At 36.4% G+C, this 109,579-nt stretch overlaps 1 protein-coding gene and 1 pseudogene across 4 annotated transcripts; both read left to right on the forward strand.

The window, feature by feature from the left end:
• The first annotated feature begins 1,677 nt into the window (after nt 1-1,677).
• LOC148800521 (5S ribosomal RNA) lies at nt 1,678-1,795 on the forward strand (annotated as a pseudogene).
• Nucleotides 1,796-23,943: 22,148 nt separating this feature from the next.
• Nucleotides 23,944-88,651, forward strand: AFH14 (Formin Homology 14). Of its 4 annotated transcripts, XR_737380.3 has the most exons (19): nt 23,944-24,492; nt 24,705-24,934; nt 25,086-25,789; nt 25,856-26,077; nt 26,169-27,679; nt 28,835-28,961; nt 29,961-30,032; nt 33,839-33,937; nt 43,260-43,301; nt 43,387-43,467; nt 43,550-43,600; nt 43,688-43,769; nt 43,855-43,949; nt 45,600-45,671; nt 45,793-45,909; nt 59,466-59,534; nt 59,615-59,681; nt 88,015-88,309; nt 88,515-88,651. XR_737380.3 is itself a non-coding variant. In XM_010276595.3 (18 exons), exons 2-18 carry the CDS (start codon nt 24,862-24,864, stop codon nt 88,188-88,190), a joined length of 3,660 nt encoding a protein of 1,219 aa, XP_010274897.2. In that variant the 5' UTR covers nt 23,944-24,492; nt 24,705-24,861; the 3' UTR covers nt 88,191-88,467. The 4 variants fall into 4 exon arrangements, 2 of the variants coding, with proteins under 2 accessions (XP_010274897.2, XP_088759335.1); XR_016085519.1 differs by lacking the exon at nt 88,515-88,651 and having other exon boundaries at nt 43,685-43,769; nt 88,015-88,467; XM_010276595.3 differs by lacking the exon at nt 88,515-88,651 and having other exon boundaries at nt 88,015-88,467.
• Nucleotides 88,652-109,579: the final 20,928 nt, after the last annotated feature.

Here is a 109,579-nt window from a genome sequence, read left to right on the forward strand (position 1 = left end):
TCATGGTGGAGGGGTGTCCATCGCAACTTTTATTAATAATTCAAAAGGAATAAAGCCCAAGAGGGGTTGTGGAGAGGGACTTAAAAAAACCCAAGCTAAATACAATGAAAAGATTAAATCTTATAAAAAATCATTTGTACAAACAAAACCTAATCTTTTCCAAAAACTCCCAAAAGGAACTCTTATGTTTTCGTGAAAAAAAAGCAACTTAATCTGCACAAAGAATGTGATGTGGGCTATGTTGATCTGCACAACCCACATTTTACATTGTGGTGTTTGTCCACATTGTAGTGTTGTGTCGGCATTGCAGGGAGGGGAGCGCACATGAGCTCGAATCCGTAGCCTAGTAGGTTCTTGTTTTGTGGGTATAGCTTGCTGGTCAACCCGTTTTTCTTTTTTTTTGTTAAGTAAAAAAATGAAAAATTAACAAGCGAAAACTTGACACAATAGACAACAAATTGAAAAAATGTAAGAACAAAAATGAAATTTAAATAAAATGTATACTAAAATTAAAAATAGAATTTCACATTAGGATTAAAATAACATTCACAAATTTCTTTCAAATAAAACGGAAAACAAAAATTTACAATAATATTAAAAATATTGTATAATTACTAAACATTGTCTTCAATCTTTTTAACTTCTGCCTCCTTGATTTTGCATCTTTTAATGATCCATCACTTGAAGTGCCATGTCCTTGGTCTAGTCATCTATCTTTTGTATTTAACCAATCTTTATAAAGCATACACATATCTAGAATTTCATATTGCCCAAATAGTTTGACCAAGGGGGACAGGACTTTCGAGGTGCTTATTGTATTTGGATAAACTTCCCTGATGCTATCCCTACCAATAATGGTGTTCTATTGTTTGAATACTTCAAGTATCAAGATGATAGCAATGCAAGTATAGATACAAACAAATGCCCCTTTTAAGGTTAATAGTAACAAATACAAATTAAGCTAATCAAGCAAGAGATTGTACAATATTAATAAGCTACAACACTTTAAAGAGATTCTCAAATCTCAATGAAAAACATATAAGCCAATATGGCTACTTAGTTTTCTTTACTTTAAAATGATTTAGCTAAGAGAATGCTTCTTTCTCAATGGGTCTTGCTCATAATGATGCTTTCACTATTAGAAAATTTTTATAAATCAAGTTTTCGGTCTTTTAATCCAAAATCACCATTTTATAGAGGTGGAGAGCATTTTATCATTAGAGAGATATTGGGAAGGGTTTGATTTTTCTTGGTTTTAAATCAAATTCCAAACTAGCAGAAGTTATGCCAGAATATGAAATAGCCATTAATCCTTTTACTACTAGTTAATTGATACACTCTAGTTGTTGACTATCACTCTCGTAGGTGGAAATCTTTTTTTTGGTAATTGACCAATCTCATCTATTAGTCAATTGATATGACAACTCTTGATTGTAAAGGGTAGTTGATTCATCGATTCATGAACAATGACAACATATACCTCGGCTATTAAAGGTAATTGACTCATAAATATGTATAGTTGGCTCATGAATAGTGTTATCATAGACACAAACCTTGGTTGTTAAGGGTAGTTGACTACTTAATTTAAACCCTTTTATAATTTCATTTAAATGGTCCAAATTTGTTGCCTTAGGATTCTAAAGTGAGATTAAACATTTTTTAAGTCTAAGAACACTTGGGTGTAATCATATTAGCACTAATGCATTAGATCCCATTAGAACTCTGAAATTAAGCGTGCTTAGGTGAGAGTAGTACTAGGATGGTGACCTCCTAGGAAGTCCTTGTATTGCACCCCAACTTTAATTTCTTACCCAAAAAAGTCAAAGTACACTTAATAATCAAATCTAGTCTAACCATTAGTTTCTAAGGTTCAGGTTAACTGAGTGATCATTTTGAGCTCATAACGTGCATCTCACGCTTGTGATTTAAATCAAGTCCTCAACATAACATGACATAACACAAGAAAGACTTTTTGGACTTGAATGTTTCTCTTCATCTTTTTCAACTTATAGTAACTAATGTCTTTTTGAAGAGATTCACCATGATTGACAACTATCTAACATTTCATTCATGCTTTTGCTTCTAGCATTTGTTAAGAATTTTTATCTCAAAATACAACTATACACTTAGCACATTCATTATCTATAATACAATTTCTTTTTTCATCCAACATGTTATTTGCTTTAAAACAAGACTGTAATGGAACTATGGACATCGGATGGGTTAGTAGATCATGTGTCATGATGACAAGCATAGGATAGTATTATTAATGTGATTTTCACTGGGCTAAAATATCAAAATTATTTAATTCGTCACGTGTAATGAAATTTGTAATATTAGTTTGTAAATGAAATTAAATTCATTGAATAAACTTAATGACGATGAAGCAATTAATAGTTGCTTCCCTTTGCATATTAATGACCAAATTTTATTTAATGTATTACCACCATTAGTACTTTCAAATGGTGTGTTTGTAAAAGTTTTTTATTTTATGTTTGTGATGTATATAAACTATAAGGACCTATTCATTTGTTTTGAAGTTTTGACATCTGAAAGTGCAATAATTACACTAAGAGGTATATTGGTATTGATGATCTTTTCGTTTCTCTAAACTTTGAATGTAAAGAATGTTGTTCTGAATTCTGAAAATTATCAAATATCTATTTTGACCCTATGTATGAGAGTTTTTGTTTATTTTTTTAGAGTATAATTGAAAAACAAAAAGTTGTATGATTGCACTTTAAAAAATAAGAGATAAGAGGAAACAAACACCCAATTTTCTCTTAAAGTTAAAAGATTCCTCTCAAGAGATAAGAGTTAAGAGGAAATAAACAAACCTTAAGTTTAAAATAATAAGAATTAATTTCTTCTTTTATTAATCCTATATTAAATTTCATATTTTCATGATAGGAACGTAAAATATCTATACTAACTTTTTTAATCATAGGATCTAACATTGCAAATAAACAATACAATGTATAAATATTTTTTCAATATTTTAAAATTTGAATATTTCTATATTTTGCAACACAATCACTAGTTATATATAATTTATTAACTAATTTGCATGATGTTAGATAATAAATACATGAAAATAAATTACTTGCACCATAAAAACGTTGTAAAAAGTCTTTTATACAAATTGCAATATTCCAATTACCATCAAGTCATTGGGCATTCTATCATTATAAAACATGGTATAAATTTCCCTATATGAAATACAACTTTTTAACATAGAAAATGTGTAATTTCACCTATATTGAACATTTAATATAAATATTTTATATTTTCCCCATAAATAAGACATATGTATTTAAATTCTTGTTTTCTTGTATAAGAAGATTTAATATACAAAATACAATTTCTAATTTTTGTAATTTGTAGTGAAATAATGTTTAGATTTTCTTAAACAATCTTTAATTTAAAATCAGTTTTAATTGAGATTTTAAAATATTTACAACAACATCATTGTTGTTAGGATTATCAAAACTAATAGTAAAAATTTACTTTTAATACCATAAATATATAAAGTTTTTAAATACTTTCTATTGTCAACTCAATATGTAGCCATTCAAGTCTTATATATATATATATATATATATATATATATATATATATATATATATATATATATATATTGTAAAAACCATGAATCATCAATAAAATGCTTAGTGACAAATATAACTAATATTTTTAAGAGCAAATAAATGAAAGTAAGTGAAATTTTAGAATTAAGATTTTAAAGAGTAGAAATTCAATTTTTTTATATGAAAGAATTTTTTTAGAACATTCATTCTTGTTGTATTTCTAGAAACTTTTTTTAATGTAGGATTTACAGGTTATTGTAAAAATTTTTTAAGCCTACAATCTTCATAAAATAAAAATAGTTGTTCAACATGTACAATATATTCGACTAATTATTATCTCATTCTTTCATGAAGTATTGAAAATTACCAAAATAACCATGTGTGTAATTTGTGTTTGATTTGAATTATCATTTTTCTTCAAGTGTGGTGTCATGTGCCTGCATAAATGGTTAGTGCCACCACTGCAATGGTAACTAAAAATACTTTTGGATTCTTTGCAAATTACCCTTTTCTTCCTTCAATTTCTTTTATCATGAATATTTTCAATGCTTCTATAGTTTTTGTCTTGTAACTGCTAGGTACACTATAGTAGCATCATTGACAATAGCATTTGTACCAACATTGGTGCTATGATACTATGATTAAGCCTCATTAAAGCCATTGAAAAAGGGTGTTTGATAAAAACGTGCCAAACTAGTTGTATTGAAAGTATGAGAGGGTAAGGGTATTTATAGGAGTTGTGAATTATTGAATTAACCAAATACCCTCACAAACTAGTTTTAATAATTTTGTGAGGGGTATTTTGATCTTTTAAAAATAATTTATTTCTTAACCAAGATGCCCCCAAACTAGTTGTTATATAGCTTTTGGGGGGCATTAAGTCATTTTTTGCCCCCCAAGGATAACTCCCAAACTAGCTATTTATATTTGTTGGGGGAGATTTAGGTCAATTAGAACCTCCTTAAAGATGTTATAGTTGTTGGGAATGGGACCCTAATGGCTATATTTTCACGATCCATGCATGCCTAATCTGTGTCGTGCCACATGTAAGCACTTTAGCCATGTTAGTTGTTGGCTTAAACCTTACGCCCAACACAACTTAGCTTTGTGGGGTATGTTGGCCTATAGGTGACCGACCTACATTAAAGCTCTAATGGGAGACTACCACCACCTTCAATGAGAAGCCAATTTCTATGATAAAGAATGTTACTATATTAGCCATTGGCTTGAACCCTAAGCCCAACACAACCTAGGTTTGTGGGGTATGTTGGCCTATAGGTGACTGATCCACATTACTGAAGGGATGAGAGATCCATCATATGGATGGCCAAACCCTGTAGGAAGGTTGGGTGAAATTTCAAAATTTTTTTTCTCTCCCATTTGGGAATTGCATTCTCTATTTTAGAAAACTCCATTTTCAATGATCAATCTTGAACCAAAACTGGATCAGATCTAAAACAAAAAGGAATGAGAGGAATATACCTGATACGAAGTAGCAGTAACTCCCAATGAAGGTGTCCACGCCCAAGGATAAAACCAAAACCCACTTCCACCAAAGATGACACAGTGTGTAGTGAAGCAGGATCAGCAGGACAGATCTTCAATAAGAACCGAATTTTTCAACAAGAATGGAGTAGAGGGATGGTGAGCACGATTTCAGATTGCTTCTTCTATCAAGAGGTAATATCAAGAATAATTCTTGATCACTCCCACAAGTGGAGATCGAACTAGGTAGGGGCGGAAAGAACAGGAAAGAACTCTGCAGATTGTTGTGTTGTCTAACTGAGGAATTCGCCCCCTTTATTTATAGCCTTCTCAGGATCAGCCTCTTAATCCAATTAGGAGAGAGTTCCTTAATCCAAATCTGATATTTGGATCTGGACTCTTGCATGGATAAGACTTATCTTATCCTTCAGCTAATCCTACTCAGATTATAAATCCTATCTTGCCTCGTTTTAATTAACTAACTTAAGCCCAGTTTGAATTGGGCTTTAGGCCCATTAAGCTTATGTGCTTACTTAACCTCTTAATCTGCTGCCCGGTTTGCTCTCTTTGTATGGCATGGGACCCAAACATTGATCTATACATCAGCCACATGAGTTCAGTCCAGCCTTTGTTACAAGGCCTGGCCGAATTCACTATAGGAGACAGTGAACCCCTGAGTCCATCACTATGGACTCTTAATGGGCCCAACATTTACACTAAATGGTCATTGGGTCCAACCACCTTATGAAAACCCAAGGACTATGGGCAGATGCAAGATTAGCCCATCAGGTATTACCCTTAATGGTCTTACACTTAACCTCTCAGCCCATAATGATCAAACACTACCCGACAAGAGAGGACCTCTCCCTCGACTGCAAGGAACAGTGTTGCACTCTCTACTTACATGGTCTTACACTATGATCACCCACTCAGGTGAATTCTCGGACTGTCCCAACATACCCAGGTTTTGACCCTCTCTAAGGATCTCACTGATTGGCATATTAAAGACAGCTCAATCCGACACATAGTGCAGTACCATAATCGAGTCTAGGGGTAGGTTTAACATTCCAGTTTTTCTAATTTATCTCCAAGGTCCAGGGCTATATTGGAATTTTGGTCTGGTTCAGGGTGCCAAGAAAACCCACACTACATGTACCTCAGGTCTCACCCTAGCAGCAGAGATAAGCCACCCCAACCAACTTGGCAGCACATTAGTGTCAGCCTTGGCAGGATAAATCTCCCTAGATCTATCCAACGGGTGTGAATATTCTAAATTAACACGAGTCTCATAAGTGTCCAGTTTAAGGGTATTACAGAGAAACACACCACAATGACATGAATTAATTATGTACTTTATTAATTTACAATAAATGTCAAAAGATACATCAATCTGATTGGAGCTAAGAGCATAATTGTCTAATAGCAACTCTAATGGGAGACCATGACCATCTTCAATAAGAAGCCGATCTATATGACAAGGAAGATCATCATGTGAGGAAAAAACTCTTCTTAGCGCCGAAGTACATGCCTAATTAGCTAATGGTAGTTTGCTTTGCTTGTTTGGATGAATTAACCCAACAAAGTTTATTCTTATGTAATTTTATCTATCTTTACTCTTTAGTGCCTATTTGAGAGGATTTTCATGTACTAGTTCTACCTTTATGAGGTGAGTCCCACCTGGGTAGCACATAAGGCATGTTTTGTGAAAACACCCGAAGGCCCAAAATAGTTGCCTTTTCGCTAGAAATGGCTTTCCACTTAAGCTTTGTGCCCATTTGGGAGGGATAAATATATATTAAAAAATTTAAAATAAAATATAAAAATACATCAAAAACGCAATTTAAATATTAAATGATGTGCATATATATCATAATAATAAATAACAAATGAAAATGAATAAATAGTATTTAATACTATCATGAAGTTATAGATGACCCATAAGTAATAAGTTTCAGAAATAAATAATATTCATATTCAAAAGACCTAAAATTTGATTTACACAAATTATATGGTTAACCACTAATATTAATAATGGAAATTAAATGTGTAACCACTAATTATGCACTTAATATTTAAAATACATGCTTAATCACTATTCATAAAAGAGAAAAAAATGCTTAATTGGTTATTCCTTATAAATCAATCAATTAATTACATTTAGTTTAACCACCTATATTAACATTTAAGTTTATCCATTTAAACTATCCAAAACAAAACTTTAATATCTTTTAAACATTAACAATTAAATTTGAGCATTTATATTGACATTTAAGTTTAATTGGTTGCATGATTCATCCAAAAGAAATAATGATGATCAATTCATCCAACTATCCTAAAATAAAATTATATGCAAGTATAAAAGTATTAATTTTTTAAATAATTATATTAAATTTATTTTTATTTCTAAAATAACAAATTAAAATTTTGTCATGAAACTTTAATGGATATACGGATACAATATATCATCCATTAGTCCACATTATAATTATTTACTTTATAATTTTTGGTTGTTACAGTTTCTTGAGAAAAAACCTTATACATATTTATAAGAGGTTAAGAGAAAAAATCCAATTACAAAACTACCCAAGATAGAATCAATGGCAAAAATAAAATTTGTAACTTTTTTCTTAAAATAATTATTTTTATTTTTAGATATACAAAAAGATTCAATAAAATAAAAAAAAATGACATAAAATTTTAATGGATTTATGGATATGATAGAACATTCATAGATCTATATTATGATTATTTTATATCACCATATCTTGTAAAACATATCAACTTTTTTATTTTTCTCAAATATATATAAAAAATATATATCTAACTATAATCTTTAACAACAAATAATCAAATTGTAACCTATAACAACAAAGAATTGAATTATCTAAATGTAAGAGTGTGGGGATCGACATTATGAGGATCTCTGCCAGAAGGATGGCCAAATGGGTGGTTGGAGGAAGTAGAAAAAGGGAATATGACAGAAGTAGAAGAGAGAGTTTCTTTAGGTGGGAATGTTGTAACTTTTAAGGAACTCACAAGAATGGTGTTTTTCCCTCGTATTTTTAGGAGGACCCCTATTCATAGGGGGAATCACCATGTATCCTTGTAAGGACTATACTCGGGGTACCCCCTTTTTCCCAATGCACATGTACAAATGAATTAACTACAACATACTCCTTGGTGCTTGTTCCTTAAGTGTGGCTTTGTAACTAGTGTTTCTATCTTGAATCACACCAATATCACAGGCGTGGCTACTAAGGTTGTGCTTATAATATAACATTGTTGACTCAGCACACTTGTATCTCATAACATGGCCATTAGGCTCGTCTACAATCTGGCATCGTTGACTCATCAAACTCTTATTGCATAATGTGGCTATTGAAGTTTCATCTAAGATACTAGCGACAAACCCATGCGGTGCACCGGGTGAGATAGAAAATAATAGTAAATGAGATAATTTATTTTTCAAAGAAAATCGAATAAATGATCATTTGTGACTATCATTGACTATGATTGAACCTTAGGCAAGTAGAGTCATCCATAACCATTAATGAATTAGGAATTTAGAGCAAACTAAGTTAGAAAAAAAAATATATGTTTAATTTGAACATGTAAGCAGGTTGGATCACAACACATAAAGATCCATGTTGGGATTGGACCTAACTTGGAGTGATGGGAATCCTTAAGCTTTCAATAGATCACATTTGAAGACTTGTTGAGGAGATCGACCTAGAATTTTTATACGTGTAGACAAAAGACATATTTATGCTTTCTAAAGTACTGTTTAATTCAAAACAAAAACAAAGATCACCTTTGAAGGAGAAAAGTGATTTAATAAAAAAGTGATAGCAAGGAAACATAACTTGTGAGTATGAAAATAAATACAAATAGTAAAATATTGATATAACCATAATAGTTGCATCAGACTATTAATAAACCAAACAAATATAATTTGATTTGGATGTGGTGCCTTAACAAAATACAGATCTAGAACATACATGTATGAGACAATGATTGAGTTGTGTCAACCAAATAAGAAGCAAGAAACAACTATTACAAATCACATTAAATTGACAACCAACAATATGAGTAAAAGCAAAATCTATATCCAAAGCAAAACCCATCAAAGAAAAAATAGGAAAGTTGCTAACATGATATGCAAAAGTTTAACCAATTTTATCATAGAATGATAGAACCAATAGAATAAAATTGATGATTAAGCCTTTAACTTGTATGTTGTAATAGAAAGATTGATCAGCCCTATAAAAACAAAACAATAAAATTTTCCAAAGACATGGCTCTTGATGGGACCCATCTCCCTTTGGTTTATGGTTTCAAAGTGACCATGATAGAACCTTCGCAGGGAACACAATCCATGTCCTAAGAATTACAACTGAGAATTAACAAATAACTATTTCTAGGTATAGCTTTGGTTTGTATAGAAGGGAGTCTTCCTTGACGTTTTACCTTAAAAATGTATTAAATTAAAAAGAAATACATATTGTGGAATAGAAAAAGGCCCCAAAAATTATTTCTTTCCTCATTGAAGTGAAACAAACTATTAGTTCTCCATGGGTTGTTTGATCAATTCCAATAGAATAGGTTATTCTTCATGCAACTTGTAAATCCATCAAGAAAATGCAATTTTAATGCATGTTAGTTCTTTGTGCAATTTGTAAATCCATCAAGCAAATGCAATTTGAATGCATGTTAGTTCAAAAAAAAAATAGAGAATGAGGGTGTTTTGTTCTTAATACCTTTTGGTTGTGTTTGGTTTAATTTGAAATAAGAGATAAACAAAAAGTTGAGGGAACTATGAAGGTATTTTGAGCAAACACGCTAACCCATTTCACTTCTACTGTTATGTGTCAAATTATTGGCATGAACTTAAGTTCAATTTTTCATCCCTAGGTTAGATGATATGCAACTAAACCAAGGAAAATGTTCAAAAGCGGAAAATTATACCTAAGCATCTTGATCCCATGATTGAGAGAGGGAAGAGAAATCTTTGAGAAGATTAACCAATAACCTACAAGTCAAAACAAAGCAAATGTAGAAAGAAGTTAGGGTAGGTTAAAACCCTAGAAAAAGTTGAGCTTGTAAATGGATATTAGAAAAGTAAACCTGATTTTTAGCAACCACACGGAGAAAGATAGAGTGAAGCTTATCCATAGGCAAGGAGCACAATAGATGACATTATGCCCTAATGCAACTACAATTAAAACTTTTTAAGTCTTAAAAATGCACAAAGGTCATCATATAGATTTATGTTAGTCATGTACCAATATCACCTTTCTTATATACATAATCCCCAAATAACTTAAGGTGTAGAATGAAAGTTAAAGGTAAAGAATACTAACAACTATAAAAAAGTATAGTATTCTACTTTTTTCTCTCAATGGATTAAAAAGTTATCAACCAACTCATTTTTCTCTCAAGTTCTTTCTCATTTGTAGCAAGAAAGAAAGAGGCGGCTCACCTCTTCACCTTGCCACACCCCAAGGAATCACTTGCATCATCATAATCTGTTGCAACTACAAACTAAACCAAGGCAATATCAACCAACTCATTTTTCTCTCAAGTTCTTTCTCATTTGTAGCAAGAAAGAAAGAGGCGGCTCACCTCTTCACCTTGCCACACCCCAAGGAATCACTTGCATCATCATAATCTGTTGCAACTACAAATTAAACCAAGGCAAGCTGAAATAGACTTAAGACAGTAATATCTTAAGTCTATTTTTGTCATGTATGATTTACAAATCAATCCACTTTTGCCCCTCTAAAAAAAGAAAAAAAATGAAAGCAAGAGAGAATCTATTGCAACTACAATTTAAACCAAGGCAAGTTGAAATACTTAAGACAGTAATATTAGCATTGAAAATATGACTTTGTCAAGAACTTAAAGAATGAGTGAATATATGGTGACATAGTTTCCAAAAAGGACCTAATAAAGAAGCTGGGTTCTGTAATGAAACTACAGGATTGAGAATTTGGAGTGAGTGAATGCAAGAAGATGCTAGATAGAGGATGGCTTTCGGCAACATGTGGAACTCATAATAGTCTTGGCTATGGTAAAAGTGGCTTGCTAGGTTTTAAAAAGGGGATGGCTAGCTAGAGGATGGCTTTCAGCAAGTTATTTATTGAGGAGACAACCAAATGAATCAAGACTAGATAAACCTAGAAGAGGGAGGACTAAAACTGAATGGCTACTATCTATAAATTACAAAGTAATTTTTCAATGGAGCTAAACCCAGTGATATTTTCTTTTTTTTTCTTTTCTTTTATGGTTTTACCATAAGATACCAAATAGGTAAATAACAGGGAAATTTTGTTCTCAGGTCTTCACATCAAGTAAACACACCGTATATGAGTGAATTGGGTCTAAAAAAAGTAGAAATGCGTTGGGAAAATACTAGATATCTTGTGGAGTTCAAAAAAGGAATCAAGTACATGTTCAAGAAAACTAACAATGGGAAAAATAAGGTCATAGATAATTAACAACATATGGTGTATTGAAACTACAAAAAATAGCCATTTAGTAAGTTTGAAGTAATTTGATTCAGCCATATTTCTATTTAAGAATGAGAAGAATGTAGAGGATTGCACACTCTAAACCAAATCAACCAATGCATGTTTCATTTATCCAATGTTCAGATAAAAATGGGAAAAACTAAAGTGCCAGAATGCGCAAGAAATCCAATAGGTTTCTTGGTTACTTGAGTTGAGCGAATGACCTTATCTCCATGCCTAGAAAATATAAAAGCCTGTAAGTAATGAGAAAATTTTGGTCTAAAGAAAAAACATATAAAATTAAAAATGCATTGGTAGAAGCCAACATATAAACAGTTTACTATTTTTCTTGTCACTTTTATGAAGATTAACTTTTAAATGCAATCATAATGGTATTGGCTATGGTAAGAGTGACTTGTTGGGTTTTAAAAAGGGGATGGCTAGAGGATGGATTTCAACAAGTTATTTACTGAGGAGACAACAACTAAATCAAGATTGGATAATCCTAGAAGAGAGAGGACTAAAAATGAATGATTGTTGTCTACAGATTACAAAAGTAGAAATGGGTAAAAAAAAGTAGAAATGTGATGGGAGAAGCCTGGATATCTTGTGGAGTTTAGAAAAGGAATTGTGTACAAGTTCAAGAAAACTAACAATGGGTAAAATAAAGTCAAAGATAATTAACAATATAAAATGTAATGAAACAACAAAATAGCTAATATAAGAATTCTAAAATTGTAGTGGATTGCACACTCTAAACCAAATCAACTAATGCATGTGTTAGGTTATCCAATGTTTAAATAAAAATGGGAAAAAACAAAGTGCTAGAGTGTGCAAGAAATCCAATAGGTTTCTTGGTTACTTGAGTTGAGTGAATGACCTTATCTCTAGGCCCAAAAAATATAAGAACCTACAAGTAATGAGAAAAATTGGACCTGGAAAAAAAAACTAGAAAATTAAAAATGTGTTGATGGAAGCCAAGAACTGTGTTCAACAAATACAATTGGGTTTGAAAACAAAAACTAGAAATTTAGAAAATCATTCAGCGAATTAGGTCCCCAAAAAAGTAGAAATGTGTTGGGAGAAGCCTAAAACCTGAGTTGAGTGAATAATCTTATCTCCAGGCTTCCAAGAAATTAATGTATACCCAATAACCTACAAACAATAAGAAAGGGAGGTTGGCAGTCTGGGACTAGAAAAAAAAAAGAAAAAAAAATAAAGAAGTATACCTGAGTTGAGAGAGTATAAATAATTAGAGAGGGAGGTTAGCAATTTGGGCCTAGAAAAAAAATAGATAAGTATACCTGAGTTGAATGAATGACCTTATCTCCACAAATGGCTTGAGCGAGTGATCTGATCTCGGTAGATAACTTAGTTCCGTAACGATGAATTTATATATGTATGCAACCATTTAACTCAGAGTTTTTAAAACTTAGTATTCTACCGTTACTAGCAGGGTGGAGACACTAACAAAATTGAAAAATAGGCTTTAGTGATTTTTTAAAAGTTAGTATTCTACCGTTACAAGAATAAGGACTGGCCTCTTGGAGATTTCTTAGATTTAAATCAGAAGTTTTAAAACTCAGTATTCTACTATTAGTAACAGAAAGGAAGCAAAGCCTAACAAAATTGAAAAACAAGCCTCTTAAAGATTCTTAAAACTCATTATTCTACCATTACAAGAAGTAGGACCAGCTTATTAGAGATTTCTTAAAGTTACTCAGTGTTCTATTATTACAGGAAGCAGGACCTTAAAGTAGAACCTGCATCAAAATAAAAAAACGGAAAGCATAACATGCATCAAAATCGGAAATGCAAAGAGGGGAAAGGCAAAAAGAATGGAGATGTCTACGTGTAAGGCTTGTGGTGAGAGGGCCCTCACCTTCCCCTTGTTTCTTTTTATTATATAGATATAGATGGCATTGCTAACTCATTGTACTTTAATCACATGAAGTATGATGTGATATTGTAAATTCTATGTATTTATATTTAGTCCGCTATTTACAAATAAAATGTTTCTATTAGTAAGCGTCTGACTTTGGAAGTGGCTATCATTTTGTATTTGTCCCCTGCTCCCCTTCCCTTACCTTGGCTTTGAAACAAATCCCTATCCCCAACCCTAATCCCTACCAGTACTAGGGATAAAAGTGACCTTCCATCCTTAATCTTCGGTAAATATGGGCTCCCTATTTTGAACCCAAATCCCTGAAATTTTTAAATTAAAAGCTTTTCTTTTTGTAAAATAGATTTACTTAATACAAAGGAAAATTTTTTAAATATAATATATTTTAAATATATTTTGATATATAATATATGTATATATTTAATATATAATATATATTTAATGTATATAATTGAGGTTGGCGGGGTGAGGAATTCACTCCCCATCTCTATCCCCAACTAGGAAATCTCCATCCTTGACCCCATTGGGTTAGGGAAGCCAAGTACTTGACGAGGACGAGGAAAATTGCCATCCCTACTTGCTTATTAATAGAATTATTCTATTAGTAAGCATGCATAAAGTTGGGACTATGATATGGAGTTGTGTGAGTTGTAGTTGTGCAATTTGGAATTGTGTGATAGTGTATAATATTTGTAGTTAGAAGCTCGTGAGTGTAAATATGAAAGTCGGCAAACTTGGAATGTTATTTACGTATCACAGGTAAAATGATAGTAGTGATGCATGATAGTTGTATGGTCATTTTATAATTTAAATGAAACTTAGGGTAGAAGTTACCGCTTATCTCAAAGATTAAGTATTTAGTCATTTTGAATTCCTTAGGGTTCTGAAAATCTTTTTGGTGTGATAGTTCATTACTGTGATTTTAGAAAGAAGAAATAATTGAAAGTTCATTGTTAGCAAGTGTGAATAGTGATATTTAAACATTCATTTGGTCATACAATGCAAGATTATTCAAAGCCAATGTGGAGGAATTAAAGAAGATTAACACAAAGGCCTTTGACCCCCCCTCCCCTCACTTTGGTGATTCCTCATATAAAGGTAAAGAAATATGATATCATCTAGAGAAATAAACTCTTTTTCCTTTAAGATGAGAATGTGCAGAAAGAAATCATATAAAAGTGTTAAGAGATGTACAATGACGCAAATGAGGATTAGGCAACATTTATTCTCAACAAACTCATATTATACAAGTTTCTAAGTAGATTTGATATTTAGGTGTTGTTGTAGGACAAACATTTTTTTCCTATATTTAGTGAATTTACTAACAATTTGAGGATGTGTTGTCACTATTGGGGTTGCAAATGCATAGCAAGAAGTACAATCTCTTTTCTTTGCAAAATTAAGGGTGCCATTGGAGTGCATGGGCTAGCTATTAGAATCTCCTACTCATTGTTTGAAAGAGTTTAAAGATGCTATGTAAGTTGTTGATCATTGAGAAAATATAGCTTTATTGAAGTGGTGTGAATATTGATACGATACTAATCGATTAGTGATGCTAATTGTTAAGAACACCTTATAGCAATTGTTTTGTTTGCTCTATTTCAGTTTCTCTTCTTTAAAACCCTTAACAATATTAATAAAGAAAGAATGTGGAGAGATGATTAAAGAGTTTAAGGATGCTATATAAACTGTTGATCATTGAGGAAAGATAGCTTTATTGAAGTGGTGTGAATATTGATACGATACTAATCGATTAGTGATGCTAATTGTTAAGAACACCTTATAGCAATTGTTTTGTTTGCTCTATTTCAGTTTCTCTTTTTTAAAATCCTTAACAATATTAATAAAGAAAGAATGTGGAGAGATGATTAATCAATTAAGCATGGCCTCATTGAAGGAGAAAGTGGAAAGATGCCTTGGGGGTGTCAAGTTCTTTGTATTATGCCCTTATGCTTAAGATGTAAATGATGTACATAGTATCTATATTATGAGGCATGTAAAGGGTGGTGAATCACAAGTTTATGACCCCATAATATACACATAGAGATGTACATTTTGCATGATTTTTATGCTGGCTTGGGTTCATTTCATTTATGGCCCATGAAGGGCTTATAAGGTTTTATTTTATAGGCTAGGTCGTGTTTATACTCAATTTAGTTACGATGAGATATGTCTCTTGTTCCCTACTAACGAGGAAATGGATGATGTGTTCTACCATCCCAATGATAGACACAACATAGTGCGGTGGGAGTACTTAGACTCCCGATTTGAACAATTTGTTAAACTACAATGTTTCTTGAAAGTTGGTGGGGCTTAACCATATTTGATGTCTCTATTTGGTGATAGAGAAATTGTAAAGAGAAAGAGGAAAGTCAATAGGGGGAAAAGAGGAAAAGCCCCCGCCCCTACCCTTTCTCCCACATAAAGAGATGGGTAATAAATACCAACTTTATTCATGTAAAAGTTTTTGAAGAGAGGGTTTGCGATCTGATGACGATTGTGTCATTGCCTATGGATCACCATATTGATTTGGAAGATGTACGTGATGTGATTGTCTTTATAGAATCATGTCTAAGCTTAGAAGTCCCTTCCAATCATTGCAATTTTAAATTGGAATGAAGTGAAGATATTGATGTTAGCCCCCATCAGTTAGTGCTATAATTCCAATCATTGATGTGACTATAATGATGATATTGGAATTCGAAATGGTAATTGTTCCAATGACAAAGAATGTAAGAAATTCCTTATTAGTCACCATGTGGTGAGTTATTTTTTGCTTTTTACTCTCAAGTTCTTTGCGTTATGTGATATTTACATCTAAACTTGTGTGATCTAGGTATGCAGACTATTATAGCAGTGGCTTAAGCTGTTGAGATCCAATCTCTAAGTGTTGGTCTGGCGATAAGCCAACATAGAGCCATTAAGATTGTGCAAAGTGAGGTATGTGTATTTATGTAGCTATTATTTGTTATTATGTACCATGAAATTGAATTGATTAAAGTGAGGTATGCTTTACACTAATATTTTCATTTCTTTTTTGAAAAAAAGATGATACGATTCTTAAACACAACCACTATTTATTCTAAAGTGAACGACATGCTTTGTCTCCAACATTTATAATTCATCCAATTGAAAAAATGTTTAATATTAGAGAAATGCAAATCTATTGATAATACCTTATTTTCTCATGATCAATGTGGTAGAGATAAGATCCATATTCAATGTAGTATTATGACTATTGTAAATATATAGTTAAAATGAGAGAATGGAACTTATCGTTTTTGTTCTCTCTAAACCCAAAGAAGTTACAAAACACTACTAAGCTTGATGTAAGAAGTGCTAAATAACAAGTTAAAGTGCAAGAAACATGCAAAATGGGATTATTATGCTACCTGGTCACTTTCCTTAAAACGACATTATTTCCTTATAATGTAATTGGGCTTTTGAGAATCAATTTTTAAGATGGAACAACCAACAAGCTTCTGGTAGATGTGCATTTACTTACTAGTCCTCCTTGAATTACTTTAGAATATGTTGAAATTAGGATATTATTGTAGTCAAAATTTGGGCAATAAATTAAAGAAAAAGATGAGGTTAGGAATTGGATGAGCTAAGGAGTATATGAGTTGAATTGCTTTTGAAGATGCCTATAAGAAAATTATAGAGCCTTAAGGTGTGTCCCTAAGGGAGAACTCTCTAATGCTTACGTCAGTAAGTAAGCAAAGGGTCGTTGGACCTTGTAAATGAGGCTAGGTTGGTAATGAAAGAAAAAAAGGACAAGGTAGAGGCAGAAAGAGGGCTATAATATGTATACCATATATGCTTTGCATCTCACTTAGGTACTGTGCTTATTGAGGAGTCTAGTCGAATTGGGAGATGACTTTCCAAACTAGCCTGAGGAACCCATTCATGAAGACACCCTTATATGATCTCAATGCCATGTGGTTGGCTTTGGTTGGAGATCAAATTTGGCCTTAATAGATATAGTTGAGCCCATGTGCACTCCCAAACCCATGCCCTGACTAGGTGTGAATGTGTGTAAGGCACCCTCAACCCCTTATAAGAATGTAAGCACAATGTATATTTGTAATATCTAAAAAGGGTTACCATGTATTTTTCTATCTTTGAGGGACTTTTAGTAAAAAAAGAAAACATAAAGACAAAACCTAGATGTTTAGTCTTAGATGTAGGAGTCTTCTTTATTTTTTTCTTATTCCGAACTTAAGAACTCTTTTTCTTATTTTTTTCCTATCAAACAAAGAAGTCAAGTCTTGGAGACTTAAAGAAGGGCACTATCAAATTGAGTTCTTGGTTACAATCAATCTAAGTAAGTTTTTTTTCTACTTAATGTTAAAGAATAGATATGCATTTTAAGGGTTTAAGAGTGAGGAATCGACTATGAATATCAAGCGAGGTTGATATTCAAGAGCAAAGCAAGTGTTTTAGTAACATGACATGCCAACCTCACAAGATCAAAAGGGATCCATTGACAAAGGATCCAACAAAATGTAACTTTGTAAAGACAGTAATGCACGACCTTGTAGGTTTCAACAAGGCCTAGTAGTAAGATCTTGCGAGATGAAAACCTTGTGAGCATATTCGAAAAGCAGTTTTACTAGATTGAGTGAGGCCAAACATCGTGAGGCCAAATTAAAAATCTCAACATTAGAGTAGTGCTCAGGGTGTTAGATGCATGACCACCACCTCAGGAAAACCTTGATCGATTATACTTGATGGTTGTATGAACACATGTTTCTCCACGAGTGATTCCCAAGATTGTAGTCTGACAACCTTGTGGTCCTTTTAGATACATGCTTACAAGGAAAAAAAAGGAGAGGTTTGCTCTCCACATGTCAGTTAAAGCTAAGAATATTCTTGAAAGTATAGTCTGATGCACATAACATGACCTTCCCATTTCTATAAATAGGGAATTAATGCTTAACTAAAGATCTCTTTTTGTCCTCCTTCCCTTACTAGCTTACTCTTTTCCAATCCTAACCATTCATTGGTTTAGGCTTTCATCATTTTACAACCACCAAGCATTTGAATCCTTATGATGTTCTAAGTTCAAGATCATTAGATTATCCTCATCTAATTGGCTTACACTTTAAATCATTGAATTTTGCTTTTGCTTGCATATTAGGGTTAGATACAAACCAAGAATCAAGGTTTTTTAACGTCTTATTTCAGGCAAGGAAAATGATTTTGATAGAAACCCCATTCCATTAGGATCCTAATGAACCCGACTTAGTATCATTTGGATTTGTAGATCGAGAGTTATGTTAAATTTTAGGTTGTGACATTATGGATGTTAGCTAACTTTAGACCATTGGGAACTAGCCTTTCAGTGGCATTTTTTGATAGATTTCAATTCCACACTATAATTATTTGTGAGCTCTTTGGAAAGGTAGGTAAATCTCCTCATTTGGACTTCTTGATTGAAAGTTATTATCTCATCCTAAACATGTTGAACCTGGGAAATTCAAAAAGGATGGTGAATAGCTAATTTTAGACCACTAAAAAAGGGTTCTCCAATGATAAAAATGGTTAAAGTTTGCATTTAATTGATAGTGTGTTAGGAGATCTTTGTAATGACAAGTTACACTTGCATAACGAATAAACAAGCTGGAAGTTCTAAGCCTAGGAAGTTGGGTACTTAATTTGGTGAATATGGGAATTCTAGATAAGTTGGTTGACAACCAACTTTGGGTGGTCGGAAAATGGTCTCTTTGTGACATTTTTGGGTCAAACTTGATTCTGTATTATAATTTAAGGTAAATTTGTTAAACTACCCTTACTGTTTAAAAATTGTCTAATACTACCCTTATTGTTTCCCGATAATTGACTAAGTCTTACGAGCATCATTAAATATGGACGGAGAGGTTGAAATGTCCATTTTACCCTTTAATTCGAACTTAATACTAGAGCTAAATTTACCTTTTTATCCCTTGTTTTAACGCCAAAAACAGAGACCAAGCACCATCATCATCGTAGGTGATGGCGGCAGTTGCAACTTCTGAGCACCATCCTAGACTGGCCTTCATCGAATCCGTCAAGCTGGTCTTCTCTCTTTGAAAGGAGGGGATCCCATGTTCGTCAATCTCCGTCACGACATCGTTGGTGGCCACCCACTTTGTTAGATCAAAATTAGTAATCCCATTTCGCTAAAGATGATACTGAGCGAGATTTCGACAACAATCCCACTTCAGAACGGCGGCTGCTTGACTCCAATACATCTGTAAATGTTAATAGTAACAGTCACTTAGTCATCGTTAACCATTGGTAGCCATGAAGACCTGCGTCTACAATCGTTGTGCTTTTATATGTGTGTCTCAAAGACAAACGGCCGTTCGAACTATCATAACAAAATGGCATTTAAAAAAAATTCAAAGAAGAAAAAAAATCAAAGAAAACCCTCACCCATTCCAATCCATGTCCTAAATGACACTTCTAACTCCAAAAATCCAACTCTGTAAAGATTCAAAAGTTCCTGTCCTAAACGACACTTCTAACTCCAAAAATCAAATCCGTAAAGATTCAAAAGCTCTTGTTCTCCCTCTACAACACTGCAGCCATTTTATGAACCGCTGTAGTAGTAATCAACATTTCTTCATGAATTCCAATGGATCTCTCTCTCCCTCTTGCCTCAGTCACATAGCAGTTTGTAGTGCAGCAACAACAGGCTCAACTCCCATACCTGATTCAAAGTTGTACAAGCACAACTCCCGTTCTCTCTCTCTCTCTCTCTCTCTCTCTCCCTCTTCCCCTGTTCCTTCGTACCTGCTCTATAGCTTCCAATCTTTGAAAATTGTAGAGCATAGTTGTAGACAACTTCCAATCCTCCACCTCCTTTGGAAAGGACTTATGCCAAAAAAATCCGATGGTCTTTGAAGAAACATAAAGCTTTACTTTATTGACACCGATCGATTAGAGTAGCAGAAGAACATTTTTTGAAGACAGAAGATTGTTCGCGATCTGGCCATAGTTTATGCCCATTGAAGCTACTAGTGCGGGAAACAAAAAAACCTACAAGGAGATAGGGTTTGGGGACAAAAGGGTTGATTACTTTACTTTTCGGCGAATGTGGAGGGTGTCTAAGAGCGGGGAGAAAGCAGAAGAAACCCCTTACTTGAAACCAAAACAATGATTGAACAACCACCTACGGTCGTCAGGGAGTGGTTTGTTGTAGATGTTGTTGGGGAGAGGGACTGTGAAGAAGAAGAGAGAGGGATGAAGGGCAAAATTAGGTTTTAAAGATAATTTATAGGTCACGTGGTGTCATGTGTGTATGGATGTCAAGGGAACATTAATGGATATTAATGACAGTGGTAGAGTTAGTCAATTGTTAGAAATAGTAGGGGTGGTGTAAGATAATAGTTAAATGGTAAGGATACAAATATTTAATTAGCTAAACAGTAGGGGTAGTTTAAAAAATTTATAGGAATATATATTGGAAGGATAAATCCATAAACCATTGGAGAGTGAATTATAAATGTGGGATGTCGGTCTCAAGAGCATGTTAACTAAAAACTAAAAGTTATAGAAACCTAGAAGCCTAAGGTGATAAGCCATTTTAGAGTTTAGATTTAGTGGGTTTGTGCAATAATCTAGAGGGATATGCATTGTGTACATAACATCAATAATTTTGAAATTATGGGTAATTATTAATTAATTAGTTGATTGATTATTTATTATTTATATGTCTTCAAGACACACTTTGACTTGGTATATAATGGGTACTTGGGATTTAGCATATTGGGTAAGAGACCTTGCATATCCCTAATTAATTTTGTAAATTATAATTAAATATAAAAGAGGATGTGCCTTCTTAGTTATGTTTTTTATATGCTTACATAAATTAGGATCAAGTTTAGTGGAAATACATGACTTTACAAAATTATACAATATAAGCGAGATTTTTGGACAACTTGATTTTGAATTACATTGGTTACACTATGAATTGTTTGAAATGACTTGTTTGATATTCCATTGTTCTTGAAATGTTCCAATGACATTTTTGAAATTGTAGTATTTAAATTGGATATATTTTCGACTATTATTGTTAGATATGCTATTGAAACCCATGTATGGATTGTTGTATCTATTTGTACTCTATGGTTAAGTGACTATGCTCTAGATCCCGCCATTAGGGATTAATATGATGGCATCGTAGGCTAGTCTGTTTTGGGCTTTCACCACATGGCATGTGTGATTTTGGACATTGCCACTATGTTTAAAATGGTTGTATTTTTAGTTTTTAAAATAAATATTTGGATTTATGACTACCTTTAATTAAATGTATATTAGTCATATATAAGTCTTACAATAAAGGAATTATTTTCACATAACAATTTTTTTGTATAAAGGAATTAGTATACTCACCCTTTCTTTTCCACATTTTCAAATGAGTAACTTCTTGTAGATTTGCTTGGATGTGGGGAGAGTAGATATTTTGTTTTATTACCACATTAATCTTGGAGTAAGGACTAGATTTCCTTAATTAATTAATTATTATATTGTTTTAAAGGAACCATTCTTTGAAGTTATTATTGGCTGGATAGAAATTATGGTCTCATGTGTTAATATAAGGTTTTTTTAATATATTCGATTTAAGGACTATTCAATGTATTTGAAGAATTTTATTTGAGGTAATAAATATTATTCTATAAATCTCCATTTTGTTTTCAAACATGATAATTTTGCATGTTCTTTAAATGTATGAGGTTGTCATGTCTTGACTTAGATTCAAGGTGTAATAGTATTTTCCCCTAATGGATCCCAACCCATAGGGATAGCAAAGTCATTTTATAAACTGAATTCCACCTCTTTTCCTAAGAAATGTGGAACAATGTACTTTTACATGCTTTAAGAGGCTAAGACAAGAGAATAAGACAAAACTCACAAAAGACTAAAGTAGAAAAGACAGAGTCCTTTCCAAAAAGGAGAAAGAGATAAAGATTCATATATTTTGAATTTTCCATCCAACACTTATAAATACAAGGCATTTTAGGTCTCTTATTGGAAGGGGTGGCAATATTGTTGTGCATACATTGGCCCAAGTGGCTCAATCTCTTCCTCCTTTCCTAAGGGATATTATTTAGCATGACAACTAGTGTATATTGAATATTTGAATGATTGAATGAAATTGATTTCATATGAAAAAATAAATAATAGTTTAATGGTTAACAGCTTTTCAATTTATTTGAAGTTTTGAAGTGTGACCAAGTGAATGGTTTGAACAACAAATGATTAATTTAAGGGTGTTTTTTTTTGTGGTTGTGTTCGTGTTTCATCTTATTCACAAACACAACTAGCATTTCAGAAGGCATTTTCATTTTATTGCCAGTTCTAGAATCACTAAATCATGGTTTTAGAATTAGCAAAACCCTCATTTTTTGAACACTATAAAAAGATGGATTTTTGAACACAATCACACAGTTCAAGAAGAAGGTTGACATAGCTAAATGATTATGTGTATTTCAAACCATATTCCTATATTATATATATTATGCTTATGAAAAAATATATAAGTATATATTGATTAACGTATTATATTAGATTTTTAATATACTATATATTATTATTTACATATGATAAATAAATAATTGTATGATCAAAGTTGAATGGCATTAATTAATTGCTTCTATACATGTGACTTACACAAAAAAGAGTTGACAATGTATTAAGTAAAAAAAAGCCCATGTTATTTAGAATAAACCATAACCCAATGTTTTTAAAATCGACCCGAAATCAAAATCGCTTTAGCCATTGATTTTTGGGTCAATGGTTCGACTGTTTAGTTCAAATGGACAACGTATTATAGTTTAAAAAAATTAAAAGAATAATTAAAATAAAAATGGCCGAAATTGTTGTTCAGGTCAAATGAGTTCACGATTGAACCACCTGGATCAATGGATCGCTAACCAAGTCAATGATTTTTGGCCAAGATATGGGTTAAGGGTGAAATAGAACTGTTGCTTAGATGGTTCCTAGGCCAAACCGTCTGACCATCTGGGTCAATAACGGTTCGAGAGTCATGCCTCGATCATATATAGCAGAATGCCTTTGATGTTTCAAACCAATATTTTCATTTCTAAAAAAAAAAAGATGATATGATTATCACTTATCAAATACAAAAAACCTTTGTTTTGAACGACGAAAGGAACACCCCATAACCGTTTGGGTTGAGTTGTTTTGGTAAAACTAATGGGCTAAACCGTCAAACATGATTACATGAATACCCCCACAACCAACCTTCTTTTTTATATTTTTATTTTTAACATTATATCGGGTCGGGTTCGGGATAAATTGGACCATGCTTTGAGGTGAAGGTGATAATTCTTAAAAAAAATAAATAAATAAAACGGTTCGACCGGCCGGATCAACGACGGGACACCAACAACAGTGTGAAACGGATAGGTTCCTATCCTAAGTCCCAATGCACGGCCGCAAGGGCTGTGAGGACGGTGTCTCTCACAATGACACAATTGGCTTTCAGGCTTTGGCATCACGAATACTTTGTTTGAACCTTTGCTTAAAGCATGCTTCCCCCCTTGGAGAGTGGTGATTTGAATTGAATATTCGTCCATTTAAAATAAAGATCGGATTATACCGATTTCTTCTCTCGATGAAGTGAAAGGAGCAAATTAGGTTATGTTATGATTCATTTAGAGTTCTGCAACAGCAACAACGAACAACCTCTCGAAGGAAGATTCAAGGAAAGCTGAAGTAATTTAATTCTGTTACTCGGCATTCTGCATTTGAAAACTAAACGACATCAGTGTGGGGTGTCTTGCTCTTCTTATTTTTTTTCCACCGTTCATTGCCATCACTGCTGCCATTGCTATTTGCCACCACGGTTGATTCGTTAATTCCCTTAAACCACATTCCTCCCCCTGCCGGACGAAACAGGCCGCTATCTAAAGTTGCAAAGAGTGTGTGAGGTCACTTTGGAGCTGTTGCACTTTGGTTGGGCCCAGTAACTTCTGTAGATTGCAGGAGACACCAGGTGCTTCCCATTTTCATGTCGTTTCTTTACCCTAATTTTATTTGTTCGGTTCAATTATGTTTTCTTTAGTTGTTACTTGTTTTCCCCTTAAATTAAAGAGGATGCGCGGTGATGTTTGCTTCAAATATGTACTGGGCATTGCTAATGTTATTTCCGTTAAAGATTTATATACTTGTTCGTTTAATAATAACGATGTATTTCTACACACGCAGGTTTTTCGATGATTTAATGTGGTTGTCAGAATGGGATAGACAGGAATGAGAATTAGGTTCTTCAATTACTCTACGCCGTAGATTAAATGATTTGTATTGTGATATAGAGCCTCCTCGGGCTTTCATCATTTTCATTTGTCATTTTGTTGTCGAGATAATGTCTCTCTTTAGTCGATTCTTTTATAGAAGACCTCCTGATGGCTTGCTGGAATTTGTGGACAGAGTATATAGTAAGGAGCTTCATCCCTCCTTTTAAAGTATTATCTTCATTATTATATATTGCTTTTTATCTTAATATATGGAGCATAATATCTCAGGTATGGTCAAGTTTACTGATGTTTCTTGCTCACTGGGTTTATGTCTGTTTGCGTGTACGTACAGTTTTTGATTCCTGCTTCTCAACAGAGGCTTTGCCGGATGGAATGTATCAAATTTACTTGCATGAAATTATAACTGAGCTACATGAAGTGTATGCAGAATCTTCATTTCTTGCTTTTAACTTCCGTGAAGGTGAGAAGAGAAGTCAGTTTGCAGAAATTCTGTGTGAGTACGATGTCACTGTCATGGATTATCCACGACAATACGAAGGTTGTCCTCTCCTTCCGTTGTCCTTGATACAGCATTTCTTACGTGTTTGTGAGAGTTGGCTATCTCTAGGGAATCATCAAAATATCATCCTGCTTCACTGTGAAAGAGGGGGTTGGCCACTCTTAGCTTTTCTCCTAGCTAGCTTTTTGATTTTCAGAAAATTCCACAGTGGTGAGCATAAGATTCTTGAAATTGTTCATCGGGAGGCTCCAAAAGGGCTATTACAGCTTTTATCACCTCTAAACCCATTCCCATCTCAGCTACGCTACCTCCATTATGTGGCGAGGAGAAACATATCTCCAGAATGGCCACCAAGTGAGCGGGCTCTTTCTTTAGATTGTCTCATTCTTCGAGCAATTCCAAGTTTCGACTCCGAGAATGGATGCAGGCCAATTATCCGCATTTTTGGTCGAAATCTCCTCAGCAAGGATGGGCTTTCAACCCAAATGCTTTTCTCTATGTCCAAAAAAAATAAATCCCTCCGCCATTACCAACAGGTAGGCAATTTTTCATTTCATTTGAAATATAAGCTGGTGCTTGCATAAAATGGTCTCTTGTTGCAGGTGGACTGTGATGTAATTAAAATTGACATCCAATGTTTGGTTCAAGGAGATGTTGTTTTGGAGTGTCTTCACTTAGACTTGGATCCAGAAAGGGAAGTTATGATGTTCCGAATGATGTTCAATACTGCTTTTATCAGATCCAACATATTGATGCTGAATTGGGAGGACTTGGATATTCTTTGGGACTCCAAGGAGCGATACCCAAAAGGTTTTCAGGCTGAGGTGAATTCTTTGAAGTTTTGTTGGATTATTCAATATTAAAGTAGTTAAATTTTGCCTGCTAGCTGTTCTAATTTTAAGCTTGTAACTTTAGGTTCTCTTTGGTGAAGTTGAGAGTATTTCTCCCCCTAGGGTTCCAACTGTCACTTTAAATGGTGAAGAGAAAGGTGGATTGCCCATTGAAGCGTTTTCTAGGGTTCAAGAACTTTTTAGTGATGTTGAATGGGTTGATAACAGTGATGATGCTGCTTTGTGGTTTCTGAAGCAAATTTCTTCAAATGCTTTGCAAGAGAAAATTGAAGAACTCCTCTTAAGTGATGGGAAGGTCTTGTCAAGAGTTAATAGTGGTGTCAGTTTTGAGACATCATCTACAGAATCTGAAGAAGAAAATGACTCATTGAAGAATGCCAACATGTTGGATTCTATGTATACTCCATTTGCAACAAGCGCTATAGAAGATAATCTTTTAGCTCAAGATATTGAATTAAAAGGTGCTATGCCCCTAGAAGATACTATTTCCCATGTTTCAGCTCCAATGTCTAAAAACGTTGGCGATGCATCATCACATCTTCCTTCAGATCAAAGTACAGAAACTTCATTGCTTCCTTTTCCTCCCCCTCCCCCTCCTCCACCACCACCACCGCCACCACCTCTTGCCTTTTCAACTCCCAATAAAGGAGTTCCACTACCACCTCCTCCATTGCCACCACCTCCTTTTTTTTCAACATCAACCACATGCCCTCCACCACCACCACCACCACTTCCACCTCTACCTTCTCAAGTTGCTTCTGGTAGGGACCAACCACCACCACCACCGCCACCACCGCCACCACCCCCTCTTGTTATCTCTACTAGAAGCCCTCCTCCGCCACCTCCTCTACCTCCGCCCATTACTTCTTCCAAAACCCCTTTACCACCTCCTTTGCCTAATTCCACTAGTTCTGCAGCTCCTCCACCTCCTCCTCCTCCACCGCCACCTATTCATTCTAGAGGCCCACCACCACCACCACCACCACCACCACCACCTATTAGTTCTAGAGGCCCACCACCACCACCACCACCACCACCACCACCTATTAATTCTAGAGGCCAACCACCACCACCACCACCTCCTCCTCCTGCTCCCTCTAGTTCTGGCAATGTTAGACAACCTCCGCCACCACCGCCACCACCACGTCTCTGCCCTTCATCAGGTAATGCCCCCCCACCTCCACCATTGCCTCCTAATGGTTCTATTCATGGGGCTCCCCCTCCTCCTCCCCCACCTCCTTCTGGCCCTTCTCGGCAAGGTCCAATTCCTCCACCACCACCACAAGCCCCAAAGCCTCCTGGTGTTGTTCCTCCTCCACCACCAATTCATGGAAATCCCCCAGGTCCGCCACCACCACCTGGCACAAGGAGTTCTACTGCACCGCCCCCACCACCACCATCTATTGGAAGGGGGAGAACCTCATCAGGACAGGCTGCTTCCAATCAGGGTAGAGGTCGTGGTGGTGCTAGTGCGCCTAAGAAAGCTTCACTAAAGCCATTACATTGGGTGAAGGTGACTCGAGCAGTGCAAGGAAGTTTATGGGCTGATTCTCAGAGACAGGAAAACCAACCAAGGTATTTTCATAAAAAATCATTTACATCTGGAATGAGAAAAGTTTTCATTGAAACATGCTCATTATGAGAATATCTTAGGTTTGGGGCCCTATAACTTTCCAGGTGTCTAGTTGTAAAGGACAAGGACCAGACTATGAATAGCTGCAAATGCAAGACTTGGGGAAAAATTCAGCTTGAATTTGTTTTAATTTTCATTGAGAGAAAAACAGTTGTACTGAACAATTAAAAAAACTGGTTATACTAAGGATGGAGAGGGGGGATTTCTTGGTGCAGTTGTAAAATCTTGGGCTGGTAAGTGTGAGAAGACGGGTTTCTGTCTAAGAGCAGCCACTTTGTGCAAGGAGTGCTGAAGGTTTGTTTTGTATCCAGTGCACCCTTCCCAAGAACTTGGAAGATGTTTGGGAACATTATTGGATAATGATCTTTGGCCCTATTAAAGTTGGAAAAAGCTTTGTAAATAGTACATATAAATAATGGTTAAGAGTTAAAAGGTCACCTGATAGTGGTGATTTTGGCATAGGCAATTCACATGGACATGGTCTTTATCCTTTGGAGATGGATAAGATAAGACCATCTGGTCCTAAACCTGCACATTCACACACTCCTATATCTTTCACTTATATGGTTAATATGAATAGAAAGTTTTCTATTAAAGATTGGTGTTATTAACTTGGATACTTTCTTTGTATAGTTAATTCATCAGTTTATGATGAATTCCTATGAAAATAGAGAGATGTAAGAAGCATGTCTGCTTCTGATTCCATTCTAGATACTTCTTTTATATTGTCCCAGACCATTTTTTCTTGTCCAAATGGGTCATCAGATTCTATGGAATATGTTTTGATCAGATGGTTTTTTGACAGTGGTGTAACTTGGGTCTGGTTGGGTTAAACGTTTGTTAATTTTGAATGGGCCTTAGCTTGATGTAGTTGTAATTCTTCAACATGGGCAACTGGACTTAGGTGATGATGATACTGTGTGCAATGTGTAAGTACTTCATGTTTTTTTTTTCTTCATCAGCTGTGCAAGTCATTCATGCTGTACAGTGGGAAGGCTCCATGTGTAAACAATGTTGCTTTTCCTAATGTTTGTTTATGCTCTGTATCTTCTCTCCTTTTGATATCTTTCAAATGACATTTTTCTGGTTTTTATCAGGGCTCCTGAAATCGATATTTCAGAGCTTGAAACCCTATTTTCAGCAGCTGTTGTTTCTGATGGGAGTGGAACAGGGGGTGGAGTTCGGCGTGGTTCCAACATTAACAAGCCAGAGAAAGTGCAATTGGTAACTGACTTGCTTATTTTCTTTATTTCCAATTTCTATGTAGCCTTACCTTTTTGTTTTAATGAAATTCTCTTTTATGTTTACTACCAAAAAAAAAAAATACTATAATTGGTTTCTTGTAGTCATACTTCTTGGATATGTAACTTTGCCAGTGTGAGCTTGTCTTACACTGCTGGTTCCAAGCCCGGAGAAAGGAGGATTGCATGAAACCAGGTCTTATCAATTCCGATCTGAATCTGTTTCAGATCCTCTAATCAGACCTTAACCCAAACACCAGTGGCATCTGAAAAGAAAAGTTTTCAGACTCAGACGTCTGAAAAGTGTTATCAAACACCATTTGAGAGTATGTCACCTAGAATAAATGCTCTCAATAGGGTCTGGTGTCTGCACTAATATCCTGATTAAAATTGTGTCAGAGTCAATTTTGGTTGTTCTGAACTTCATACATTGTTGTAGTATAATTTTATATGTATTTATATTGGCATGCTACAAAGATTCTCCCAGTCTAGTACCTATTTTTCTCTTTCACAAAATGAAAAAAGAGAAAAAACTATTTGTGCTCATGATATACTTGTGATGTTGAAATGTATTAATTTAACAAATAAATAAGTAGGTTTGTCAAATTACAGCTTAAAGGTATAGCTTTCATATATAATCAGGTCTTATTGGGTCAGGCCTGATAGTCTCAATTACACAGACCTATGAAGTGTGGCCCAGATCTGGTTCTGCATATTTACTTATTGAGTTGGAGCTGGGTTTATTCTGATTCAGCCTGATTCATTGATAGCATTAATTTCATTGGAAGAAACCCATTTTAATTGTTGGGGTTTCCCAACTGTTGTTATAACACTTTGAATAATCTGGTTCTGCACATTTTATTTTATGTTTCAGAATGGACTAAGAAGATATTCTAGAATGCATTTACTGAACCATGATAAAACCTCAAATTTATTTGTGGCTCAACATAATTCTTTTTCTTTTTGTGTTATTTCTTGTCAGATTGAGTTACGGAGAGCAAATAACTGTGAAATAATGCTTACAAAAATAAAAATGCCTCTTCCGGATATGATAGTAAGTTTATCTTTCCTTCATTTCTTTTTTTTTGGATCAATAACAGAAGCATTTCATTAAAAGATAAGAATCAAGTACAAAGTTGGTGGGAGGTTAACTCTCTTAACTCTCCCCCAAAGAAGAAAAAAATTACAATGTAGCCCAAAGCAACTGATTTCTTCCCACCCCTTGTTTGGCAAGTGCATCTGCAGAACAATTAGCACATCTTTTTATCCACTACAATCTCACCTCCATACCCTGAGGCAGCCACTTGAAGTGTCTTCGTTCATTAATGCATGCCCACATGCCATCACCCTCCTTCCCTTATCATCCTATTACCAGTTTGGACTCTCCTTCAATGATCAATTTGTTGACATTTAGTTCCTTAGCCCTTTTTACACCCTGAACCAAAGCCATAATTTCAGCTTGCAATGAATCCCTGACACCAATTGTGCCTGAAAATAGAGCTATGATTGAACCTTCCCCGTCCAATAGCTCCACCAATCCCTGATGGCACAGGGCTACCTTCACTGCTGCCGTCAAAGTTTAACTTGATAAAACCTGCACATCGCGGAGTCCGTAGTGGATGAACAACACTTGTACTTGGAGATGATGCTGCCACTTCTTTCTAGTTGTTCAGCAAAGTCTCTATGTGAATGTCATCAAATATCTCCACTGTTCAATTTTGTAGAACAATGAACTTTTAATGCAATTAGTTGCCTGTGTTTATTTTCTAGGTTTGTTGCATGGATGTGTACATTAGGCATTTAAGAATAGTGGGGTCAAATTAGTTGCTTGCACTTTTTTATTGTTTACCATGAAGCTGAATCATTGGCTTATAATGATGTATGCATGCATGAACTCTTGGGGATGATTCATTTCTTCAGCTTTGTGCATTTAGTGCCGAATGTTGAATTGAACTATATCCAAGCATTCAGTTGTAGTTGTAGTGTTTTAATTTTGCATCACATTGTTCATTGATTGATTTCCTAAGTTTGGAGTACATATTGTAACTTGAAGTCTATTCTGTCACTATTTGTTTACAAGATTATTGGTGAGGTTGTGGGTCCTTTACACATTAATTTGAAGTCTAATGTTTTAAAAGGTGTGAGAGGCATATGCCTGGAGGCGTGCCTCTAGGTGAGGCATTCTCAAAATGTCCTGAGGTGCATGCTGGAGGCATGATTTATGATTCCTCTAAGGTGTATGCATCAGGTGCATGAGGTGTACAACTTGAACGCCTTTTACATGAGGTATATGCCTCATAGGCTTCAAGTACAAGACCTCTAGAGGATTCTGATGTGTAGGAATAGGGTATAGAGGAGGTTTTTGACCAGGACGAGGAGATAGGGTTGGATGAAATGAAACACATACAATTAATTTGGTAACATTCACGAACAGAGAGGTTGAGGTGAGTAAGATGTTGGGATTGTTTTTCGGGGGTGGAGAAGAGGCTGCAAGAAAGGTGTTCAAAGAGTTGGAGAGGGATAAGGAAATGGAGAAGAGGGTCCATAATGGGGTTAGTGTTTTTGCAAGGGAGGAGTCTCAAGGTAGTTTTGGGGTTGCTGAAGGGTGGGTGAGAAAGTTGAAAGAAGGGGAGTTGAGTTTAAGACATTTGAGAAAAATGCAGTTCTAGAGTTGGAAAGGATTAACAAGAGGCCTGAAGAAGTGAAGGGTTGTAAGAAGAGTATTAATTTAGTGAAGTGATTTAAAAGGCATAAAAATCAGCATGCTATTCCTGTTTCGAATGCCTTTTCCAGGTTGGAAGGTAGGGTGTTTGGGATGGAGCCTTCGAAAAAAGTTGAAGAAAGTTAGCGAGTCTCTGACTTTTGCTGTGGAAGAAGCTGGATATTGTAGTTGAGCTTCAGTTGGTGAGTGTTGGTGATCGAAGATTTTGTCAGTGTATGACAGGTTTCTTATTAGTAGGCAGGGATAATTGTTTGCTTTCTTGTGCCACCTGTTGCCCTTCCTTATCTATTATGGTCCTTGTTCAATAGTTCCTTTTTCTGTTGCAAACTCTGGAACAAGAAGCACCCTGTTTATTTTTCTTATTTCCTACTCTTCTTTCTTTACCCACCTCTTTGCCTAATGAACCATTGTTTATGATATTACCACTTTTTAATTTCTTCCTTTCCCCCTTTCTTCCTCAATATTATCATCCAAACAATTGATTAACTTCTTCCCCTTAGTTAATGCCCCCTCTCCTTGCTATACATTCGTAATGTGTCCCAATGTGTTTTTTTTTTCTCTCTCTCCATCAAACTTCCCCCACATACCTTCTGCTTAGAGCCTTCTGAAGCCAGATAACTGTTAAAACAAGGCTGCATACAGCAACCCTGTAACATCTCAACTGTTAAAACAAGCGCATTACTTAAACCATTCATTAACAAATTGTACTTCAAGTCAGATACGATGCTGTGGTCATTTTCCTTCAATTGACCTGTTGAAACTTCGTTGAGTTCTGGAATTTTTGAACTTGCAATCACCATACGATGTGTCTCTCTTTCAATCTTGTTCAGACCTCTGATATCTTGTTTTGTGATCTGTAATCTCTATTAGATGGATAAAAATTGAGTAGTAAAAGAACAAAAGAGGAGAGGATAGAAAACTAGAATAGGAGAGAAAATCAGTTTCTACCTGCATCCTACTTCTAAGTGAAGAGACTGCCCTCTTTTTATGATTTTGGAGTTAAATGACACAACTGCTCTATTGCCTACTACTAGACACTATAAACATAATGCTTCTAACATTCTCAAAAGGCTTATTCTTTAGTCCATGTCAGAAAAGGACCCATACTCCAAAAAACAAAAAACCAAAATACAGGTTGGAAATTGTGTAGAACAACTAACTGTGAATAGGGAACCAGTGAAGAAACTCCTACAGTGGACTGAAGTCTTTTATTGAAAAATAGTCCAAAACTTGTATTTATAATGTACCATAACAACTTCCTCGTCTCACAAGAATACCCAAAATAATAGTTTTGGTTTCCAAATAGGAAATTAACCAAATGGATGTATGTGTATTCCTTCGTTCTTTTGTATACAAGATTTATGTGCATTCCTTTGAATTCAAGGCACTATGAACAACATGCTTTTTATTATTGAAAATATGATAATCCTACCTCCCATAGTATTCCAAGCTTATATTAGAATTCCATTGCTTCCTAGAACCATTCACTTAGACCTTCTAAATCTCATAAAACCTAATTATTCAGAAATTCTAGACTCTTGAAAATGAACATGCCCTTTCATATTTGAACCTTGTATTCTTCATTTAATGGTGTTTTGAAACTAGGTCCTCAAACCTTTCTTTGGTTTCCTCATCCTTCGTCATATTAGTTTCTTTTTAGCATCTTGGTAGTTCTGTATAGGATCATTTTATCCTTGTGGCCTTTTGAATCTCTTCATTGCACCATAAGAGTTTCTAAGAATTTATTGGTACAATTACTTATTGTTTTCTTAAAAATGATGGATATGTTTAGGTTTCTTATTTTGTCTACATTTTGTGGCTTTGAATCTTTTCTTAATGTCATGGATCATCATCATATGCAACTGGGTTTCACATAATATTTTTTGCATATAGGCTATGCATGCATTTTTACATACAAGCAATATATTATTTACCTAGTTTCTCTATTTACTTTATTTACCAAGGTGTAAATCTGGTAGTGGCATTGAGCATTTGATTGCACAAGTTTCTCTATTTACTTTATTTACCAAGGTGTTCACTTGTTTTATTATCATGGGAATTTAAGTTTGTCATAGATATTTTTTTTTTCTTATGGCTTGATGGTTGCATAATTTGCTTTGTTCATGTTTAATCACCAGAATGCAGTTTTGGCTTTGGATTCATCTATTCTAGACATTGATCAGGTTGAGAATCTAATCAAATTTTGTCCTACAAAAGAAGAAATGGAAATGCTGAAGGTATGCTATTTTTGGATTGTTAGTATTTAATGCCTTATTTAGTGTTATTTTAAATTTTTTTCTTGTTGAAATCTGTTTTAGGAATTGCTTAGAAAGGACTTTCTTATCAATGGCTCATTTGTCTTTGTAATTTTATGATTTTGACCTTTTTGCATAACATGAGTATTTTGTAGATTGAGCTATAGAGACAGTGAGATCTAGCCGCAGGGCTATTTTTGTACTTTTACTTTTCTTTGTACTTTCTTTTGTACACTAAGGGCAGATTTGTCCTTTTACCTTTTTATTGCAAATATATCTTTTAGGGTGTCGATTGACACAAGTTGTCACACCCATCAAATCTGTTGTCTCTTTCTTTCTCTCTTTCTAAACTCTCGACTTGACTCTATCATGGTATCAGAGCAGGTCATGACCTGATATTCACATAACACCTCGTTGAACATCTTGGCCACTACTGGTTCAAGAACTCTCTAATAGTATTTGAGAAGTTCTTGAGTGTCTTTTAATCTTCTTCCTAAATTGGCTACAGATCTTTTTCTTGGACTGCTGCACCATCGAATTCACCTTTTTCCTTAGATTTCTTTGTAGAGACATCGAATCAGCCTGAAATTTTAGATCTGATGTCGCCCAAAGCAGATCTATTGAATCTCTTTGGTTTGGTTTGGATCGGTTTTGTTTTTGAGGGTTTTTGATCCACTCTTCAGTTCGACAGAACTATACAATTGCCTTTTTTGGACATCAACTGAAAGGTATTCTCCTTTTCTTTCTCTGGTTCAAATCTTTTTGGTTTTTGGAAGTGTGTATTGTTGCCTTTTGTCTTCCAATGGCATCATAAAGGATGGAAGTTGTTCCTATTAGGTTCAATGGTACGAACTACGCATTATGGAAGTTCAACTTTCAGTTCCATGTCGAAGCAAAGGGTCTTTGAGGATATTTAAATGGATCTGTATCTAAACCTGATGACTCTGACATTAAGGGACTTAATCAGTGACAACGCAAAAATTGCATTGTGGATTCTAGGTTCAGTCGAAACTGATATTGTTATCCCTATGAGAGGGTACATGACAAGTTGACAACCTATTAGATGTATTAATATCTTGAGAAAGTTTATCAACAATCGAACACCTCTAGACAGTATCAGATAGAGGTTGACATCTTCTCATATTATCAGGGAAACAGGAAAGTCTAGGAATATTATGCCGGATTCATCAACCTTTGGACAGAATATGAGTTAGTTCACATGGGAAAGGATCCTTCAGACGTTGCGTGAAGTACATGAAGGAACACGTTGACAGGAGGAAAATTATGCATTTCCTAATGCATCTAAGGCCTGAGTTTGAACTTGTACGATCTAATATCCTTGGAGAGATTTTGGAGCAGAAACCAAATTGACTACACAGACTGCATTGGATGGCAGGAAAGATTCCAACATTGACGCCGTCTTCCTGGAAACTAAACCAAAAGGGAAGAAGGATTTCTCTAAGATATAGTGTTATGAATGTAAGGAGTATGGGCACATTGTCTCCCATTGTAATAATAAGAACACATGCACCTATTGCAAGTAGGTCGGCCACATTATCACTGAATGCCCTACCCGACTTCAGAAAGGTAGTGGATCAAATCAGAAGAAAGGAAACTACAAGGCCTATCAGATTGCTATAGATGGTTTAGATGCCTCCTCTATTACTTCTGTAGTTGGTCAAAGTCAAAACTACACCTCCGACGGCATGTCTGAAGAACGGATTCGACAGCTCATGTCCTCGGTCATCTCTTTAGTCTTCTTTGCTATTGGCCTGTCTGGTAAGTCACCGACCTATTGCCCTTCACCGAACCAGCTCTGGTATATTGACTCAAGAGCCTCTAACCATATGATGGGGGCCACTCTCAATCAGTATCCTAAACCCCATCTTCCCAATAGACATATTATCACTACAAATGGTAAAAAACTGGACATACTTGGCTGTGATGATTTGTATTTATCTACTACTAAATCATCTCCGTTTCATTTATCCAAAACTTTATTTGTATCTAAGCTTACCACCAATTTGATTTATGTTGGCCAACTTGTAGAGGAAGATAACAATGTCAAATTCACTTTTGATGATTGTTTGATACAGGAGCGGCAAATTGGGGAGGTGAAGAGGAAGGGGTGTAGACTATTTGCTTTGGAATTTGAGAATAATAAGACTACTGATTCTACGTCGTATTTGCTTTTTACTACTTCTAGCTCTGGATCTTTTAACTGTAATAATGATTGACATTTATGGCATAAATGCCTTGGCCATCCATTTTCTAAGAAACTTGATCAGTTATTTGCTTCTAGTAGTTTACCTGTTTCTACTGTTTCCTTCAAGAATGTGAATAAAGATTGCATCACTTGTGGTTTATGTAAGAGTCATATTTTACCTTTTCCTTCTCATTCTATGCATGCATCAGTTCCTTTTTATTTAAAACAGTGATGTTTGGTCGTCTCCAGTTGTCTCACGACTGGGATACGTACTTTGTAACCTTTATTGATGACTGCACTCATTTCAGTTGGGCTTATTTTCTTCGAAAGAAATCTGAAGTGTACACTGTATTTAAACACTTCCACACCTATGTTACTAACCAATTTGATGCTTGAATCTATGCGCTATGATTAGATTTAGAGGGAGAGTTTATTGATGGGGATTTCCAAAATTACTTGAAACAACATGGAATTTAACCCCAAAAATCCTATCCAGGCACCCCACAACAAAACGGGGTATCAAAAAGGAAGAATAGGCATATCTTGAGTGTAGTCAGAACTCTTTTATAGGATTCCCATGTACCCTCTTGGTTTTGGGTGGTGGCGGCAAACATTGCTGTGTATCTCATAAATTGTCTTCCATCATCTGTTTTGAATAACTCTTCTCCTTTTCAATCTCTCTTTCACAAACCCCGAGACCTTTCCATGCTCAGGGTTTTTGGTTGTGCTTGTTTTGTCCACCTTCCACCTCATGAATGCACAAAGTTAACCACACAAGCAACTTTGTGTGCCTTTATGGGGTATAGTTCTGATCTTAAAAGGTTCCTTTGCTATGATCCTTCGGTTCGTCGGCTTAGAATTTCTCGTAATGTAGTTTTTCTTGAAAGTGTATCCTTTTTTGAACATATTGTAAAATTCCCAACTCCTATTTCCTTGTTGCACAGTTTTGATTCTACAGGTACCTTAGATATTTCATTTTCACCTCCGCAACAACTTCAAACCTACTTCAAGAAGCAACGACCTTCTTCAGTCTCCATCCCCCCTGCTTTGCCTCTAGTTGCTGATCTAGTCACTCCAGCTGCCTCAATAAGTGTACTTGACCTTCCTCCTGAACCCACTGCTTCCATTTTATGTCGTTCCTCTAGAATTTCTCGCCCACCTAACCGTTATGGTTTTTCACTAGACCATAGCTCCTTTTCCACTGTTGTATCTACCAAAAACATTCCTAGATCTTACCAGTAGGTTGTAGCAGAACCACACTGAAAAGATTCCATGGACTCTGAGATTCAAACCCTTATTGAGAATGACACCTGGGACCTGGTCAAAGCTCCACCTGAGACATCTCTTATAGGAAGTTGATGGATCTACTCTGTGAAACTAAAATCTGATGGAAGCCTAGACAGATACAAAGCTAGGCTGGTTGCACAAGGATACAAACAGGAATATGGGATAGACTATGAGGAGACCTTTGCTCTTGTAGCCAAAATGACCGCTGTACAACTTTTGATGGCTATATTTGCAATCAAATAGTGGACAATACATCAGATGGATGTCAAGAATGCTTTTCTCCATGGGGATTTGAAAGAGACAGTTTATATGATGCTTCCTCCAGGATATTGTACAGACCCGCAGCTTGTTTTTTGTTTGAAGAAGTCACTTTAGGCATGAAACAAGCTCCTAGGCCTGGTTTGAGAAGTTCAGATCTGTCATCACTTATGCTCTCTTTATCCAGAGTCTTGATTATTCTTTATTCATCTTAAGGCGGAAGCAGGGAGTAACGATATTACTCCTTTATGTCGATGATATACTCATTACAGGGGATGACACAGAAGAAATTGCTAGGCTACAACAGTTACTTAGTGAGGCACCCTGTCACACGGATAATTAGATATGTGCGAGGCACCTTGTCACACGGGATAATCTTCTCTTCCTCATCCCCTATTAATCTTATGGCTTATGCAGATGCTGATTGGGTTGGATGCCCTGACACCTGATGGTCCACTATTGGCTGGTGTGTATTCTTAGGCAACTCTCTTATCTCATGGAAGTGCAAGAAACAAGCTACTATGTCCAAATCTTCCATTGAAGCTGAATACAGGGCTATGTCCTCTGTTTGTAGTGAGATCATATGGCTTCGGGCTCTTCTATTTGAAATACTTAATGAGCCATCATCGTCTGTTCCTCTCTATGCAGACAATATCAGTGCAATTAAAATTGCTTCCAACCTCGTCTTCCATGAGCGTACCAAAGACATAGAAGTTGATTGCCACTTCATCCGCAATCTCCTTCTTGAGGGTACTATATCTCTTCCTCATGTCTCCTCTGGGCTCCAACTAGAAGACCTTTTGACTAAAGCAATGACTTGGGTTCGACATCTATTTCTCATGGACAAACTGATGCTTATTCCTAGCCATCGGTTTGAGGGGGAGTGTAGAGACAATGAGATCTAGCCGTAGGGCTATTTTTGTACTTCTACTTTTCTTTGTTGTATACCTATTCTTTGTACTCTCTTTCTTTTGTACACTAAGGGTGTCGACTGACACAAGGTGTCACAACCACCAAATCTGTTCTCTTTCTTTCTCTCTTTCTGAACTCTTGAGTTGACTCTGACATGGGCTTGTATGGCAGCTATTATGGTGGTGGTCTGAGCCAACTTGGTTCTTTTAAGTCACTCCTGTTGATTAGTTTTCGTTGACATGGGCTTTGGCTTGAATTCATCTTTTCTTTTAATTCAATATATTTTATTTTGTGATAAAAGCCAAGAGTGTGCATATAAGCTTCTTGTATATGCAACTTGGTGTGGGTTGAGCCACATGGAAAGCCTAGAAGCTATGTTTGGTGGAAAACACAGAAAGACAGAATATCCTTTAGTGAATCTAGTAAATCAACTTTCCAATGAAACTAGTTAGTAGCTTCTTCAAAGCTTCTCAGTCCACACAACTCAATCAAAACTGAAGCCCTCCCAAATAGGCTCTAATTTTGGGCTGGGTTTGACTGGGCTTCTCCAGAAATTGGTTGGTGAAAATTGGGTTCAACTTGACCCAATTTTGAATTGGTTGGGTTTTGGCAACCCTTCTATATTTTATATGATATTTTATTTTATAGTTTTAATTGCTTTTATGAAGATATTTTATTAGGATGAATGAATGGACAACATTACCAAATAGGGGGTTCTCGAAGGCGGCTCGTAGAATTAGGAATGTAATATGTCATATTAGCTACTATGCAATTGAGAAAAAAGAGATTCCTTCCCCCCAAAGAATTATAATTTCTTTTCCATAATGCCATCTTTTTTGCAAATTTCTCCAGGATCAGGTTCAAAAAATTAATAGATGTTGGGTTCCCACCTAATGGTAAACCTAAGTAGACTAAGGACCAAGGAGATAATTGATGCCCTAATCTATCATCAAAAACTTCTAATTCTCCCTCTTGTAAATTTATCCAAGCAGAAAAGGTTGTCCCCAAGTTTAATCTGAAATCGGAAGATCTCTCAAAGTCAAAAATAATCTCTTTTAAATTCCTCCACTAAAACTCATTTCCTTCATCACATAAAATGCTGATATCATTTGTAAAAAGTAAAGGGTCACAACTACTTTCTATCTCCCCACTCTCCACCCTCTTTTATGATCACTTTGCTTAGTGCATTAGCCACTACAATGAAAAGCAAAGGAGAGAAATGGTCCCCTTGGCTCAAACCCCTCTTAGCTAGAAAGAATCCCTTGAGACTTTGTTAATTAGGATAGAGTAATGACACGAGTTGACACATCCTGTAATCCATTTCCTCCATGTATCTCCAAATCCCATTTTCTCCAAAGTCTCTTGAAGGAACTCCTAGTTCACAAAATCATAAGCTTTTTCCAAGTCTAGTTTGCAAATTATACCTTTTTCCCCTTTTTTCTTTTTTTCCTCTACACATTCATTTGCGATTAGAATTTGGTCTATTTCTCTCCCCCAAACAAAAGCTCCTTGGTTTTGTGAAATCGCACAAGGCAACACCTTGCTCAATCTCTTTCAGAGGACCTTTGCTATGATTTATAAAGGCTTCCCATCAGACTTATTGGTCTAAAATCCTTTGGGTGCAAGGATTCTTTCTTTTTAGGGATTACTACAATAAAAGTGGCATTTACACACAGATTTACTTCACCTCTAGCAAAAATATCATTGAAGATTTCCAACCAAGGTTTTTAAAACTGGCCTGGGTAGGGAACCATTCTAGGGACCGGTTCCCAGGTTGAACGGTCCGACCATCCGTTTTTTGACCGCTCGGGTCGACGATTCAATGGTTTGACTGCTTGGGTCAGCGGGTCGCTAACCAAATAAACGATTTTTGGCAAAAAAGCGGTTTTAGGGTGAAACGGAACGGGTTACCTGACCGGTTCTTGGGTTTTCTGGTCTGACCATCCGGTCTGGTCTAGCTTTGAAAACCATGCTTCCAACAAGTCAAACTTGATTATTTCCCAGAATTTTTGGTAGAAATCCAATGTAAAACCATCTAGGCCTAGTGCTTTTGAATTGTCCATTGAGAAAACTACTTCTTTTATCTCCTCCAAGGTGAATCTACCTTTCGGAAACACCTTTTGAGATACAGGCAATCTAACCCAAATACCCAATCCACCTCAGGCAAAAGATCTCTTTACTCCTTATATCTTCCAAGGATGCCTTTGAAGTAATTCACAAAAGCTCTTAATTTCTTCTTCCCATGTTAAGATTTCTCCTTCAAATTCCACACTATGGATAGGATTTTTCTTTCTTCTTTCATTTGCTAGAGAATGGAAAAATCTTATGTTCCTACCTGCTTCTAGAGGCCACGTACACTGCAGTATTTGTCTTCAAAGTTCTCCCAGATTTCTCTTTTAAATCCCATCTTTCTTTCCTTTCCTCTTCTATTAGCGATCTCAAGGACTCTTTCTCATCGAATTCCTTTATTATACGGTGGATCAAATCCTTCTTGTCCTCCAATCTCCCAATGATCTCCGTATTCTTTCTTTTAGTCTCTTTAGCTTTTTGGCAAATCTCACTCCCTTTTCTGTTTCGTAAATTCCACTTTCCTCCCACCACTCCTTAATTTTTGCCAAAACCCAGGGGTCTTCTAGCCACATATTATCAAATCTAAACAGGGTTGGTCCTCCTGCAAACCTCTCTTGCCCTAAAATTATAGGGCAATGGTCAGAATTCATTCTAGGCAGACCTTTGAACTCCAAATCAGCCCACATCTCTTCCCAGTCCATCGAGAACAGAAATCTGTCCAACTTTGAGCACACTTTACCCTACTTTTATCTATAGCATTTTATTATAAAAAAGTGGATTTAATACAGAAGTATAAGAGGCATAAGCCTATTGTATAAAGCGTAATGGAGGCATACACCCCATATGCCTCTACACTGGAAGTGTACACCTCTATGTTGGAGGCTGATAGGCCCCCAATTAACTTTACGTATGCCAGGAAGGGGAAAGGTCAGCTTTCGGCTAAGGGGGGAAATAATTGAACATGGGGGCAATTATGGCTGGAGGGAATAAGGAGAGTCCTGAGGCATTTATAGCTATGTCAGTTAGGAATAAGAAGAGTGTGGGCATTTATAACTTGGCCAGCTGGGCATTTATTGAGGGAGTCAGTTATGCTGTAAGAAGAGTATAAGAAGGGGCTTTGGGGGATGGGGGGGGGAGGCTTTTTGTTGAGTGAAGAATACTGTGAGTGATTGGGAGAGCCGGCGGTCTCTCGAAGAACCGACCAACTGTTAATGTTCTTCTTTTCTTCTGAATGAATACCAGTTCCTTTGTTGATGTTCTAGTTGTGTGAATTCTGCTGTGAGTCTGAGAATTGTGTGTCCAGTTTCTGGGACATAACAGAGGCATATACCTCAAGTGTCTGTATGCTTCTAGGCTGCACCTCCAGGCATTTTCTTAGCGCCTCGCGTGGAGGTGTACGCCTCCAATGCCTTTTAAAACACTGATTGATTCTACCAAAAATAACTGAAGGCAAGAAACCAGAGCATACTAAAATATTAAGTCATGATTTTATACATCATTGTCATCTTCATCATCTAGGCCTTTTCTCAAAGTCCCAACAATATGGGGTTGGTGCATGAATCATGTTTTGCCATTCCATTATGTTCAGTATCATATCCATCAATAAATATTGGCCTTTACATCATTTCTTACTACTCAATCAATGTCCTTTTTGGTCTGCCCTTGGTTCTTCTAGCCTCTTCAACTCGTAAAAATGACTTTTTATTGGTGCTCTAAATGGTCTTCTGTGCACATTCAAACTGTTTTAGTTCACTTACCCTCATTTTATGACATATGGGAGCTACTCGTAGGTTCCTTTGAGTAAGTTTATTTTGATCCTCTCTTTTCTTGTTTTCCCACTTATCCATCTCAAAAATTACATTTCTGCTACAGTTATTATTTGGATGTATTGTTTCTTGGATACCCAGAATTCTGCCCCCTAATAACGTCGCTGGCCTTATATCTACATCCATGTGATCATTGTATCCTCCATTTTGCCCATCTTGCTCTAAACACAATTGTCAATCTCCCTTTTATGGATTATCCAATCTCATCTGTTTGTATTTCTTCTTTCTTTCTAATGAATTTTCTTTTTTTTTGTTTATCTTCAAAAATAAAATCCAATCCAGGTAACATAGGTGATTACATTGGGAGATCTCTTGGCCTCCAATACTAAGCTACCGTGATTTCCACTAGTATTATTATTTAATTTACATTGCATATATTTTGTTTTAGTTTTACTTGCTTTAAAACCTTATGTTTTTATTGTATTAAAAAAATCTTCTTTTGCATTTTATCCTTCATAGGCTTTTCAATTAGTACTATGTTATCAGCACAACATACACCTTGGACCTCCTGATCCATGACTAGTGCAAATAAATAAGGGCTACAATGATTCATCAAATGATTGAATGGAAGTTCTAATTTCTAAACTTGTCTGTAATACTCTTTAATTACATGCTCTTCATATTTACTAGAAGTTAATTCAAGCATTGATTTTGGTTTTATATGAATGTTTATTATTTTCTAATTAATTATATACTGTAGTTAATATTTCATTCTATTTTTCCTGGACTTGTTAATATTTTCCAGAATTATACCGGGGACAAGGAAATGCTTGGAAAGTGTGAACAGGTTTGTACTGACTGATTGGGTTAAACTTGGGTGCTCCTAAAATCTGTTAGTTGCTAAAGAATGTTCTGGTCAACAAATATTCCAGTTTTTCTTGGAGCTGATGAAAGTTCCTCGAGTAGAATCCAAGTTACGAGTATTTTCATTTAGAATCAACTTTTCTACTCAGGTATATTCTTGAGTGTGCTGCTGTGCTTTTGTTTGGCGACTTTTTTATTCAACTTATTTATTTAGAATCTCGATTTCATCAGGTGAAGGAGTTATGGTCTAACTTAAATATAATTAACAGTGCTGCTAGAGAGGTATGTTTCAAAATTTAGATTTTCAGTTTCTGAAAATCCACTTATTTCTATGAGTTACATCTAATATGTAAAAAAAATTCATAGTAGGTAAAAGAGTCTGTGAAGTTGCGCCAGATAATGCAGACAATTCTCACTCTAGGAAATGCATTAAATCAGGGCACAGCACGAGGTGACAGTTCCACACAAAATTTATATTTGATTGTAATGCCAAAATGGTGAATCTCAGTTACAGATTTCCTTGTTTTATTTTGCAGGATCTGCTATAGGATTCAAATTGGACAGTCTTCTCAAATTGTCAGACACACGTGCAAGGAACAATAAGATGACTTTAATGCATTATTTGTGCAAGGTTGAATCTGGAATAATTTACATGTAAAATACATTGATTGGAATTGTGAAAGTTGTGATTTTAGAGAAATTGTTGGACTATATGCGTCTCAATGGCTATATGCATCTCAATCAACACTCATAAAGTCATTGAGACGCATAATCATTGGATATTTTCTTGTCATATTCCCATGATGATATTAGAAGGAATTGGAGGGAGGTGGCTTTATCCATTTCACGGAAGAGTAAAGCACAAAAAGATTAGGAACCACCTGAAGACTATTACATAATATTAAATTTTGATGGAAGTAGCTCAGGCAACCCAGGACCTCCAGGCGTGGGAGGTGGTTCCAGGTAAGAAAAAGCAAAAGATGGATAAGTGGGAAAAAGCAAAAGATGAAAAAGCAGAGTAATTGTTGAAGGGAACTCTCAAGTGTTGATAGGGTGGCTAAAAGATGAGAAAGCAGCAGTGTGGAGCTATAGAGATGTATTAAAGCAAATTAAATGGTTGGCCAGGAATATGATGATTAGATTTCAATGCGTACCCATGTTGACAAATGGCTTGGCTGATACTTTGGCCAAGCAAGAGATAAATAGGGGACATCTGTTTTGGGCTCAGTTGTAATTTTTGTTTTTTTACTTGAGGGAGGTAACATTACCTCCCTGCGGAGAGCTGTTCATGTACATATATTCCTGTTTATATTAATAAATTTGTGTTGTCTATCATTAAAAAGAGTACCTGAGGACCAGTCAGAATGTAGGGAACAAATTGTCTTCTTCAGTGGAAAGAGATTTAGGGAGTGGATTTTGGTCCTACTAGAATTTGAGGGGATAACAAAGGAAGATTACAGATGTGATTTTTGGGCTGTATTTGATCTAGAAGTTGGGACATGAAAGCCTTCTATATGTATATATTTTTTGTTATCTTATTTATGGTGAATCTTTATCACCTCTTGGATGTAGTCTTTTTGTATTAATAAATTCTTTTATTTAATACCAAAAAAATGAACTATATTTTTGTTCTTCAACAACTTGTCATTTAAATACTTCTTTTTGTATTATGCTACTGGTTGTTCTCTGTAGTATAAAATCAAATACTCACTATTTATTTTAAATTTTCTGGAATCTTCTTTTTTCATTTTAATATATTTTGGATCCTTTGCTTGTTTGCTTCAAGGTTCAAAATAATGAAATATCAATACGATATGCCCTGTATCGGGCACATCTTATCGTATCAGGGTTCTAATGCACCTGTTGAAAGAACTGATACACAGAGGTGTATCGATACTTTGAACCTTGGTTTGCCTTGAGTTTTCTGGTATCTGATCTTTTTATATCCCTTTTAGCTATTATGCTTCTTGTTTTCTTGTTTTTATTTTTACTATACAATCAAATATTTCTAACTTATTTTGATTCTTCCTACATTTGCTATTTTTTCACATGGATCTTAGTTTGTAAGTTTGAATTAATTGTTTATTGCCTGTCATTTTTAGCTCCTTGGTGAGAAAATGCCTGAGTTGTTGGACTTTGATAAGGACCTGGTTCTTGTTTTTATTTTTACTATACAATCAAATATTTCTAACTTATTTTGATTCTTCCTACATTTGCTATTTTTTCACATGGATCTTAGTTTGTAAGTTTGAATTAATTGTTTATTGCCTGTCATTTTTAGCTCCTTGGTGAGAAAATGCCTGAGTTGTTGGACTTTGATAAGGACCTGGTTCATTTGGAAGTAGCATCAAAGGTATGCTAATTTTTCCTATTGTTGAAATTTATCTTCCTGTTTTGCTTATTGTAAGTTAATTAGTTGATCCTAGTATCTGTTGATTGTTTCCAATAGCTAATGTATTAATCAAAATGGTTAGATCCAACTGAAGTCTTTAGCTGAAGAAATGCAAGCAGTAAGCAAAGGTCTTGAGAAGGTTGAACAAGAGCTCACTGCCTCAGAAAACGATGGTGCTATCTCTGTGGGCTTTCAAAAGGTGAGTGGAAGTAAAAAATGTATGCATGATTATTTCCAGTATTGTCCTTTATATTTGGTTGCTATTTACTATTCCTTCTCTCAATGTTTTATGTATTTCCACTGTTTGGTTGCCTGGTATTTTGTTACATTAGAAGAAACCCCTTACTTTTTTATGTAAATGAAAAGAAAATAGTGTTAAATAAAAAAGTGAGTATAATAAGTGAAAGGATGGTGAGATAGCAGCCCAAAACAGAGGGATACAATTTGAGCTTCCTTTTCAACAATCTTTTGTTTCTCTTTAGTTTCTTTCCATATTCCCTGGTGGATATCAAACTTACGTTTTTTCCCTCCTATACGTGTTCCAAAAAAATGCTTTGGAATTATTTTTTGTTTAAAGAAACTCTACATTTTTTTTTTTTTTTGCGGTAGGAGCTCAGATGATTAAATTGTGAAGGTGTGGAGCAAGATATACTCATGGGTACAACAGTGTTTTGGTGGCACCCTGTATAGCTCATTTTACAATTGTGATTCTCTTTTTTGTAATATGCAGTATGTAATCGTTCTCTTCTATAGTGAAGCTTCTTGCTGTGGCTGGGTTCAGTGATTTAAAAGGCACGCCTAGGCGCACAGGCAAGGCACATTTTAGGGTATGCGCCTCGCCTAGGTCCTAGGCACAACACTTTCAAAAGGCACACGCCTGGTGTGCCTAGGTTTGTACCTTTTTAAAATTTTACATCTTTTTGCTTTTTTTGAACCTAGTGGCTGGTTGTTGTAAAATCATTAAAAGGCAATTAAAGTTACAAAATCATTATTTTTTATGTAACAATTAAGAATTTAAGACCCTAACATGGACTTGTTTGGGCTTGCCTCGGGGGGCATGGTACAAAGGCGGGGTGTAGAATCAGGAATGCAATATATTTTACCTCACATTAGCTACTTGAAGTAATGCAAATGAGGAAAAAAGAGATTATAGGTTTTACATGCTTGAAAATACTTTATATGTTTGATTTTATTTTTAAATTTTTAAATTTAAGTTTATATTTTTTATTAATATTATGTTTATTATTTTTTTTTTGCATTTTTTGAATTTTCTGACGTTCTTTTATTTTTTAACTTTTTTTTTTGTATTTTGTGCCTTGCTTCAAAAAGTTGCGTGCGTCGCCTTGCACCTTGCGCCTGTGGTGCAAATTGCCCCTTGCATTTTTTTTGCACCTTGCGCTTTTAAAACACTAGCTAAGTTGTGGTTTTGTTTTCTTTTGTTCTGTTTATTACAATAAATTTTCAATAAAAAAAAAATCTAGCTGAAATGGTTGGTAATGAAGAATCGCTAAAGTAGGGGTGTCAATGGGTTGGGTTACATTAGGTGTTATTATTTTCCAACCCATCCTGACCTATCCTGGAAATTTCTTGGCTTGGACCTAGGTTTTGTATCTTGGCTTGGTTCACAATATTTATTATTTATTTAAAAATATATATCATGTACATAATATATTTATATTATATAATATACTATTTATTAGATAAAATATAATAAATTTTTTACATTATATAATGCATATACTAATATGTTTTGTTTTATTTTATATGAAATATTTAATATATGTATTATATATATTTACAAATTGACACATGAGTTAACTATCCTTATATGGATGAAGATAGGACCTTCACTCTCAAAATTAGTCGATGTAGGACAATACTCACGATTGGGTGTTGAATGAACATAATTAATTTTTTTATTTGTATCTTGCTTCATCCAGATACACAGCTCTTCTTGTGCTTTGTGCCTTAGGTGCTAGAAGGCCTTCATGCTTTTCTTGCACAAGTGATTTAGAGATAAATTGATCAGTCTCTTCTACTGATCCTAAAACTACATGAGTTTCACCTGAGAGCATATGCAAGAGGGGACTTTCTGCTTTGATATGCCATCATCCAAGTCTTTGTGTTCTGATACCAACTTGTTTATTTTTCTTGGGAATTAGTATTTGAATATGTAGATAAAAAAAGAGTGAAAAGAGGAAAGGAAGAAAGAAATAGCAGAGCACATGTTTCAGTAGAGAAGAGAAGTGTGAGGCATGAGCCTCCTATTATTTATATCACTTCACAAAACAAGATAAAAGATGAGTATACCCCTAGTCTTGTATTCCACATGACAACAACGGACAACCCATTAAACCTTCCGATGTTGTCATCTGAAATTATAAATTGCCTTTCTCTTGAGTCATTCAAGATTAATCGGATCTTCTGTTGTCATCTGGTAGAAATCAACGGAAATATAATACAGATAAAAGAGAAGAGAAGAAGAGAGTGTTTGTGAGAGAATAGAAGTGCCTTTCTCTTGAGTCATTTTTTTTTGAGAAAAAGTTAACCAGATTTCATTGATAGAGACAAGAAGTACATGAGCAGATGTACTAAAAGAGAAAACAGCAGAAATACAAAATTACAAGGGGGGAAGCTTCTTGCTGTATAAATTTTCTAGGTTTGCTCCCAATTTAGCTAATCCATCTGCAATATGATTCATCTCCCTCGGGATCCACTTCAGATTAACATTCAAATGTTCCAGGGAGTCTCTTGCCTCTGACAGATAATGACTCAACCTCCATGGGCCCCCCTCCTTCTCTTTCAGCCATTTGATGGTATTAGCTGAGTCTCCTACTATGGATATTTTCTCAATGCCCAGGTTTTTTATTATTCTGATACCAGTGAGGGCTGCCATCACTTCAGCCTTTGTTGAGTCTGTAATACCTAATGGACCACTAAACGTCCAACAAATCAGTCCCTGTTCATCCCTCAAAATTCCACCTATCCCAGCTTTGCCCGGTTTGCCTGCAGCACTCCCATCAAAATTTAGAATCATCCCTGCTTCAATATGAGAAAGCTGAAGACTTTTGGTTGGTTGAGGGTGATTTGGGAGAAGTAAGATCGATTGGATATTTCTGTTAAGATCATTAAGGGATAGGTCTTGAAACATCTCAGTGTTAGCGGCCCATGAGTTACAACAGAAGAAGATATCTGAGATTAGATCCTCTAGAGATCTAGATCTGTTTTCAAAAATACGCCTGTTTCTTTCCTCCCAAATTCCCCACAAGACTGCATGAACCACAGTTTGCCAATACACTTTACCTCTTCTGCTCAATCCTGACCCATACCACTAGTTGAGGAACTCCTGAATGTGTTTGGGAGAGACCCAACTGTAGCCTAACAGGTTTAAGAAATGCCATCATATCGTTTGAGAAAAACTACAATGAATGAGTAGATGATCTGCTGATTCCCCTTCTCTTAGGCAAAGCACACATACATAAGGAGAGATATAAGACCTTCCCTGGCTTTTCTTTTGAAGAAGGTCACAAGTGTTTATTTTCTGCAGACACACTTCCCAAACAAAAAAACAGATTCTTAGAGGAATATGACTGCTCCAAATCTAAGTCCTGGAATAGACAAGCTAGATGCACGCTTAATTAAATGTGTCTTCCTTGGATACTCTCAGACTCAAAAAGGGTACAAATGTTATAATACCATTACCCGAAAGTGCTATGTCTGCCCTGATGTCACCTTTTTTGAGTCTGTACCCTTCTTCTCAAGTCCTGAAGCTCCTTCGTCTCCACCTTTACTTCCTATTCCTCTTCCTGTCAGTGATCCGGTTCTAGATGCTGTTGTTGGAGTAGATTCATCACCTCATCCAGTGCAGATTACCACCGAACGACCACCGATCCGACAAGTGTATACACGTCGAACGACACCGGCCCCTCCTCCAGCTTCTACCTCATCTGCGGATCCTCTCATGGCTCCTATTGCTGAACCTTCAGACCTTGACCTACCCATTGCCTTATGGAAAGGTAAACGCAATTCTACCCTCCATCCCATTTCCAATTTTGTTTCATTATCTCGTCTTTCTACCTCACATCACCAGTTTGTTTCACTTTTGTCCTCTATTTCCCTACCTAACAATGTTCAAGAAGCTTTTAGTTCACCTGGATGGCGGCGGGCAATGGAGGAGGAACTTTCTGCTCTTCAACATACTCAAACGTGGGAACTTACTACTCTCCCACCTGGTAAGCATGTTGTGGGCTGTAAATGGGTGTATACTGTGAAATACTTGCCAGATGGTAGTGTGGAGCGTCTGAAGGCCAGACTTGTTGCTAAAGGTTACTCACAGTTGTATGGAGTGGACTACATAGAGACATTCTCTCCGGTGGCTAAGATTGGTTCTGTTCGTGTACTAATTTCTCTGGCAGTTATGTATGATTGGCCTCTGTTTCAGCTTGACATAAAAAATGCCTTCCTCCATGGTGATCTGGTGGAGGAGGTATATATGGAGCAACCACCTGGGTTTGTTGCTTAGGGGGAGGATGGTAAGGTGTGCAGATTGAAGAAGGCAATTTATGGGTTGAAGCAATCACCACGTGCTTGGTTCGGGAAGTTCAACGAAGTGGTGAAGAGTTTTGGAATGAAGCAATGCCAGGTTGATCACTCAGTGTTTAGCTATGACTCAGAAGCTGGGAAGATCTTATTAGTGGTCTATGTGGATGATATTGTCATTACTGGCAGTGATAAATTGGGGATTGGCAAACTAATGGTATTTCTGCAAAATCATTTTCAAACAAAAGACCTTGGAACATTAAAGTATTTCTTGGGAATAGAAGTTGCCAGGTCAAAACAAGGTGTAAATCAGTGTCAAAGGAAATATGTTCTTGATCTATTGGAAGAAACAGGACTGTTAGGTGCAAAACCGGCTGAGACCCCTATGGAACCAAATGTTAAGTTGAGCAGTGATACAAGAGAAGTATTTGAAGATCCTGTATGGTATAGACGACTAGTGGGAAAGTTGAACTATCTGACTATTACGAGACCCGACATCTCCTTTGCAGTCAGTGTGGTGAGCCAATTCATGCAGAACCCTCGTATACCTCACTGGGATGCAGTCCTTAGAATTGTGAGGTATCTGAAAGGAGCTCCAGGCTGTGGGCTATTGTATAAACCAGGAGGAAAACTTGAAGTAGTTGGGTATACAGATGCAGACTGGGTAGGTTTAGTGAATGACAGAAGATCTACTACAGGCTATTGCACATTTCTTGGAGGAAACCTTGTGACATGGAAGAGTAAAAAGCAGACGGTTGTGGCCAGAAGCAGTGCTGAAGCCGAGTATAGGGCCATGGCACACACTACTTGTGAATTAGTGTGGTTGAGGAATCTCCTAAAAGAAATTGGGTTTCACATGGATAAACCTATGAGATTGTACTGTGACAATCAAGCTGCACTCCATATCTCATCCAACCCTGTCTTTCATGAGAGAACAAAGCACATAGAGGTTGATTGCCACTTTGTGAGGGAGAAGGTTCTTGCTGGAGAGATAAATACAGAACATGTGGGCTCGAATGATCAGTGGGCAGATTTGTTTACAAAAGCTCTAAGCTCAGGGAAAGTGAACTACCTATGTTACAAGTTGGGATTATATGACATATATTCTCCAGCTTGAGGGGGAGTGTTAAAGTGAGCCGAATAGGGGTAGTTTAGTCATATTATTAGAGTACTCTGCCCCACACTTAAGTATGGGCAATTTAGTCTTTGTAAAGGTTATTAGAATCTAATAAAGATTAAGGGGGTCGACTGTATGGGTAGTCCATCAGATTTCGACAGACCCTTATTTTCTTTCTTCTTCTTCTCTTCTTCTTCCTTCTCTTCCTGGTTCGAGTTACTGTAGCAGCATTCGAAACAACCTGGCTCAACTGATGATTACTGTCCCACCCATTTGCATTTGTTCCATACTTGCTAGAGATGACAGCTGCCCAAAGAGTATCGGATTCAGCAGGGAACCTCCAAAGCCATTTGCTCAAGAGAGAGATGTTCTTCTCTTTTAAATGCCCAACTCCCAATCCTCCCTCCTCCTTCAGCTTACACACTTGGTCCCAACTTACCAGGTGATTTCTATTCTCCCCTCCATCCCAAGGGAAATTTCTTTGGATTTTCTCTAAGTCTCACTTTTGGAGGAATTTTGAAGACAGAAAAGTAATAAGTTGGTAAGTTTGCTAGAGAGGCCTTTAGGAGAATCAGTCTACCCCCTTTTGATAGTTAGCATTTTTTCCAAGAGGCTAATTTCCTTTCAAATTTCTCCACCACTGGATCCCAGAAATTTAGAGATCTTGGGTTGCCTCCCAGGGGCATTCCAAGATAGGTAATGGGGAGGCTTTCCACTTTACAATTCAGAACCTCTTTAATATTCTCTATGAGACTTTCTTCGACTGAGTTAATGGGAATAATGCTCGATTTGCTGAAATTAACCCTCAACCAGGTAATTGATTCAAAAGCTTCAATCACCCTCTTAAGGTTTGAGATATTTTCCAAGGATGCATCCAAGAATCTTGGCTTTGTCAAATAACAAGTTGAAGATACCCATCACTAAGGTAAAGAGGAGAGGAGAGAGAGGGCAACCTTGTCTAAATCTTCGACTTGCCTTAAAAGTAGCCCTTAGATTCTCCATTTAGAAGCATTGAAAACCAGGATGATCCAATACATCCTTTGATCCAACTGATCCATCTCCTGCTGAAACTTCTCAGACTCAAGCAGTCCAAGATACATTCCCAATCAACTTTATCATAAGCCTTTTCAAGGTCTAACTTGACTAGAACCCTTGGCAGTCCGCTAGCCTTTCTGTCTTCTACACACTCATTTGCAATTAAGATACTATCCACAATTTGTCTTCCTTTCACAAAGGCAAACTGATTTGGAGAGATCAAATCTTGCAACACTTCTTTCAGTCTTATTGCTTGAACTTTGGCCAAGATTTTATACACACGTCCAACAAGCTTATCGGTCAAAAGTCCTTCACTTCCAAAACTCCCCCTTTCTTTGGGACTTTGGGAATAAGCATAGAAAGGCTGAATTTAGGCCTTTGTTTACTATGGCTGAGGAGTGGAAATCTCTAAAGAACGATAGGAGATCTTCTTTGACAATATCCCAGCAGTTTTGGAAAAAGAATAAAGGGAATCCATCAGGGCCAGGTGCCCTGTCTCCATCCATGCTAAAGACTGCCTTTTTTATTTCCAACTCTTCAAAATTTCTTTCCAACCAATCTTTCTTCTCAACCGACAAAGTTGAACCCTCCCAAGTTTCCAATCTGAGATTGCACAAGCTATCCTTAGAGTATAGACTCTTAAAAAAACGAGAGGAAGACTTCAGTTATTTCTTCAGGATTTTGCACTTCTCTTTGATTCACTCTAATCTTGGAAATGTGGTTTTTCCTTCTCCCTGAGGCATACTCATGGAAAAATCTAGTGTTATTGTCTCCTTCTTTCAGCCATTGCACTCTAGATCTCTGCCTCCAGTAGATTTCCTCTTTCCGGATTAAGACTTCCCAAGATTTCCTCAGTTCAGCTCTTCTTCTTCTGCCTGAATCATCTAATGTGCCTTTTTGCTCCTTTGTACCCAATTCATTCAATTCCATAAGCAACTTCCTTTTGTCTTCTTCTCCAGCCTTGAACTGTTCTTTCCCCCAAGATTTCAATTTCCTCTTCATGAATTTAAGTTTCTGTGACAATCTAAAACCAGCCCAACCCTCTGCTTCGCACTCCTCCCACCATCCAGCTACCGGCTCCTTGAAGTCCTTATGACATGCCCACCATTTTTCAAGTCTAAAAGGGGGCTTTCCTTTTACTATTGGATCTGTAGTCAACTTAATGGGCCAGTTGTCTGAAATACAGCGATGACAAAGATCTTGAGAAAGGTTGGGAAATCTTTCCATCCAACCTTGACTCTTGAGATAAGAGTAACTTGTCTAGTCTGCAGCTAATAGTGTTTTCCTGCTTATTTGACCAGGTAAATAGACCATTCTTGAGAGGGATGTCACATAAATTGTCTGGAAATGAAGCTAGAGAAATTTCTCATACTTCTTGTTGCAGCTCTACCATTAGAATGTTCATTGCTGAATCTGATTACATTGAAATCTCCAGATACACACCACGGAATGTCTTCATCCTCATGCAAGGAGTCTAATTCATCCCAAAATCTCTCTCTGACGGAGAGTTAGGACCATATACCCCTGTTAGAATCCAATTTAGCCCATCTTTTGTGTTGGGGAATAAGATTGAGGCTGAGAACTCTCTCTTGTCAATTTCCAGTCCAGATAGCTCATCTTCCTTCCAAGCCATAATAATTCCACCAGATGCTCCTGCTGCGGGAACAACTACCCATTTCCTTCCCCTTATCCCCCAAATAGCATTTATAAGTTTCCTGTCTACTACCTCTTTCTTCGACTCCTGGAGGATGATAATGTCTGGATTTTCTCTTTTAAGAGTTTCCTTCACTAGAGCCCTTTTGGTTTGGCCTCCCAATCCCCTAACATCCCAGCTTAGGACTTTCATTGGTGTTCTTTTAAGGAAGTTCCCTTATTCAATCTGTTATCCAATCTGTTATCTCCTACAATCCGGTCCCAGGCTCCATTGCAGTCTTTGAAGTTCTCTTTTGGAGCTCTTTTTTTTTCTCTTTTTTGTTGTAATCCTTTGCCTTTAAGGTTAAAGTTCTCCCCTAAACCCTGTTTATCTCCAACTTCCCCTCTTCTTCCAATTCCTAGAGACCTCATGAGATTCACTGTTGCTAGATCCTCTGAAACCTTCCTTTCCGAGCTGTTTGGCTCAGATGTCTGACAAAACAAGGAGAACCTTTAGAGAAAACAAAAACTTGGGATTTATTCAAACCTGTGGTAGAAGGGGCGAGGGAAGTCCTTGAAGACGTTCGGCTGGAATGGCACGAATTGGAATGGTAGGGTGGTGATTCTCTTCCTTGTCTGTGATTAAGACTACCCGAATCTGAAGCTTTTCCATAATCCGGGTTGACCAGTTGGACTTGTTCAAGAATCTCCACACTTCCCCATATCTCCTTCCCTGCAAATACTTTGTGAGCCCTTTGAAAAGCTTTCTCTGGAGGATCATCTTCACTTTCTATTTCATAAGGACTGTCATCATCACTCGAATCAGCTTCTTCATAGTCGGAAGATTCATCAAGGTTGGTTGAAGGTGTTGGAACTCTGTACACAGTTCCTTTATCCTTACCAAAGCTGGGTGGGGTTTTCGGCACTGGTTGTCCAGAGAAAGAGGGGGTCTCTGGTGGGCTTAACTGAGGAGGATCCAGTTTCACAGAAGGGCTATGGGCCTCCGGAAGGGAGCCCAAAATCTCAAAGTTGTTAACTATCGGGTCGGGTGGGTCGGGTTCTTGGGAAGAAACTTTGGATGATTCTTTATAAGGGGATGGGAAGATTTTCCAGCTCCTGTCTTCCTTTTAAAACCTTGTTCCTCTCTAACCTTAATATGGAAACTTCTTGCCTGAGAGTTTGCTCTGCTTTCTGCTGCCTGCTTGTCTTGTCTGTTACGGTTCCTGTCTGCGCTAGCATGCGTTTGGGCAAAGTTGGGGAAGGTGCCACATGGTAGAGAGCCATTGGAACGATTTCGCTCGGTCTGAGGAGGAAACTTGTTCGTCTTCTCCGCCTCCAGGGAGAGGTAGAACCAGACGTTGTCCAGGAGAGGAATAGACCTGGGGATAGCATGGACCCCCCTACTTCTAATTTTAATTCTGGCATATTTCAGATTGAGGAAATTCAGCGAGTCAGGATCCACTTCTTCCAAGCCACCGCACAGATCTCCTATTAGCAAGAAAGTCTCCATCGTCCAGAGGTGGAACGGGAGACCTCGAAATCTTATCCAACCGTTGAAGTTCAGGGAGCCTGGAGCTGCGTTTACCGCCGGTCACCACCTTTCTAGCTTTACCCATTACCCATATACTGGAACTAGTTCCTATTTCGCCCATGCCTGAACCAACTCTTCAGAGGGGGCGAAACCCACAACTTTGTCTTCTTCGAACGGAGAAAGTTCCAGCAGGACGTCGGAGTGCAAACTTGCAGACAGATCAAGTTCTATGTCTTTCCAACTCAAGGGATGAGGCTTGGAACAAACAAATGCAAACTTCCAGTTTTCGAAAGGTATGTCGTGATGGGCGACGGAAATGAAGGCAGAACCTCCTGCCCTGATGATTCTACTTTTGGTGTCTAGGGGAGGAAAGAGGTTCTATGAAAGGTCTTTGGTCCCATAAAAAGGTCTGTTGAAACAGAACAAATTTAACAGCTGAACGAAGTTCCTTCAACTTCCAACTGATGGTTCTTCAGGGATACAAATGCTTCTAGATCTTTCTGAATTTTCCTAGCTACACAGGCAAATGAACCTACCCCATTTATTTTCTTTCGACTGTAATAGAAGAACTATTCCTTTTGAAATTGGCTTCCTATCTGCTGTAGCTCGTTGTTGCTTTCCTACAATCTCTTGGAGAAAAGTTATGATCTAAAGAAGATCCTCCTGCTACAGTATGACTCGAGACCAAGCACCCCTACCTCCTTCTTTCCATTTTGACTTGTTCCTTCATTAACTCACTGAGATTTGTTGCTGGACGCCGGTGTTCACAGTCTCCGGTAAGGATTCATCGACGGCGGCAACGTTCGTCAAGAAAGCAATGAATTGTATCGGCGGAGAAACCCACACATGCATCGTCGACGACAACGGTGGAGATGCTCTTCAGTCATTCAAGTTTAATCGATTCCTATTACTCTTTTATTTTCATAGTTTTTTTTTAAATATTTTTGTTAACAAAACTGGGGCACTCCCATTCTTCTGAAACAGGGCTGCGCCTCAACTTTCTAAATATTTTCTTGTATTTTTTGCACTATTTTTTAATAATGTTTATTTTGGAATGAAACAGGGGCTCTGTCCCCTTATTTTTCTCCTTTTTCGCTGCATTCAACCTTGTTATTGGCCTGAAACAGGGTTTTTGCCCCTTAAACACATTCTAATCATCCACTTATTTTCTTATTTTTTAAGAAATTCTTTTTTCTCTTTTTCTCACAGCATTTCTTTTTTAGTTGTCCTGGTACAGGTTATTAAGCATTGAAATTAATATATTTAAATGATGCATTTATGTTGATATTTTTATGTTTTATATGAAATTTATAATTAGTTACTCATTTGAATGGTTTTATTGCTAATAGGTTACTCAGGTATGTTGGTTAGTGTAAAAAACTAATAAAGTAGTTTTGGAGAAGTAGGGACCCTAAGATTTTAAGCTTTCAGATTCCATCGCCTAGGCACCTGCCTAGTCGACTCGCCTAGTTGTCTTGACAACTATGGTTACTCCAGCCCAGATCTCCTTTGCAATATCGACCTACGAAAATTTTTTTCCAATATGTGGTAACATAAAATTGCACCCAAGACATCACCATGTAATTTTCCTGCACCCACTTGGAAGGATTTGTATCCGGTTTCTTCTCCTCCCCAGTAATATACCCCAGTTTTCCATGTGCACCAATAGCCATCTTGTCTGATTGTGCCCATTATAGATAGTCTGTACCATCCAATTTAACTGCGATAATAATCCTTGATCCAAATGGGTCACCAACACTTCCTCCTCAAAGCCTGGGTCACTAGTTGATTTTTGTTTAGCACTATAACCCTCCATATCAACTCTATCAATTTAAAAGGCACATAAAAAACACTCGAAAAGGGATCAAATTCATAAAAAAGGATGTGGATCTTTTCTGGGAGTTGAAAACCCAACCTGGAGAGAATTCTCCCTTCCCGTGGAAGGAGAGAAAAGAGAGAAACCCAAATCGATCTCTCCATGAGTCTCAGAAAGAGCCAGAAATTGAACCATCCTCTATAGAAACTCCTTAAGTATCCAAAAAAACCTAGCACCCTTCACCAGGTCAAAATAAAGCTTCCCACCCAACTAGGACTCTTCCCGTCACTCCAGTTCTTCCTGATTTTGATGCCTAAACACAAATCACCCTCCTGATGACTGTACCCCGCCAAAAAAATCAAAGAACTGGGCTATCCAGATGTGTACAAAGACTCCAGTTCCCTCATGCAATCGGCTGATCTAGGGCTGCATGGATGTGCTTCAAGGAGACCTAACTAGGCTCTGATACCAAGTAGAAATCAACAGAAATATAAAACAGATATAAAAGAGAAGAGAAGGGAGAATGAAGAAAAGAAGAGAAGCCAATAAATCTGGCTGCCCCCCTCTCATTAACTTTTATACTTAAAATAAAAAGGTGTGTACAAAGACAAGAATACCCTTAATAGGGTGGCTGGTGCTTACAACTTAAAAAGAAATAAAAACTTCTACTCTAATAACTTCTAATAAATAATCTGTGGTCCCAGCTAACTAAATAAACAAAAATAAATAAGAAATAAAGATATCAAAGGTGAAATTGATCCAATGACAGCAAAATCCTCAAGAATTAGCAAAAATGTTTCAGGTATATATTGTTTGGATGGAATTTCTCTGATCTTGTTTCAATTTGCATGATCTAGAATCACAAAGAATGTGCATAAGCTTGCTGCCAAGTGCAGGTTGCGAAATTTTAAGAGTATTTTCAGTTCACCATCTTACTGGATTAGTACTGCAATTGAGTCAAGCTAACCATGTTTATATGCTTGTCTCACCAAATATTTCCAAGTTTGACCTTGGCTCATTGGCATTAGGTCCATTCTGGTTCAAATGTGGAACCCATAACTCAAGAATGCCATATTTACTAAATGAGACAAAAACAAGAATATAAGGTTTTCATTTATTGTATATAATACATTAATTATATACAGGTATTCTATATTTATAGGGAACACACACTATATATTCAACAATCCAAATAAGCCAAGCTATGATGCAATTTGGCACTTCCTCAACTTAGGCAGAACCGGCTAAGGAAGTTTAAATAGATTTCTGGTAGCTTGCATGCCTAAACTTTAGCTCAGATTTCATAGTTTTCAAGGCGCCAATTGCCAAGGCGAGGCTAGGTGACAGGGGGGGCGCCTTGTTGCCTAGTCGCCTAGGCGATGGATTTTTTTTTAAGTAAAAACATGTATCTTAGGGTAGTTCCCTAGGTTCCATAATCATATTTCCTTAATAAATATCCATGATTTTCATAAGAAAAGTATAAACTTCATGTGTATAGACAATCAGCATATTCCAACATATTCATGAAAAGAAAAAGAAGAAATCAGTATATACACACAAAATTAGTAAAGAAAAAGAAGAAAATGTGTTGAATGGACAACATTTTATGTTCTTCCTTACTTATTGGTTCAGGTTTTGAAGTCTTTGAGGGTTCAATACAACATTTAGCAATGTTTGTGTTGATTAAACCCTAACAAATAAGAAAATAATAAAAAGAAATTAGTATATAAACACACAAAATGGATATTTTAGTTTTAAAATGTTTATTTTATAATTATAACCTCAAAAAATTAAGAATATAAAGGTTTTTTATAACACGCTATAGAAAACTTCTTGGCGATTAGGCAAGGCGAGCCTCCAAGGGCGCCTTGCCGCCTAGGTGTCGCCTTGACAACTATGCTCAGGTTAGATCATAGAAGCCCTGCCAACTCATTATTGTAGCCCTGTTCAGGTCTTCATTGTTCTGGCCCATAAATTTATTTATTTTATTGTAGCTCTGTTTTGTCATGTAGTTATCTTTGCTTTTACTAACTTTTTTAACATATAGGACCTTTCAGAGTGAAAACATCTAAAACTTCTTTTCAGGCTTTAAAGAATTTTCTTGATACTGCTGAAGCTGAAGTGAGGTCACTTATATCCTTGTATTCTGAAGTGGTGAGTCCATAAACTGAGTTGCTTCACATTATGAAAATTTGGTCAATTATTAATTTTTATTTGATTGTATTATCTTGTAGGGAAGGAATGCCGATTCCTTATCTCAATATTTTGGGGAAGATCCAGCTCGGTGTCCCTTTGAGCAAGGTTTGTTGTATATATGTACACACACGTACAGACACACTCAAGTGAATTTCACTTCACCACTTCACATAGATATTTTTTGCATCTTAGTTTGTACTTTGTGGACATTCTTTCATTTAAATGCTCAATGTGTTCCATTTGCAAGAATTACTGATGGTTGGGTAACACTACTGTAGGGCTGCAAATGGTCAGATTGAATCAGATATGCATAGATCCCAAATTAATTCCTCAATATTCAGATTCAAGTTTTTTCTTACCTGTTGCTTTTAGATTGAATTTGGTCTTTTTTTTGTGATGGTTAACTAAAAAATTTATTAATGCTGTTAAAAGGAGAATAGCAATCTTGCACCCCAAGGAGGTGGTTAGCCTTGACTAACACTCTCCTGCATACAGAAAACATAATCTTTTACATGGCCTCAAAACATACTGTCACTCATAGCTTCTTGTTTTTCCAACCCATTTACAAACTGTGGAATCCAAGTTACAATTGCTCTGAGGTCCTCTAGAATGTTTTTTTTTTTCAGTATTTATATTTCCATGAGATCTCAGAAATTCCATCCAGTTACAACTTTTGAATCCTGTACAATAACCAGACTTCTGAAATTTAAAGTCTTCACCTTTCTTGTTGTGCAGAGTTTTAATGTACTGTACTATTATAGTCCTTGTTATATACTACATATTATTTTATTTCTTTTCTTTCAGCCTTGTAAAGGCTTTCTTGTAATTGAACATATCTTTAATAGAGGACTCTTAGGGGGTGGAGGTTGATCATTCTATTGACACCCCTGAACTTGTGTGTGTTCTTCCTATTCGAACTGCTAGTAATTGAACATCATTATACCATGATGGTATAAGAGCAGGTTACTTCAGTTTGAATCCAGGGATCTGGAAGGGTTGTTCGATGAGTGTTTGAACTATTTTCAATCACAGGTTTGACGTCTTTCTGAAGGCTGTTTTGATCAGCCCAAGAAGTTGCTGTTTTCCTGGAAAAGGCACTTAACAGGTTGGTGTTCTCTCATTTTTGCTCGATCGGTTGATCCAATCAACCTTGGCTCTTAGATCTGGTGTTACCCTAGAGCCCTCTATCATCTTCTTTGACTTTTCAAATTTCAGATTGGTTTTGAAGTGTTTTTGATCCATTTTCTTGTTTGACATCCCTAGAACTTATCTTCTTTGGACTGCCAACACTGGAACCTTGGTTTTGGGGTGTGGAAGTTTCATTTTGAATTCTATGTTGAAGGAAAAGGTTTGGAAGGATATCCGAATGGAACGTTTACTAACCAGCTGAGACTGATGTGAAGGCATTTTTTATGAGTCTGATGTGAATGAATTTCAGCAATGAAAACTAGATTCTTAGCTCAATAGAGTCTAATATTGTTGTACCTGAGAATGGATGAAGAGCACAAATGAGATGTATTCTTATTTGCAGAAGGTTTATCATCAATCGAATATGTCTAGGAAGTATTGAAGACACAGCAGCATCATGTATGTTTTCTTGATCTATGGGTTGAATATGAGTCGGTCCATATTGATCCTTCTGATTCTTCGAAATGTGTAAGTATATTAAAAACATTCTGAAAAGAGAAAGGTGAATCAATTTCTAATGAGGCTTAGACATGAATATGAGAGGGTGAACATGGTTCAAATCTTGGAAACAGCTTCTATATGTGCAGGGGTATGGCTGCGTACATCTGTTCCTCCTCAGGCCCCGCATTGGTGGGAGCCTTGTGCACTGGGCTGCCCTTAATATTTTGAGCAGAGGTACTCTTACAGACTTGAGATTCTGTGTTGGGAAAATTATTGAGGGAGGAGACTAGACTCCTTATTGCAGCTAGATTTGATGGAAAGATGATGGAATCTAGGGCTAATAACATGTTTATAGCTCATGGGAGTAAGAATCATCTTTCAAGGACTTCTCTAAGACTCTATACTATGAATATAAGGGTTCTAGCCATATTACATCTCATTGTAAAAAGAAGAATGTATGACCTATTGTAAATGTGAATAAACCCTAGTTGATTCTAGGTCAAAGTAGAGAAGAAGGAAGAAGAAAGAAAAGAGAAAGAAGAAGAGTGCTCGGCCAGACTAGAAGAGAGAATGTGAAAAATCACTCTCCTAGCTGACCCACTTGAATTTTATTCATAAAACTTAGAGTTACAAGAAAGACAATTTTGTCCCTCATATAAGATGGGACACATAACTTAAACTCAGATACAATAGACCTTTCACTTTCAAGAAGATAAACCAGAATGACCAAAATACCCCTGACTCGAGCATTCTAACACTCCCCCTCAAGCTAGAGAGTATATATCATATAGTCCCAGCTTGTTACAAATGTAATCTATTCTTCTCGGAGACAACCCCTTTGTGAAGAGATCTGCCCACTGATTTCCTGAGCTCGCATGAGATGTAGTTATTACCCCACTTATCACTTTCTCTCTCACAAAGTGACAATCCACCTCAATATGTTTAGTTCTTTCATGGACGACGGGATTGGATGAGATGTGAACAATAGCTTGGTTATCACAGTATAGTTTCATGGGTTTGTCAATTGAGAACCCCATCTCCTGTAGTAAGTTCTTTAGCCATACTAGTTCACATGTGGTATGGGCCATAGCCCTGTACTCTACTTCTGCACTACTTCTTGCCACCACTGTTTGCTTCTTGCTCTTCCAAGTTACAAGATTGCCACCCAGGAAGATACAATATCCTGTGGTTGACCTCCTGTCTGATATAGAGCCAGCCCAGTCAGCATCTGCGTACCCTACTATCTCAAGAGTTCCCCCCTTTTGGTATAACAAACCACGACCTGGAGCACCCTTTAGGTACCTAACAATTCTCAGAACAGCTTCCCAGTGAGGAACCCGGGGATGTTGCATAAACTGACTCACCACACTCACAACAAATGATATATCTGGGTCGGGTAATGGTCAGATAGTTCAACTTTCCCACCAACCTTCTGTATCTTCCAGGATCATCAAACTCTTCACCTGCATCCACACTTAACTTGGCATTGAGTTCCATAGGAGTCTCTGCTGGTTTAGCACCTAACAACCCTGTTTCTTCAAGTAGATCAAGAACATATTTTCTCTAACTTAGGTTGATCCCTTGTTTTGACCTCGCAACCTCAATTCCTAGGAAATACTTTAGCTTCCCCAGATCTTTCGTATTGAAATGGTCCTGTAAGAATTTTTTCAGCCTGTCAATGCCATTGCTGTCACTTCCAGTTATGACAATATCATCCACATACACGACTAGCAAGATTGTCCCATCCTTTGAGTTATAGCTGAACACAGAATGATCAACCTGACACTGTTTCATCCCAAAGGCCTTCACCACTTCACTGAACCTGCCAAACCATGCACGTGGAGATTGTTTCAGTCTATAGATTGCCTTTTTGAGTCTGCACACCTTACCAGCCTTCATCTGAGCAACAAACCCTGGTGGTTGCTCCATATACACCTCCTCAACAAGATCACCATGTAGGAAGGCATTTTTGATGTCAAGTTGCACGAGAGGCCAATCATACATAGCAGCTAATGAGATCAACACCCGAACTGAACCAATTTTAGCCACAGGAGAGAATGTCTCCATATAGTCCACACCATATAACTGAGAATAGCCCTTGGCCACTAACCGTGCCTTCAATCGTTCCACACTGCCATCAGGAAGATGCTTCACTGTATAGACTCATTTACACCCAACAGTGTGCTTACCAGGAGGAAGGGTGGTGAGCTCCCACGTGTGATTATGTTGTAGAGCAGAGAGTTCTTCCATGGCTTGCCGCCACCCTAGGGAGCTAAGGGCTTCCTGTACAGTCATGGGAATGGGAACCGATGAGAGTAATGATATAAACTTGCAATGAGAAGCAGAAAGGTGAGCAGTGGAAACATAGTCTGAAATGGGACGAGAAGTACAAGTACGTTTACCTTTCCGCAAAGCAATAGGAAGATCAAGATCTGAGGGAGAAGGAGTAGTAGCAAGATCTGTCGACAGGTGCTGGAGTGGAGGAGGGGCCGAAGCACTTCTGCAGGTATACACTTGAGTAATTGGCGGCCTCTCTGTAGTAACAGGCATATGATGTGCATATGCAGTAGGAATGGGAGCTACAGGGAGAGGGTCCATAACCGGTACAGGAAGAGGAACCACAGAGGGAGAAGAAGAGACCCCGACATCTGAGAAAAATGGAACTGATTCAAAGAAGGTGACATCAGAGCACACAAACGATTTATGAAAATTTGGGTTATAACACTTATACCCTTTCTGAGTCCTCGAGTAGCCAAGAAAAATACATTTCGTAGCTCGAGCATCTAGCTTGTCTACTCCAGGCCCCAAGTGTTGAACAAAACAAACACAGCCAAAGACTCTTGCGGTGAGAGGAAATGGAGACAAAGTGGGAAACAATGCGAAGAAAGGGGATTGGCTTCCAAGGATTGACATGGGCATCCGATTTATCAAAAAACAGGATGTAAGAACAGCATCACTCCAAAAATGCTTTGGGACATGCATATTGATCATCAAGGACCGAGCAGTTTCAAGAAGATGTCTATTTTTCCATTCAGCTACACCGTTTTGTTGCGGGGTGTAGGCACAAGAAGTTTGATGAATTATTCCATGATGTTCTAGGTATTGCTGAAATGGAGAAGAGATGTATTCTTTGGCATTATCGGAGCGAAGTATTTTTATATGAACACCAAATTGAGTGCGTATTTCAGCATGAAAATTCTGAAAAATAGAGAACAATTCACTACGGTCTTTCATAAGATAGATCCATGTCATCCTTGAAAAGTCATCAACAAAGATTACAAAGTACTTAAACCCATTGTATGACACAACTTTAACTAGACCCCATACATCAGAATAAACTAAAGCAAAAGGACTTGAGACACGATTATCAATTCTTGGACTAAATGAGACTCGACGATGTTTTCCCAACTGACATGACTCACAATCTAACGATGAAAGATGACTCAAAGAAGGAATTAGCAGCTTCAAAGCCTTGAGAGAGGGATGACCGAGTCTACAGTGCCATTGGAGAGGAGTAAGAGACGATTGAAAAGCCATTGGGGGGCCACCACCATCAAGGTAATAAATACAAACCACCTGCTTCATGCCCTCCACCAATCTTCTTCCCCGTCTTGAGATCCTGAAACACACAAGAAGAAGGATAGAAGGTTACAGAACAATTAAGAGACTTGGTTAATCTGCTAACAGACATAAGGTTAAACGGGAGCTTAGGAACATATAAAACAGATGCTAAAGACAAGGAGGAGAAATCAACATCACCAACACCACAAATAGGAGATGTAGAGCCATTAGAAAGAGTAACTGACTGAGATGTGGAGGAGCGAGAAAGGGAAGAAAATACATCAAGAGTCCCAGACATATGGTCCGAGGCTCCGGAATCAATGATCCAGGGTGAGGCTTTGGAAGCTAAGCAAGTCATACCTGAATGGGCAAGTGTAGCTGTGTTCTGCTGAGATGTTTGAAGGAACTGCTCATATACTGCCCGTGGTACACTCACCATTTCCTGTCCGGAAGCACAAGCGGGTGTGGAGGGGGTTGAGGCAATTTGCTGGCTTTCAGTAATTGTGCTACTACTCTTAGATGTAGCATGGTTAGCCCAAGTGTTGGGTGGACCACGCAAATCATAGCAGAAATTAACTGTGTGCCCCTCTAAGCCACAATGTGTACATTTTCTCTGAGCATTACTCCTTCCTCTTCCACGGCCTTCCCCTGACTCTCGGCCTCCAGTCCGGCCACTAGCCCGGTTAAACATGTGTCCACCACGGTTGCTTGGAGGGCCACTGCTGCCACCACCACTTCTACTTCCATGGCCACTCCCTTTAGTCACTACCAAACCAGATCTATCAAAGAAGGAAGAATGTTCCACCGGCTCAATGGATGTCCTTTTAAGATGGGCAAAAACTTCTTCAAGTGAAGGGAGAGCTGATCCCCCCAATATCTGTGCTCTGACAGGCTCATACTTAGCCTTCAAGCCCACAAGAAACCTAGTCACGTCAAGCTGTTCACGTTGCTTTTGTTGGATCTGGACATCTGATGTTAGAGGGTGATACACATTTAGCTCATTGCGGATGTTCCTCAAACTTGCATAATACTCCTCTAAGCTTTGACTTCCTTGCTTCAAATTGAAGTACTCTTGGTATAACTGATATACCCTAGTTGTGTTGTCTTGTCCAGAGTACAACTTTTTAGCATGATCTCAGATCTCTTTGGCTGTATCTAGGAACATGAAGTTCACACTAATCTTTGGTTCCATGTTGTTCCAAAGCCATGTAATTATCTGTGCATCATTTTGTTCCCAATCACTGAACCTAGGGGAATTAGAAGAAGGTTTTTCCTCCCTCACATGTTTTACTTTCCTCTTGGCCTTCAAGAACACCTCCACAGATTTTGCCCATGGTACATAGTTCTCACCATTCAACTTGATGGATGTCATTTGAACACTTATATAATCTGAAGAAAGCATGATGCTGGTTTTGTTGTTATTCCCATCTACGGAAGAAGCCATCTCATTTATTTCACCTTCAAATATACAATACAACCTCACACACTTTCACAAGGCTTATCTCACTTATAACACCACCAACCCCAACTTCTTTAAATACACATTACACACCACACACTCAGTCTTCACATCAAACACCTGGGCTGCACACTGCAGAACCATTCACCATCAACACACTAAGACTGAAATCACTCAGTCTTCACATCAAACACTTGGGATGCACACTGCAGAACTGATTACACACAAGGTCTAGGACACAACCACCACCACCGCTAATCACCACGACACAACCTCCACCAATCTACTGCTGTTGTGAACTTCAGCAGTCAACAACTCTTCTTTCAGCATACATATGAAGAGAAATGCAGAGAAACACGACTGAAATGCATATCAGTCACACTGAGCATCACCACAACCAACTTTTGAAGCAAAAAGAAAACATTCACAGTCTCTTATTTGGACAAACAACAATAGTGTTCATACCTGTCCACATTCAGTCCTCTTCGATACTGAATAGAGGGTTTAGTATACCACTTCAACGACCACCACAGCAACGACCGGAGGCATTCTCACCTCCAGGCCCACAAAACGACAGCTCCTTTTCAGCCCCTTATCGAACCTCCACTCAGGTCAATCGAAAAAGAAGATGACTGTGAAAGTTGGCGGCGAACCCAGAAAGAGAACAACAACAAGAAAGAAATAAGGATACGAACTTACAGCTCTGATACCATGTGAATAAACCCTAGTTGATTCTAGGTCAAAGTAGAGAAGAAGGAAGAAGAAAGAAAAGAAAAAGAAGAAGAAGAGTGTTCGGCCAGACTAGAAGAGAGAATGTGAAAAATCACTCTCCTAGCCGACCCACTTGAATTTTATTCATAAAACTTAGAGTTACAAGAAAGACAGTTTTGTCCCTCATATAAGATGGGACACATAACTTAAACTCAGATACAATAGACCTTTCACTTTCAAGAAGATAAACCAGAATGACCAAAATACCCCTGACTCGAGCATTCTAATAGTAAACAACATGGCTGCATCATTTCAGATTGTCCTGTTCGACCACCCAATGGTACTCAAAAGAAGACACAACCTCATGGATATTAGGCAACTGAAGGATAGACTACTAACATTACCACTATAAAGGGTGATTCTTCTGCTGAAGGCGAATCTTTTGCATCTATAGATGAAGGAATAATTCGACAACTAGTACTTTTTGGTATCTCTTCCACTTTTCCTACTATTGTCCGATTTGGTGAGTTATCTAGTTATTGTTCTTCTCCTTCTCATGTTTAGATCATTGATTTTGGGGATTTGAACACGATTGGTAGTAATGATCTGTCTCTTAAGCTTTCATCCATTGCTTCCCAATCAACAAGACCTTTGTTTCCAATCTTACTATTAACCTTATTTCTTAGGGCTGCAAATAAGTCGGATCAGATCCGATCTGAATCCGATACCAATCTGTTAAGAGGTGGATTTGGATATCCCTCCTGATCCTAATATATCGTATCGGATCGGAAAATCTGATCTGTTAACTTAATGAATTGAATTCAGATATTGACTGATCCGATCTGTTGTGACCCGATCCGATCCGTTAATTATGAAATATTATATATTATGTTATATATTTTATATTTTAATATATTATTATATTATATAATAATAATATAATATATTATTTATGTTACATCATCAAGTTTTTTTATTATAATTCTAATTGTATCAGATTGATAATATATTCGAATTCGAATCATGCTCTTGAAAACCCGATGGATTCTTATCAGATTCGGTTCAGTCGGATTTTCTTAACGGATCAGATTGGATATACCCTTACTGAATCCGATCCGATCTGTTTGCAGTCCTATTGGTAAACCTTTTGATGAAGGTCACATTCTCTCTTTGTTTTATGATGGTTGTTTGATTTAGGACCGGTACATTAGGAAGGTGAAAGGGAATAGGCATAGTATGGGTCATCTGTATGCATTGGAGTTCAAAAAGTCTCAAATAGCAACATCAACTTATTTCAATTTTCTATTTTTAGTTCCTTTTTGGATCATAGAAATAATGTTTGGGACTTAAAGCATAAACGTTTGGATCATATACATGCTAAAAAAATTAAGTTCTTGTTTGATTATGATTTTGTTAAAAATAAAGTTCCTTATTTGGAGACTTTTGATATTTCATGTTGTTAAGGGCCTGCGAGTAGGATCTTGTCACGGGTCGGTCCACGGGGAAAACCTCCTGTTTTCCCTTGTTCCTCCCTTTTCTTGAAGAACCTATCTTGCCGCCCTAAAGGTGATTTGTTCAAGAGATCACCAACTCTCCTTTGCTCTCTTCCTGGACTGAAATTTTTGATGATTTTATTCAATATTCTCAGCTCCTTAAATAGGAGATTACAAGAGATAAGAGTCTTCCTTGTAGGAAGACTCCTTGCTAATCTGTACCACTTACAGATAAGATAGATAAGACTCCCTAAATAAGACTCCCTACTTAAGATAGATAAGACTCCCTAAGATAGATCAGACTTCCTACTAATCCTTACTGAAGACAGATAAGATAAGATGGACTGAAAACAGATAAGATAAGATGGACTGTACTAGCTAGAATCCGATGAGAACACCAAATCACTGTTGCTGTCGGCGGCGATATTTCTTCCCAATAAACGCGTCCATATCATTACTCCCCTCCTGGACTAAGAGCTTGTCCTCAAGCTCGAAACCTGGATACGTGTCTTGGAACTCAGTCAAGGGGAGCCAGGTGGCCTCGGCTGATGGCAAGCCGTCCCATTCCACTAGGACTTCGAGAACACCCCGATTGATTCTGGAGCGAACTAAGGCCCGAGGTTGGGGGATGAGTTTGCCGTCTTTCAAGGGTGGTAAGGAGGGAACTCGGTCAGGAGGAATACTCGTAAACGGCTTGAGCAAGGAAATGTGGAAAACATTATGAATTCTGCTGTGCTCTGGCAGTTCCAGCTGGTATGCAACCGTACCGATCCGCCGCAAAACCTTGAAGGGTCCATAAAATTTAGGAGCTAATTTAGGAGCAGCCCTGTGGCGCAAGGAGCGTTGCCGATAGGGCTGAAGCTTCAACCACACAAACTGTCCTGGGTCAAATGATAATTCTTGATGATGCTGGTCATAGGCATGCTTCATGCGTAGTTGTGCCTGTTGCAAGCGAAGAGAAACTTCAGCTAGAAGGGCATCGTGCTCTTGTAGGGAGCGATCAATCTCCTCCAAACGAGTAGAACCGGGCTCATAGGATAACAAATGAGGAGGGTCACAGCCATAAACGACCTGGAAAGGTGTCATTTCGAGGGAAGAGTGATAGGCAGTGTTATAACAATACTCGGCCCAAGGAAGCCAATCAACCCACCGTCACGGTTGATCTCCGACAAAACAACGGAGATACATTTCCATCGTACCGTTCACCACCTCCGTTTGGCCATCTGTCTGAGGATGATACGCGGAGGAAAAAGCTAGGGCAGTACCATGTAACCGAAACAATTCCTTCCAGAAGGCACTAGTAAAAACTGGGTCCCTATCGCTGACAATAGATTTCGACAACCCATGTAAACGGAAAACATGCGTAAAGAAAACGTGGACGACTGATGTAGCACTGTACGGATGTGACAGAGGGATGAAATGGGCGTACTTAGAGAAATGATCCACAACCACGTAAAGAACTGATTTTCCGCCAACCTTGGGTAGGCCCTCAATGAAATCCATGGAGATATCAGCCCAGATTTGTGTTGGAATCGAGAGGGGCTGAAGAAGGCCAACCGGGTGTAGATTCTCCCATTTGTGCTGTTGACATGTGGAGCAATTATGGATAAAGTCCCGAATAGAAGTTTTCATACCTTGCCAATGGAAATCAGCTTGGACGTGATGCAGTGTCTTTTGAATGCCTTCATGGGTGGAGTTATGAATACTGGAGATAATGGAAGGAATTAAAGAGGAATCTGCTGGAAGATGCACTCGACCCTTGTATAGCACCAGCACGTCATGAAGGGACCAAGTGGAGTCTGCGGCTCCGGACTGAATTTTCTGAACAAGGGCCGTCCACTCTGGTGATTGTGGTAGTGCCTTCTTGATGTCGTCTAACAAGGTGATTTGGGGATGGGAAATCCCACAAAGGAGTATAGTGTCTTCGTCACGCCTAGACAAAGCATCTGCGGCGCGATTTAAGGATCCCACCTTGTAGTCTACCCGGAAGTCAAAACCAAGCAGCTTGCTAACCCAATGTTGTTGAGGAGAAGTGGTGAGTCGCTACTCCAACAAGTACTTGAGGCTATAGTGATCAGTTTTGACGACGAATGACCTTCCCCACAAGTACGGTCTCCAGTGTTGGACTGCTCTAGCTAACCCAATCAGTTCGCGTTCGTAAGCGGGTAATTTTAAATGTCGGTCAGCAAGTTTGCGGCTAAAGAAGGCAATCGGGTGCCCTTGTTGTTGTAATACGGCTCCAATACCTATTCCGGATGCATCACACTCGACTGTAAACTCGAGGTCAAAGTTTGGCAATTGCAGAACTAGGGTGGAGGAGAGGGCATCCCTTAAATTTGCAAAAGCTGCATCGGCTGCGTCGTCCCAACGAAAGGCATTCTTCTTTAGCAGGTTGGTTAATGGGGCAGCCAACATGCCCTAATTTTGTACAAATTTGCGGTAGTATCCTGTCAGACCCAGGAACCCGCGGAGAGCCTTGGCAGATTGGGGTTTGGTCCATTCCTTGATTGCTTGGATTTTGGAACTGTCCACCATGACACCCTACCCATTGATGACATGACCTAAGTACAGAACCTGGCGCTCCCCGAAAGAGCACTTGGACCGTTTAAGGAAGAGCTTGTGTTGGCGCAGGAGCTCAAAAACTGTCCGTAGATGATGCACGTGTTCTTATCCAAGATTTACTGTAAACTAAAATGTCGTCAAAGAACACTAAAACAAATCTGCGAAGGTGGGGCTGAAATACCTCGTTCATTAGAGACTGGAATATGGATGGGGTGTTGGTGAGACCGAACGGCATAACTAAAAATTCAAAGTGGCCATGATGAGTTCTGAAGGCAGTTTTCTCTACGTCCTCGGAAGCCATTCGGACCTGAAAGTATCCCGACCTGAGGTCTAATTTTGAGAAGTATTGGGCACCATGAAGTTCATCCAATAGCTTGTCCACAATGGGAATAGGGAATTTATCCTTGACAGTTTGGTTATTGAGCTCTCTATAGTCCACACAAAACCTCCAAGTACCATCCCACTTTGCTACCAATAGAACTGGCGAGGAGAAGGGAGAACAACTAAGGCGGATGATCCCCTGTTTCATCATTTCAGCACACTGCTTCTCTATCTCGTCTTTCTGCAGATGTGGGTAGCGATAAGGCCGGACGACGACTGGTTCTGAACCCGTCACTAGAGGGATCCGATGATCGCACGCTCGGGAAGGAGGAAGTCCCTTGGGTTCTTGGAACACATCTGAAAAATTGGTGAGGAGCCTTTCCATATCCGCCGTATGCGTCGTTTCCCCCTGAAGCATATGAACCTGTGGTTTTTTTGCTTCTACCTTGGTTCCCTGCCAAGTAACTTGTTTCCCATTCAAGCGGAATGTCATTGTTAGGGCGCTGAAATCCCATAGGATTGGGCCTAGGGTGATCAACCATTTTACTCCAAGAACTATATCAAATTCATCCAAGGATAGCACAAATAAATCAGCAGAGAAGGATTCAGATTCGACCTGTATTTGGGTGTCTTTACAGATTCCGGGACTGTGAACCCTTTCACCATTTGCCAGGGCTACCTGCAGTCTTGGTCTGATTTCCATAGGTAATTTCAACTGAAGGGCAACTTGCTCACTTACAAAATTGTGTGTGCTTCCTGAATCAACGAGGATTCGTACTGGTTTCCCTGCCACCTGTGCCTGTAACTGCATAGTCTGAGAGGTCTTTATTCCGGTGATTGCATGGAGGGAGATCTCGGGTTTGATCGCTGCGGGTTCATCCTCGTCTTCCTCTTGTTCGTCCACCAGAAGGCAGAAAAGTCTCTTGCACCTGTGTCCCGTTGAATAAAGATCGTCGCAATTGAAACACTGCCCCCTTGCTCGGCGATCTGCCATCTCGGCTCTGGACAAGCATTTAATGGGGTGTGCCACCATGCTACTCCCCATACCGGATGCCGACCTGGGAACATTGCTCGTATGAGGCTTCTGTTCTCGGCTAGTTGCAGAAGAAGGGGCCATTCCGGGTGTTTTCGGGGGTGCCCATGATGTCGGCGGCCGCCCCATACTAAAGGTTCCGCGGCTGAGCTGCAGCTTGCGTTCGAAGGTGCGAGCTAGATTCATGGCTGTAAATAGGTTGGGCAGGTGTTGCATCTCCACATCCACCCTCAAGGGTTCTGCTAACCCTGTGGTGAACATGTCTACCTGCTGGTCCGGTCGCACCGAAGCTGCTCTGGCAAGGAGAGTCTGGAATTGGCGTTAGTATTCAGCCACCGTTCCCGTCTGTCTGAGGTTGATCAGTTCACCTAACGGGTTGCTCATCAATGGGGGCCCAAACCTGAGGAGGCAGTAGGATTTGAATTGGGTCCAACCGAGCCGGGTTCCTCCTGTTCCAATCGATAGAACCAGAGTTGTGCCTCTTCCGTCAAGTGGAATGCAGCTAAGCTAACCTTGTCTTTGTCCTCTGTCTGCTAGTTGCGAAAGAACTGCTCACATTGGTAAAGCCACCCCAAATGGTCTTCGGTGCCGTTGTAAGAAGGGAACTCCAGTCTGCTTTACTTGGGAACGAACGCGGCTACTGGGGCGACGACTTGCTGTTCGGTGCCGTTGTAAGAAGGGAACTCCAGCCTGCTATACTTGGGAACGACCGCGGCTACCGGGGCGACGACTTGCTGTTCGCTGGACGACTCCGTCAAGTCTGTTCGGCGGCTGTTTGTGGTTGCAGCCCCTTCTGGATTCCTTTCCTTGTTAGAGAAATACAACTCCGTCAAGCACCGTAACTCTTGTACATCGTCCTTGATTTCGCGTACCTCTGTGCTGTTCTCCACGAGCCTGTGCTCCAGTTCGTGGACCCTGGACGTCAACTGCTCCAGATCACCCATGACGTTTGGCTCTGATACCAAATTGTTAAGGGCCTGCGAGTAGGATCTTGTCACGGGTCGGTCCATGAGGAAAACCTCCTGTTTTCCCTTGTTCCTCCCTTTTCTTGAAGAACCTATCTTGCCGCCCTAAAGGTGATTTGTTCAAGAGATCACCAACTCTCCTTTGCTCTCTTCCTGGACTGAAATTTTCGATGATTTTATTCAATATTCTCAGCTCCTTAAATAGGAGATTACAAGAGATAAGAGTCCTTGTAGGAAGACTCCCTGCTAATCTATACCACTTACAGATAAGATAGATAAGACTCCCTAGACAAGACTCCCTACTTAAGATAGATAAGACTCCCTAAGATAGATCAGACTTCCTACTAATCCTTACTGAAGACAGATAAGATAAGATGGACTGAAAACAGATAAGATAAGATGGACTGTACTAGCTATAATCCGATGAGAACACCAAATCACTGCTGCTGCCAGTGGCGATATTTCTTCCCAATAAACGCGTCCGTATCACATGTGTTCCTTGTTGTTTTAGTAAGAGTCATACTATTTATCAAAAGAAAGTAAGAGTAATACTTTACCATTTCCTTGCATATTTGAATATGCTGTCTCTCCCTTTGAGCTTATACATAGTGGTGTCTAGACTGTATTTGTTACTTTTTGGCTTGGATACAAATACTTTGCATCGTTCATTAATGACTATACCAGGTGCACGTGGATATACTTTCTTTGGCACAAGTCAAAGGTGTTCCCAACATTTTGACTATTCCATGCTATGGTATGAGTTCGGTTTCAGTCACATGTGTGTATTCTCTATTCAGATTCAAGGGGAGGACAATGTGGTCGAGGGGAATAATGGGCATAGCCTTAGTGTTGTGACTTGTGAGGACATTATTATAGGAGTCTCATGCTCCATCTTCTTTTTGGGTAGAGGCAGCTAGTACAATTGTGTCTTTGATTAGCTATATTCCTTCCCCTGTTCTTTCTAATATGTTTCCCTTTCAAAAGTTGTTTGGTTGTCCTATAGATTTACCTATTCTTTATGTTTTTGGGTGTCTATACTTTATCCATCTTCCTTTGTATGAACGTTATAAATTGTCTACACAGTTTGCTATGTTTTCCTTTATGGAGTACAGTCCTAACCATAAAGCTTTTCTTTGCATTATTCGTCTATTCGTCATATTCATGTTTCATGTAATGTTGTTTTTCTTGAGCATAATTCATTCTTCATCGAAGTTGCTAGATTGTTTGCACCATCTATTTCTGTTTTGTAGAACTTTGATTCACAAGGTATTCCTCCATTTGCCATGAACGTTATAAATTGTCTACACAGTTTGCTATGTTTTCCTTTATGGAGTACAGTCCTAACCATAAGGCTTTTCTTTGCATTATTCGTCTATTTGTCATATTCGTGTTTCATGTAATGTTGTTTTTCTTGAGCATAATTCATTCTTCATCGAAGTTGCTAGATTGTTTGCAACATCTATTTCTGTTTTGTAGAACTTTGATTCACAAGGTATTCCTCCATTTGCCATGAAGGACTTTCTCAGTTCAGACCATACTCCCACCATTGTAAGTGATATCCCTCCTTCAAATCCTATTTCTACTCCTATTCCTCTTCGTCGTTCCTTCGAACCATAACTCCTCTGTTGTTTTTCCTATAGATATTCTTTGTTCATACCAACAGGCCATTAGCAATCCTCATTAGAAAGGGGCCATGGATGCAGAAATTCATGCTCTACATGAGAATGGCACTTATTATTTGGTGCCTACACCCTCAGATGCTTCTGTTATTCGGAGTCATTAGGTTTATATTATCAAGTTGAAGTCTAATTGTTCTCAAGAGTATGTATTGACTATGAAGAAGCATTTGCCCCAGTTGCCAAAATTACTATAACCCATGTTCTCTTGGCCTTGACTTGTGCATTCTTGGTCTATTTGTCAGTTGGACATGAACAATGCCTTTCTTCATGGTTAGCTAAAGGGGAGAGTGTATATGAAACCTCCTCCTAGGTATTGTTGTGATCCTTCCCTTGTTTGTGGTTAAGTCATTATATGGTCTAAAATAGGCCCTCTGGACTTGGTTTAAGAAATTCCAAAATATCATTGTCGCTATTGGATACAATTAAAGTTCTTCTATGCACTCTCTTTTTGTTTGTAGAAGGCCTTAGGGTATCACTATCTTCCTGTTCCATGTTTATGATATGTTGCTGACTGGGGATGATGAAGAAGGAATTCAAGACCTTAAGTCTCTTCTTCACAATTCTTTTCATAAGAAGGCCTTGGGTTCTCTCACTTATTTCTTAGAACTTGAAGTCTATCATAGTGATTGGAGTACTTCATTTGTCAAGAAAAACTTGCTTTTAACCTTGTCAAACTAGCTAGTATTACAGATGACAAGCAGGTTGATATCCCTTTAGGGCTGAATGTTAAATTGTCTAAGTCAGAAGATTCATTGCTTCCTGATGCCACCCTATATCAGCAACTTGTGTGGTCTCTTATCTTACTATGACCCATCCTGACATCTCTCATGTGGTTTAAGTTATTAGTTAGTTTGTCTTTGCCCCTCATCAACCTCATATGATTGCTTTCTCTTGCATTATTCATTATGTTCGTGGCACATTATCAAGGACTATTCCTTTTTTCCTCCGCTCCTATCCAATTAAGGGCTTATGCTGATGCAGATTGGGCAAGTTGCCCCAACATCCAACGCTCTATTACAGGGTGATGTGTCATTATGGGTGATTCCCTCATCTCTTAGAAGTACAAGAAACAACTAGTCTCCAAATCATCTATAGAAGTGCAGTTTAGGGCTATGTCATCTATTTGTAGTGAGATTGCCTAGCTACAATCTCTCTTTGTAGGTCTCAGTGTTCATCTTCTTACTCCTACTACTCTTTATGTTGATAATACCAGTGCCATCAAGATTGGTTCTAATCCAGCTTTCCACAAGAGGACTAAAAATATTGAGGTGGATTGTCACTTTATCAGACTTGTTTTTTACTAGGTCAATTTTTCTTCCACATGTGGCCTCAAATATGCAGATTGCTGATATTTTCACTAAGGCTATGACGAGATCCATACATCCCTTTCTTGTAAGTTGCATCGGTTTGAGGGGGAGTGTGGAGAGTTGATGTATTGTACTATTATTGTTCTTGTTGTATACTACATGTTCTTTTATTTCTTTTCTTTGTAATTGTACATATCATGGTTTAAAGTATCGATACACCCAATGTATTAGCAGGGGTGTATCTATACTATTTTGGCCATGCGTTTTATTTTTTTTAGTTTTTTTTCAAATTTCATTTTTACATGTTTTTATATTATTTAATCAATAAAAAAAAAATGGGTTCTTGGAAACACTTGTAAACAAGTGTATTGGATACCGAATGATATGGTATAGTATGCCCAATACAGAGTATATTGTATCAATACTTTGAAGCTTGGTACATATCTTTAATATATAAAAGACTCTTTGGGGGTGGGGGTTGATTCATTATATTGACATACCTGAAGTTGTGTGTTCTTCCTTTTTTTGGTAATAAAACAAAGTTTATTAAAAGAACGAGAGAAGAGGGAAAAAAACTGAACTTCAAGACTCAACACAAGCACCTCAGGGCAACCTAGCCTCCAAAAAAACAGCAAAAACCAGAACCCACATAAGCACCACAAAATAAAAACCGCACAACAGCAAAAGATCCCAAAAGCCAGCCTAAAGACAAAAGTTCAAAGTTCAGCCCAATAAAGACAAGAACCACATCAAGACCCCAACTATATCTAATCTCGAAAACAACCAAAAACCACAACCATCTCACAATCAACCATGTTGTTTAAATAAAACATCTTATTAATGTAGTGTTTCATCCAAATAAACTTCCTCCTCAGTTGCCTCACTTCTCATCTTCGTCAAAAGAGTCATCACCTTCCTACGTTTTTTTCTTCTTCTGTTAAAGGTCTTGTTCAATAAGGTCTCTTCCTTAAGTAATCCTTAGAACCAGAATCAGTCAGCAAAAAACCTTTATTTCTTTCCCTTGGGCCACTACTGGATCAAACTGACCACTTGACCAACATCTCTGCAACTCTCCTACATTAGGCCGAGTCCCATGTTTCTTCAGGTTGTCTGCTCTAGAGGCTTCTCGTGCCGCTTTCTGGCCTTTCCAACAAAACAAGGAATCCTCACTTTCTACCACAATCCAAAGTTTGAAAACATCTTCAAGAAAGAATAAATCCAAATGCACTGGAATTGACTTCACATGTTTAGTCTCTACTAAGATTCGTGCGAACTGTATGTGTTGGTTCGACTGTCTTAATTTGTTTGTTTATCTTTGTTGGGTCTTAAGTCATTAGTTATTGGGCCTAATCTTATTTAGTGTTTTATTTGACTAGGTGTCCCATCACTAATCAGGGGCATTCTAGTCTATTTATGTAACATTATGTAATGCTCTTATATATAATAGAATAGGGCCGGCTGAGAAGGTATTGCCGCCCTTCTCATATCTTCTCCTTCTTCTTCTTCTTCTTCTCTTCTCATTCGGCGGCCTTATTCCAGCAAACATGGTATCAGAGCTCTAATCTTTCGCCTGGTTACAGCAGCCGCTTCTTCTTCTACTCACATCTAACTCTCTCTCTTCTTCTTTTCTATCTTGGTTGCTGCAAAGAAACCCTAGGATTGGTCGTAGAACACAACAGGACCTACATCTAGGGTTTCCCTTGGTTGTAGGGACCAAGGGGAGTTAGACCCAGAAGCTGATGCCCTAATAGGCACAGTACAGCAGACTGTAGCCATTCGGCTAAGAGGGATCTATGTAGAACAGATCTAGGAGGGAGGACTGATCTCAGCAGTCCTAGAACTGTTCGTGGGTGAGGTTATAGCCTGCGATAGCAGTGATTAGCACACAGTAGAAGCCAACACAGCAAGTTGCAGGCTGCGACAGCAATAATTAGGGCACAGTGCAACAGTGTAGTACTCGGTGTTTCAGCTCTGTGACGGGTTCTCAGGACTGAGTTTCAGTGCAGAAAGTTCCGTAAGTTTGAAACAGTTCTCTATATATTGTGTTTACAGTCTTGACATTTACAAGTAGGAAGATGTCTTCCATATCCGGGGAAGTGTCTTCTAGAGATGTTAGGGCTTGTGGGAGCTCTCCTAATCTGGAGAATCCAAATCTGCACAGCCTACAGATCACAAATGTGTTGTTGGATGAGTACAACTTCAGAGAATGGTCTGTTTCAGCCATGCTCTTCATCACATCCCGGGAACTCACTGGTTACTTGGACGGGCAGAAGAAGGAACCCGAAGTGGGGAGTGCTGAATATGCAGCTTGGCGCAAAGAGAATGCTACAGTTATGTCCTGGTTACTTGCTTCAATGACTCCAAGAGTAGCTAGGACTGTTCAACATTTCTCCACGACTGCCAAGATATGGGAAAAAGTGTCTAAAACCTATGGGCAGAAAAAAAATAATGCCAGAATTTACAGACTGAATCAAGACATTGCTGCCTTGAGGCAAGGAGATATGAGTGTGGCAACATATTTTGCTACACTAGAAGGACTATGGGAAGAGCTAGATCATCACCTTATTATTGATTGGGAGAATGCCAGGGACAAGGAAAAGCATGACAAACAGGTTGAAGAGGGTAGAGCATTTAAATTTTTGGCTGGCCTAGATCCAATATATGAGAGCATAAGGTCCCAAATGCTGGGAATGGATGAAATGCCAGACTTACATCATGTCTACTACCTTGTGAGGAATGAAGAGGTGAGAAGAAAAGAGATGCAGGTTGATACTCAAACTAAACTAGCTGAATAGCCTGTGGAACATTCGGCCCTAATCTCTACAAATCAAAAGGGGAACAGGTACTCGGACAAGAGACATATGAAGTGCACCCACTGTGGAGGAGAAAGGCATGTGAAAGAGACCTGTTGGGTTCTCTATCCGCATCTGAAGCCAGCTGCATTGAGGAAAGATAAGAAGCATCAGAAGGGTCAACCTGCAAGTGGGAATCTAGGTGCGAGTCACAGTGATGATGGTTCAAAACACTCATCCACAGTTACTTCCTCTTCCATGGGATAAACTACTAATTCCCCTGGAACCGGGTCCTTGGGTTTTACTGCCGATGAGGTAGAGGTACTTAGTCGGGCCCTAGCCCGTCTAAGGACCAATTCTCTTGCTTCCACCTCCCTTGCCAAATCAGGTATTGTCTCTGCCTTTAGTGCAACTAGTACTATTAATCATGCCTCTTGGATTATTGATTCTGGTGCAACTGACTACATGACACATATGTCTTCTCTATTTTCTTCCTATCATTTAATGTCTTACCAAGATAAGATGAGGGTTGCTGATGGCTCTCTCTCTACCATCTCTGGGAAAGGAGTGGTTGACCTAAGCAAGGACCTCTCACTCAAATCTGTCTTGCATGTTCCCAATCTTTCTTCAAATCTCTTATCTGTTTCAAAGCTTACCAAAAATTTGAATTGTAGCATAACCTTTTTTCCTACTCATTGTGTCTTTCAAGACAGATTGACGAAGAGAACGATAGGGAGCGGTCATGAGTGTGGAGGTCTCTACTACCTTGATGCAAACATCAGTTCGGCCTTACAAACATCTGCTACTAGTATTCGGTCCAATGTGGAGTCAATAGCTAGGTTACATCTGTGGCATGCTAGGTTAGGTCATTTACCGTTTTCATCATTGGAAGTGTTGTTTCCAGAATTATTCAAAGGTGTTTCAAGTCAAGAGTTAGTTTGTGAAGTCTGTCAACTATCAAAGCAATGTAGAATTGTTTATTCAACTTCTAGTAATGAAATTCAAGCTTCTTTTGACTTAGTCCACTCTGATGTTTGGGGCCCCTCTCCCATTATTTCTGTTGATGGCTTTCGATACTTTATCAGTTTTATTGATCACTATTCTTGATGCACATGGATCTACTTATTAAAAGCACGAGATGAAGTGCCGCGGGTAACCATGACATTTTGCAAAATGATTGAAACATAATTTGGCAAGAAAATCAAACAATTCAGGTCAGATAATGCTGCTGAATATTTTGAAAGGTCCTTGAATATGTTTATGGAGGATGCTGGAATGATTCATCAGTCATCTTGTGCTAGTACTCCCCAACAGAATGGGGTTGTTGAGCGCAAGAATAGACACCTATTGGAGACTGTTCGAGCCTTACTATTTCAGCACAAAGTTCCAAAAAACTATTGGTCTCAAGCAATCCTTACTACATCATATCTGATAAATCGAATGCCATCCAAGGTATTGGGGATGAAAACTCCTTTCTCTGTTCTTTGCCCTCACCTTCCTGACTTTTCTCTTCCACCGAGAGTCTTTGGTTGTGTATGCTTTGTACATGTCAAGGATCCGAAGAAGACCAAATTGGATCCTAGGGCTACGAAGGGAATCTTTTTGGGGTACTCCCCAGAAGGGGTACAAGTGTTATGATCCAGTCACCAAGAAAAAATATGTCACAAAGGATGTGGTATTCTTTGAGTCTCAATCCTATTTTCATTCTTCTCAGAATCCTCTTCAGGGGGAGACTAGTGGGATGGAAGAGGATTCTTCTGTTCCCTCCTTCTTTGTGCCTCTCTCTACCTCGGACCTTCCATCTTCTCCTCCTGATCCACCTAGTTGTGGTATTCCGGGTGAATCTAGTGAGGCTCCCATTGTTCCAACTACTACTAGTGATGTTGCAAATGTTACTGAAGACTCCAGCAGGCAGGAAAGAGATATCAGAATCACCTACAACAGAAGGAAGAAGGGTCCTCTAACTCATGACAGCAACCAATTGGACTCGGATCAACCTGTCTCAAAAACTCAAGGTAACCCTATTAATTCCTCTAACTTGGATCTTCCTATTGCCCTTCATAAGTCTACCCGTTCTTGTACTATCAGACACCCCATTGCTCTTCTGTGCATGTCCCTACTAGGTATTCAGAGCAGTATTTGACCCAAAATGGAAAGAAGCTATGGACGAAGAAATGAAGGCCTTAATGAAAGAAGGGACTTGGGAATTAGTGGATCTACCAGAAGGGAAAGGCACTGTTGGATGCAAGTGGGTGTTCACTATGAAGCATAGGGAGGACGGGTCCATTGAAAGGTACAAGGCTAGACTGGTAGCAAAAGGGTTTACTCAAAAAGAAGGGATTGACTACAAAGAAACCTTTGCTCCGGTAGCAAAACTCAACACAATCCGAGTTCTATTATCATTAGCTGCAAATTTCTCATGGGAGCTACATCAGTTGGACGTGAAGAATGCTTTCTTAAATGCCGATCTACATGAAGAGGTATTCATGGATCCTCCACCAGGTTATGGGTTTGGCAAGAAGGTATGTAGACTGAGAAAAGCTTTATACGGTCTTAAGCAGTCCCCTCGTGCTTGGTTTGAGAAGCTATGTGGGGCCATGAAGAAAGGGAGTTACACTCAAAGTGGGGCAGATCATACCCTGTTCATAAGGAAGAGAAATGGCAAACTTACAACACTTATTGTCTATGTGGATGATATGGTAATTACAGGGGATGTAGGAAGAGATTAAAAGACTAAAGGAGGTCTTGGCTGCTGAATTTGAGATCAAAGACCTGGGCCAACCGAGATACTTGGGATTGAAGTTGCTAGATCCAAAGAGGGCATCTATATATGTCAATGGAAATACATCCTTGATCTTCTACAAGAGACGGGCATGATGGGGTGTAGGCCAGCAGATACTCCAATAGAACAGAACCATGATCTGCAGGAGTCAGTAGGAGAGGACTACCTTGATAAGGAAAGATACCAAAAGCTGGTGGGGAAGTTGATTTACCTGTCCCTCACTCGCCCTGACATTGCTTATGTTGTACATGTTGTCAGTTAGTTCATGCACACTCCTAAAATCCCTCACATGAAAGTTGTGGAAAGGATCCTCAGATATTTGAAGTCTTGCCCGGGGAAAAGGATTCTGTTCAGAAAAAACAATAAAATTGAAGTTGAAGGATATAGTGATGCAGATTGGGTTGGCTCTGTTGGGGATAGGAAGTCTACTTCCGGGTACTGCACCTTTGTTGGAGGAAATTTAGTTACATAAAGGAGTAAAAAATAGAATGTGGTGGCTAGATCTAGTGTAGAGGCCGAATATCGAGCTATGGCTCATGGTGTTGCTGAACTTCTGTGGCTTAAGATCCTTCTTGGTGAACTTGGAATAAAGATCGAGTGCCCTCTCAGGTTGTACTGTGACATGACAACAAGGCTGCCATCAACATTGCAAATAATTCAGTGCAACATGATAGAACGAAACATATTGAGATAGACCGCCACTTTGTCAGAGAAAGAATCGTCTTAGGAGAACTCTGCATTCCTTATACTCCCTCCGAGATGCAGATTGCAGATGTTCTAACTAAAGGGCTAGCTATAGTGAAATTCTTGGACTTACTTGGCAAGCTAAACATGATTGACATCCATGCTTAGCTTGAGGGGGAGTGTTGGTTCGGCTGTCTTAATTTGTTTGTTTATCTTTGTTGGGTCTTAAGTCATTAGTTATTGGGCCTAATCTTATTTAGTGTTTTATTTGACTAGGTGTCCCATCACTAATCAGGGGCATTCTAGTCTATTTATGTAACATTGTGTAATGCTCTTATATATAATAGAATAGGGCCGGCTGAGAAAGTATTGCTGCCCTTCCCATATCTTCTCCTTCTTATTCTCTTCTCATTCGGCAGCCTTATTCCAGCAAACAGTATGTTCTCTCATCTTCGGTTCCTTAAGTCAAATCTTTTAAAGCTCTCCATGGCATTCCCGATGGCCCTAAAGACCTTTGTGCTCCAGGCATGCAACGGTACCCCATAGACATCAATCTGTACAATCTCATCTTCTCTACATCCATTCCCAGGCCAGGTGGCCACAGTTAGAAAAAAAAATTCTGGATTTCATTTTTTTTTTCTTTTCCATTCCCTCATTAGGTCTTCTTCTACATCTTCCTTCCACCTAAAACTAAGCAAAAGTATAGAGGCTCCCATCCTTCGTGAAGGGAAGGGAGATCCATCATATGGATGGCCGAACCATGCAGGGTGGCTGGGCGAAATTTCAAAAATTTTTTTTCTCCCTTCCAGGAATCGTATTCCCAGTTTTAGAAAAACAACATTTTTCAATGATTGTTCTTGATTCAAACCGGATTAGATCTGAAACCAAAAGAAAGTGAGAGCAATACCTGATACGGAAGCCACACGTGTAGCTCCCAAAGTAGGTGTTCACGCCCAAAGAGGGTACCAAAACCCGCTTCCACTGAAGATGGTGCAGCTTGAGATGAAGCAAGTTCGCAGTGCAGTCCTTCAGCAAGAATTGCAATCCAACAACTTGTGTTGAGCAAGGGAGGTGAGCACGAAATTATATCTGATTTTCTTGCAAAAATTAGAATCAGAACTGATCTCTATTAGTTCAAGAATGGATGTCGAATTAGGGTTAGGGTGGCAAGAGCAGAAGGAGAGGGAGAATTGAGAGCAGTGTATAAAACTTGGAGCAGTTCACCCTCCTCCTTTTATATAGATCTTAAAGAGTTGATCTCCTAATCTAATTAGGAGTTTCCTAATCCAAATCTTTATTTGGATTTGGACTCTTCAAGTGGATAAGACTTATCCTCTTATCCTTATCTGCTGATCCAAACCCATATCAATACCCAAATTCGCCCATACTAATTAATCCAATTAATCTTTGGGCATCAAGTAGGTGGCTCACGTCCCTTTATTAATTGCTAGCTAACTTGGCTCTCTTTGTATGGCGTGGGACCCTAACATTGACCTCACAAAAGCCACATGGGTTCAGCCTAGCCAAATTCACTACTAAGCACAGTGAACCCCTGAGTCCATCAGTATGGGCTCTTAATGGGCCCAACATTTACAATAAATGGTCCTTGAGTCCAGCCATCTTATGAAGGCCCAAGGACTATGGTCTTAAGTGAGATTAGCCCATCAGGTATAAAAGCTCTAAATGGTCTTACACTTAACCTTTCATCCCTTAATGATCAAACACTGCCCGACAAGAGAGGACCTCTCCCTTGGCTACAAGGTACAGTGTTGCACTCTTTGCTCGGATGGATCCTAGGAATTAAAACCTTTTGGTTTCCATCAGAGAGAGTAAAGGTAGTTTTGGTTTCCATCAGAGAGAGTGCAATCCCCGATCATTCACTTTGTCCGACAAAGGGGCTGATCCTATCACTATGATCACCCACTCGAGTGAATTCTCAGACTGCCCCAACATACCTAGGTTTTGACCCCCAAATGATCTCACTGATTGGCATATCAAAGACAGCCTAATCCGACACCCAGTGCAGTACCATAATCGAGTCTAGGGGTTAGGTGTAAATTTCTAGTTTTGCCCACCAGTCTCCAAGGTCCAAGGCATAACTGGAAAATGGTCTGGGTTCATTGTTTCAAGCAAACACACACTACATGTGCTTCGGGTCTAACCCTAGCAACTGAGACAAGCTACCCCAACCGACTTGGCAGCACATTTGTGTTAGCTTTGGCAGGAAAAACCTCCCCAGGTCTATCCAACGGCTGTGAACATTCTAAACTAACACGAGTCTCATAAGTGTCCAGTTTAAGGGTAATTACACAGAAACACACCAGATATTACATGAATCAATTATGTACTTTTATTCATTTACAATAAATGTCTAATGTACATCAATCTGATTGGTGCTAAGGGCATACACTATCTAACACTTCGAACATAAGAAAAGCTTAGATCTCTCCATTCTTGGCTCACCCATTTCTCCCCATCTCTTATGTCCGGGTCTGCATGAACAAATCTGCCTATCAAGCATCTATTTAGGAATTCCAGCCTCTCTTCTACCTTACTGCCATCCCTAATGGTCTCCCCTCTTCTTGTAATCAGTCTCAGTTCTAACCACGATGTCACTGCTGTTCCTAAACCATTGTTCAGTTCACCTCGCACCTCCAGCACTGATCTTTCAACCTCCTTCCTCATTTCTAGAAACCCCTCCAATGCCCCCCAGATCTGGTTTTCCTAGGCTATTGCCATCAAAATTTAGCTTTACATAGCTTTTCTTAGGAGGAATTTGTCTAGTTCTGGGGACTGTTGTGAAAGGTAATAAAATCTCCAATGTCTTCACCCAATGAGCAATTTTGATAGATATATATTATAAATTGTTTTCTCAATAGACCTCTCCTTGTTGCTAAATAGGTGAGCATTTCTCTCTTCCCATACGCATCATAGTACAGCAACTTTTTATCTCAATTCTTATGAGGGGAGAAGTGTGAGTTAAAGAATAAACTCCTTAAATCTATAGGATTGACCTGCTACCACCATACTTTGAGAGAAAGAAATTCTGCATATTAGATATAAAATAGCAAGGGATTAGCAAGTAAAATGTGCTTTCCTCATTTGCTTTGCATTAGGAGGCAATATGTAGTGTGAAAGATAGTATTTTTAACCCATCAATCCATCATTGACACAGCTGGTCAAAGCATTCAAATGGTCACTTGATCACAATAACAGTTCAGGTTAACACCTAGCCACCCGTCTTTACTCAAACTTAGTTAGAAACCTAGTGGCTTGGGGAACAATGATTTAGAAGGTGCACCTTGCCTAGGTCCTAGGCACAACACTTTCAAAAGGTGTCCTCTAGGTCCACATTGCACTTCAGACCAGGAGTGCACCTTTTGGATATTTATGCATTTTGCTCTTTTTAAGCTTGGTGGATGGGCTGGGGGCTCCGCCCTAGACTGGCTCACCCATAGCTGAAAAACATGATAATTTCAATATGCTTATCTAAAACCATTATAAAAAGATAATTTTGTAATACAAGTATGGTATGCTTGTGAATTTAAACTATGTATATTCATTTCTATTGTTAATAAAAATACTGTTTATTTAAGAAGTCTATCTTTGTTTAATATGATATGTTTATGATATTAGATGCCTAATTTTTTTTGACAATTTTTTTTTGTATTTTCTATACTTTTTGTTTCTATCAATTTTTAGAGTTTTTATTACATAATTATGACATCATTTGTTGACCATTTGACTTGAAAGAAAAAATGATATAATTTTTGGTAGCCTTAAATTTCTCTTATGTTTTCATAATTTATTTGTAAAAATAATTATTGTTTATCATACTTATCTCTGTTTAATATGACAAATTATAATATTTGAGATGTGTTATTTTTTCTATAAGTTTCTTATTTTTTATTTTTTTATTTCTATATATTTTAGTAGTTGTTATTTAATTATGACATCATTAGTTGACCCATTTTATAAGTAGTTGAATGATTAGGAGTGCAAGTTGTAGGGGGTACAAAATGGATCAGATCATGATCCTATTTGAATTCGAATACGATAGGATTGAAAAATAGGATTGAATTCGAATCACCTATATATATTGCACTATTTAATTTGATATTTTATGTTATTATGTTGTTTTATAAAAAGACGTGTATATATAATAAAAATGGTTGAAACAAATGTTTGTGTTTTTGTTTTTCTTTGTATAGACTATTTTATTTCATTTTTTCCTACTAATAATTTGTTAAATCTTACAGACCTATGGGTAATCAAATCGGATTCGGATATTTGACATCCTCAGTAGCTTTGAATTTGAATTGTGATCTTCTTGAGATCTATCATCGGATTGGATATAGGATTAACATTATTGTTTGCATCCAATCTGATTAGTTTGCATCCATAGAAACTTGGTCAGGTCAGGCCTAATATAAGTTCAATCCAAGCCCAACCCTAAGAATTGGGTCTAAGGCTCGAGCCCAAGACTTATCTGTCCAATCCAAGCCTAATCGCATTGGAATTTAATGCACCTGGGTTGGGCTTAGGCTAGGGACCGGGCTCATGTTGCTAAATCAGCCCTGACTATAATAATAGTATAATGAGCTAGTGAATAGTATAATCAGCTTGGGCTGGGCTTAAGCTACCTAAGCTAGGTTCAAGTCCAACCCAAAAAAAAATAAAAAAATAAAAATCGAAGCCTAGCTCATCTTAAGAGGGTATGTGGCAATGACTTAGTATGGTATTGAGATAAGCGGGAATACCGGATGCAACCAATTAGGGTTAATGTTCGAGGAAAGTAGGTTTTTAATAGTGAATGTGGAGGTGAAGTGTTCACATATGATTATTAAATTAATACATTTTGAATGGTGTATGTGGAGAAAGTATCTTTAATGGCTTATATTGGTTGATCACTTTGATGGAAGTGTGAGTTGATGATTTGTAATATGATGATTAATACAGCTTCAATTGTTTTAATTACCACTTCTATAAAAATTCCAGAAAGAGAGACTCATTTCCACTTTTATTAGTATAGATATAGATGTTTGATTTTATTTTTACATTTCCATTTTGAATATTATGTTTAATAATTTTAATTGATGTTGAGAACTGGGATTAGATCCCAAGTCTGCCGCAACCAGCCAAGACCTTACTAATTGAGCCAGTTGGTACCGTCAAATAGTTAAGAATTGTAGAATGAAGTCCAGACAACATTGACCCAGACGGTCGGACAATTCGGCTCGGGAACCATCCAGGCAACCGGTTCTTGTTACTTTTACTACACCTCATTTTTAACTTTTACATATATGAAACTTATTCAGTCAGATTAAAGATTAGATATTTAGATACATTATTGCTACCATTTAGTTGGGCTTATGGAGTTTGCAATGTATACACACAAGATCAACATTCAGCAAGAGTCTTGACAATATATTGCATTCTTAACCTACTTTCATTTTGCAGTGACATCGATCTTGGTGGTCTTTGTTAAGATGTTCAATAAATCGCGTGAGGAAAATGTTAAACTGGCTGATGCTGAAAGGAAAAAACTGGAAAAAGAAGCAATGAAAGAGCGGGCAAACTCTTCTGCAAGAAAAGAAAATACTGATAAACTTGGTTCTCAGAAGCACATAAACTGAACAACTTGGATTGCAGAGCAATACCGTGTTCGTGGCAGATGTCACATCTAATTAGTTATCCATCTGCCACAGGCACGGGGCACGGGAATTCGTAGGGCTATGTATTATACTTCTCCAAGGTTGAAATTATCGCATTGCTCTCCATTCCATTAAATGTGCTTGTAATTAGATTTCTGCTGAAATGCATTGTAAAGTATATCTAATGGATACATATGTAAGATCCATTTACGCCTTCAAGGCAGATTTCTATATTTTTTTTGCTCTCCATTCCATTAAATGTGCTTGTAACTATTTTTTTCTCTTCCGTCCAACGGTTGCCCTCAGGACTGGTACGGGATAGCTAGTGACGAGTCAGGCTTCATGGTTGGTATCACCATCTTGGGCTGAAGAATAGCAGGCGGAGAGGCTCCATGGCTGGTATCATTGGCCCTGATGAACTTGATCGAGGCCCCGACTTGATAGTAAGATACCCATTTTCACCAGAGTTGTGCGCGTACGAGGGGGATGGTATCCACCATCTTGGGCAGAAGAATAGCCGACGGAGATGGAGGAAGTTGGGATTTATGAGGAGAGGCGGGAGGGCATTTACCAACGATGGCGGAGACGATTCAACACCATCATTTTTACCATCGCCAACTCGATTAACAACACCACTTCAGCTTTTGTCGTGTGATTCAGTCCAAACCCTTTTGATATCTCAAAGCAACAGACATCTGGTCACAAATCAAGTAGAAAAGTGCCACTCTGAAAGTCCAAACCCTCCTTCGCTTTTCAAATAATTTGGGCAGAATGTTTACATCAGTCTGCCAGTGTAGTCTAATCTTCCTCGATGTCACCCTGCTACTGTTGTCTAATCTTCCCCGAATCTGGCCTTCTTCTTTGTTGAATCCAATCATTTGAAGTTTGGGGGTTCTTACAGGAAAACCAGAAGAGGGTTCCACCATCACACTCCACTCCGCCAAACACAAGACCACCCAATCCCCCATTTGAGTTGAAGATTTCCTCAATACCACCAAAGAAAATCTAGATAACAAACAACTATGAAAAGGTGTGGGTGCCAATGCTGCGGGACGTTATAATCTCATCTCGAATGTGTTGGGGAGGGAATTTCCAGATATGGCGGTTCTGGGAGATGCATTTTGTCAAAAGCTATTGGACGCCATGATGTGTTTCTCCCAACTGTCATGAATGATGAAGAGTAAAATAAATAATTAAATAAATATCCAAGCTATCTAAACCAAACCCAACCCGATGATAACCCTAATTATTGCACTTGAGGAGATATTTCAACTTACTAAATCAAAATTTATAAATTATTAGGCCAATAAATGAGAGATAAATAAAGAATATATAAAAATTTCTTGGCCAGGGTTCAGACTATATATAAGGGCTAGGCTCAGGCTTAATATCTAGGCCTGATGGTTGCATTGGGATCGAACTTGGGCATGAATATGTTTTGTTGATAAAAATACAAACCCCGGCCTAGCCCATGAACAAGTTAAATTCTAACCCAGACTTAACCTATTGATAACTGTAAAAATTAGGCTCATTAATAGAGAAACAATTTGTTAGTAAAATAAATTAATAATTGATTAAATAATTTACTAAATTACAAATACAAATCTATGCATAATAATTTACTTAATTATGTAAAATAGATAATAAATAATTTACTTTAATAAGACAAAAAAATATTCATTTATTATTGGGGCAGGACTCGTCCAAGTTATGCAGAACCAAACCTGAACCATTGACTACCCTAAAAATTGGTCGTGAGTTGAATTTAATAAATAAAAATTTATAGAGAATAATTCACTTTAAGTTATTAAAATAAATAACTAAAACTTAAGTTATTATTGGGATGGGACATGTACAGCCTATCCCACACCAGAACTAACTCATTGATAGCCCTAAAAGGGAGAGAAAATGAGAAATAATTTGTTTGTGAAATAAATTATTAATTAATTGGATAATTTAGCTATGTAAATAAACAAAATCTATGGATGATAATCTACTTAATTTTAGTAAATTAAATAAATAAATATCCAGTCTATCTAGATCCAAACTCAACCCGTTAACAACCCTAAATATTGAACTCAGGGAGGGAGAGAGGGGAAAATAATGTCAATAAATTTAAATAATTTACTAAATTCAACAAATAAAATTTTTAACACAATAACATAAATATATCAATAATTAGGCGAGAAAATGAGAGAAAAACAAAGAATAAAAATTTCCTAACCACGCTTTGGGCTTTAAATGAAGGTCAGGCTTAGGCTCAAGATCTAGGCCTGATGGTCGACCCAGGCTTAGACTTGGGTTTGAATCTGTTCTGTTGATATAAAGACAAAGCCCAATCCGGACGTAGTCGGCCCGTGAACAAGTTAATCTCAACCAAGGCCTAACCTATTGATGGCCCTTAAATATTAGGCTTTGGGAGAGATGGTGAAATAACTTATTAGTTAAATTAATTATTAATTACTTGAATAATTTAGTAAATTAAATAAATAGAAATCTATGGATAATAATTTACTTAATCTTATAAAATAAATACATCAATAATTTATTTAATAAAAGAAATAAATATTCATTTATTATTGGCCACCGGTTCGAATCAAATAATTAAAATTGTGTAATAATTTAGTAAAATAAATAAATAAAATTTCATTTATTATTCGGACAGGACAGGCACAAGCTATCCCACACAAGACCCAACTCAATTCATTAATTGAAGATTTCATTAAACTAAATCAATATAATTAAACTAATTTAATAAAGTAAAAAATAAATAAATAAATATCCTATCTATCTAAAACCAAATCCAACTCGTTGACAACCCTAAATATTGGACTTAGGGAGGGAGTGAGAGGGAAATAATTTGTTAAAAAATTAAATAATTTAGAAAATTAAATAAATAAATTTTTAAACTTACTAAAATAAATATATAAACAACTTCCTGGCTGGGCTAGAAACAAGATCTAGGCTCGATTGATGCGACATCAAACTTGGACTTAAATATGTTCTGTTGATATAAGGATGAAGCCCAACCCGAACCTTACCTAACCCGTGAATAGTTTTATTCCCAACCTAGACACTAACCTATTAATAAATTATAAATTAATTGAATAATTTAGTAAATTAAATAAATAGAAATCTATGGATAATAATTTACTCAATTTTGTAAAATAAATAAATGAATAATCTAATTTAATAAAATAAATAAATACCCAAGCTATCTAGAACCAAACGCGACCCATTGACAACCCTAAATATTAGACTCGGGGCAAAAAGAGAGGGAGGGAAATGATTTGTAAATAAAATTAAATAAATAAAATCTTTTAACTTAATAAAACCATTACTCTCAAGATCTAGGGCCGATAGTCAACTCGGGCTCAGACTTGGGCTTGAATATGTTCTACTGGTATAAAGGCTAAGCCCAAACCGAACTTCGCACGGCCTGTGAATAGGTTTAATCCCAACCGAGACCTAAGCTATTAATAGCACTAAATATTAGGCTTGGAAAGAGAAAGTGAAATACCTTATTAGTTAAATAAATTAGTAATTACTTGAATAAGTAAATGAAATAAATAGAAATCTATGGATAATAATTTATTTATTTTTGTAAAACAAATAAATCAATAATTTTGTTATCAATAGAGTGTTGATAACCCTAAAACTTAAACTCTTTAGAGGGAGAAAAAATTTTGTTAGTAAATAAAATTAGTTTATTAAATTAAATAAATAAAATGTATAGATAACAACTTAATTAATTTAGTAAAATAATAAATCAATAAATAAGTACCCGAGCTATCTAAATCAAAATCCGACCCGTTGACAACCCTCAATATTAGACTTGGTGAGGGATAGAGAGAGGGAAATAATAAGTTAATAAAATTAAATAGTTTAGTAAATTAAATAAATAAAACTTTTAGTTTACTAAATTAAATATATAAATAAATTTTCAAGAAAATGAGAGAGTAATAAAGAATATTAATTTCATGGTTGGGTTGGACTCAAGATCTAGGTCTGATGGTTGGGTCGGGCTCAAACTTAGGCTTGAAAAAATTCTATTGATATAAAGACAAAGCCCAGCTACCCAACCCGTAAATAGGATTAATCCCAACTTGTTAATAAATTATTGATTTAGAATAAATTAGTAAATTAAATAAATAGAAATCTATGGATAATAATTTACTTAATTTTGTCAAATAAATAAATGAATAATTTAATTTAAAAAAATAAATAAATAACAAGCTACCCCACTAATTGAAAACCCTAAATATTAGACACGAAGCGGTAAGAAAGTTAGTTGTTTATTAATGGCACCATTGTAAATAGTTACATGTTCAACAACAAATATGAAAGAGAGATTAGAGAAACAAAGAATAAAAATTTCCTTATCACAATCTGAGGTTTATATGATGGTTGGGCATAGACTTGGCCTTGAATAAGTTCTATTGATATAACAGCAAAGCCCGACCTGAACATGGCCCAACCAAAGAAAAGGTTTAATCCCAACCGATACCTATACTATTGATGCCCTAAATATTAGGCTCGTGAGAGAGAGAGAGAGAGAGAGAGAGAGAGAGAGAGAGAGAGAGAAATAACTTATTAGCGGGCCTGATGTGGGCCCAGGCCCGGGCCGGGCTGAAATGATCACCCCTACTTGACAACCCTAAATATCTAACTCGAGCAAGGAGAGAGAGAGAGTTTGTAAAAGTAAATAAATTAGTAAATTCAATAAATATTTTTTAACTTAATAACATAAAAATGAGAAAGAAACAAAGATCATGGATAATGATTTACTTAATATTGTCATAAATAAATGGATAATTATCCAAGCTACCCCACCCGTTGAAAACCCTAAATATTGGACATGAAGCGGTAAGAAAGTGAAGGAAATAATTAAATAATCTAGTAAATTAAATCAACAAAATCTTTTAACTTATTAAAATAAGTATATAATTAGGCAACAAAATAAGAAAGAATAGCTAGTTGTTTATTAATGGTATCATTGTAAATAGTTACATGTTATTAAAAAGAGATTACTAGAAAATGAGAGAGAAAGAAAGAGTAAATATTTCCTTTTCGCAATCCGAGCTTTATATGATGGCCGGGCACTGGCTCAAAATCTAGGCCTGATGGTTGGCCCAAGCTTAGATTTTGGCATGAATTAGTTCTATTGATATAAAGGCAAAGCCCGGTCTGAACGTGGCCCGACCAATAAAAAAGGTTTAATCCGAACCGATACCTTTCCAATTGAGAGCTCTAAATATTAGGCTCGAGGGGGGGGGGGGGGGGCAGGGGGGGGGAGAGAGATAGAGATAGAGAGAGAGAGAAAAATAATTATTGGTGCTGAATAGGTATAGCCTATCCTACACTTGACCAAACATATTGATTGCCCTAAATATAAGTTCCAGGGGGAGAGAAAAATAATTTGTTAGGATAATAATTGATTAATTAATTAATTATAGAATTCAGTAAATTAAGTAAGTAGAAATCTATGGATAATAATTTACTTAATTTTGTAAATAGATAAATCAATAATTGACTTTAATAAAATAAATATTCACTTATTATTGGTGCAAGACTAGTCCAAGCAACCCAGAACCAAACCCGAACCATTGACAACCGCAAATATTGGTCATAGATTAAATTAAATAAATAATAATTTATGGAGAGTAATTTATTTAATCTATTAAAACAAATAAATGAATAATTTAAGAAATAAAATTTCAGTTATTATTGGGACAAGACATGTACAACCTATTTGACACCAAAACTAATCCATTTTATAAAGAGAGAGAAAGAGAAATAATTTGTTCATAATTTAAATCATTAATTAGTTGAATAATTTAGTTAGGTAAATACATAAAATCTAGGGATAATAATTTACTAAATTTTGGTAAAATAAATAAATACCCAAGCTATCTAGAACCAAACGCGACCCATTGACAACCCTAAATATTAGACTTGGGGCAGAAAGAGAGGGAGCGAAATGATTTGTTAATAAAATTAAATAATTTAGTAAATTAAATAAATAAAATCTTTTAACTTAATAAAATCAGTACGCTCGAGATCTAGGCCCAATGGCCAGCTCGGGCTTAGAATTGGGCTTGAATATGTTCTGCTGATATAAAGGCTAAGCCCCAACCGAACTTCGCTTGGCTCGTGAATAGGTTTAATTCCAACCTAGACCTAAGCTATTGATAGCACTAAATATTAGGCTTGGCAAGATTAGTTAAATAAATTAGTAATTACTTGAATAAGTAAATGAAATAAATAGAAATCTATGGATTATAATTTATTTATTTTTGTAAAACAAGTAAATCAATAATTTTGTTATCGATAGACTGTTGATAACCCTAAAACTTAGGCTCTTTGAAGGGAGAAAAAATTTTGTTACTAAATAAAATTAATTTATTAAAATAAATAAATAAAATGTATAGATAAGTATCGGAGCTACAAATCCAAACCCGACCCGTTGACAACCCTCTATATAGGACTTGGTGAGGGATAGAGAGAGAGAAATAATAAGTTAATAAAATTAAACAGTTTAGTAAATTAAATAAATAAAACTTTAAGTTTACTAAATTAAATATATAAATAAATTGTCAAGAAAATGAGAGAGTAATAAAGAATATTAATTTCATGGTTGGGTTGGACTCAAGATCTCGGTCTGATGGTTGGGTCGGGCTCAAACTTAGGCTTCAAAATATTCTATTGATATAAAGACAAAGCCTAGCTACCCAACCCGTAAATAGGATTAATCCCAACTTGTTAATAAATTAATGATTTTGAATAAATTAGTAAATTAAATAAATAGAAATCTATTGATAATAGTTTACTTAATTTTGTCAAATGAATAATTTAATTGAATAAAATAAATAAATAACCAAGCTACCCCACTAATTGAAAACCGTAAATATTAGACACGAAGCCGTAAGAAAGTTAGTTGTTTATTAATGGCACTATTATAAATAGTTACATGTTCAACAACAAATATGAAAGAGAGATTAGAGAAACAAAATATATTTCTTTTTCACAATCTGAGGTTTATATGATGGTCGGGCATAGACATGGGCTTGAATAAGTTCTGTTGATATAAAGGCAAAGCCCGACCCGAACATGGCCCAACCAAAGAAAAGGTTTAATCTCAACCGATACCAATCCTATTGATGTCGTAAATATTAGGCTCGCGCAACAGAGAGAGAAAGAAAGAGAGAAAGAGAGAGAGAGAGAGAGAGAGAGAGAGAGAGAGAGAGAGAGAGAGAGAGAAATAACTTATTAATTAAATAAATTATTAATTTCATGAACAACATAGTAAATTAAATAATAGAAATCTATGGATAATATTTTACTTAATTTTGTAAAACAAACAAATCAATAATATAATTTAATAAAATAACTAAATATTCATTTATTATTGCGTCTCAGGTGGGTTGAATCAAATAAATAAAAATTTATACATAATAGTTTATCTAATGTATTAAAATATATAAATTAATAATTTAGTTTAGTAAAATAAATAAATTAAATTTGATTTATTATTGGGACGGGACAAGTACATGCTATCCCACACCTGACTAAACGTATTGATTGCCCTAAATATAGGCTCTGGGAGAGAGAAAAATAATTTGTTAGGAAATTAATTAATTAATTAATCAAAGATTTCAGTAAATTAAGTAATTAGAAATCTATGGATAATACTTTTGTCACGCAAGAGGCCACGAACGCGGGGTCACTAATTATTGGTGCAAGATTGGTCCAAGAAATCCAAAAGCAAACCCGAACCATTGACAAACATAAATATTGGTCACAGGTTGAATTAAATAAATAAATAATTATGGAGAATAATTTATTTATTATTGGGATAAGACATGTAAAGCCTATCCGACACGAGATCTAATCCATTGATAGCCATAAAAAAAGGGAGAGAGAAATAATTTGTTCGTAAATTAAATCATTAGTTAAGTAAATAAATAAAACCTATGGATAATAATTTACTTAGTCAAGAAAATAAGACAGAACAGTTAGCGGTTTACTAATGGCATCATTGTAAATAGTTACACGTTCAGCAACAAATATGAAACAAAACTTACTAGAAAATGAGAGAGAAACAAAGAATAAAAACTTCCTTATCACAATACGAGCTTTATATGATGGTCGGGCACAGGCTAAAAAATCTAATCTTGATGGTTGGCCCGGGCTTAGACTTGGGCTTGAATAAGTTCTGTTGATATAAAGGCAAATCCCGGCCCAAACGGGACCCGACCAATGGAAATGTTTAATCCCAACCGATACCTATTCTATTGATAGCCCCACATAATGTAAAATAACATTTATACATTATACACAAAATGTGTAAGTTTAAATATATGCGGGCCGGGCCAGGCATGAAGTATTAAGCCCAAGCCCGACCCTAAAATTTGCGGGCCTGATGTGGGCCCAAGCCCGGGCCGGGCCTGAACACAAAACCCAGGCCCAAGCCTAGAATTTTCGGGCCGCGCCGACTAAAATGATCACCCCTACTTGACAACCCTAAATATCTAACTCGAGCAAGGAGAGAGAGAGAAAGAGAGAGTTTATAAAAGTAAATAAATTAGTAAATTCAATAAATATTTTTTAACTTAATAACATAAAAATGAGAAAGAAACAAAGATCAAGGATAATAATTTACTTAATATTGTCATAAATAAATGAATAATTATCCAAGCTACCCCACCCGTTGAAAACCCTAAATATTCGACATGAAGCGGTAAGAAAGAGAAGGAAATAATTAAATAATCTTGTAAAATTAAATCAACAAAATCTTTTAACTTATTAAAATAAGTATATAATTAGGCAACAAAATAAGAGAGAATAGTTAGTTGTTTATTAATGGTATCATTGTAAATAGTTACATATTTATTAAAAAGAGATTACTAGAAAATGAGAGAAAAAGAAAGAATAAAAATTTCCACTAAACAATCCGAGCTTTATATGATGGCCGGGCACTGGCTCAAAATCTAGGCCTGATGGTTGGCCCGAGCTTAGACATGGGCATGAATTAGTTCTATTGATATAAAGGCAAAGCCCGGCCTGAACGTGGCCCGACCAATAAAAAAGGTTTAATCCGAACCGATACCTATCCAATTGAGAGCTCTAAATATTTATTAGGCTCGGGGGGGGAGAGATAGAGAGAGAGAGAGAGAGAGAGAGAGAAATAAATTACTAGTTAGTAAATTAAATAAATAGAAATCTATGAATAACAATATACTTAATTTAGTAAAATAAATAAATCAATAACTTATATTAATGAAATAAGTTAATATTCTTTTATTATTGGGAATTGATTGAATCAAATAAATAAAATTTTAAGGATAATTATTATATTTATTAAAATAAAGAAATTATTAATTTGGTTTAGTAAAATAAATAAACAAAATTTCATTTATTATTGGGACAGAATAGGTATAGCCTATCCTACACCTCACCAAACATATTGATTGCCCTAAATATAAGCTCTCGAGAGAGAGAAAAATATTTTTTTAGGATAATATTTGATTAATTTATTAATTAAAGAATACAGTAAATTAAGTATATTTCTATGGATAATAATTTACTTAATTTTGTAAATAGATAAATCAATAATTAACTTTAATAAAATAATAAATATTGGTGCACGACTAGTCCAAGCAATCCAAAACCAAACCCGAACCATTAACAACCGTATTAATAAATTGTCAAGAAAATGAGAGAGTAATAAAGAATAATAATTTCATGGTTGGGTTGGACTCAAGATCAAGGTCTGATGGTTGGGTCGGGCTCAAACTTAGTCTTGAAAATATTCTATTGATATAAAGATGAAGCCCAGCTACCCAACCCGTAAATAGGACTAATCCCAACTTGTTAATAAATTATTGCTTTTGAATAAATTAGTAAATTAAATAAATAGAAATCTATGGATAATAGTTTACTTAATTTTGTCAAATAAATAAATAATTAATTAAATTTAATAAAATAAATAAATAACCAAGCTACCCCACAAATTGAAAACCCTAAATATTAAACACGAAGCGGTAAGAAAGTTAGTTGTTTATTAATAACACCATTATAAATAGTTACATGTTCAACAACAAATATGAAAGAGATATTAGAGAAACAAAGAATAAAAATTTCCTTTTCACAATCCGAGGTTTATATGATGGTCGAGCATAGACTTGGGCTTGAATAAGTTCTGTTGAAATAAAGGCAAAGCCCAACCCAAACATGGCCTAACCAAACAAAAGGTTTAATCCCAACCAATACCAATCATATTGATGCCCTAAATATTAGGCTCGCGCAAGAGAGAGAGAGAGAGAGAGAGAGAGAGAAATAACTTATTAATTAAATAAATTATTAATTTCTTGAACAACATAGTAAATTAAATAAATAAAAATCTATGGATAATATTTTACTTAATTTTGTAAAATAAAAAAATCAATAATATAATTTAATAAAATAACTAAATATTCAATTATTATTGCATCTCGGGTGGGTTGAATCAAATAAATAAAAATTTATACATAATAGTTTATCTAATGTATTAAAATATATAAATTAATAATTTAGTTTAGTAAAATAAATAAATTAAATTTGATTTATTATTAGGACGGGAGAAGTACAAGCTATCCCACACCTGACTAAACATATTGATTGCCCTAACTATAGGCTCTGGGAGAGAGAAAAATAATTTGTTGGGAAATTAATTAATTAATTAATCAAAGAATTCAATAAATTAAGTAATTAGAAATCTATGGATAATACTTTTGTCACGCAAGAGGCCACGAACGCGGGGTCACTTATTATTGGTGCAAGATTGGTCCAAGAAATCCAAAAGCAAACCCGAACCATTGACAAACATAAATATTGGTCACAGGTTGAATTAAATAAATAAATAATTATGGAGAATAATTTATTTATTATTGGGATAAGACATGTAAAGCCTATCCGACACGAGATCTAATCCATTGATAGCCATAAAAAAAGGGAGAGAGAAATAATTTGTTCGTAAATTAAATCATTAGTTTAGTTAAGTAAATAAATAAAACCTATGGATAATAATTTACTTAGTCAAGAAAATAAGATAGAATAGTTAGCGGTTTACTAATGGCATCATTGTAAATAGTTACACGTTCAGCAACAAATATGAAAGAAAAATTACTAGAAAATGAGAGAGAAACAAAGAATAAAAATTTCCTTATCACAATACGAGCTTTATATGATGGTCGGGCACAGGCTAAAAAATCTAGTCTTGATGGTTGGCCCGGGCTTAGACTTGGGCTTGAATAAGTTCTGTTGATATAAAGGCAAATCCCGGCCCAAACGGGACCCGACCAATGGAAATGTTTAATCCCAATCGATACCTATTCTATTGATAGCCCCACATAATGTAAAATAACATTTATACATTATACACAAAATGTGTAAGTTTAAATATATGCGGGTCGGGCCAGGCTTGAAGTATTAAGCCCAAGCCCGACCCTAAAATTTGCGGGCCTGATGTGGGCCCAAGCCCAGGCCGGGCCTGAACACAAAACCCAGGCCCAAGCCTAGAATTTTCGGGCCGCGCCGGGCTAAAATGATCACCCCTACTTGACAACCCTAAATATCTAACTCGAGCAAGGAGAGAGAGAGAGTTTATAAACGTAAATAAATTAGTAAATTCAATAAATATTTTTTAACTTAATAACATAAAAATGAGAAAGAAACAAAGATCATGGATAATAATTTACTTAATATTGTCATAAATAAATGAATAATTATCCAAGCTACCCCACCCATTGAAAACCCTAAATATTCGACATGAAGCGGTAAGAAAGAGAAGGAAATAATTAAATAATCTAGTAAAATTAAATCAACAAAATCTTTTAAATTATTAAAATAAGTATATAATTAGGCAACAAAATAAGAGAGAATAGTTAGTTGTTTATTAATGGTATCATTGTAAATAGTTACATGTTTATTAAAAAGAGATTACTAGAAAATGAGAGAAAAAGAAAGAATAAAAATTTCCTTTAAACAATCCGAGCTTTATATGATGGCCGGGCAGTGGCTCAAAATCTAGGCCTGATGGTTGGCCCGAGCTTAGACATGGGCATGAATTAGTTCTATTGATATAAAGGCAAAGCCCGGCCTGAACGTGGCCCGACCAATAAAAAAGGTTTAATCCGAACCGATACCTATCCAATTGAGAGCTCTAAATATTAGGCTCGGGGGGGGGGAGAGAAAAGAGAGAGAGAAATAAATTACTAGTTGGTAAATTAAAAAAATAGAAATCTATGAATAACAATATACTTAATTTAGTAAAATAAATAAATCAATAACTTATATTAATGAAAGAAGTTAATATTCTTTTATTATTGGGAATTGATTGAATCAAATAAATAAAAATTTAAGGATAACTATTATATTTATTAAAATAAAGAAATTATTAATTTGGTTTAGTAAAATAAATAAATAAAATTTCATTTATTATTGGGACATAATAGGTATAGCCTATCCTACACCTCACCAAACATATTGATTGCCCTAAATATAAGCTCTCGGGAGAGAGAAAAATATTTTTTTAGGATAATATTTGATTAATTTATTAATTAAAGAATACAATAAATTAAGTATATTTCTATGGATAATAATTTACTTAATTTTGTAAATAGATAAATCAATAATTAACTTTAATAAAATAAATAAATATTGGTGCAAGACTAGTCCAAGCAATCCAAAACCAAACCCGAACCATTAACAACCGTATTAATAAATTGTCAAGAAAATGAGAGAGTAATAAAGAATAATAATTTCATGGTTGGGTTGGACTCAAGATCTAGGTCTGATGGTTGGGTCGGGCTCAAACTTAGTCTTGAAAATATTCTATTGATATAAAGATAAAGCCCAGCTACCCAACCCGTAAATAGGATTAATCCCAACTTGTTAATAAATTATTGATTTTGAATAAATTAGTAAATTAAATAAATAGAAATCTATGGATAATAGTTTACTTAATTTTGTCAAATAATTAAATGAATAATTTAATTTAATAAAATAAATAAATAACCAAGCTACCCCACTAATTGAAAACCCTAAATATTAAACACAAAGCGGTAAGAAAGTTAGTTGTTTATTAATGGCACCATTATAAATAGTTACATGTTCAACAACAAATATGAAAGAGAGATTAGAGAAACAAAGAATAAAAATTTCCTTTTCACAATCCGAGGTTTATATGATGGTCGGGCACAGACTTGGGCTTGAATAAGTTCTGTTGAAATAAAGGCAAAGCCCGACCCGAACATGGCCCAACCAAAGAAAAGGTTTAATGCCAACCGATACCAATCCTATTGATGCCCAAAATATTAGGCTCGCACAAGAGAGAGAGAGAGAGAGAGAAATAACTTATTAATTAAATAAATTATTAATTTCTTGAACAACAAAGTAAATTAAATAAATAAAAATCTATGGATAATATTTTACTTAATTTTGTAAAATAAAAAAATCAATAATATAATTTAATAAAATAACTAAATATTCAATTATTATTGCGTCTCGGGTGGGTTGAATCAAATAAATAAAAATTTATACATAATAGTTTATCTAATGTATTAAAATATATAAATTAATAATTTAGTTTAGTAAAATAAATAAATTAAATTTGATTTATTATTGGGATGGGACAAGTACATGCTATCCCACACCTGACTAAACATATTGATTGCCCTAAATATAGGCTCTGGGAGAGAGAAAAATAATTTGTTGGGAAATTAATTAATTAATTAATCAAAGAATTCAGTAAATTAAGTAATTAGAAATCTATGGATAATACTTTTGTCACGCAAGAAGCCGCGAACGCGGGGTCACTTATTATTGGTGTAAGATTGGTCCAAGAAATCCAAAAGCAAACCCGAACCATTGACAAACATAAATATTGGTCACAGGTTGAATTAAATAAATAAAAAATTATGGGGAATAATTTATTTATTATTGGGATAAGACATGTAAAGCCTATCCGACACGAGATCTAATCCATTGATAGACTTAAAAAAAGGAAGAGAGAAATAATTTGTTCATAAATTATATCATTAGTTTAGTTAAGTAAATAAATAAAAACTATGGATAATAATTTACTTAGGCAAGAAAATAAGACAGAATAGTTAGCGCTTTATTAATGGCATCATTGTAAATAGTTACATGTTCAACAACAAATATGAAAGAAAAATTACTAGAAAATGAGAGAGAAACAAAGAATAAATTTTTCCTTATCACAATACGAGCTTTATATGATGGTCGGGCACAGGCTAAAAAATCTAGTCTTGATGGTTGGCCCGGGCTTAGACTTGGGCTTGAATAAGTTCTGTTGTTATAAAGGCAAAGCCCGGACCAAACGGGACCCGACCAACGGAAATGTTTAATCCCAACCGATACCTATTCTATTGATAGCCCCACATAATGTAAAATAATATGTATACATTATACACAAAATGTGTAAGTTTAAATATATGAGGTTCGGGCCAGGCTTGAAGTATTAAGCCCCAGCCCGATCCTAAAATTTGCAGGCCTGATGTGGGCCCAAGCCCGGGACGGGCCTGAACACAAAACCCAGGCCCAAGCCTTGAATTTTTGGGCCGCGCCGGGCTAAAATGATCACCCATACTTGACAACCCTAAATATCTAACTCGAGCGAGGAGAGAGAGAGAGAGAGAGAGAGAGAGAGAGAGAGAGAGAGTTTATAAACGTAAATAAATTAGTAAATTCAATAAATATTTTTAACTTAATAACATAAAAATGAGAAAGAAAAAAAGATCATGGATAATAATTTACTTAATATTGTCATAAATAAATGAATAATTATCCAAGCTACCCCACCCATTGAAAACCTTAAACATTCGACATGAAGCAGTAAGAAAAAGAAGGAAATAATTAAATAATCTAGTAAATTATATCAACAAAATCTTTTAACTTATTAAAATAAGTATATAATTAGAAAACAAAATAAGAGAGAATAGTTAGTTGTTTATTAATGGTATCATTGCAAATAGTTACATGTTTATTAAAAAGAGACTATTAGAAAATGAGAGAGAAAGAAAGAATAAAAATTTCCTTTCCGCAATCCGAGCTTTATATGATGGTCGGGCACTGGCTCAAAATCTAGGCCTGATGGTTGGCCCGAGCTTAGACATGGGCATGAATTAATTCTATTTATATAAAGGCAAAGCCCGGCCTGAACGTGGCCTGACCAATAAAAAAGGTTTAATCCAAACCGATACCTATCCAATTGAGAGATCTAAATATTTATTAGGCTCGGGGGGGGGGGGAGAGATAGAGAGAGAGAGAGAGAGAGAGAAATAAATTACTAGTTAGTAAATTAAATAAATAGAAATCTATGAATAACAATATACTTAATTTAGTAAAATAAATAAATCAATAACTTATATTAATGAAAGAAGTTAATATTCTTTTATTATTGGGAATTGATTGAATCAAATAAATAAAAATTTAAGGATAATTATTATATTTATTAAAATAAAGAAATTATTAATTTGGTTTAGTAAAATAAATAAATAAAATTTCATTTATTATTGGGACAGAATAGGTATAGCCTATCCTACACCTCACCAAACATATTGATTGCCCTATATATAAGCTCTCGGGAGAGAGAAAAATATTTTTTTAGGATAATATTTGATTAATTTATTAATTAAAGAATACAGTAAATTAAGTATATTTCTATGGATAATAATTTACTTAATTTTGTAAATAGATAAATCAATAATTAACTTTAATAAAATAAATAAATATTGGTGCAAGACTAGTCCAAGCAATCCAAAACCAAACCCGGACCATTAACAACCGTATAAATAAATTGTCAAGAAAATTAGAGAGTAATAAAGAATAATAATTTTATGGTTGGGCTGGACTCAAGATCTAGGTCTGATGGTTGGGTCGGGCTCAAACTTAGTCTTGAAAATATTCTATTGATATAAAGATAAAGCCCAGCTACCCAACCCGTATATAGGATTAATCCCAACTTGTTAATAAATTATTGATTTTGAATAAATTAGTAAATTAAATAAATAGAAATCTATGGACAATAGTTTACTTAATTTTGTCAAATAAATAAATGAAAATTTAATTGAATAAAATAACTAAATAACCAAGCTACCCCACTAATTGAAAACCCTAAATATTAGACACGGTGTTGTTTATTAATGGCACCATTATAAATAGTTACATGTTAACCAACAAATATGAAAGAGAGATTAGAGAAACAAAGAATAAAAATTTCCTTTTCACAATCCGAGGTTTATATGATGGTCGGGCATAGACTTGGGCTTGAATAAGTTCTGTTGATATAAAGGCAAAGCCCGACCCGAACATGGCCCAACCAAAGAAAAGGTTTAATCCCAACCGATACCAATCCTATTGATGCCCTAAATATTAGGCTCGCGCAAGAAAGAGAGAGAGAGAGAGAGAAATAACTTATTAACTAAATAAATTATTAATTTCTTGAACAACATAGTAAATTAAAAAAATAAAAATCTATGGATAATATTTTACTTAATTTTGTAAAATAAACAAATCAATAATATAATTTAATAAAATAACTAAGTATTCATTTATTATTGCATCTCGGGTGGGTTGAATCAAATAAATAAAATTTTATACATAATAGTTTATCTAATGTATTAAAATATATAAATTAATAATTTAGTTTAGTAAAATAAATAAATTAAATTTGATTTATTATTGGGACGGGACAAGTACATACTATCCCACACCTGACTAAACATATTGATTGCCCTAAATATAGGCTCTGGGAGAGAGAAAAATAATTTGTTAGGAAATTAATTAATCAAAGAATTCAGTAAATTAAGTAATTAGAAATCTATGGATAATACTTTTGTCACGCAAGAGGCCATGAACGCGGGGTCACTTATTATTGGTGCAAGATTGGTCCAAGAAATCCAAAAGCAAACCCGAACCACTGACAAACATAAATATTGGTCACAAGTTGAATTAAATAAATAAAAAATTATGGAGAATAATTTATTTATTATTGGGATAAGACATGTAAAGCCTATCCGACACGAGATCTAATCCATTGATAGCCTTAAAAAAAGGGAGAGAGAAATAATTTGTTCATAAATTAAATCATTAGTTTACTTAAGTAAATAAATAATTTACTTAGGCAAGAAAATAAGACAGAATAGTTAGCGGTTTATTAATGGCATCATTGTAAATAGTTACATGTTCAGCAACAAATATGAAAGAAAAATTACTAGAAAATTAGAGAGAAACAAAGAATAAATTTTTCCTTATCACAATACGAGCTTTATATGATGGTCAGGCACAAGCTAAAAAATCTAGTCTTGATGGTTGGCCCGGGCTTAGACTTGGGCTTGAATTAGTTCAGTTGATATAATGGCCCGGCCCAAATGGGACCCAACCAATGGAAATGTTTAATCCCAACCGATACCTATTCTATTGATAGCCCTACATAATGTAAAATAACATGTATACATTATACACAAAATGCGTAAGTTTAAATATATGAGGGTCGGGCCAGGCTTGAAGTATTAAACCTAAGCCCGACCCTAAAATTTGCGGGCCTGATGTGGGGCCAAGCCCGGGCCGGGCCTAAACACAAAACCCAGGCCCAAGCCTAGAATTTTCGGGCCGCGCCGGGCTAAAATGATCACCCCTACTTGACAACCCTAAATATCTAACTCGAGCAAGGAGAGAGAGAGAGAGAGAGAGAGTTTATAAAAGTAAATAAATTAGTAAATTCAATAAATATTTTTTAACTTAATGACATAAAAATGAGAAAGAAACAAAGATCATGGGTAATAATTTACTTAATTTTGTCATAAATAAATGAATAATTATCCAAGCTACCCCACCCGTTGAAAACCCTAAATATTCGACATGAAGCGGTAAGAAAGAGAAGGAAATAATTAAATAATCTAGTAAATTAAATCAACAAAATCTTTTAACTTATTAAAATAAGTATATAATTAGGCAACAAAATAAGAGAGAATAGTTAGTTGTTTATTAATGGTATCATTGTAAATAGTTACATGTTTATTAAAAAGAGATTACTAAAAATGAGAGAAAGAAAGAATAAAAATTTCCTTTTCGCAATCCGAGCTTTATATGATGGCCGGGCACAGGCTCAAATTCTAGGCCTGATGGTTGGCCCGAGCTTAGACTTGGGCATGAATTAGTTCTATTGATATAAAGGCAAAGCCCAGCGTGAACGTGGCCCGACCAATAAAAAAGGTTTAATCCGAACCGATACCTATCCAATTGAGAGATCTAAATATTAGGCTTGGGGGAGAGAGAGAGAGAGAGAGAGAGAGAGAGAAAGAGAGAAAAATAATTTGTTAGGATAATAATTTATTAATTAATTAATAAAAAATTAAGTAAATTAAGTAAATAGAAATCTATGGATAATAATCTAATTAATTTTGTAAATAGATAAATCATAAAATAAATAAATAAATAATCACTTATTATTGGTGCAAGACTAGTCCAAGCAATCCAGAACCAAACCTCAACCATTAACAACCGTAAATATTGATCATAGCTTGAATTAAATAAATAATAATTTATGGAGTGTAATTTATTTAATCTATTAAAACAAATAAATGAATAATTTAAGAAATAAATTTTCAGTTATTATTGGGATAAGATATGTACAGCCTATCTGACACCAAAATTAATCCATTTTATAAAGAGAGAGAGAAAGACAAAATAATTTGTTCATAATTTAAATCATTAATTGGTTGAATAATTTAGTTAAGTAAATACATAAAATCAATGGATAATAATTTACTAAATTTTGGTAAAATAAATAAATACCCGAGCTATCTAGATCTAAACCCAACCCATTGACAACCCTATATCTAACTCGAAGAGGGAGAGGTAGAGAGAGAGAAATAATTTGTTAATAAAGTAACAAATTTCCTTTTCACAATCCGAGCTTTTTATGATGGTCGAGCACGAGCTCAAAATCTAGGCCTGATGGTTGGCCTGGGCTTAGACTTGGGCTTGAATTAGTTCTATTGATATAAAGGCAAAGCCCGGCCCGTACGTGGCCCGACCAATGAAAAGATTTAATCCCAACTGTTACCTATCCAATTGATAGCTCTAAATATTAGGTTGGGGGAGAGAGAGAGAGAAATAAATTATGTTTAATTACTTTAATAAATTAGTAAATTAAATAAATAGAAATCTATGGATAACAATTTACTTAATTTTGTAAAATAAATAATAACTAATATTAATGAAAGAAGTAAATATTCATTTATTATTGGGACAGAACACGTATAGCCTATCCCACACATGACCATACATATTGATTGCCCAGAATAGAGGCTCTTATGAGAGAGAAAAATAATTTGTATTAATTAATTAATTAATTAAAGACTTCAGTAAATTAAGTAAAAAGAAATCTATGGATAATTAACTTTAATAAAATAAATAAATAAATATTCACTTATTATTGGTGCAAGACTGGTCCAGGCATTCCACAACCAACCCATTGACAACCCTAAATATCTAACTCGAAGAGGGAGAGGAAGAGAGAGAAATAATTTGTCAATAAAAGTAATAATTTAGTAAATTCAATAAATATTTTTTAACTTAAAAACATATATATATATATATATATAAATAATTAAGAGACAAAATAAATAAATACCTAAGCTACCCCACCCATTGAAAACCCTAAATATTGGACACATTAGTAAGAAAGAGAGGGAAAACATAAAAGTACAAAACAGAACCTGCCCACAAACGGACAGGCCTGAGGGACTCCCATTACAAGCACCAGATTGACTGAGTTCTCAATAGAAGACTTACATTTGCGTCTCTAAATTCCAGAGTGAATATTCCCTTACTTCTATTTACTTAAGTTTGTAAAATTAATAAATCAATAATTTAATTTAATAAAAGAAATAAATATTCATTTATTATTGGGAAAATCAAATAAATAAAAGTTTTTGAATAATTTAATAAATAAATATCCAAGGTATCTATGAATTATATGACGTCCATGTAATTAGTTATTACAAAACTATTCATTAAGAAAATCATCCACCGAGTACTCACATTTATAGGAAAAATACACCACATTGTATATGAATCGGCATCAAAATTCACATTTGAAACTAAATCTATTTATGGGCCGGGCTCGGGCTTGGCTTTTGACAAAATTCTAAAGGGCCTGACCCAAAACCGGAGCCTGAGATAGTATCAGTTGGGTCTGAAGCCCGGCCTGTGAACAGGTCTACTTGCAACAGATTGGGTACCCATATTATCAACACTAAAAGCATTTTCGGGGTCTTCAAATAGGCTAACATCCAAGCTGAGCATGAAATTCTATGATTGAATAAAGTTGAGGGCAAGGGATGAGCAAGCATGTATTATTGGAATCATAATATATGGTTCGATGGCAGCTATTATCTCTCAGAACCAGCATTGGGCTCAATTTTTAACACAGAAAGAGAGTAATTTTGGTCAGAAACCACTTTGAAAGTAATTATTTAAAAAAAACAGATAAGCTCTAAAATAGAGACAAAAATAACAAGCTAACTCACCTAGAGAGAGAGAGAGAGATTGCACGATTGAGGGAGGTTAGGCTAATGGTTCCCTTGTATGATGGTAAGAAAGAGAAGGAAATAATTAAATAATCTAGTAAATTAAATCAACAAAATCTTTTAACTTATTAATGGTATTATTTGTTACATGTTTATTAAAAAGAGATTACTAGAAAATGAGAGAGAAACTCCTTTTCGCAATCCAAGCTTTATATGATGGTTGGGCACAAGCTCAAAAAGGGACATTTTTATATTTTTTAATGATATTTTTGACTTTAGAACATATATTAACTCACATTTCCTTTTCGATCGTTTCAATTGTTATTACGATTCATTTATTGATATAAAAGCAAATCCCGGCCTGAACGTGGCCCGACCAATAAAAAAGGTTTAATCCCAACCGATACCTATCCAATTGAGAGCTCTAAATATTAGGCTCGGGGGGGGGAGAGAGAGAGAGAGAGAATATAAATAATTAGGAGAGAAAATGAGAGAAAAAAGAATTTCCTCATGGATAATAATTTAATTAATTTTGTCAAATAAATAAGAAAACCCTAAATATTAGACACAAAGCGGTAATAATTTGTTAGGATAATAATTGATTAATTAATTAATTAAAGAATACAGTAAATTAAGTAAATAGAAATCTATGTATAATAATTTACTTAATTTTGTAAATAGATAAATCAATCAATAATTAACTTTAATAAAATAAATAAATAAATATTCACTTATTATTGGTGCAAGACTAGTCCAAGCAATCCAGAACCAAAC

Source organism: Nelumbo nucifera, chromosome 4, assembly GCF_055504915.1.
Source record: "Nelumbo nucifera cultivar China Antique chromosome 4, China Antique-T2T, whole genome shotgun sequence".
Taxonomy (NCBI): domain Eukaryota; kingdom Viridiplantae; phylum Streptophyta; class Magnoliopsida; order Proteales; family Nelumbonaceae; genus Nelumbo; species Nelumbo nucifera.

Excerpts from the sequence above, each read along its gene's own strand:
- AFH14 (XM_010276595.3), top strand. The coding sequence starts at position 24,862 with ATGTCTCTCTTTAGTCGATTCTTTTATAGAAGACCTCCTGATGGCTTG. Across the intron at positions 25,790-25,855 it reads CCCTCCGCCATTACCAACAG|GTGGACTGTGATGTAATTAA; the intron begins GTAGGCAATTTT and ends CTCTTGTTGCAG. Across the intron at positions 28,962-29,960 it reads AGCCAGAGAAAGTGCAATTG|ATTGAGTTACGGAGAGCAAA; the intron begins GTAACTGACTTG and ends ATTTCTTGTCAG.